At 33.6% G+C, this 107,433-nt stretch overlaps 6 protein-coding genes across 12 annotated transcripts in view; 4 read left to right on the top strand and 2 right to left on the bottom strand.

Moving 5' to 3' along the window:
- LOC109537998 (protein dispatched) overlaps positions 1–2,055 on the bottom strand; it is a 13,405-nt gene extending 11,350 nt beyond the window's left edge. The window contains exons 1-2 of the mRNA XM_019905029.2: positions 1,809–2,055; positions 303–485 (exon numbers count right to left, since the gene is read on the bottom strand). Coding sequence (XP_019760588.1) covers positions 303–449 — 147 coding nt within the window. The 5' untranslated portion in view covers positions 450–485; positions 1,809–2,055. The remainder of the gene's footprint in view (positions 1–302; positions 486–1,808) is intronic.
- Positions 2,056–4,931: 2,876 nt separating this feature from the next.
- LOC109537993 (putative inactive caspase B) lies at positions 4,932–10,868 on the top strand. 4 transcript variants are annotated; one of them, XM_019905015.2, is made up of 9 exons: positions 4,932–5,006; positions 5,585–5,649; positions 7,809–7,889; positions 7,947–8,059; positions 8,240–8,497; positions 8,652–8,794; positions 9,231–9,490; positions 9,554–9,651; positions 10,437–10,868. In XM_019905015.2, the coding sequence occupies exons 2-9, from the start codon at positions 5,606–5,608 to the stop codon at positions 10,643–10,645; spliced, it is 1,206 nt and encodes a 401-aa protein (XP_019760574.1). In that variant the 5' UTR covers positions 4,932–5,006; positions 5,585–5,605; the 3' UTR covers positions 10,646–10,868. The 4 variants fall into 4 exon arrangements, with proteins under 4 accessions (XP_019760574.1, XP_019760573.1, XP_019760576.1 ...); XM_019905014.2 differs by lacking the exon at positions 4,932–5,006 and adding an exon at positions 5,124–5,372; XM_019905017.2 differs by lacking the exons at positions 4,932–5,006; positions 7,947–8,059 and adding an exon at positions 7,182–7,381 and having other exon boundaries at positions 5,401–5,649.
- A 2,173-nt stretch (positions 10,869–13,041) lies between these two features.
- Positions 13,042–15,285, top strand: LOC109538007 (UDP-xylose and UDP-N-acetylglucosamine transporter). Its single transcript, XM_019905038.2, has 5 exons — positions 13,042–13,432; positions 13,529–13,745; positions 13,797–13,931; positions 13,986–14,192; positions 14,646–15,285. The coding sequence occupies exons 1-5, from the start codon at positions 13,350–13,352 to the stop codon at positions 15,045–15,047; spliced, it is 1,044 nt and encodes a 347-aa protein (XP_019760597.1). The 5' UTR covers positions 13,042–13,349; the 3' UTR covers positions 15,048–15,285.
- A 4,880-nt stretch (positions 15,286–20,165) lies between these two features.
- LOC109537946 (dihydropyrimidinase) lies at positions 20,166–42,536 on the top strand. 2 transcript variants are annotated; one of them, XM_019904938.2, is made up of 9 exons: positions 20,166–20,381; positions 26,767–27,046; positions 27,352–27,516; positions 27,578–27,828; positions 33,357–33,568; positions 35,998–36,334; positions 38,111–38,323; positions 38,381–38,507; positions 38,571–42,536. In XM_019904938.2, exons 1-9 carry the CDS (start codon positions 20,343–20,345, stop codon positions 38,645–38,647), a joined length of 1,701 nt encoding a protein of 566 aa, XP_019760497.1. In that variant the 5' UTR covers positions 20,166–20,342; the 3' UTR covers positions 38,648–42,536. The 2 variants fall into 2 exon arrangements, with proteins under 2 accessions (XP_019760497.1, XP_019760495.1); XM_019904936.2 differs by lacking the exon at positions 33,357–33,568 and adding an exon at positions 27,979–28,211 and having other exon boundaries at positions 20,170–20,381.
- Positions 42,537–46,229: 3,693 nt separating this feature from the next.
- LOC109538021 lies at positions 46,230–74,717 on the top strand. Of its 3 annotated transcripts, XM_019905056.2 has the most exons (6): positions 46,230–46,408; positions 56,380–56,514; positions 63,529–63,689; positions 68,266–68,452; positions 68,510–68,988; positions 73,703–74,717. In XM_019905056.2, exons 1-6 carry the CDS (start codon positions 46,369–46,371, stop codon positions 73,955–73,957), a joined length of 1,257 nt encoding a protein of 418 aa, XP_019760615.1. In that variant the 5' UTR covers positions 46,230–46,368; the 3' UTR covers positions 73,958–74,717. The 3 variants fall into 3 exon arrangements, with proteins under 3 accessions (XP_019760615.1, XP_019760614.1, XP_019760616.1); XM_019905055.2 differs by having other exon boundaries at positions 68,266–68,988; XM_019905057.2 differs by lacking the exon at positions 56,380–56,514 and having other exon boundaries at positions 68,266–68,988.
- Positions 74,718–79,273: 4,556 nt separating this feature from the next.
- LOC109537877 (SKI family transcriptional corepressor 1 homolog-B) lies at positions 79,274–96,559 on the bottom strand. Its single transcript, XM_019904799.2, has 5 exons — positions 96,476–96,559; positions 96,204–96,345; positions 93,063–93,916; positions 79,525–79,693; positions 79,274–79,407 (listed from the first exon to the last, which is right to left on the bottom strand). Exons 1-5 carry the CDS (start codon positions 96,557–96,559, stop codon positions 79,274–79,276), a joined length of 1,383 nt encoding a protein of 460 aa, XP_019760358.2.
- Positions 96,560–107,433: the final 10,874 nt, after the last annotated feature.

The raw sequence follows: 107,433 nt of genomic DNA, 5'->3' as shown, positions 1-107,433 counted from the left end.
TGGGACACATGCTTTAGTGTGGGAACGTATGAAGATAGTTAGAACGCAGGTATACCTACATCAACAATTTAGCAACTGTTTTTAAAGTCCTCTGTTGATAATCGATAAAATGTATAAAGCGCTATTTAATAAGATGCAACATATCAGTGATGCGTAATTTTCATGTTTCCAAATAATTGGGTTATTTAACAATCCAAAACTCATAATATCCTGCACAGGAATATTTTTTCCAAATCTGACCCATACCAAATCACTCAAGGAATCAACTATATACTAGTATATCTAGTTAAAAATGTTCTTACCGCTTGAGGATCTTGAAAGTCGAAACTGTTCATATTCTCTAAAGTAAAGGGTGCAATTAAACAGGCACATGATATTGCAGCAATAACCAGTAAAAGGATGTATGGATGTTTTACTAGAAAATGTATATACCATTTGTAACAATTCATTCTAGAGTTCTATATTGTGCTTTGATTTCCTTGTCACTGAAAACAAAGTTAATTGTTGTTATGTTTTCTGCAGCTACATCAAATTATCGTTAATTATTATAATAACGTCCTGATTTATTTGTCCCACTGTACACGTCCCATTTCGCTTGTTTGGAGCAAGAAGAAGTAAAGAAATAAACCTCTTTTTAATAGCCCATTTAATGCGAATAGGAAAAACTTTAACTTTATTTAATCTGCTATTCAAGTGCAGTTGCAGATCAAATATTTATCAACTATATTTCTTGTTTGGCAGCTAATTGAGTAAATGAATAAAGCACAAGGTTTATTAGCGATTTTGCCTCGTGGCGAAACATTTAGGTGCAAACAGTTTTAGGAAGACTTTTTTAAGAGTTTTAGGAAGAGATTTTAAAATTACTTTACAAACATTACGCTTTGCTATTGCAGATTCAGATCTACTCGCTGATTTTCTCATATCCAAGACTATTGATTTTGTTGGTTCAAATTGTGAGGCGAACGAGCGGGATTCGAAACTAAATTAATTTGTCTCAGGCAAAACGAAAAAATATTTTTTTGTTTTAAAATATTTAGTGGCGTTACAGGTAGGAGGGGCAAGAAAAGGAGCCTCCCGAGTTAACGCGCCACTTGAATCAAAAACTATTTCAATAGCTACGTAGTGTATTACCTATTATTGGATGGTTAAAAAAGTATGATAAAAAAAACATTGTTTTCGAAACTTAACACCTTCTTTCTCTGTTAGGAAACATCTTCGAACAAAGTTTTTTAATGAAAGTCTACTGTAGCTCAGGTTCAGTAAGATATACGATCGGGAATGGCGAAAAGGGCCAAATTTTTCTGGCGTTGTGCTATTTATTATATTGATTTGTTAATTAATAATTTTAGCAAAGCATTCCACTTGTTGCTGATTTAATTACATTTGCAAAATCTTTTTTTTCAAATTTCTGGAAAACTACTAAATACTCGCCCGAACTGTCCCTTTAAACTTTTGGGGGTTTAACTCACCCCGGCTGGGGAGTTGATGTGAAACGAGCGACATTCGTTCATAAACTCGTCCTTCTCGCATATAAAGTTTACATCTCAAGTATTTTTCAAATATGAATTTCTAAATAGTCGAAAAGGTCCCTGTCTCGTTTTCGAAGGGCCACCCTGTATACATACATATATGAGAACGTAAACAAAACAGTAAAGCACACAGTCTCAACAAGCGTTTGAACAAGATATTTTGAAAGAGGACAATATTTTTAGGAGTATACAAAGATACTGGATTGATTTAGAGGGGAAGAGCAACACCACAAAGAATAGGTAAAGGCAAACAATAACTAATCAGATGAAATCTCTCACCTTGATGAATGAATAGAAGATTGACAACACAGTTTATTTTACACTGTTTATTAAATATTAAATACGTATTAATTAATGTTCAGTAGCACCAAAATTAAGTATTAAGTTTTGATACCCCCTAGCTACCTATTAAATTCCTAGGGCTAGGGTTTGAAAAACTGAGAATCGATTTTAAGAGTAGCATATATTCTTGCTTTAACGTTCGCGATAGTTAGAAGAGCGAAAACGCTGTGTACATAAGTCTCGACTAGATTCATAGGCGTGAAGCGTCCAAACAGCATCCCACAGATATTATAGATTGAAAACGGCAAGATAAACCTGTAGAATGCGATTTGTTTTATTCCCAGCGGCTGCTCTCCAAACTAGAATCGAAGCTTGCAGAAGAAAACTTCTTTACCGATTGTGATCACAACAAAATGACGCGGGACATTTGAATTCAGGTTTCAACTTTGCGATTTTGGCTTAAGTTTCCAAAAGATTTCAAGAATCTCATAATTCCCTTTAATTGTGATGTCTATGCTAGTGCTTCAATGAACATCACAATTAAAGGGCAATCAAATGCTTGAAATATTATCGAAATTTAAGCAGAGATCGCCGAGATCATCAAGTGAATTAAAATTAATTGGGAAAATAAAGCATACGCATTTCTCTTTACAATAGTTATTTATTAAAGTAAAAAACCTAGAGAGGCAATTAGTAGCAGTATTGAGGTTACATGAGTCAGACCGTTAGTGTTTCAAAAAAAGGAAAAATGTACGTACCCACAGATTTGAAATATCTATAATTCACATTAAATAGTAAATATGTTTAACCAATATACAGAAGTGTCAAATATATCCAAATTATTACCAGCTATTTATGTTCAGTTGTTACCTGATGGTTGTTTTTGTCTTCGTTTTTTTGAAGTGATAACTTTTTATGAGAGGGTAAACCGATTTTTCTCGGTCACGGCGGCTCCCACTCCGGCCTCTTCCACTCCGGGACGCACATATGCACTTTTTTATGTTTTTTTCGACATTTTTCTCTTAGTGCGGGTGCATCTATAGATCTGATAAACTTTTCAAATACACATTGCGTTATTAAACTGACAGTGATTTTGATTTATCAATTATTAACTGTGATATTATTGGGTTCGGTGCAGTTTATTTTATAACGCTGATAACAATGAATCAACAAATTATCAAGGGAGAAGCTGCAGATACTGCAAATACTAGGTAAAGGGTGCTGATGTACTAAATGCCTGTTCGAGTTTCGCCTTCTTTTAAATTTCCAATTAAAGTACACACACAATTATACACACTAAAGCAGTTTAAGTGCAAAAAAATGCGGATCGTCCATCAATTTGCAGAAAAAATAAATTAAATTAAATCGTATCGATACAATCCCGGTACCAATTCCCTATGTCTTACTCTCCGTCTGTAGTCCAGATGCTTCCCAGATGATGTCCATTTGCATTGTATTGCACGATTCAAAGTTCCGAACTGGTAAAATATTACTACCTATTTGTTTAGTGATTTTCATTGGAGACAATTGTTAAACCAGATGTTGAGCGGATATTTTCTGAAGAAGGCAGGGTCAATTTATGAAAAACGCTCAAGATTAAGTGCAAATAAAGTGTCACAACTATTATTAATAACTTTTAATGCAATAATATGTTCTATTATTTGTTATTTTACTTTGTAACAACAAATTATCACTATTTAGATATCTATTTTGTAATCTTCCATATTTAACATAAAATGATAAACGTTATTACTGTTTTGTAATAATATATAATAAATATGTTTTGAATTTAAATGAAAAAATATTTGAGTTTACCTCGGTTATTTCAGAAAACATGGGTTCCGTCTTATTTTCTATCCTGCAACGCATTCTTGATGTTAAGACGATACGAATCTCCCTTCAGCTTATAGTTGCAAGATATGTGAAACGAATTCATTAGGGCTTATTTTCAATTCTCTATATTATTTCTATGATTAGTTGTGTTTACCACGCATCAAAATGGATTTTTTCCTTCATATACTCTTTGATTCCTTTATGATTAAATCTTCTCAATTTAGTTAAATTGTTTTAGCCTTGGATTAGTTCAGTTATAATTTTTTTTTAACATACGCGCAATGGCTTACATTATGTATACATATAGTGTGTCAAGTGGATCCTGTCTCTATAGCTCTTCCTGGTTTTACCGTCTATTTTAAACAGATAGAACGTCTTCCAATCACCAACATTAATTGATTTTTTAGTTCTATTCAGATGCAAGTTGTAGCAGACGTTCATGAACAACATACACAAGAGCAGTCACAAAAACATGCTATAATGCGAAAAGTATTAAGTAATGCTGAACGCTAAAAACGGCTTCGTGCTAAAAGAGGAGCATTAAGTAATAGATTAACTCAAAGTAGCTTTCATCAACCACGAACTAGTGCTGAACGTCAAAGATTATACAAAGCAAATAAGAAATTACGACAAAAAATACAGAAACCCAAGAAGAAGAGTTTACACAAACCCGAAAAGAGCAATATGTACAACATCTCGTTAAAGAATGTTAAATGATGCAAATAAAAAAGATATTTTACATTCAAAAAGAAATTAAATTAAATTTTACCTATTCCTGATCCATTTATAAATTATTAGACTAACAAGAATATTAAAAATATAAAATAAAATTATTATTGCCATCATGCGTTAAACAAGTTCAATATTTTATGGTTTCTATTAATTTATGAAGTTATCACTTCTGTCGAGCGTCCCGTGACGCACACCATTTTTTTTTGTTATCACAATTACGAACACAACACTTAATCGGGTGCCTGGCTACCAACCTCCCTTACATTCCATAAGCTCAGATAAACTTCACAGTTATCGCAATATAGCAGATACAATTATATTCTAGAGCTTAAACAGTAAAAAGTTGTCGTACTCAAACACGTTAAGGCTAATGATTGATACCTGAATGATGATGATCTGATATCTGAGATCTGCAAAACAAATGCCGAGAAAAGATCAGCCCTCTGGCCATAAACACTACGCCTCTGGTGGCTGATTCCGTCAAACTGCTCTGGTGAGAATGCAATACTTTCCAATGTACACTCTGTCATCCGTGCAGCAGTAAGCATCTGTCACTGTGCCGACGATGTCAAAGTTGGAAAATTTACCACCGAAATCTTGAAATAGGGGCGGCTGACATTTAACCCAAAGGTAATTCATTGGCCATTGAAGCAAATTATGGCGCGCATCTATCGGATCAACGTCGAACTCACCGATACGTGAACAACTATTTAAATTCTATTTGATGGGCCTCATTTTTCTTTTCCTAGGTTTATGGAGCTGTAACTGCTTAAAATCAATCAATACAATTATATGCGGACCAATGATAATGAAAGCCTTGCGGTAAATCAAATCGCGTCAAAAAATTGTTTCGAATAAGGATAACCTCGATGTTGTGAAATACAACACAACTCAATTAGTGCGTGAAATGAAAACAAAAGTAATAATGGTAAACAAAGAATCTTTATGAATTAACATTTTGTAAAATTAATTTTTTAAGCTAACACAGGAAACTATGTAAGTAATTCGTTGTGAATTGTTGGTGCAAGAGACAATTTGCTCTTAGTGGGTACCTCTGTAATCGCATTGATAACCGATAAGATATCAAACACATTTCATCTACTAAGCGAGTCTTTGTTGTGTGTGATCGAGCACTTGATTTTATATGTGTATACTACTACATTTATGCAAAACTTCTGTAAAACTGTAAAAAGTTCTTGCAATTTCAGAAGTGAGCAAAAGTATTGAAAATGTTTGGCCGAAAGAAAGACAAGGAGAATAAAAAAAACACAGGGTGAGTCATATTTCATTATTTTTATTTTGCGGTAATCGGCTGCCATATTTGTCAACTTTGATCTGAACCCATCCCTAAAAAATGCATCTCAAATTAAATCAATTATTATTTTATACAATATACCAAAAGGGTAATCCTTTACGGTACAGTCTCCTGTGGTACGCGCAGCCAAAAATTGCATACTGGTCAGCCATGTTGCCGAACTGCCACCAAAGTAGAAAATTTCAATGAAAACAAAAAAGTAATTCATTCAAGGTTGAAAACTTAGAAGAATTACGTCCATACAGAAAATAGTAGACGAAACTGATAAGCTCATACATATGATTGTGCGCGTAATTTAGTGTGCATGCATGCAAAGAAAATAAAATAAAGTATTTTCAGCTTTGGTTTCTCTATGGATGTCTATGAATGCGTGTGAGTTCTTAATCGGGTTAATTGGAATTATGATGAGAATCGTAAAAGTAGTGAAAATATATCATCTGGGTATTACTAATTACTATCTATTTTATTATTTTATTAAGTATATTAAATGATTTGTGTACATGAAAAGGAAGCAAGTGGTAATGTTAAGAAAGTGCTAATATAGTACTGGCAACTACGCGAAAAATTTTGACTGACACGCCGACGCAAAGAGCTGAACCATCACGGGGACCGTTGTTTCGGCAAAGCAGCAATCCTAGTACCAGATTGTATTGTAAAGGATTACCTAAAACGGTGGATTTTATCAGCAGATATACTGTGAATCATATTCCCGGTATTCTGAGAATTTAGATACTGAGTTCAGAGCTCAAACTTGAGATATTTAAGACAAAGAAGTTTTATTACTACAGCAAGTGTGCAATAGCAAAAACTACTTTAATTTATGGATGTGTGTTATTTAATATTCGAAAAATCCAAGCGCAGCCTGGAACGAATTCGATAGTTTCCACACTGTGGTTTATGGCGAGTTTACACATGCATGGATTCGCCAAGAGCCAGTGCCAATATTACGCTGCTTAACAAACTAGCAATAAGGCTGGTACGAAAACGAATTCGAAATACTAAAGATAAGAAAAAATAATGACGCTCATGTCTGTCTGTCCCTTGCATCCGTTTATACGATGATACAATGGTACGATGGTACGAAAGTGTTTCTATTGGTTGGAGATCTGTCAGTTCGTACGACGACAGACCAATTGACAGATATCCAACCAATCGAAACATTTTCGTATCATCGTACAAACGGATGCATGGGACATGGGCTTTATTGTCACTTTTCCTTGAATTGTACGCCACTTTCCGAATATAAAAGCACGCAAATTTGCATATAAATATATAAGAAGCATTTTAACTTCTTCACAAATGTGAAAATGAATGTAATTTCACAGCTGTTTAACAGTTTACATATTAATCCTAACTGCGTTGATTACGTAGCAATATTTTTCATTAGTACACATGTTTTCAGTAGGACATGGCAAACTCCAATTTCTAAAAAAACAAAAAGCGCGTTTGGCAGTTCGGCGGTTTTATTTTTTTTTTTTTTTTATTTTTAGTGTCGTGATTCTTTGAAGACCATTTAAATACATATGAAACAAGCAGAATCCATATATCAAGGAAAACTAAAAAAATAATAATTAAATAGTAATAAAAAATTATTCAATGCAGTGAAGTTTATCCTCAATTAAATTACAGATCCCGAATAACAAGTATGAATACTTAGACAACGTTGTTGCACCTAGATTACTGACAATCTGTATGTGCAAGATTCAAATAGTATATGACATAATATTTTATGAAAAAACTAATTAATTCGATCTCAAATAATTATATTAAAAGAACCTACATAAAGTATGTCCAACAATGAAAACTTTCGGCATAATCACAGCCGTTACGAGTTTATAACAGCAAGTGCAGATTTCGCGATGTTCTAATCTCAGGCACCCCCAAGCTGGTTTTGGGCCTATTTTCCCTCGTCAGATGAGTTAAACTTAAATATAGTAATACCGAAACCTGTTCTTTATTTCGTATATTCAATCTATTTCAGATCGTATAAAATATACTTATATACTGTACAAATACTGTTACTTTATTTTTGTAAAGAAGTTTATATCTAAATAAGTTGCATTTGATAAAATTAATAAATGATCTTTGGGGTTTTTCAAATTTTGCAAATTGTTTAGTGATTCGCCCGCGAATGGTGCAACATCTACAACGACGACGACGACTATTCAGCATCATACAAATGGATATTCTATATCAAGGTAAGGCTTAACAGCATTTGGTATGTAAATATATCCGCAATGTTCCATAATTTCCAGACAAGTTTCGTCGCAATCCCATTTCCACAGCGCAAGAGTTTCTCTGGCTATAAGCAATACTAGTTCTCGACCTCCTGGTAGATCCATATTTGACTTTCCCTCTACTGGCAATGGTATGCTGTTTTATCTATAATGGCATTATTTCTCACAAGCGTTTATTTAATTGCAATATTTGTCTCAAAAGTAACTGATAGATATAGTTTCCTATCATCTCTATGAAAATGTGAAATTATTAACTAGATATACTTTTAAAAGTGTATCGAATTAATTCGATTCTTGTTAAATTGATATAGATCACCATACAGATGCTCTTCCTTTTGCAACACAAACCACACCGAGCGTATTAACTTCGTATGGTGCAAACAGACCTACGGTATACAGAAGTCCCCTGAATACCTACCAAAGTCGCCCCTTTCGGTCGACAGAGCCCATGTTGCGGAATGTCCCAGTTAGTCAGGAACCCATACGCACGACAAATTCAATTCAAGCTGCATCTGTTGCCTCAAACCATAGTATATTACCGACCTATGTGCATACTACTGTAAACTTAGGTGAGATTATTATCCTTATTGTTTGAAAATACACATAATAATTTGATGTTAATTGCAAAAATTGCGGGGAGCAGTTTAACATTCATTTATCAGAATTGAGTCAGTTTATACTCGATTTTTCAGAAGTGTGTCTTTCTATCATAACATCTTTTAGGAAAAGCGCTGTTAATCAACAACATACTATTTAAGGATCGCAACAAGGAAAGACAAGGTGCCAAGAAAGACTCTCAGGATCTGGATAAAGTATTGAAGAAATTAGGGTTTGAAGTGGAACACAAAGATAACTTATCAGGAAAGGTAAGTTACTATTATGATGAAAGGCGATAATAATGTGGAAAAACTCACTTACAAGTGATTGGCTAGGCAAGAATGTTAAAGCTCGTTTACACGGTGACATCTAATACCATGACAGTAGTTGGTTGGAGATCTGTCAAATCGTCCGTCGTTGTACGAATTGACAGGTCTCCAACCAATAGAAACACTTTCGCACCATCGTCTCATCGTACAAACGGATGCATGGGACACGGGCCTAAGCCGGTTATTCCCCTCAGCCGTCGATATTCTGTTATTGCTGCATGTGTTTTGAGCAGCAAAAATAGGAATAGTAGGTATAGTCAGCACTGCGTAATTATCACTTTCGCAGTTGTCCAAGCTCAATATGTTATTGCCCTATAATTGCAATAAATTGTTTATTGTTTTCATTATTAAAAACTCCCGAATTATTACTTTTTAGGACATGTTGAAACGTGTAAAACAATTTAGTCAATCCAACTTCAATCGCCATTCTATATCACTGGTGGTGATTATGAGTCACGGCAATAATTTGATGCAGAGTGGTAATGAAGTAAAGGCTGTCCCAGGAGGATTTACTCAAATATCTGGCGTGGATAATACGCAAGTTGCAACGGATACTATTGTCAACCAGTTTACTTTGGAAAACTGCCACTCTAGTTTAAAAGGAAAACCAAAAATATTTATTTTCCAGTGCTGCAGGTAACAACAATTACAGTTCCTCAGTAAGTATTTTGATAAGAAACAGCACAAATTTTGTTTTAGAGGCGACAAAAGTTTACTTGTCTGTCATGATGCCGCTCCTATCAAAGCTCAAACTAAACTATATGCGGACGTTCTGATTGCCTTTTCGACCTTGCCAGGTATGTACATGTATTATTTCTTCCATCATTAGTGCCCTCACTAATCCTAATATTTCAACATTTGAAGATGTTAAGTTAATACTGAATGTAGCTTATTTAATTATTAGGTCTATTCGGTTAATGTAGGGTAAGTATACTCGATTTCACATAAAATATATATTAGATAATATTTTTGCATTATTACGGACTGCTGTTAATATCATGAAACCTCAATGTATCTGCAAAATCTATGCTTTAAATATTACTCGAGCAACCAAGAAAATGTGCCATATTAAGTTAGTGAGTTTGATATTTTATCACAGAAGTTAGAAGTCCGCCAAAACATCCAAAACAACCAATGAACCTCAGTGAAACGTGTGTAGAACGCAACGAAAATATTCCGTAACCATTCCTTGAATTCTGATTTATTTTCCTGACTGCGTGTACTTGTTATGATATTCTTATCTTTCCTGGGTCTCAGTCAGAGTGTAAAAGTAAAAATTTTTGAAAATCGTTTATTTCATTACGTTTCGGCAAGACAACAGCGCCAACATCAGATTTAAAATTTACAAACTCATAATTGGTAAAAATCAACGTTTTTTTAGGTCTTTGCCTTCTTGAAACCTTAAATTCGTCTATAAACAAATTTACGGTTTCAAGAAGTCGATTAAGAATCGAGTCAACGATTGCCTAAATTAACCATATGTTTTGTGTTGAAACACACAGAAACAGCATTTCACAGATCAGAGACACACCGATAATTTAAATATTGGATCAGAAGTTTACCTAGATTTACTAAATTTTAGGATATACATCGAGCCGAAATCCAGAAACCGGCACTTGGTACATCCAAAGCCTTTGCGACGTAATTGAAAGACATCAGCGAGAATTTCACATCGAAGAAATGCTGAAACTGGTGGACGATCAACTGAATAACAAGCATCCACTTTACGCCCAAACTTCTACCTATGAGTCTAGAGGATTCAAACGGTGTTTTTTGTATAAGAATAGTTAAAACTAGTAGATAATTGATAAATTTACTTTTTTTATAATGCAAGTTTGAGAATTTTAAAAAGTTATGTTTTTATAAGATATTTTACATCGCTGAAAGCATTTAGAGACATATTATTACTACTATTGATCACGTAATTTTTTCTTACTGTATTTCCAATTTTAATATAAACAATATGGCTGGATTATTTATCTCGATATCACAATATATTCCTTTTCTTTAAATACGTTTCGGTTTAATATATATGAAAATGTAATGTACATACATATGAATGTGAATACGAATGAATACATGTAAAATACATATGAAAAAATAATAAATGTTTAAAAAAATTAAGACGTTTTAATAAAGCGAAGTAGCAACTGGTCGGTTGGATGAGTTGGATCAAATTTGTATAGTCCTGTGGTATGTTCGAGTTTATTCCGGGGAGGCAATAATTTGGTGTTTATAGCGAATATGGAGCTGGTGAAATACAGACTCATTCACAATTTGCCTCAATCGTTCCCAAAGGCTTAATTGAGAGTATGGAAGAAATGTAGTTTATTTATCGAATGTCAAACTTTTTAATTGGAAAGAAATTGTCTTTATATATTTGATCAACAATCGAGTCACAGAATTGATCTTTGCGAAAGTGAAATCAGTGCGTCTCTATAAAACCGATTACGAAACATTTGCCAAAGTTCCGTCTTTTAAACGTCCGCCGCAGAGTTAATTAGCAGTCTACTCGCACACAAAATACCGTTTATAAAACGGAAAAATCCATCAATGAACACATTAAAATATGAGTAATAATGCCCGGTTGTTATCCCTACTACAGATATTGGCTCAATGAGTAAAAGTCCTGCAGCTGGAATTGAATAATCTCGATCCATTTTAATTTAAAAACTTTTATGTCGATTTGCTCCTAAACGAAGAGGTTTTTTGAGTCATGTGAATAGCACATTTGTTGTCTAGTCTTTTCTAATCTTTAAAATCGCACATTACTTTTTGCGATATTTTGCGTGCCAAAAAAGATATGCAAAAAATTTAATTTAGATTTCAGGTAAAGTGTGTTTATCAGAAAGTTATGGATCACTAAGCTTAAAGTCTGTACTGGTTTTCAATTTGATTCGATTTATTGGAAATATCCAGAATAGGTAAAAAAAGAAGTTTGGTGAGCTGCAACTCGCAAAATATTCAGATTTCGTAAGTGCACGCGCATTTAGCGGTAGCCCCATAGAACAAGGCTTATATATTGGCGGTAGCCCCAATATTTTAATGTTCGAGAATCCTGACAGCCCTGGCCCCGGTAGATGGCGCGCAGTTTTCTAAAATTAATATTTTCTACTAAACTTCTACTAAAATTAATATTTAGTAGTGAGGGGCACTATCGAATAATTACTAAATTAATGATTGCAACTATCGAATAAAATAATTCAAATGAATTCATTTAATAGTGCTCGCCATCTAGTGCCGTGTCGAAAAGTTCTAAATTAGAAACTTATAGTCTTCAAAAAATTTAGATACAATCATATTTTTAATAATAATATCGCAAAGTTTGATTTTTAAATATAGGTATTTTCCTTTTATCAAAGCTAAACATTAACTATTAATTTAATTTTTATTTCATGGATCTATTTTTCTTTTCTTTTGTTAACTATTCATATTTATTTTTGCATTTCCTACTTTTCTTTAAATAGTATAGTAAAAACTCAATACAATTTTGTACTCAGTACAAATGAGTCTGATTTAAGCCTGTTGCTAATAGTAGGTACTTATTCAAAATGGAAATATACATATAGCACTTTTTTAATCAATTAATTTTTGATAAAAAACACAGTATCAATTAAATGAATATTGAATATATTTGTTTAAAAAGGGACAAATTAATTTATTTAAAATTTGAATTTGTTCATTGTAATCGATTTAAAGCTATTTGATTGTCCGAAATTAGAAAACAATGCTATCGAATAATTCAAATAACATTTCAAATTACAGCTATTGAATAACTCGTTGGCTTTTATTCGATAGTTTCTATCACAGAATGAAACATCGCTATCGAATAATTTGAGTAAATTACATCTATCGAATGGTTTGATAGTTTTTATTCGATAGTTCCCATCACTAATATTTAGCACTGTGAAATTTTTTTGCAAAACAAATTGAAGGACTAGCAGAAAGTTTTCCTTAAAGGAAAAATTTGGAGCCCGTTTTTATGCTCAAATGACTCGTTTTTATTCTCAAATGACTCAGCCATATTTAATTATTTTCATTATATTATTAATAGTATATTTCAAATGTACATAACGGCAAACTGAAACTAACGACTGGATTTAAAGATAAACGTTCGTTAGGGAAGAAAAAGCGGAAAATAAGCCAATTTGTCACTTTGAGCAATGTTGCCAGGTAAAACTTCAACTTTAGGGTTAACGGGGTTAACCCTAATCCAAAGTTGTCCTTAACGGTATTAATTAGTATCTTGTTCTATGATCAGTATCTATGTCCTTAACTTATGAGTTTTAAGGATGACGGGTGCAAATAAAAGGCGGGTAGTCAAGGATAATTAAATATGGTTATCAGCAGCTAAAGATGACAAACTGATTTCACACAGTGATAGTTAAGTGAGCATTCCGAATACACAATTTTTCTGCCTTTGGTAGTCAAGTATCACTTGGAATAGCAGTGTTATCCCAATTTCTCCTGAAACAAACATCAGACAAATCCCGACATGAATGCGAAGGCTTCGATTGCAGTGTTCACTGTATTGTTAGGATGCATGCTGAATAATGTGTTTCTCGAGTACATAGTTAAGTAAGTACTTAGTAAATAAGTGCATAATTCAGATTTGAAAACATGTACATCAATTTGCTGTTTGGATACATTTTCGTGATATTTCTGTTGTTTCAGATTGGATCCAGGCGCGGGTCATTTAATCACATTTCTTCAGTTTGCTTTTATTGCTATACATGGCTTCATATTTACGTCCAAATTTGGACAACTTGTTCCCAAAGTGCCCTTTAAGGAGTACATGACGTTGGTGGCATTTTTTTTCGTCACGAGTGTTGTTAATAATTGGGCATTTGCATTCAATATACCCGTACCACTCCATTTCATTTTTAGGGCAGTAAGTACAGTTGTTAGTGATTTAACCAAGACACTTATTATATATTTTTAGGGTTCTCTGATTGCCAACCTGATAATGTCTGTTTTAATATTAAAAAAATCGTATACCTGGGACAAATATCTATCTGTTCTAATGATAACTGCTGGCATAATAATTTGTACATTTTACTCATCCAAAGACGTTGAGGTACATCAATCAATTAATATTTTAAACAATCCTCAACAATAAGGATATTTTCAGATCTGCCATGACTGTGATATTAAGGGAAATATAGCAGCTAATATTGGTTTCGAAAATGAAGCAGTTGATGCGAGTAAATTTTTTTGGTGGGTGGTAGGTATTTTACTATTAACAAGTTCATTACTACTGTCGGCTCGAATGGGGATCTACCAGGAAACGCTCTATAAGAAGTATGGAAAGCACCCTGAAGAAGCCTTATATTATACGGTAAACAAACTTCTTCTTTTACTAGGGAATTCTTTAGTTTGAACCCTTTGGATCTCGATAAGAAGAGGTAGCCTTTTTCGATGCTCGAAAGTTGATGATCGGTATTACTTGTTTCCAAATTTTGATCGACATATTGTGTGTCAGAAAAGTTGGATGGAACACCAACAGTTTTGAATTATTATATAAAATTAAATTACTTTTTGTTATAGAAAATATGAAACAGAATTGTATAGTTTGTTAGTTATTCGGCTTAAAAACATCACTTATAGCGACCCGGTTTAAGCCTAAAGAAAACATCCAGTTCTGAGGCACTTTGGAATAATAATATGTCTTCCTAAACAACATAATTAATTTTTATAATGAAATCCAAAAAGATCCAAACTGAAAAACTGAATAATCCCCCTTATGTATTCATATTTACTCTACTTATTAAAACTAACGTTCTATTTCTAGCATTTATATTCACTTCCTGGATTTCTGCTATATTCCGGCAGCATATGGAACCATTCGATAGTAGCATCCAACAGTGATCCGTACCAGATACCATTTACTAGCATCGTAATATCAGTAATTTGGTTATATTTAATTTTAAATGTGCTGACTCAATATCTTTGCATTAGCTCTGTTTATGTATTGACTGCTGAATGTACCTCCTTAACTGTCACTTTAGTAATTACCCTACGGAAGTTTTTGTCATTGGTTTTCAGTATCGTTTATTTTCAAAATCCATTCACTACAGCGCATTGGATTGGAACAGCTTTAGTATTTGGGGGTACTCTTATATTTACTGAGGTTCCGAAAAGAATATTAGAAAGCAGAAAACAAGTTAAAGAAAGTATTAAGAAAGCTAATTGATAGATTATTTTTGTTGGTTTAGTAAATATGTTCAGTCAAAGGTCTTGTTTTATGCATAGACGTTATATGTTATTTGTTCAAAAGGGCATTTTTAGTTAATACCTCATAGTTCTTTAGTGATTAGTTAGTTAGATTAATAATAATTATAGCAGATTAATATATTCCTGGTGTATACGACCGACTCAGTTTCAGGTTTTATTATAGCAAATTAAAATGAATTCTGAAGTTTTGAGTAGCATTTACTTGCATTTTTCTTCATGTGTTCTCGTATGCTCTAACAGGATTTGAAATGGGTTATCGGAATTAACATTGGTCGTGCTTAACTAAGTCAAAAACATCTCACCGTTTAGTATCTGATTCACGGTGTTTTCTGTTTACCAGAATGCATTGCGATAGATCCATAAAATGTTCTGTTTTGTTGCCGGTCCGTCAGATCTTAAAGTTTCCTAGTAAAAAAATTCGCAATCCTCCAATTAATATCGGTTTTTTCCAAATAATTTCTAAACGTCATAAAGGTTTTCACAAATTTTGGAATCAGCAACTGACGTGTTTTGGCGTAACCGTGATCTTTTTTATTGCGTGTAAATATTAAAAATAATGCTTGGTTAGTTAATAAATGTTTGTATTTTTGTTACCCACTGTATAAATAATAAAAAAAAATCTTCATTAGCTGATTTTCCTTTGAAGCTATTTTACCACTTGTAAAATTTTCGTCAAGCATACAGTTTCTGTACAAAAAATTATTTGCAATACCTTGCAGGTCATAAAATTTAAAAATTTGTTTCTGCTTGACTTAATGTAAACAAATTGTTTCGTACATTTGACCAATCGATAGTTTTTACTGTTTTTGGTGTTGAGCGAAGTTGAACAGAAGTTTATCGTAAACTTAGTATTTTTTGTTTCTCAAAAATGGAACGCCGGGGAAGTTGACATGCTTCTTGTATATGGATTATGTGAAGGAAATGAACGCAAGAGTCAGAGTTTATGGTATCCAAACCGCAGAATTCCCAACTATCAAGAGTTCGCAAATATTTTAAACCCGAAACTTTTAAATAAAACATCTATAGACGGATCGGAAGAGGCAACGATGCATCCATAAATTGGACACCAAGATCACCCGATTTAACGTCGCTACAAGATGTTTTTCTATGGGTCTTTCTTATTCAAATCTGTTTGCTTTGGCCGTCGCTATAGAAGCCAAGTTACTGGAAATAATTTTCAATGTGGCAGTATTTTAAAAACAATTTCATTTTTTGAAAATAATTAATTTATGTGTTCGGTTAAACATTTTGAAAAATGGGCTCTGGACAGATTTTTTTGTTTGCTTATTCTGTTTATTTATGGTTAACTAACAGTTTTGCATTTTTTTTCGAGTTTACATTACTTATAAGCAAGTTCTAAGAAATCTCAATTTGATTTTCTACTTATGTGGGTAATAAATTAAAAATCAAAATGTGTTTGTAATTTCTATTCTGCGTTTACTCCAAGTAGGTGCATTGCTTCAACGTGCACTGTAAAAAATTTGCTTGTCTTAAAAACTCCGCCACCATCAACGAATCTCCGAGTCGTTAGTTATCTGATGCTTTAACATCCTTCATCAGCCATTTTGGGCAATAATCCACAAAACAATAAAAATAAACTAATAAAACAACAACATAAAACACGTGATACAACACGAGCTAACTGTACAAAAGTTCATACGATTTAAATAAACACACGAGTTTGATAATGGTAGAGTTTGGTAATCAGTGACGCGAGCTTTGTCGATACCACCGAAAGTCAAGGCTGCCCGACTGCTCTGACGTCATGAGTAGACGGAGCCGATACGATATCACAGAAATAGGCCGGAGCATAGAGAAAGTAAAATAATAAAGTAAATAAAATAAAAAAATAAATAAGTAATTTTACTTTCTCTATGGGCCGGAGCTAAATGGTCCACGTGACGACGGGTTTTGACTCAATCTTGGTTCTCAATAGCAGAGACAAGTACTTGTCATGCGGAAAACATTAAAATTTGGGATGCTTCTGCGGATGGGCGGAGCTAACGCATGCGGCACACTACTGATTGGTCGGAAGGTTTTCCGCATTCCGCATCCCGGACGCGTTCCGGACTCTTGAGAACCCGGCTTTCCGCATTCCGCATTCCGGACACATTCTGGAATTATGAGAACCCAGCTTTACACTGGTATCGGCTACGTGCAGGCCGACGTGCCGCATGACGTCATACCAATCACATACCATTTTCGCATGACGACAATATGATCAGATTTGACAAGCCCATTAAATCGCAAAATCATTTTTTTCTATGTTTTTTTTGTTTGGAATAATTAATAATCTGATTATTTGCAAGGTATCGTAAATAATTATTTGTACAGAAACTGTAGGTCTGACGAAAAAGTTTTAAATGAAAACAGCTGGGAGCAAAAAAGAAATTCAATTATTTGTGAAAGGGGTAACAAAAAACGATACTAATTTGAGAACTTTGGCGCCCTGTAGCGACAAAACTGAAGCATGTATATGGGCAAGTTTTAGGGATGGTCGGTATTTAACGTAACCGCTAAAATAACAGTGTTCCAAACGTGTAACCGGAAACCGTAGTTACAGCTGGCCGATTTAACCGGTTTTTTTGGAACTGCGCACTGCGCACCAGCTGCAGCTGTTTGCCGACTTAAACCGTTCTTTTTGGAACCGTCTCATAAAACAGAAACAGTTGTGCGCACTTCGCACCAGCTACAGCCGTTTGCCGACTTAAAGATTTTTTTTGGAACCGTCTCATAAACCTGTAAAAGTGGTTCGCGTCAGCACAGAACCGATGCGTCATCGTCGAGCGCTCTCGCTCTATCCAGTTGCAGCAGTTTCATTTGTCAACGGAAACTATGTTGTATGTAGTTGCGCGTTGCTTTGATGATTGTGTATCACTTTTCGTTTATAAGAATTACTGTTCAGTTCTCCAGGAACCAGCGAAAATTTGTTTAGTTGCTGCGATGATATAATTCAGCATTTTTAGTCTATAAGTATTTAGTTTTCTGACATTCTGTAATAAATCTTAAAAAAAGGGATTTCTCCCAAGAAACTTAGCTCGGGAGTTATTTGCCCATTACCAGCAAACTAAGCAGGATGTACACTTGCATATGAGCTATGAGCAAACTAAGCGTCTAAGACATCCATCACAGTTGAAATGTAAAATAACAACCGTTTTTAGCAGAATGTGCTCCTGAATTTAAGCAAGCTGGCCATTTTTAAATATAAATTCAGTCAGAGATGAAATGGAAGTAATTTGAATTGTAATAAACGTTGTAGGGTCGACATATTTTTTTTTGTGGTACCAAAATTAACTCGAGTAATACTTCGTCCAGGTTTGCCAAACACGCATTTATGTTTGTTGTTATTGTGGATTATTTAATTTATTATTATTAATATTAATGTGAAACTTATTGTGAAACGAAATGCGAGAGATTATTTTCTAAAGCGGGTGCTATCTAAAACGCGCGAAGAACTAGAATCAGTAAAAAGCATCCGCAAACAATTTTATTCTTAAATGTTAATTTATTTTTAAACGTTTTTGCATATAAACCGTATACAGTGGAGTCCGGATATAACGAACTTGAAAAATGAACTAAAACTGGTTCGTTATATCCGGAGTTCGCTATAAGCGAATAATAACACAAAAACACGTGGTGTATTTTATTTCGTTACTTTTACATATAGTAGTAGAAGTTGGCAGGTATAACAAAAAAGAACACAAAAAGATAAACAAAACACAATTTGAAATCTACTTCATAAAGTCTGCAATTTTTGTTTGTACATTTCTGCTGCAAAAATAGATGTTATTTATGTAGTTTTCAAGATCACAAAATGATTCCCAGATATGATTAGGAACTTGATAGTAGAAAATTCCGACTTTCGACACTTTTTTGTCATTTCACAAATGGTTGGAACAGCATTAGTGTCAGTTTCACTTAAATCGTCATCTTCCTCATTATCGGTTAAAGCTGTGGATGAGGTTACGGCGTCTATAATTTGCTCATCGGTCAACATTTCTGTTGTAACACTGCTATTATCAATGCTCACATATTCGAAGAAATTGAAATCACTCAATTTGGTTTTAACTTGTTCTTCGACAAAATTGTGCACATCTTCATCTGAGTTTGTTGAGCTGTTGTTGAGCGTGGTAGTTCGTTATAAACGGAAAGTGAATATACAACTAACCCAAAAAGTGATCGTTATATCCGGAAGTTCGTTATAAACGGGATCGTTATAACCAGTAAAAAATACGTTGGGTTTTATGGATGACGTTTCAATTAAAGGAGAAAAGTTTGTTTTAACCGAAAGTTCACTGTAACCGGGTTCATTATAAGCGCGGATTTTACTGTATTTTATTTAATCACTGGTTTATTATCAGTTTTTTGTTCTTTAAGTAGTTACTTCTAAGGAGTAATTTTAAGTAGTTACTCTAAAGGAAACCATTATATATCATCACTATTTCTACTATAATCATCATTCTGCATTTTTAATGAAAAATTTAAAAAGTAACATGTTCCTTTTGGAACCGCACTTTAAAACCTATTACCAAGGTGAAACTGTAACGTTGTAACCCGTTCCAGAAAAATAACCGTTTAGCACACCTCTAATAAGTTTGCTTAAATCGCCCTGTTTCAGTCCTGGCCTGTCATTTCAGGGACCCCATGCATAGCAAAAAAATCCTGAACAATTCGATGACCAAAATATCGAAGTAGAAAGTACATTTTTTGAAGGAATTAGTAAAGTTAGAGATTTTTCATTTACTATAAAATCCCTGTAGAGTCGTAGATAAAGTATATAGTAGATATGTTATTTACACAAAATTGTCATACTCATAGAAAATGGCAGTCATTATATGCTAAAACGGAAGATAATAATTACTCTTCATTTATAAGAAATTGGCCTATAGTAAACCTGTTTTTATTGCATTTATTTCTATATTTTATTTATAATTCCGGACCATTATATTCGGACTGTACTGTATTATTTAATCGAGGGATTCCGTCTTTAATTCGAGGGGAACCCTAGTTCCGTTTCGCGCAGACGTGCCATCAAACCAGTGGCGCACTAGGAAATGGTTTGCTGAAAGGTCGTTGATTCACGGCGTAGTAAGGCTATAGAAATAGAATATAGATTATTAGATTCAGAGTTAGGCACAGAGCGCGTCGAGTAGTGTGGACTGTAGCGTCGATTGCTGTCGTCTGAAAGTCTGAGAGTGTATTCTATCGAAGAAATAGTAGTAGTGATTATCGAAAGAAATCCGACAGGACCAATATGAGTACTCCTGTAAAGAAGGTGCCTATCCATCTACAGGTAAGCAATACTGATAGCTTTTTTGTTGGGCAGTTACAGGTGTGTTGCATAAGAAATCATAAACACTTTTGGTTTTGCCGAATTAATTGAGCAGTTTAGAGGGTTTTAACTGTCCTTCGTACATTCGGAAAGGACCTTTGTTAGAAAAAATTACTGAAGTTATATAACGCATGTTTTCTAACCAGGGCGTAATATTTGTCAGCTTTTATTGACCGAGTGCAGCCGTCTTACCGGTTGTTATTTTATTGTCACTTGTTTATTTATAAACGTTACAGTTCCTCATATTTTCATGTGGGAAGTGCACATGGTGGGAAAATATATTTTGTCGTTATTGCAAGTAAAATTTTTCCTTAATTAGTATCCTGCACTAATTTTTATAATTTGAAATGTGTCTGTTCTAGCAAATCTTAATCTAGTTTTTAACAGAGGTCTCAGTTCGTATAGTTGAAGACTATAGAAATGCAAATGAGAAAAAAAATTGATCGATCATGTTTTTGATAGTAAGGATAGGTGCTCAAAAATATAGCTCTCGCCGTTTATTTTCAAGAAAAATTCTTAGATTTACTTCTATTTTTCACTGACTGTTTTTCGATTTTTTAATCGCGTTTACATTTTTTTGCAATTTGTAAATAGGGGATACTCTTAGAAATTAAGAATTTTACTTAGATAATCTAGTTATACACGATTCAGTAATATAAAGTGTTAAGTTCTAAATTAAATTTCAATTCAATTTGCGCAAATAGTGAGTCTTTGATGGTGGTAAATTTGTTTCAACTGTATTATGCATATTTATGCACTTGCGTCTAAGATATCGGCCAGGGGGCGCCAGGCACTCTTTTTCTTGCTTCCTTATTTTTCTTAAACCGCCACGGAAAAACTAATTTTCATCAGCCACTTAGTAGTTCTAATTGTTAAAGACAAGTCAAGTACTCGGAACATGAGTTTCCTATATACCACCCAATATGATATTTACATGAAAAAGGCGTGGCACGTATATAGGTTGAAGTAGGGATGGGACATCGATCCTATAACATCGATGGTAACCATCGATGTTGACATCGAAACGTAATATCGATGTTAGGGAAACATCGATGTCCTGATAGTTCGCCGTTACATACAACTTTCAAATTGATTAACTTAAACTTAAATAATTTTATTTTACTACTACTATGACATTATTTGAAAACAATACATTGCTAAGCAATCGACTAAATTTATTCAACTTATAGTTTCCACGTTTTTCGGTCAACTGACTGCAAAAAGAGGCTTTTCTCGGATGCAGCTGGAAATAGGCCGCTATGCCGCGGTATCGTTTGTATGGGCTCTATCAAAGAGTTCGCAGGAAATGTTTCTATCTAGTATCAACATCAAATGTCCGATATTTTCATTTCAGGACATCGATGTTTTATCGATGTCCCAAATTTCCAACATCGATGGTAAAAATATCGACCATCGAACGAATTACATCGATGTTTTTCTCCCATCCCTAGGTTGAAGTCGCCGATTTCTTCACATCATATCGATGTGATTATCACCGCAATATCTCACCGTAAATTGACGCAATAAACGTTGTGCGAAACAGCCAAAAGGTTAATTGTTCGTATTTGTCTAAAAATCAGTTAATCAAACCTGTACATACGGTTAGAGCAATAAATTATGTGATCGCAATTTAAACGTTTTGAATAACATTTATTGTACGTTATCCAACAATTAACTAACATAAGTAAATAGAAAAACATACATAAAAAAATTACACAAGAAATTAAATATGGTTAAAAGGAAAACCGTAACAGTTAAAGAGCGAGTACACAGTAGTTTAGTAGTAAGCAGTTTTTTAAGTTAAGCTTTTTTAGACTAAAATTTGGCGTTATTAAAGTGTTAACAGAGAATGAAAATGAGCAAATTTATTAGATTATGCATAAAATGCAGCATAAACAGCTGCAGATTTCGTCGCTTTTTTGTGCTTGAAGAATTAGGTCTTATATATGATAGGACGTACAGAAGACCTGAAAATCACAGAACACCTCTGGAAATAAGGCCAGTTCTTTGATAGAAGCTTTTTTACGGTCTGGTTAAAGTGCGTTAATTGAGGATTTTTTAAAGCAAATCGATAAAACGCAATAATTAAAGTATTTAATTTTTCGTATGGAAAACAGGGCGTCGGACGAACAAATGCCCAGACATAATTTTCTGCTAAATGACATCGAAAACCGAGCGTTTTTTATGTTCTGAAAAACTGTTAGGTGCCATTTTTTTATTTCAAATATATGCTTTCGGACCCATATGAACGCCAATGGTAAAATTATTGTTTACACAAACGAAAACGTGTCACAGTTATCGGTCGATACATATTATATTTCCACTCGCTTGGGATTTATTAAGAAATAAATTTCAACCTTTTTAATAAATCTTTTTCAACATCAATCGTATAGTAAACAATTGTTCTACTCTGCATGTCGATTGCATATATCTACATAATTTTTTAACTCCTGTTTTAAGCTAATGGAGATTCATATGGTGACATGCATGAGCGTTTCGTTGCTTAATTGATTTGAATTTAAAATGACAGGAATACATTATGTTATGGTCAGTAGTAATTACTGGCCTCCTAAGATTTTCAGGTAACAGATCCATTGTTAAAGAGACGCCCCGTTTATCGTGAAACTTTGATTGAACATTTAATGATTTAGGCTCCGGCTATTATAAAATACAGGGTATTTGAATTATTATTAAAGCGTTATTTAACGTTTGGGTTAGAAATAGAAATTTAATGATGAAATTTAAAATCTATTAAGAAGGTCTAATTATTGTTATACAAAGGGGCTTTCGGCCAATGTGCAAATCATCTTGGTATTCATTAAATACTATTTCCCACGGTGTAACGAAAACCTTAAAATTCCAGTTTAACATGAATCATTATAAACTGAATTCGATGATATATTTTGGTTTATAATTTATAGCGATGTAACATAATCTTGTTTAGTTTTCAACAGAATGTGAGCATTCAATAAACCCTTATCTTTTTTTAGTTAAGTTTGCTGGCTTATAAATAATTAACTCAGTTGAACAGATACGGAAAGTACGTTGTTTATGTTGCTTTTGCCTATTCAGATAACATTGGCTTCTGGATTTGGGATGTTTTCGCATTTAAATTATAGATGTCTGATTTTTTCACCAACATCTTTTAAATAACAAATTATTTTTGATATTTTGAACGCCTTTTAAATAACAGTTTATTTTTTATCTTGTTACAAAATTTGTTTATTAAAGGAAATTGGATCTATAGAAAACCAGGTCAGCTATTTCAACCGCTTAGGTTTCCCAGATTTATTTTTATCGGAGCCTAGTAAGTAACACAACGACTGGATATGGTTTAGGGTTTTATATGCAATTAATTACATATAAGTGTACTGTACTAAATGTTTGTGCATTTGACTACCGTCGTCATTCACGGTTACAACTTTTATTAGCATGTGAACGAACATAGAGATAAGTGTATACATTTACATTAACACAATTAGTTTGCCATTTTAATTTGTTTTATGCGATATTTAAACATTAAAAAGTTTGCAAAGGACGTCTACAATTATTGCGCTACTAGGTACCTATTTAGACTAATTGGTCGGGCGATATTAACGAACCACTTACATAAGCAATACTTGTTTATGAAATGTTGGCAATTTTCTCAAAAAAGGCTTGATTTCAAGAAGTTTTCGAATTTGGTGTTTTTTTCTCAGTGGCAGTGGACTCCATAGATTAACTAAGTACTCAAACGGTCGACTCAAACAGGACGCTGCTTTTTTCAAAATTTCTAAAGAACCATTTGAGCCACATAATTCGTTTTGGTATCGTTGGATAGAGAATTGAAAATTCCATTTTGCCATAACATCTTCAGTCAGAAGAAAAAAAGAAGTTTTGACCCAGGAAGCAAATTTTCAATATCAGATTTCCGTCCCTTTTTTGCTCTCGGAAGCAACATGTGCAAAAACGCTGATTTTTACATAATTTCGGAGAGAACTAAATGTCCTTTTAAGAAAGTGAACCATCAGTAAAGAAATGTTAGCAGTTTTCTCAAAAAAGTCTTGATTTAAAGAAGTTTTAGATTTTTTAGATAGAGAAGAAAGGTAATAATCACTCAAGCAAAACAATGAAATAATCTAAAACTACTATTTGATTTCCGTATGATCTTATTAAAAATCTGAAGTTTTTCAAAATACTGAAATAGAAGTAATTTTGTAATTTAGATTTATTGACGCGTACCATTCCCTTCTCTCATTAACTCCAGAATACACTCCCAACTGAAATATGTTGTTGTGTAATATTAGTTTACATAGTGTAACAAAAATTCCTCAAACTTAGTTTAAGCTATATATTAATGTTTTGATCGAGCTTCTGGCACATTAATCGCCACATACATTATACAAATATGAGGGCCAACAGAATTGAAGACCACACCGCTTTAACGACGATACCCACATTTATTTAATTGCTGGAAAAATAAATTTAAAAGCTCAAAGCTAAAATTAGAAATAATAAAATTTAAATTTTAAATCAAAGAAATTGTCATCGAATAAATCGGTATATACCGGTAAACGCAAAAAACGGATTCTGGGACCGCCATATTTTTCCATTTCCTTTATAATTTATTACTTCATCAAAAGGACATTTAAAAAACCGCAAAAGGATGTTTGTCATCAAGAAAACAGCAAAAATGATAAAGTCCAAAATAAGTGAGTTCTATTATTATTATGTTGGTGACTAATAAAGTAGTATTACTGCAACAGCGTGAACACGAAATAAGCGCTAATAATAAGTGACTTTTTTGTCTTTGTATACTTGTATACTGTTTTACTTTTCATATGGTTCTTCTTTTGCTTTATCCGTTATTCCTTGGTCCGTTTTTGTGTTTCGTTGTGTGTAACCAGATATTAGTAGACTATCACTCTCTGGCAAAACTAAAACAGTATAAAGTTTGCCTTAACCGGACTGGAATCCGTTTTCGTATGGACTAGTCGAAGATGGACCTTACATAAACAGTCGAGTCCTTTTACAATCCGACTAGTCCGTTTGTTGAAGGATAAGTTTGTTACACATATGGATTGATATATTGAGTCCGGCCATTTTACACACGGCCTGTAACATGCATAGTAGGTATTCATTAAAAATCTGTTTCTTGAGGCGCTACTGGGGCCCGGATCACAATTACGAGGCACATACTTCCGTACAACATAAGTATTTCCTATAACGGCACTTAGCAGTCACTAATATTTATAAGTGTGTTCGCATGAACACAACTGTAGAAAACGTTTCATTAGCATACCAGGTTACTTTTTGAGATTTTTTCGGGTTTTGTGCATATTAAGTTTTTAAGGTCCAATTTAGTGAAAATCTATATTGAAGCCGAACTATTCAATGTTAATTCATTAAAGCATAAATTGATGTTAATATGTATTTTCCTTATGCGTTGATGACGATATACGAATGCTTGTTGAATATTAACATTTCTTCATTGTTTGTAAAATTTTAAGTTTAAATTTACATTTGTTTCGATTTTGAACCGCATTAATCTCTGCTTTACCGAACACCGGTACAAATTGAGCTCGAATTAATTAACTGAATACGAGAAGCTGCTCGAGAAGAGTGCACAATATCGTGATTACACGGACACAAACTTGTTTGAGGTTAAACACAGAAATGTATGTTTGTACACATCAATTGGGGGTTATAGTGACAATAAAGGAACAATTCATCGTTGACAGTATTGATATTTCGAAAAAGTGGAATTTCGACATTTAACGAATCCTGTTGAATGTACCGTTTACACCCTAATCTATTTTATTGTCACATTCTGTGTTTTTCCATGGTTACTTGAGCTGTTCATATTTAAGAAGCAACCAAACATTGATGCGGGTCTTCTGATCTACTTTTTTGCAAAAATCTCTGTTTTTAATAAGAATTATTTTTATTACTATTTTTCCTGTACTCCTAAAACACTCCTAGATGAATACGTCAATTTTGAATCACCCTGTATATCATACCACAATATAATGTTTTCAATTAAATTTTTTTATTATTTCAGATTTTCATATTTAAATGTTTTATAATGATGTCAATCACTGTACTTAAGCACTCATTATGTAATATGTAATCACAATTATTTTTGCGGCAAAATGTCTGGTACTTCTCAAACTTAACGTTTATACTAAAACTATTGAAGCCTTGAATACAAATGAATTTTAACAACCGGTGAAATATATTAAAGGTCTTAATTAACGTAGATTTGGTATTCCAGACCAGACCTGGTGTTTATAGTAGTAGTCGCACATAAATAATAATTATATAATGGATAAGATTATAATAATCTAATATATTCCTTCTTTTTCAGAGTTCTCAGAATCGACTAGTGATTCGACATGGCAAAATAGTAAATGAAGACGGCATTACGGAGGATGATATTTATATTGAAGATGGTTTTATTAAACAAATCGGAAGGAATCTCATTATTCCCGGAGGCACAAGAACTATCGATGCCAGGGGAAAGTATATTTTACCCGGAGGTATTGATCCACACACCCATTTTGAGTTCGAATTTATGGGATCCAAGTCAGTTGACGATTTTTATCAGGGAACGAAAGCTGCTCTTGCTGGCGGTACCACTATGATTAGTAAGTGTAGAATTAATTTATGCTGTTCAAAATAGTCAGCTAGTAAAAGCTGCTCTTAATGCGATTTGGAACTAGTTCGCCCAACGCGAACAAAATTGTATATTGCCTATTAAAAATTTTTTTTAGAAAAACTACACTTTTTAAAACTCTTTTTTATAAGATATAGAAGTTGGTTTTGTTGTTCAATGGCATTTTTTCGAAAGCACGGCAATTTGCCGTTTTATCTTCAATTTCAGGATTATATTTGTATATTGCTCATAATGGTGATAATGAACAATATCTATAATAAATAACAAATATTTTAGTTGACTTTGCCTTTCCAAAACCAGGAGAATCAATCTTAGACTGTTTTTACAACTATCGTCAAACAGCTGACGATAAAGTTTGTTGTGACTATTCTCTCCATATGTGTCTACCTCATTGGTCTGAACAAGTTAAAAGAGAAATGGAGATACTTTGTAAAGATCACGGTAATAATACAGATTGTTTGATTTGTGTTTTTTTATAAAGAAAAATTCCAATATTTTTTAGGTATCAATTCTTTTAAAATGTTTATGGCTTACAATTTTATGTTGAATGATGCAGAACTATATAGCGCATTCGAACAGTGCCAGAAATTAGGTGCCGTAGCACAAGTCCATGCTGAAAATGGTTCAATTATTGCCAAAAATGTAGAAAGGCTCTTAGCCAAAGGGATTGTAGGCCCAGAAGGGCATGAACTTTCTAGACCAGAAGAGGTAGAATCAGAGGCAGTGAATAGGGCGTGTGTTATTGCTAAGCAGGTATTTATATTTAAAACCTATAAAGTTATTATATTGTATTATAAGCATGCTTCTATTTTTGAACGACACAAAGTGATGCTAGATTATTGCATGACTTTGTCATACAGTTTTGAGTTAACAATTTTTTTTTATCGATTTTGCTTTTTATAGGTAGATTGTCCTTTGTATGTAGTGCATGTAATGAGTAAGCAAGCAGCTGAGGTGATCTCTTTGGCTCGTAAAAATAATATCCAAGTGTATGGTGAAGCATTGGTAGCCGGACTTTCTAAGGACGGTAGCCACTGCACACATAACAGTTTTCAGTATTCTGCTGGTCACATTCTTAGTCCCCCTCTTAGGTCTGATCCCAGCACACCTCTTGCGTTACTGAATTTCCTAGCACAGTAAGTGATCTTGATATCTTTTTTCTGTTCTGTTATTAAAATTTGCCCTTTTATTTCAACAAGTGGCATAGGAAAGTGCTGATAGTTTGCAATATCAATATTTATTAGTTATCAAATCAACATATTTTAAATTTATATTATTTTCGAAGGGCAAATTTTTTAAATAGACCAAAAACGTTTATGCATGTTGTATATGTGACAGTTGCTAACTTGTTTTATTGTTTTGCACTTTTATTCATTTAATTAATCATCACCGTTCTGTCTGTGACCCTAAATTAGCTTGCGTTGCAAAAATGAAATGGTCACAATTGCTTTATACTTCCAGTTAAAAAGTTTTAAAAAGTTAAAAGTTTGTATCATTTTTGGGCTTTCTTTCTAATCATGCTTTTGAGGTAATGCAAAAATGCTGCTGTATGTTCTTTTTTTTTTAATCTTTTATCTCAAGACTTTCCAGAATTTTGAATGATATATTTTGTTAGTCATTTTTCGAAGGACAAATGCTGGTAATAATAACTTGTTCATGGTCCACAAACCTACCCGTTTATGAAATATGCCCCTTTCAATACACTGCTCTGGAAATTTAACCCATAGGCTAAATATTCCATAACTTTTGAGACTATGAATATTTTTTTCGTCGTTGATCGGATGTGAATAATTTTTTTTATCGAACCATAGCTGTATTAGTGGACAAAATTTAAGTTACAAGATAAGCAAAAAACGAAATAAGCATGTTGTACAGGGTGTTTAAATAGGGTCATGTTTCCTTGCTCATAGTTTAAATCGATCTGCTGGTATTATCGGGTAGCTCAGACAAAAAGTGTATGATCTGATATTGCCTCGTGTCTTCTGAGTAATTTGTATCTATAATCGTCTGTTTATCTTGATTCATTCAACAGATATACATTTTTTATGATATTTTTTGCCTGAAATGTTTTCAAGCTTTTTGTTTAAATTGCGAATAATCCTGTGCAAATAAAATATCCTTACTAGTTGATGGCTTTGTTTATTTTCTTTCTAATATTTTTGGAATGGTTCAAGATAAGCAGACGATTAACGATCCAAATTACTTAAGAGAGGCTGCGGATAGGTCGAAACACTCTAAAAAAATATATTTTTGCATCAAAGATGAACATTCGTACATTATTATATACTATTAACAGATAGGAAGGAATAAAAATACATAAGTAAACAACAGATAAACATTAAAAAATAAAACATTACACGAGCAAGAATTTATTAAAAGTTTTTTGTGTCCCCTGTACGAATTTATTAATTACGACTTGTCAACATTAAGGCGCGTACAGACATGCCAAACAGAACACAGTCGCGTAAACTGGCTGCGCAACGAAAATAAAGAAAATACGATGTACGAACAGAAAGCTTAGCGTATCATCATCACGAAGCATTAATCCTTCCCATCAGTTCCAACAAACCTTTAACAGACCAAAACACAACAAAAAAGTGTGCTTTCACTGATAAAAAACAACAACTCCGGCAGTGATGCCAGATCACTAAAATTGAAATCCCCAGATGCTCACTTAAAAAATCCCTAGTTTTTCCTAGATCTTCAAAAAAAAAATTATAACTAAAAACGTTTAATAAAAAGTGATAAGGAAAACAAAAAAACGTTATTGGAAACAGTACATATTACAATAGTAACAGTTTATATTACGAAATATTTTTATTCTTCTTATTTATTATTTTAAATTCAAGCCTTAATTTAAATAGGTACTTGACAAAGTTTATATGTAGATGGAGCAGTTGCAATCACACTCACTGCAGGTGTATTGATTTTTTCATCCCAGTAAAGATTATTTCCGGGAAATTAAAGACGTTTAGTGCGACTGAAATCGCATTAACAAATTGTGGCTCTTTTCTACTGGTTAGCCTTATGTAATCCGATATTTTAATATTTTCTTCCTAGAATTATTTTTTTTTGCAAATGAACGTAATTTAAAAAATCCCTATATAATTATAACAAATCCCTTTTTCCTTTTACGTGAGAAAAAATCCTAGAACTAGCCAAAATGTCCAAACATACGCCCGTACATTTCTTTAATGCGCCAGCAAACGACGGACAACTGATGAGACGCTGCGATGTTGCGCATTGCCGTCCAGACTTGATGTGCGACGCTGTTACTGTGTTCTGTTGCACGTCTGTACGCGCCTTTAGGGTATCGATGGTTTATAACTCAAAATTGAGATTTAAAAACATATATTTTCTACATTAAGGAATACAGTAACAACACTGACTTACATCTAAAGGCGCAACCTAATTATTATTTAAAAAATGCGTCCTCAGGTGGGAACGAATGAAATGCGCTTGTTTTACAATTCAAGCACTTTCTGTGCGAATGTAATTTTATTCTAAGTCAAGCATTTTCTGAGGATGTAACTCGATAAACTTTTTTCTGTCAGAGCTAGCCAATATTGCCCGCAGAAATATTTCTTGACCAAGAAAACATGCACTATTTAAATACCCTAGACATTATGTTTATGTAATGTATTTAACATTTCAGCAGGGGTCTCTTTGGGAATTTTGTGCTAACCATCGCGTTCTGGATGGGATCGGTATCCCTAAACTAAAATTTTAAAGACTCACAAAAAATACCGATGCTACTCGAATGAAGTTTTCCGACGATCGAACAATGAACCGGTTTCATAACAGGAAAATGGCGAAAAAAACTGCCCCGATATAACACTGTAAAATAAGAACAGGAAGGCAATAAAATTAAAGAGAAGCACCATTACCCAAATTAAACCCTTTTACCTACTTAATTTACGGCAATTCTGTGGTTTATGCAAGACGAATCTCATTAAGAGATTCGCAAAAAAACAATTTTCCTATTTATGAATGAATGACTCTGTTCTCACATTGATATATGCTTGGTTCATATATTTACTTAATATCACTTACCCTGCGTTGGACAAGGCTTGCAATTACGTGTGAGTTACATTTAAAAAATGTTTATCTAATCGCACAGTCAATTATTTCTTATTACGAAAATAAACATTAACGCACTAATCATTAATAAATCGCAGTGATCATGAATTATCACATTAATATTAATGTAATAATTCATTAATCATCCATCTTGTCTCGTTAGTTTAGTTTTAATTTAATTCAATTTCACAGACTGGAAATATAAAGGATTGAATTTAGCCATGCATGTTTTTATTCTTATCACTTTCTGGTTTAGTGATGTACGTTGGTTAAGTCGCAAGTGTACATTGATCATTAGAACATTTGTCTTCAACATTTTTTGATGCAGCAAAACTGGACTGATATATTTGATGAGCCGCTAGATTAGCGAATTATCCGCATTCTTGAGCTGAAGTTAACATTATGACTTAAATGAAACCAATAAAAGTAATTTTATAATTAATATGAAAGTTCACTGTAACTGAATATTAGGTTTTTACAGTATAACTAGAACAAAGATAACGTTGATAATTGTTAGTCTACCCACATACACACGATAATGTGCCGTTGTTTTAACACGGTTCATATCATTTTAAATGCATATTTCCTGAGCCTCTTCTACTGTATTGATTCCGTTTTGAACAGTTAACGTTTAGAGTTCTGCTAGATTTTAAAATTTCATCTTCATTTTAGAATTAATTATTTAAAAACTAAAAAATGTAACAATGCAATTTTTATAATGTTGAAGATGTAGGTGAAGTAAAATTTTTAAATTGCATAAACTAACAACCTCTAATAATTTATCTTTCACTCATCAAAGTTTCAATCTGTTTAAAACGATCCTATTAAGCAATATCACATTCATTAACAAACGCCTTATCAAATGATTTAACAATTACAATGATTATAAAATTCATTTTACCGTATCGTATTCTATTGTGGAGTGATATTTGATACTATTAAATGAGATAACTTTATCAATTATTCTGTATTCTGTAATTTCGTATTTTGTCATTAACATCGTTTGACTGAGATGTATCGAAGATGTTTTGATCAATATTACTTCATAAGATTGGAAACTTGTCTAAGGAGCTTAGGTAAGCCGCCGGCTGGGCTTAAAAATTGCGTTACAATATATAAATTCAAAGAAAAACGTAAACGACAACCACAAAATCGCATTTTTAGTATTATCTGATTGAGGTGTTTGTTTTGTCGTTATCATTTTATTGCGTTTTTTTAATTACTATTTAATCCGGTTGTAACATCTTAAAGTCAGAAAGCAGACGGTTCCCTTCTGACCCACTGCATATGTCTGAAATATGTATAACCGAAAGCTTAGCTTAAAAAACGCACTCTGTTTTTGCGGAAACACCTTTACTGAAAGCTCTTCCATAGTTATAACTCCTTAAGGCGCGTCCAGACGTGTAATCGAACCTCATAACGCAACATCGTTTCGTACCAAATCCATATTCGGTTTGCTTGGGCACGAGATGGGATACGTACGCACTGCAAATAGGCCAAGCTGTATGGCATTTTTGCTTGAGACAAAGACTATTAGCAAACCAATTGTGCGATGATATAAAAGATAATGAGCAGATGATGATTGGTTATTAACGATTTATTGCAAAAACAACGCAATTTTAATTATATCAGGAATATCAGTAATAATTGGAAATTTTCACCTCATCGTTCATGATAAATATAATTTTTCTTATTGGCAAAATCGGTTTTATTTATTTTTCATATAATCTTTATTGCTTGTCTATACTACTTTCTCGGTGCTGCTGTAGAATAGAGCCATTCTGGTCTTTTCGTGAACGCGTTTGGCGATATTCTATGTTGCTTCGTTTGTAATACATTTTGCAAAATATGTATTCTATGTTCCATCAAAATTCCGTTTCAAACAATACCTTAATTATCCGTCGTGTGGCTGTTCTTTGTTAATACAGGACTTAAGGCTTTATCTCGTTGCAATAATGAATTTTTCGAAAATACCATTTTTAGAATCAAGACGTTTAATGTAGGTACAATTAAAGTATGAGCTAATGACATTGCTATTGACGATGCAAAATAACAATTAATGAATAGTACAAAACGTCCAAACTATCACAAGCTAATCAAGTTTTTCGGTGTTACGTTACATGTTTTGAATAAAAATGTTGAAGACAAATTTCTCATTTTGTACGTGAACATTGTGAAACAGTCAACATTTGGCTATGCAGGTAAATGTACCAATCTATGTGGTTCGAGTATCATCCGAATCGGCTGCCAATGCGATTGCTGAAAGGCGATCAATGGGTCAAACATTATTTGGCGAGGTTGAAGCTTCCTCACTTGCTGTTGTGGGAAATCCCCATGATTTTAATTTGGTTACATCACCTCCCATAAGATCTAATCCCAATACATGCGGTCAGCTTTTGCAGTTGTTGTCTTCGTAAGTGACTTACTAACCTTTTACTCTATGTTCTCACTAAGTACATGTTTAGGCGTTAAATATGATAGAATATTCTATACAGTAAGTGTTACTGCTGTGTACCATTAGCAATATACAGAGAAGTACTTGTGATTTGAGTTTTCAAAATATGTGATGGGGGTTTCGATTTGACCTATTTACATAAAATAATAAGTGTAGCCGGTTACTTCCGGATTTGCCGGAAGTGTGCTTTTTATCTTATTATAAATGCCGATGCCTAGTTTTGTTTTTATTTACTTTAAGTTTTTCATTTTGAACCCGATACATTAGTTCGGTATAGTTACTGAAATTGGAATTATTAATTAAATAGTCATTATCTACAATTGACAACGTTTCAGCTATTTACCTAAGCTTCCTCACAACCCTACAGTTTAAAATGGGGACAGCACTAAAACATCAAACGGTTAAAACAGAAAAACGATAATTAGGACTTGTTACTTGGAGACGCAAAGATGTTTGGTTTTTCGACATATTTGAATATTTTTCCATTTTGAATATTTTATATTTTCCAAAATATTTAAATTGATATCCGTCCGTTTATTGGCACTGTTTTTCTTAGCTTTTATAGCGGTCATTTCGCCAATTATTTATTCTTGCCAATTTATCTCAATTTTTATATTAATTGTATTGTTAAAATTACAATAGTAACCAATGCTCTGATTTCTACTAAAAATGTTGATTTAGATTTAACGACACTAACATAGTTCATGATAATTGCCGCAAAAATCACGTATATATTTTAAAGAAGTTAGTAAAGTTTGGTTTATCTGAGCATCTTGGGATGAATACTTCAAACAGTCTATTAATTATACAGTTACAGTCGCCGCAGTTAATTTATAATAAGATTCAAATAATCATCTCATTAACGGTATGGAAGAGTAATACCCCGCAAGGAGAAAATATCACACTTAGCAGGGAGAGTTGTGTATCTGGAGGATTTGCTTTAGCTGTTGATACAGTAACTCAATTGTTATTAAAATGTTTCTGTTTTGAACGTTTTCTTGTTTTGGTTTGAAAAGTTTTTCGGGCTCATTGGCTGTAGACCAGTGAATTTATTTCTTGACTTCTTTCGTGTTTCTATCTGTTGATTGGGGCTGCTGCTGTATTTATTTTATCCTGTGCTTGTGGGATTCAGTCTATATTGATACAATTAAACGCACAAGAGGAGGGGAAGGTAAGGATGCAAATGTACACTGGGAAAGATAAAAAATTGTGTTGTGAGAAATCACGCATTTATAAAAGGCTACTAAGGCGTCACGTGATAGGAAATTGATATTTTTACACAAATAGATAACCTCAACAGAATGCAACAAGCTAGTAAAGAGAGGACCTTAAGCTAGCGGGGCATTGCGCTCCGCATCTGTGGCGCCTAAACCCAGCGCACTTTTCTGGTACCCCACTCTCCCCCCACTCCGTTCCTCAGGTACAATATATTATAAATACAGCAGCAGCAGCAATTGAGAAACCAGTTCGCTGAAGCTTTCAGGCATAGTTAAAAAATTGGTCTCGTATTTAAAATAAGAAAGTTGAATGATACCTACCAGCACAATTGGCCGCAGTTGACATTTTATGAATAAACCTTATTTAAAAGCGAAATTTTCTGACTCAAACTACGATTAGTTCTTTATATATCGTTAATTGCCGGGGCGGATTAACGGAGATACAAGCAGATGCTCCAAAGTTGAAAGGGCCCCGCGAACTCGAATAAAAAATATATTACTGCGTATGTGCGCAATAATTTAATTTTGCATATGCATGATGCATGAATCAAAATTGAATTCCTTACAGGATTTTGTTTACGATTCCAATAGCAAACTGCGAATCTAAAAGATGATGCTCGGTATTAAGGAGGATCAATACATAAAAAATTTGTATAGATCAACATGTTAGATGAAAGGTTGTCTGCATTGACGAGTTAAACCTTGAAGGTGATTTGCTGTGATAGAATGATTTTGATGATTTGAAATAATTTTAATTGTATAATAATTTGTGGTTTTTAATATTGTAAGTACCGAACTAAAAATATTTGCTAGATTCAAAATACATATATTTAAAAAATGTATCACATTTTCCTGCTCTTACGTGTGGGCCCCATATTCATGTTAGTCCCGGTCCTCGTTAAGCTTTAATCCGCCCCTGGTTAATTGAACATCATCTTTATACACCCTGTGTAGTTCTATATGACTAATATCTATTGTATAGTTCTTCGTTACTCGGAACATTTTTACTTTATTAAAAAATCGAGTCCTATACGCTTGAAGACTGTATCTCATCTCATGTATTCCTGCCTATCATTCAGGGTTTGCTTCCGGGTCCTACTTATGGGCATGTGTTCCATAATATGCTTTAGTGGATGGACAATTTACTAATGATTGTATCTATCTATGTAGGGATGTGCTTCAAGTAGTTGGTAGTGACAACTGCACTTTCAATTCAAAGCAAAAAGAGCTGGGAAAAGATAACTTTAGCAAAATTCCAAACGGTGTAAACGGAGTCGAAGACAGGATGTCCGTCGTTTGGGAGAAGGGAGTACATGCAGGAGTTATTGACCCTACACGGTTTGTGGCGATAACAAGTACCAACGCAGCAAAGATATTCAACTTGTACCCCAGAAAAGGGTATATAGGAATAGGTTCGGATGCGGATATTGTCATTTGGAATCCTACCGCAACAAGAATCATTTCTGCAAAAACACACCACCAGGCCGTGGATTTCAATATTTTTGAGGTTAGTAGATACATTTGCTAATTGGTTATTAGGCAGCGGTACCACAGCGACCACCCCAATCAAGTATCATCCACTACCACCAATCAACTATCATCACTACCACTGACTAAAATCACGTAGTCGTCTGCAATGAGCCGTCTCACAACAATCATCCACCGGCTTCACCTGTTCACAAGTTTCTAACCACACTTTTAATGTACTATATATGAAAGGGCGTAAACCAAGCCGATGTAATTTCTAATTCGCATGCGCGCGTTTTCCGCCTTCCACCAAACCACCAAATTTAGAACGCGTTAGAAATTTCGAATTGATGGTTAGCAGTGGATGACATTCAATGGCAATTGCATATATGGAAGGGTCCAGGCTAAAAAGGGGGAAAGTCAAAAATCACTAATTTTCAGGAAATCGATTTTTTATTTTAAAACCGTGTAACATATTAATTTATTAATTAGCACTGAATCTCTTAATGGATTTAATTTGTTTTTGATGTTTGGGATTAGACTGCAGAAATTCTTAATGACATTTCAGTTACAATTTTTTTAAAGGGAAAAAAGTGAAGGCAAAAGTGCGGATCGTAACGAACAAGAAGGGGGAATGTCATAGATTTATATTGATAAGTACCCCTTTTTGGCTTCGGTTCAATCAAAACAGCAGTTTTCCAAATGCGATACCAAGTTGAGCAATGGTGAATGTTCTTTGACGACTTTTAGTTCACGTATGGGCTGTACTTTCATTGGAATTATGTTTCTAAAGAAGTGTAGAAAAATGCGTAGTCCAGCATTTAAAAAAAATCAAGAGCCACAAGCAGCAAGAATAACGCGCTTTTATGACGTTCCCCCTTCTTAGCATGTGGCGCGCGGACTATCCTCCTTTTTAGCCAGTCAAGCATAATTAAAATTCTCGATATCTGGTTGTTTTTTTTCGCCTGTGTGATGTTACGTATGATGTTACTTGATGATAGTTCTATGTGTTTAAAATCGAACGGACTGAACGGCTCAAAATGAAGAAAATGGACGTTCCCCCTTCTGAGCCTGTACCCTTCATATATTGGAAATATGATTGATGTCACCGGTGGTTCTGTGGGACCACCTCCTTAACGATACACGACGACATATTCCAAACGTTTCTGGAATTCCACCATAAACTTTTAAACTCAAGTCTAGGCAACTATAAATTTAAGTCCCAACATATATGTCTCATAACACAAATAAAATATCGCTCAAAAAAGTGTGAGAGATATATGTATATAATACAAAGCCTACGAGATATCATACAAAAACGCGAAAAAGTTGATAAGAATCTGGGTCACAAAAGCTGTCACTTCCAGGATATAAAAATTTTTTAAATTGAACATCTTGCACTGCTTGAACTATTACAATGTCGAATATATTAAACTTCTTCCTTGGGGAAACACTAAATTGTTTAAATCTACTAAATGGGCACACGGAAAATTACGAGCAAATAAATCCTGAATTAGTTTTAATAGATTCCAAGGCAAGTTAAGCTTGCCGAAGAAAGTGAAAGTGCCCATAACTGAGCAGCTGATTCAGGGAGTCAAACTTTTTTTTGATGTCGATGATGATTCGGAAATGCTCTCTTTGTTCACACAATTGTTCAGAAATTAGGATATAATTCGAGCATTAATTACATGCTGATACCTTGAAACCAAGTTTAGGTCCGGACCGCCATCACCAAGAACATATTGTACTTTGACCAAAATATATTCAAGCAATTTGTTAAACCATGGTGGATACTGAGGGCATGCTTTTACTTTAGGGTTTGGAATGTCATGGCGTTCCAGAATACGTGATAGTAAATGGAAGAGTAGTTGTTGATGAAGGTCAGTTGAAAGCAGTTCAAGGATTTGGACGATTTATCGAAACGGCCGTCTTCCCACCATTTGTTTATGATCCTGCTAAAGTAGAAGATCTAAAACCGCAAAGAAATGGAAATGTAGATGAGATTCAAGATATCCGAGAAATAGAAAAGGTTGTTGGCAGGTTGTTATCAAATTTAAAATCGTAATTGACCGTTGAGTTTTTGCAGATTATTTCGGAAGACAAGATATGCTTGACGCCTACGTTACCTGAATCTAATATTGGTACACCTACGTGTAAAGCTCCTAGACCTGAGGGGCAGAGGAATATACAAGATTCCACTTTCTCCATTAGTGGTAAGTTTATCGTTTGCCATGATAAGTGGATTAATTACTAATTTTTTCTGCTTATATTTGCAGAAGATCTTGACACTGAACATAAGTCCTGCATTAGAGTCAGAAATCCACCGGGTGGAAAATCGTCTGGATTCTGGTAAACTGAAAATATTTTCCAATGAAGTTGCTAGCGTTTCTATCCGAAGCCTTGTAATCTCAAACAGACCCATCGTCTTCATTATACATCTTTAAGTGCGTGTCAATATTGAGTTCTGAAGTTGTGCATTGTCATTTTTATGCAAACACTGCCAAAAAACGAGCTATAATATTTAATCCCATTATAAATATGTAGCCTTAAATCATAAAATGTATTTAATGAGGATAACATTGACGGCCACATCTATTAAGCGGATAGCAGCATTGATCTTGGGCCAGCAAAGTTTTATGTAGTAGATGATGCTAAAAATAAATTTACGCCTTATAACTATAATTTCTGATGGTGAAAGTGTATTGTGATTCCGCGTCACAAATGTTTTGTAAAAGTACAGGCTTTTGGGTTGTTTTGTTCTCAAGTACTTTCAAACCCGGTTTGCAGCATTTCCAACTAATAGTTCAACTTCCAAAGGACATGGCCAAAAACCTATTATAATATTAGCTAGTATATATTTAGTAAATTAAATAAAAACATTTCCCAAAGTTCACCCCTCTAACTATAATGAATTTTTATTTAATGTTTTAACAAAATTTATTTATAGTACCAGCTACGTCTGTTTACTTTTAGTCATATTATTAAGCAGTCAAACTCCCACTGATGATACTTGCACCAATACCTGACTCCATAGAAATTCATGGTCCTATAAAATGTAAGTAATGTGAATTCGATTTTCACGCAAGAGAACATTTGACAACCTTCTGAGCAACATCTGGAAAATTAAAATCCATAGAAAAATACACACAAATAAGCTTACTCACATAAAGACGTTGAAATTGTAGAATTTCATATTTCGTGTTTTGGTGTAAGCTTGGTAAATTTGATAGTAATGGAATATAATATGGATAATGGATAATATATATCTATACGCTATATATAAAATAGGAACAGTGGTAGCGTGGTCAGTAACTATGTGATTTGTTAAACTATGATTCAAGTCTAATGGTTAAAAATTACGTATTGCATATATGGAACGATTCTGAATTGCAACTGGAATGAAGGTGAAAATGGGAACAAACTTTCGTGTAAACAATAATTTTTTCGAGATATTTTGCCCTGTTTCTAAACTTGACCCATTAAAGGATATGGCGTTCTTATAAAAAAAAATGGTCGTAAAGTTCAAGTCTTGAAGTTCAACACTTGGACTATATTTTATATTTTTTTTTTCTGGTTAGTCTGTTGACTACTATTGGCAGATTTTTGGGATGATATGTTCGAAATAAAAGATACTCCGCTGGAGAAAGAAATATCGTACTGATACAGACGCTAATACACTAATACAATAAATCACAATAAGCATACGCATTGTTAAATGGAAGCACAATGAATTTAAATGTGACTATTATTAATGGTTTTACATATGTACAGAGCGTGTTCAGTTACTTCAACTTTATATGAGAGCTATTAATTATATTGTTTTTTGTGAGTATTAATACATATTTAATTTGTCAGTTTAGTCACACAAAAAATATAATTGTTGAAATTGAAAAATCCAAATCTAAATTTAACCATTCTTCTTAATTATCAATGCTGTTAATACGGGCCCGCAACTTTAAAGGAGGTTTTGAGGAGGAAACGTCTAGTAACTAGAGCGGTAGAGTAGTCTACGTTAGAAGCAGCAAGAAAAAGGACTGAACTTGTTTTAAGTGATAGGCTTCAGGCTTCACTAAAAATAGTAGATATTCATTTTTACGATCTATAAGACATACGGTGACGATCGTTTTTATATTTAATAAATCATGCGATAACCAGAAATATTTATTATTCATCTGATATCTGCGAACTGAAAAACATTTTCGGTAATTTTTGGTGCTTGCTAATTATCGTAGATTAAATTACTGAACTCTTTAATTATTATAATTTTCATTTCATTTATTTATTCGGTCTTTGCTCAGATGTGCTTAAACATTGTATCTGAACCAAATAATAATAACTGATACTAAATTTGATAGATCGTTTAATGAATAAAACGTTTGCCTATTTACATAGCTCCATGCTACAAGAATGTGCACAAGGCGTTGCAGAATCCAAGTAACCAAATTGCTTCCACTCTCGGTATTCAAGAATTCAAATAGTTTTTACATACTATTTAATTCGATGATAGAAATCTCCCTTCAAATTTAGCTCTTGAATTCCTTTACACGTCGTAGAACGAGTGCACGTACATATACCTATTAGTTTATATAGTTTGGAAATTCAATAGTCTGTGAATATGTATTTAATTAAAACTGAAGCATGTTTAGTTAAGAAAAAAAATAAAAATAGAATTTCATCTTTGAAAAACTATCTATAGTTACAGTTAACAAAATTTTGAATTTATCATTATTACTATGAGTGCACGTACGTTTATTCTTTTGTTATTGAAGCGCAATGGAGAAATCAAGTTTACGTAACGCTAACATTGAACACATATTTTTCTACACGAATATTGAAGAACATCTTTCTACCTCACGCTGGCACATTAACCAAATGGGAAGGTGTTTATCATTCTATATAGTGACTATGGTCACACGTGAATCTACGGATGACATTCTAAATTTTAACTTGCGAGTTTTTTTTGAAGTTTTCTTGATTGCGAGAGAGAATGCTAAATTGATAATGTACTTGTATCCCAAAAGCAAAGTTTCGCGTCAAATCCACTATACTACAGAAAATGTCATCAAGATCAACTCACTAGAGTGCTAAATGTACCAAGTGGATCACCCTGTATCGTTACTCTTACCAAAGTATCGCTTACGTTGTATTATTATAAGAACAATTACAAAGAAATAATCAGGTTTAAACATGCAAAGGCTTTTACTATTATTGCAGCTTATTGATTGCTTGTTTAAGAATTATTAAGTACCTGTTTGTATTATGTAATTTATTATATTCTAGTTATACATTTTGTTAATGATACATAGGATCTCCCAAAATTAGACGCAAATTTGCTTGAATAATCATACGTCTCGTATGCATCAAATTTACAAAATCTGTGAGCTGTGCATATTGTACGTGTAAAAAATGCTTTTTTACGAAGCCGGAGTTACCCAAGCCCTTGTTAGTCGTCGTTTTTTATATTTAAGTAAATCCAGCAAAAGTGTATTTCGTTACAAATCAAGGCAGTTTAATTGCGGGAAATTCTTCGTATTTTGTTACACATTATCATTATTTACACTCATTTCTATCATTCAATTGTTAGATATTTCTGTTGCAGGTTTATAAAAAAAGTTTTTGATGCACTTATTCTCTAATCTCACAGTGTGTGTAGAATTTCTAAATTTTTCTGCAAGTAGCAAAATCGATTCATTATTGTGCATCTCATCTTAATTTCAACATTCAGATACATTTGACTAAGTGAAAATTTATACTAAATAAATTTTGTTTATATCCATTATTTGGTTAAAAACAGTGGCGTATCAGCGCTATAGCTGCCAAGGCATTTTGTGTGATATGACTAGTAAATTTTACACATGCTATGAATGAGAATCCGTTGGAAGACTAATCCAATCCAAGTAACAGATCATGTGTTTTAGCATACATTTTCACGGTATTATTAGTTTAACCACTTTATGGCAGTACAATAAGTAATTTTTCTAATTTAGAAAGTCAAATCAAATAATAGCGGTAGGAAATATATGTTATGCGAATAGTTTCAGTTTAAAATAATATATTTGTCTATAGAATTTGTACCATTTAAGTTTATATATAAAGGACTTTTAATTCATATGCGTCGATGTTGTGTACCGCATAGCAGGTACGTGTATCAAACGTTATAAACAACGCGGCATATGTTAAGGCAACAGTTATATTTTGTGTTTGCTACCATTTATTAAAAAAATATAAAATTATTTTCAAAACTTTGTGTTGTTATTTATATACAAATACTTCTACTTCTTTAGAGATGGCGCCGTTTTGAGGAAAATGATCTAACAATTTTGGAGCAGGCAACATAATCCTGGATTTATCTCGATCTTGCTATAATTATACAGTGAGCAGCAATTCTATTGAATTAAATTATCTGAAAATCAGGTTTTTATTTTGCTAAAAATTGCTCAGACGCGTCCATTTTTGTTTTTGATTGCCAATTTGCTGAACCAATTTTACGAACGTAAGTTATGATATCAAAGCCAACTTTTTTTAAATAGAAAATAGTTTTTGCAATTTTATTCAGTTTTCTACAATATTCTGAACATTTTTTATGTCGCAATACTAATCTTACGGTTGTCGGGAAATTGGCGTCTGAACGTCGTTAGCAAAATTGCCACAATTGCAAACATTATTGAGACCGTTTCTGTCAATATTCTTCATACCTTGCTTAATGTTGGCTTTCAAGTCTTCGATGTTTTCCGGCCGATTTACATAATTCCTGTACTTTAAATAACCTCATAAAAAGTAATCCAAGGGTGTGAGATCTGGTGAGCTCGGAGGCCACTCTATGGGTCCGCGTCTTCCAATCCAACGTCCAGGATAACAATCATCTAATAGGAAATCTCGTCATCCAATAGGAATTGTTTTGACTTTAGTATCTGCAGTTTTGGCGGTCTACAGTGGCATTTAAACGGAATGTTTTCTCGTCTAAGAAAAGGATTTACCGAGGAAAGCGTGGATGCCGGCAGCATAATGGTAAAATGGTTTCACAAAATTGAAGAAGAAGCGATAAATTAGTGTTGGTCTTGATATCATGACTTTTTTTGGGTTAAAAATGAGCAATTAAAAAATTCACCTGATTTTTAAATCTTGATATGTAGTAATTTTGCCGTTCATTGTATAAGGAAATTCGTGACAGGCCAAGACCAAAACTTTGGGTGTTCGGTAAAATTTCTTAAAGCTTCGTAAAGCTTCTGATAACGGACGTAAATGACATCCTTGATCACGCTATCTACTAGTCGCGTTGCGCTTCCGCTCACGTTCTATGTGCTAAGCCGCCACTAGACGAAGGACTTCTCCTTTGCTTCCTTCCTCCAAACAGGGAGAAAAGAAGATCCTACGCCTAACCAACTACTACTTATTTGTTATTTGTTCGGTTTAAGTGCGAGCTCTGCCGATTCAGTATGTTTCCATATCTCTGGGGTTGTTTTTTCCGTCTGTGTGTCTCAATGTCAAGTTGTAGCTTTTTTATTTAGGGTTGTGTAGGTATGTGTCTGCTTGCTTATCAGACATCAACATACCGACGTCTGGGTCCCAGTTCTCGAATTTAAGGCACGGCTCAGGACGGGAGCGATCACATCAGGGATGTGATAGCTGGCCTATAGGGGATGGGATCACTTGATGGGGAACTGGATTGCTTCTAGAATACACTTATTCGCTAGGCAAGAAAATCCCCCTCACTTCTCACATGAGAACGCCGTTCCCCGCTTTCGAGAATTTGGACCCTGTATATGCATATAGATGTTCAATGTGCCACCTTGTCACCTTTCTTGTCGAATATGGGAACAATAGTCTGAATGTCTCCTGAACTTTGCGACGCAGTAGATTTTCGGGCGATGTCGAATGTAGAGCAAATGTGCGATAGATATTACGTGGTTCAGGTGAGCTAGCTCATGGAATACCCTTCGTATTCGAGTCTCTGCCCAGAATTTCGAGCTCCATTTGAGAGAAGACTGAAAACACCTTAGCTGTTACTATGGCTCTATATTGAGGAGATAATTTCATTAGCCTTTGCTTTATTATCTATAATGAATTTGACCAACGATGCTGGACGCATCCTGAAATGTAGACTTCGGACTTTTTCTACTGTGAAGATGGGAGAGCAGTTTCGAGAACGTTTGTTAGATCTGACTACATCTATTCTTCACAACTGCATTAAACATAATCATGTTCATGCAAGTGAGAATACAGTCATTAGCCATTTCATAAATATTCCAAAACAGGGCAGGAACAGTCAATATACAGCGTTTGGTGTAAGAGACAACTTGCTATGTGTTGGAGCGTGTGAAAAAACCTAGTGTTAGCTGGAACCGATAAATTCGTCTTCTTGGATGTTTTAGTACCCACCAGTAGCGATCGTTTATAGCTACGTAAGGTATATAAGGATGCCTCCAACCATTTTCCAATCACCACCCAAGTTAAAAGGAAATAATCATGAATACCCTCACGGACAAAGTTAGATACCTAGATATGTGATCCACAAGATCGGAAAACCGAAATAAAATACCTAGGGAAACTTTTCGTCTGCCTTTACTGTAAATTGCAGAGATGAACCAAAGGCAATGGTCCAGTGGAAGCGTCTACGTTGGATCCGCAAACAGATTAGTTAAAACCAGGACTGAGAAACCAAGCAAGGAACACAGAAGATAAAGTACCAAACGCCCAATCTCCCAAGACAACAACAGGCTATCGATTAATAAGAGAAGCCATTGAAATCTGTAGGCACAATAAGAACTTCGGCACAATAAGAGTTCAGCAAGATGTAGCTATGGAAAGAAGAGAGGTTCAAAATAAAAGGAAGAAGTTTCAAGCAATGAACCCGAAAGCTTAATTATTATCTTGTAATAAAGCAGGAATACTCTTCACCACCATCATACCACCACAAAATAACGGCGGGACTTCCTCAGAAGAACTGTGTGCTAGGTAGACCCTCAGGGGGCCATGATCGGGACGCAAAAGCGACACCGGTCGGATGGCAGCACACCCAACAAGCCAGCACCTGGGCGCCTGTGTGTGAAAACTTCCGTACAGGAAGGAACCACACACAAGTTGTGCAAGGTTGCGGTTTCCGGGATTAAAATGGCCATAGCGGCGGTCGGATATCCCGAGAAGAACTTTTCTCCTCAGCAGGGAGAACTCATAAAGAGGCACCTGCTTGGGAAAATCGACGAGCTGCAGCCAGGGATGACTACCAGACCAGGTTATGTGTCGTACCTCCCCCAAGATTCTTCTGGAATTCATTGAATACACAGGGATAATGAAGGAGTAAAATACGAGGGCACAATAGGGCAGAAATCACCGCCGTGCAAGGCCAAACACTACCTCGGCGGTGAGGAAAGGATTTTAGTGGGTAAGCAGCTCAGCTGGAGTCCCACACAACCCCGAGTGACAGACCACCAGCTCTGGGAGTGCATAAAAGAGCATTTCCCAAACCTCACTCCTCCTTTACTTGAACCTGGAGGAATATTTTCCGCACTGCTGGGTAAATTGATTTTAACTATTTGTCGCCCAATGTGGCTACAACAAGATGCGATACTACATGTGCTTTCCATATGCGGTTTCCGTTACCGTAGGGTAGATTAAGCAATCTGCATCTAGTTCCTTTATAAACTTCTTATAACCCAACGATGCAATTATTGGGAACAGCTCGGTCTATTTCGTTATAATACAATCTTGGGTTTGTTAAGTTGACCTACGGTGGAGTTATTGTCATAAGCATAATATCACTGTTAAACAGAACGCCGATTTTATTTGAAAAATGTGACGGTTATTATGCAGAATACATTAAGAGAATTGGGGCAACTTGCGTCTCTTCCATTCACAATGCCGAGTACTTCAACTTATCATTGATACCGTTACGCGCAAAGTCAAGAAGGACTTGGTACTAGGTCACCTTTCTTCTTTCCTTAGTCTTTGCAGTTGCAACCGGTGGTTAACATCAAACCGATTAGCGTAAGTTGCGCGCTGCGATCAATTTTCGCTTTGGAAATTGGTTAAAAGTGATACTTTTTGACTGGGTTTTTACAGTTTTACGTGAAAAATATGAAGTGTGTTAAGCTGGTTTTGTTCGTTACTATTTTCGGTAAGCATATGCGACTTTGTGATTTATAAAGAAAACTATTAAACGAGAAATACGAAACATTACAAGTTATCTAACGCTTATGTGTGTTTACATTGGAATCAATATTGACCTGATAGCAATTATTCATTCTGACTTGATCATATTCTGGATTTATAATGTTGGAATGGATAAAATATTCATTTAATTAAATATTAAGCATATAAAAAACATTGCCTAATTTAAAATATACTCAACATCGGAAGCTTTATGAAATAAGTGTTATCCGCAATTATTTGAAATGCCTACTCATTTCACCAATATACTTTCTTTTTATTTCAATGCGTGTAGCAGAACGGAATGCGGCATTTACATATTAACATTCTGAAGAAGTAACTACACATGCATTTTAGACCAAAAATAATATTTGTTTGTGGCTATTCTGATAATTATAAGTATTTTGTCAAATTTAAAAGCGCATAATAATGTGTACTAACCTTAATTTTGAATTCCTTATTACGCATAAGGCACAACACGTATCAATAAATATGACAAATTAAATAGGAAGTGCTCGTAGGCAATAGTTAGATTTAAGTATGTGTGTAGCTTCCTATAATGGAAAATGTGCGATGCAAAACGTCTATGCAAACAATTTTATTTTCGTATTATTATGTTACCTACATATATGCGTACATGTCGGGGGTGCCAATGAAAACCAAACTGTTCAAGTTTTACAAGTTCGCGTAAACACGTCATTTTTGGTCGAGAAGAACACCTTCCAAATTTATTCCACTAAAGCAAGTTGTTATCTAGAAATGTTGCTTAGAAATTTAAAACAGGATTATAGGTGCCATTATTTGATGACCTCATGCTAAGAAATAATTGACAATATGTAATGTTAAAGCTCTGGTTGGAAACTCAAAATAAGACTCAATGAGTTGTATAGAAAGCAAAAAATATGCAGAGTACTATTTTTTTTAATTTCCGATAGGCGGTTAGTTAGGAGTTTATTTCACGTTAAGTGAAATCCAACTCATAAATGTCCCATGCCTTAAGCAAAATAAAAACATTGATATATTAATTATCCTAAGTAGCAATCTATTAGTTATTCGGCATAGGTAGTGAAAGTTTCATAATCTATTACGAATATCATTCAAATTACAATTTTAACTGAGCAATTTCAGGATGAATTTCGTCAAAGAATTATCGAAAAAAATGTTGAAATTATCATGTACTTAAGTCAAATTACATAATAACCACTTTGATGCTTTCGCCGCCCATTGACTAATTTTTAATTACTTGTTTATCAATTTATAATTATAGTGATCCAATGTTAATAATTTTTTAAGGTTTTTACTAGTAATGGTTTTTATAAGTAAGGTAAATGTGGTATCAATGCGGGTTGAAGGAGTGATCTAGATATATACAGGCGGTGCCATTGATAGCCTTAACTTATAAAAATATTGAGGTAAAATTAGAAAAATGAACGGTTATGTCTAGAGGAATGAACAAAGATGCGTTCTTTTAATGAACGCTATAATTCTAAAAAATCTGTTAGAACTTTTTCTGGCACACTTGAAGTCGCCGATTCTATGAGTACCCGCATGGCCGGCGTAATCCAGGCTGTAGGTTAATTATATCAGCCACTTTCTGTATGAAAATCTTCTACAGCAGTACCTCTAGTAGTATCCACGATCTTTATTATTCCTCCAAAATAAAATGCATGTGCTCAATGCTTTAATGGTAAGCTGCTGTTGTTTGTTCCATTCCAGTTTGTTCCAACTGTTTTCTTAAAGTCATTGTAGAAGTTAATATACAGAATTTTATTGAGACTTTAACAAATAAGTTTTCGTTGCTAACTAATAAGGAGTTAAAGTGAGCAAAACACTCATGTATCATATATAGTTGACCTGGAGAATAATCTGGATATATAAATGGCTACGTCAAAATTGGGGGTGTATTTATTTGCTTATTGTTGATAAAATATGCTTGCAACCATTCGTGCACCATCATTATTTTCAAAGTAATTTGTAAAATTGATATTTCCTAAACAATTGAATAATAAATTGTTTGTACATTTGTTATCTGAACGAAAGTTGTTTTTCAGCAAAAATTCCAAGACAAACTAAAAAAAAAGAGCTGCCGACAACCAGCATTAAATACCCCTCTAAATGAGTTGTTGATCGACCTATAGTTCCTCTTAAAACTGTAAAGTTCAATCCATCGCTCCGAAGGGTGTTTTCCGCTGACGCTGCATTTAAGGCTAAAATATTTAGTATCAAAAAATAAATCGACAAATTACGGCTTGTATAGTATTTTAGAACATGGGTGAACCATTTAGTAAAATCCAACTGCAAATTTTCCAATGGTACAGCATGTACATTATGTACAGCATGTACATTGTACAGCTTGTACATACAAGATGCCTGAAAATTTGCGTCCTTCCTCTTGATGTATTGTCTGGAGGTATTTAGGGAGTATACAAATAAAATAAAAATATTCACCGCAAATGGAGATATTTGTATGGAAATAAATAATGAATTATGCGACACTGTTTTAACTCGCCTTAGCAAACAACACATTTGTAATTAACATTACGTAGATATAAGCAAAGTTGAAAGACTCTTTTTCACTGAGAGAACTAATAAAGTTGGCCACTCTCATTTTCGTTTTTTCGTCCCAAATAAATGATATAAACACTTGCGCTTCAGTGTTTAGAATTATCATGGTTTTACTCACGCTGATCTATAACTTCGTCTCAGTAACTCCATAGCCTCTGGTTTCCTTGCCTGCAGGAATTGATGTTTTTGTGCGACAGCTATTGTTTAAGTGGAATTTTTGTGCAAAAATGTTCAAATATTAAGGTAAAAGTAATACGATTGTATGGCGCCCTGTCTTCCTTCGTGAGTGAGAAACATCTCCATAAAACTTTTAAATGTTGCACGGGTCCGCATGGGTCTCAATTGTTTAAATCGTTGTTCATGAATACTGCGATATGATAGCATTAGTTCACTTGTAGCAACTTTAACTTTCCAACAGAAATCGATTTTCATTTTGAAGAGCCCTAGTTAAAAACTAATTACAAATTTAAAGTGGTTGTAATGTTTGTTTAGAAATATTTGGCTAGTTGCATGGCTGTCGCTGTGCTTTTACATAAAAAAGTTATAGAAACTCAATTTTTCCAAATTGAAAAATTCAGAACATTAAATCAAAACCATAATGAGAGAAAAGTTCAGCATTTTTACTATGAGAACTTTATACATGCACTTATTAAACTAATGGAAACATTCTTGTTCTGCGGATGAAGTATTCCAGCAAATAGTATTTGGCTACATCATTAAGGATTTTTGATCTCAGCTTAGAGCACGCATTAATATTTATATTATTGTTTTTACAGTCCCTGAATACGGCTGTTATTTGCAGAAACACAACATGTTTAAATCATCATGGCACCTATAAAGTCCTGTTACGAGTACCAAGCAACGTTCGCTTTAAATTTAGTTTCCAAAACCTTTTTACACAAAATACCATGGTTTTTAGAGCGGAAAGTAAACGCAACCAGAAAATAATGATTAAGGGGTTATTCCTTTTAAAATAAAATAACTTTGTTTTCGTGATTGTTCTGACTGGCTTCTGACGCTCGTTCCCATCATATTTATGTATAGCATATTAGAAAACAAATTAATTTGGATTGGAGATATTTATGAATCACAAAAATGTAACTTTTATTATGGTTACGTCGACGTCAGGTCACGGTGGCGTTTTTAGTAGCAATATGTAAAAACTGCATGCTATATAGTTAATATTAAGAGCACTTTGATCATATGTGTTTTAAGTAATTGCAGGATGTAGAAATATTTATGTTAAACCTGATGTTTGAGTTTTTCTCCATGAATTTCCAACTCGTAAAAATCATGCTGAGGTCATGGTAGTGGCTTTATTGAAAAGGCAATTGTATGCCATTAGAGCCATGGGTGTATGTATTTGGGCTGGCTCAAATGAAGCGCAATCTGAAAGTCCAATTTTCGACCACTTCCAAAATTCCACCAGAACATAAAGCACACCAAACTTTGAGTTTTTTCTAGATCTACCGGCGTTTCAATAATGGCGTCTGGATTTTTGTCGTTCCAAACTCGGCAGTTTTGGTTATTTACGCATCCAATGAGCCAAAAACGATTAGGTCGCCCTTAATATGAACGAATATAGCGTATGGTAATTTTGGCAAGCTGAACAGCGATTTTCGAAATAAATTGTCGAATTACGAAAGCCATTATTGAGACGCCGTTATATAAAAAAAACTCACGGTTTGATGTGCTTTTTTATGACCTGGTGGAGTCAAATTGCTCGACAATTAGGTTTCCTCCGTGGATTGGTCTTCATTCAAGTCATATTTAAGCTATAATGGCATACATTTGCCTTTTCAATAAAGGCAGTACCATCACCTTAACATAATTTTTATGAAGTTTATTTCAGTTTAAAGTTCTATACCTCTAAAAAAGACCTTTTAAATCGATTATTTGTTAACATTGGCGCTTTTCTAAAACGTATTTCCAAGACTGTACATTTTGTAAATATGAACTGCTACATTGGAAAGGTACTTTAAGACGTACTTGTCGCTGCTGAACATTCAATTTAAACTAACACAAATGAAGCACATGACTGGCCTCAAGCGTTTTATTCCAATATGAACAGAATACGGCTTTGTCAACAGTTCGCTTCTGAATATATTGTGGGCACAGGAAACAGTTGAAGTTTAGAGTTCCTATTCTCATAAAAAATTGTTTGAAACCCTTAATCTATTTGTTGAGGAAGAAACCGTATCTCAAATGTCGTCTTGCGAATAAACTTGACACAAAAACACTAAACCTGTGTCTGTCTGTAGTTCGATCTCCAGCCCAGCTCATTAAAGAATTTGTAAGGAATGAATGCGGTAAATGAATGGTGAATGATTGGTGGAATAAAATCGAATGTCTAGCAGCAACCAAGCAAGCTTATCTCGCATACATCATATGTACCTTTACGTATATTACATCTTGATAATCGCGTAGATAAATTGGTTGAGTAGCACAGCAAGACGACAGGTGATATATTTGCCGAGAATAGTCACAAAAAGAAACGTAATAAAAACAAATCTGGAGATTTTGCTGGTTATTCAATGGTACTGCGTCTACTAATCCACCACAACCAGCACATTTTGTGCTTAATGCGAAGGAGCGGCGTTTTCTATCATTACATTATTTGATTTGGAGGCACTTAGTGTTTACCAATATTCAAGCATTGACAGGTTCGATTGCATTTTTCCATAGAGCCATATTTTAGCGTACCGTCTGCTATTCGTACATTAGCTTTTTCTTTAATTGTGCAACTTTTGTGATAAGTTTTTTGGATCAATGGCTTCGAAAGCCTAGCTCTATTTATATTGTTCAACCACTTCCGTAAATGTTTCTAATTAACAAATTTAAATGGAATGTCTTGTCTACTGTTAATTTAGTTCTGGGAAGGTTTTTTAGTGTTGTAGAAAATTTTAAATAATTGTGTCTGAATTGCTTAGAAAGACAATGAACTGTTTTGTACCTCTGCTTGATTCTCAAAAGCGTCTGCCACTTGAACCTTCTCAATTTGCTATTTGCCTGGGTTTAAAAATTCCTACATTTTTCAATGCGTATATTTCATATTGATTTGGTTCATAAGAATCTATTGTATAACCTTTACTTAACTACTTAAGACAAAAATCACCATTGTTTAACTACTGACTGGAACAATTCAGTCGAAGTAAGACCTGCCCACTATGTTAAGTTCTCTAGCTATAAAGCGTGGCTATTTTGTATCGTATCTTAACTTTTGCTTTTTTAATCGTGGTAAGCATCTCTTGATCTAGATTTAGTCATCCATTTAATTGCTGTATCATTCATAATGTGATTCATGTACGCTAATCGTACTTTGTGTTATTACTTGTTCTTGCCCATGTCCAAAAAGAACATTTTTTTCGCAAACCGTAGGGATCGAAAATGTAGATTTTCATATGTAAAATCTATATACCGAGTGTCAATTTGAAAACTTTCTACCCTTAATATCTTTCTTGCAGTTAAAAATATGAAAAATCGGAAAGACCCGTTTATTTTATTTGTAAGAAGGGGGACACTTTAATTTAATATTTTTAACCTCCTTGTTTCAACTCCTTAGGAGAGGTAGATATCACCCTGAGATTATTCTAAAACCTCTGGACAAAAAGAGAACTGTAATGTAAAGAGAACTTGAACTCCCTTTAAAACGATGTACCACTTGATCCCCATTCCTATTTAAGATTTTCAGGGTGACGTTTACCCCTCCTAAGGGGTTCAAACAAAGAGGCTAAAACATTAATTTAAAGTGTCCCCCTTACAAATAAAATTGACGGGTCATTTTTTCCTTCTCCGATTTTTCCAATTTTTAACTGCAAGAAAGATATTAAGGGTGGGAAGTTTTCAAATTGACACCCGGTATATAAATAAAACGATTATTAAAATAATAAAAATATCAAGATATGCAATTACTTGATAGGGTTCAAGTTCAATTTAGATTAATTAGTTAGATATATTTTCAGGTCGGCGAACCTTGGCATTGAATATTGATTTAACAATTGAGTTTGCAGTTTGATGAAATTTCTATAGACCTCGTCATATTGAGTTAATAGTTTATTAATACCTCGCACAAAAAAGTAGCGCTCGTTCAGCATTCACGAACCTTGTTTTCTTTGACCATGACAACGAAATCCTCATTTGCTTCTTTATCCACCATTAGCTGCTCAATATCTGCCTCAATAAAATCCTCGAGATATTCGCCTTTAATTGTTTGTGTAATTTTCTTTTCTGGCAATCTTTATGCTTCAATGGTAATCTAAAATTGACGTTTTTCCTACATCTAGGTATATTTGTTCTACTGGCAGTGACCGCTAATAGTTTAATCTCAGTACATGAAAAGCCAACCTTTACCGTAACCAGAATCTAATATTGTACATCTAACATCTGTTTGAAGCATTCGTATTTGGGTGAGATTTGTCGATTTCAAGCTGTTCACAAATATCCTTGAAGATTCGTTTGATGTTGGGTGCCTTGAAAGTCAAAATTAGCCCTTGCTCTACTGGATGGAATAACGATATCGCATTCCTGACTAAACACACGACTTGCACATTTTCTGATCCTTTAAAAGAGCAGTTTTAAAAGTGATGAAGTAATTCATTAAGGATCAGGTAGTCATAACCGCAGTAAATGGGAAAGTTGAAGCACAATGCTTTCTTTGGTATCAAAAGAGCCAAGAAAGGTTTCTGATGTAAGTAGATAGGTACATCATCAAGGACTTGTTTCGATCTTGCTAGCTCTTATCAGTTGAGTTTAGCCTGAAAATAACACTCCCAAAACTATTTCTCCCATGCATTTAATAAAGCAGTTACTGCGAATACAGTATGAGTTTTGGGCGTGTTATTTTCAGGCCGATCTACCTGATTAACGCTAACAGGCTCACGTTATAAGACGTCGCTCTTCTTGTGGAGCAATATACTCGTAGTTGTCACTTTATGGTTGTGGATTATTTTAGAAAAGGATTTTCCTTATATCGTCGATAAGCAAACCAAAAATTTCGACTGAAAGTTTTGAGGTTTGAAAGACGTTTAATTGAAGTTGAGTTTCCTGATATTCCCAACATTGGTGGTGAAAACATATCTAGCAACATATACTGGAGAGTGCGATTTTCTTTTAAAAACCTTGCATATAACAAAATAATTCTCTGTTAGGTGACCGTGTGACCGTTATGTGCACCGCAAGCATAAAAATAAAAGCTAACTGCAATCTACAATGATGACTTGCGGACACTGGTAACGATTACCTTTTATCATATTAGCACTTCAAAACAGTTCTGTGAATTAGCTCCTGTAGTTACTGCAGTCATTCAATAGTCTACAGTTACTGTTCAAGTTTATCGGCATTATTTTTGTTTTGACTAATATCAAAATACTCAGTCAACTGTCGTATAATAATACTACAGCTAAAAGTAAGATTTCAGTATTTTTAAAAATCTCTATTTTTATCCCAACGATTCAAACTTTTTTTCAACAAAAATTTGAATAGTTAGGGCAAGAGCCTATAAAATTCACTTTTCAGAATTCATGAATGACCGATTCTAACACGAAACTGCCAATATCTTTCCTTATTGTACGGTAGTCAACAGAAACCTGTTTTAAACAGCGGGAACATTGTAGTAAGAAAGTAAACTTCTCTTTCTTACACTGAAACCGGATAATTTAGAGAAAACTAATTTTGACCTAAAGACTTGGCCAAACACATTTTTGGTTGGATCACGATATCGCGGTCAGTTCTCATCAACTGAATCGGAGCTGAAACTCATTATTGTAGTTGATGATTTTCTTTAAACATTTCCCTTCGTCGCAAGACTTTAATATACGGGCTAATATTGCGTGCTGCTTCAGATACAGGAAGGCTATTCGAAAAATAATTCTTGATAATTCAGTGTTATGAAAGTTGTGTGAATGTGCAGAAAATCCGAATTGTGAAAAGCAGGAAAAAATCAATAAGCTATTAGACAAGTAGCGATGTTGAGAGTACAATTTTAATTTGGGCATCGTATTCTTTCTGCAACCGCTTAAGACCTAAGCATGCCAACTTCTGTATCATATTACTAGATTGGTTAGCATTATAACCACGTATTCTACTGTTAAGGGAATATCAATTAGTTAATATAACTACATTCGATTATTTTAAGGGAAACATAGGGTGCTCAAGCATGGATTTTGTTTGTTAATTTTGTTCATCTCAAGGGTACTAAGACCTTATTTGCTGATAAAATTGGAGCATTTCTCCAATGTATCTATATAAATTTACTCTAGCACGATTACACGATACTATATAAAGATTCCATAAGAAGATACTATATATGAATTGGAAAAACAACACTATATGATGAAGAAAGCAGCAATAAAAAAAAGTAACAATGGTAATTAATAAATCTAGAGACATAATTATCTACATCTGTAGATACAAAATGCGAAATACTTTTGAGAGCTGCAAACGGTGAAATGACAGTAATATAAAACATCAACACTATAGAACTAGTACTATATTTTATGCGTATAATACGTTGTTTCAATCCTAATCCAAAACTCCTGAAAACTGCACATAGTTGACATAAATCTATCGTGTTTATGTGAATAGGCATCAGCATTTATGCCAATTGAATATGTATATATATTTAAAGGAAGTTTCTCATATTAGCTGCGGCACTAGTAAACTATACATATCATTAATGCTTAAAGTGGGTTAGTGGGTATGTATTACGAGCACATTGCCTTTGCTCTCTTATACCGATTGTCTTAAAAACATTTTGTTTATATAGCTATGAGTTACCAGTCTGGTCGATCAAATATAACTACTTGTATGCATGACAATTGTTTTAACCATGATCAAATATTTTGTAGTATTTTGATGAGTTTATACCGGTATTAACAAAGTTTGTACAAATTAACAAATTGAACAATGACAGGCTTTCGGCATCAGCAGAGTCGTCATAAGCTTTTGAAACAGGCAAGTGCAGATTTCGAAATGCGCCAACCTCAGGCACCCCCAGGACTGATTTCGAGCCTATTATCTCTCATCAGCCGGGTTCAGCCTGAAATTAGCCTTTTCGAAACCTGCACTTTATAATGCCAATGAATTCATATCGGCGTGGAAACTGTTGCCCAGCTGATGAGAGTTAATGGCTCGAAACCGGTCCTAAGGGTGCCTGAAGTTGGTGCATTTCGAAATCTGTACTTGCCTATTTCAAATTAACAAATAAATAATTAAAACAAACTTCCAAAGTAAAATTTTTGTTCGATGCGAATAAAAAGTGATTTATATTTTATTTCTACAGCTACCAGTAATATTTCTGTCGTTTACACATATAAACATATATAATATAATTGTATAGATGTATAATGTAGTAAAAATAATAACATTTAATTTCAGGCGGCATATTCCGGCATGGCCGTTCGACCTGTGTTTTGGAATCAGATTTTGGCATCATACTGAACTGTGCTTTTAAGAAAAGTGGACTTTTTCGAGTTAGAAATCTAGGTGGTGTGAAGGCAAGCATTGGGCTCGGTAAATCTTTCTTCTTTTATTAATATTTTCATTTATTTAACACTCATGATTAACCAATATTGTAAAAATGTACTTAATATTAACTGTATTTTCTATACTTATTTTGTAGGTGATTTGTAAGTATTGTAGTAATGTAGGTTATGATTTAATGTTGTAATCTAGATTGACTAGACCCTATTTACTTCCCAAAATGAGACTACATTTGATTTATTGCCACTCTTAAACTTGCCCTGAAAAAAATATAATTTTCAAACTCAAAAGAGAAAAAAACATTTGCTGATTTAAAATATTTAAGACTTAATATTTAAGAGGTCAGTCTCTATACATTTTCTACAGTTCGAGAATAAAATGTTTTAAAATAACTATGAGGCTACTATTAAGAACTTCGAAATTGATAAAAGTAAAATACATAAAAATTTTCTGTTTTAAAAAGTTTAAACATTAAAACTTAAACTGGGAGCTTTGCACAAGGCAAAGAAATGAAGGAGAACAGTACGACTCCTGCTTTCCCAACTTTACCCAGAATTGCAAGAAGCAATAAATTTGTTCGTATTTTGATACCAATTTTCTTGAAAACCGTATACAGAAGCAAAATAGAGAAGTAAGGACTTTTTCCGATTTACTTACCGTTTATTTGCGTTTTTCATGGCAAATTAGCGAGTCAAGGTGTTTGATTGTTTCAATTGCATCTTTTACAATTCAGATGTTTTAAGTTCCTATATTATCGATATACATATTAGATTTTTCTCAAGTAACAAACCGCCTGTGTAGTGTAACTAATAACGCAGTAATAAAGTGAATAATTTCATTGTTCCCGGCTGACGGCCTAAGATATACGATGTTCCTTGAATTATATAAAAGAAACTTGCCGGTTAAATCAATTGATTACGATATACTGTTGGCAATACGCGAGACGAGGTGCTTCAAAGACGAAAGTTAATAATAGTTCAGACTTGAACCATTTATCATATACAGGGAATTGCAAAAATTGGGCCAATCCATTAGCTGCAGATTTCTTGTGCAAAAATAAATACGAGTTTCACAATATCAGTTTTCTATTTCGGTCTATCGTGTGCGATATACAGGGTATCAAGGTTTAAATTAAATATTGGTTGTTAAGTTCGTGTTTGGGAACTGAATTATTTAACTAAAATTTATATAAGTGGTTTTAATTCAAAAACTTTTTTTTTTATTTAGACAGCCAACATTTTGATTTGATATTTTTGATCGCTTCCCTAAACAATAATCCATTTTTCAGTGTTTTTAAAAATATGCCCATATTTTCTTGCTAAGTAACTGTCTTAATATTACGTGTTTTCTGACACCAACAGTCATAACATTGAAAGTTTCACATTTCTTGAACACAGGGCGAGATAACGCGTTTATTAGAACTTTTTCTATCAAGCTCCTCGCAGATCATCTTTCACGAAACAGGCATTTTCCAATGTTTTTAACTTCTAAAACGACGGATTCTCAACATTTAAAAGCTTCTATATCAGAAACCGATAAACACATGTAAATGACGATTAAAGCCATTTCAATAGATCGTTTTCGGAACTGTTTCTCCATAGTTCGATCAGACATTTCTAACCTTATGGGCAAAACAGTGTGAATTTCCAATATAACCGCCGAACGTTTAAAAGCTTATTCACATTCTGTACATTCTGTACGAAAGGATTCCTCAACTGCTTTTTCTTAATTCAGATTAATCCCAAATTTAAGAGCGAGCGGAGAAGATGTAAAATTTTGTGGATATCTCGGTTTTAAAAAATATCATGAAACTGGCTAAAAATCTCTGATTAATCGTCCGGAATATTTCCATGGGACATTTAGGCACTGCCTTTATCTGCTAGGAATTTTCATAAAATTACTTACATTAAAAAAGCCTAGATGAGAAAGATTCAAACGATAGCGACGTCTCAAAGTTTCAGAACTTGTATCGGGAAAACGGTAAAAATATTGAAGTGATCATTCGAACGTTTTCGATGGCACACTTTGGAAACTGTCTCTCCATATTTATTTTCATATGGAAAATCTCACATTCAAAAAGTTAATCAAAATTACATCAGATTTTTAAGTGCTCTTCACGTTTAACACTTATCTAAAAAACCATTAAACATATATGCACCTTCAGTAAAACCTATTCGATAGAGCGCTTTGCAAACTTCCTGTTTCTACTTATACGTACTAAAATAGATCAACAATTCACCTGGAATCCGAAATCAAGGGCGCTACGATTTTCGAAAACCTGCTATATAAAATCGGCCAATAGCGAAATGGAAAGCCACTCCATAAAATTCTCAAATTTGCATATGCGAGCAGCATAAATGCTATCAAAGAAAAGCTACAACCCTGGTTGCCATCTACTTTTACAAAATAAAATGCCGTCCATAAAATCGATCCAGACCGCTGAAACTCCCTTAAATCCGATTTTCCCTCGAAAAACTAAATGTAATTTAGTCTGGAGCCGGAAGTCTGGACCACATACAGCCTGAAGGGCACTGGACAGCAAAAAAAAATGGAATAGTCGAGCAGATCCTGGCCGTTAAAATCGCTAGCATGAATCGTATGCAAAAACAATTTGTTTAAAGTGTCAAATTTAAAAAAACAGCGCCAACAGGGCCATTTGCAGCCTCTTAAGGCGCTATCCGCTAGACCATCACAAACTAATAAATAAAATTCACCTACCTTTAAGCACTTCAGTCTGGATTCTGGGGTATGAGTAAATTTCGAAACAGACAATATGAAATTTACCGCAAGCAAAAAGACACTAATAATTGATATTTCTGCTCCGAAGAAAATTAAAGATGTTTTCGCAGCAGGACACGCTTATTTTACACATGAAAGCAGTCTATTGTGGAAAACTTTTAAAGGTGAAGAACTGAAGAAAAAAGTGAAAAATTATAAAGTCGAGCGTTATGTATTCTGGAGAATTACTAACTTTAAAAACAGCAAATATTGAAATTTACAATAGAAAAACATTAATAAAATAAATAATTAAAGTAGTATTCGCGGCAGAATATTCCTATTTTACGTCACATAAACCTGAGTCTCTAAATCGTACGGAGCAAAAAAGTTAAATTTTGTAAATCTGAGCAATCTCCATAAAGAATACAAGAACCCTTTAGTTTCGAATGTAATTGATAACAGAGAAATACCAATAATTGATAACAAAATCTTGCACAATAAATTTGTAGTTCACAGAAGAACGACAGTTATTTTGCATTTAAACTGTAAAACTACCTACTATAAAAACAGTCTCCCATAGAAAACTGTGAGTTAATGTTCTAAATCGGACTTTAAAGAAGTTTTATAAAAACAAAATAAAAAATTTCAAAAACCCAATTCAGAATCCAGAAGCTCCCTCGTCGTTCCTTGGCAAAGAAATATGAAGTGCAACAATATAATAAAATACAAGTCAATAATATGGGACTAAAAGTTCTACAACTATATGGCAACCAGGGGCAAAGTAATGCCAAACTTACCGAAAGCTGCATCGTCCACCTGGAAAGAAAAAAAGAAAATGTGGTTAGTAGAGGAGAAAATCTATCCAAAGCCATGTTATTGAAAATCGGGAAAACAACACATGAGAAATGTAAAGAACCCATAAAGCGTCAGTTGCGTTTCGAAAAACTAAACTCAGTTCAAACTACAGGATTGATAGATTAGAAATCATTCTTACCAGCTTTCTGCAAGCTGGCGCCTCAATCCTCCATTTTCTATCCATTAATTCCCAGAAAACACACACTACACTTGACCACACAATGAAAATGCATTTCGAATTATAAACTTTCCTTAAGGGTCACTTAGGAACTCGATTCACAGGATAAAGGACGATCTCGTCCATTGCCTGTAATCAACTGAATAATCAGACACTTTTTCCAAAAAAACTCATGCGTTTTCGACATTTTACCGCAGTCCGTAGGAACCGAACTCCAGAACCAACATGATGGTATAATAATAGGCTCGATCGCCCTTTTGATGAGTAATTCGTTTACTACGCAGTTCGGTTTCATTGTGTACTATTTTGTAAAAAATGCCTTTGCACAGGACAATATTCACAAAGACAAGTTTCAGGTCCATGATAGCCGTAAAAACCCGGTTTCCCAGTTAAACATAAACAAATCCGGCGCATTAGACTTTTTTATTCTAAATTAAATGCTAGCTATCGCGCTGCATATTTTATTTAATTTTTATGGAATTTTGAGCAATTTGGGCCTGATATCCTGTGTAAAGGCTAAATGACAGACTCACATTCAATTTATCAATACTTCTTTGCTCGCATCATTGTGAGCTACGGAATATCTAACTTGATTTAGTCACGTGCTCACCCCTGAGTCTTTCGCTGGATTTTCATAAAACTTTGGACTTTTACAGCTTGACATATATTTAAAACAATGCCTTAATGGCAGATTATCATTCGATTCAGGTCATAAGTTGGGAATGTTTCTCTCATCAAATTTTGAGAAAGGGAAAGAAAAATAGAAATAAAAGAATTATTTATCAAGGCGTCTTTGGTGGCTTCATCAAGAGGGACGGAATACATGACTTCTCTTTATCTATATCCAGGATCTTTAAATCCTGGATATGTTCATTATGGTTCTTTGAAATGGCAAATCCAGATTCAAGCCGTATGCTGATTTGTAAATGATTTCGTTGACTCGCCACATTAAAGCGACGGAAAACTTAACTGGATTTTGTTTGGCACTCGCTCACAATTAGTTCTCTTGCTGGTTTGTATACAGGGTGCTCCTCAACTAATGTGAAAAAATCCTATAAATATCGCTTTTTTATCGATGCTTGGTATGGTCCACTATCTTTCATTCTACGTGCATGATTTTGCTCCCGCGGGTCCTTTTTAAAAGCTAATTTTTGGTGCTTTTAAAGAATAGCATGCACTCTTTCAAATTGACATCTATGAGCTTTGAGTCACTATTTTTTTATCAGTGTGCTACTTTTGATCAGTGTGTCATACATATACTCTTGTGTTAATATATGTATATATATTTTTTTGTTCAATAGCACATTATTTAATAGACCAAATACTCTGCTTCTCTCCTTCTTTGAAGACTGTTCCTTCCTTCACATCGCCCAATGACCCATTTTGTGATATAGTTGCGGTCACTTTACTTGTATGCCTTGCAGTTTTAATTATTTTATTATTTGCTAGTGTTTCCAAGGCTTGCTAATCAAATTCAATGTATACATATTCTGTTTAAGAATTGTTCAAATTTAATCACAATTTTTTGTATTCTTCGATTAACTGTCTTGCTTTCTCCGAATTTCTTTCGAATATATTTTCATTTATTTCGAAGATACAAATGGATAAAGTGCTTGTGTTAGAATATTTGTAAAGAATAACAGAAGCCACATTTTTAAACGAATTATGAAATAGCTGACGTGCATGCAGGTCAATACATTTTCACTTCTTTGGACAGAAATGTTTATCGCGAAAGCTGTTAAATATTTTGCAGTCAGAAGTTTCTGTTTTTTTACTTTTTAAGTTTCACATTGGGCATTTATTCAATACCATATTTCACATTTGAGGGAAGTATCGGAAATACTAGGAATAACACACTTTCACCTTGACAGGAAAATTTTAATAAATTATTTGAATAAAATGATCAGCATGACGTAGAATTTTTAACTTATTTGTGGTTGTCTGCAATCTCTTCCGCTATAGCTCTGACCAATTTCATCAGAATCATTTTGCGTCACCAGGTCTTAAGTTATATACTTGAAATGAAAATGTCAATAGCAGACTGTTGGCAAATCTTTTCACTATATGAGATTTTCCAATTCATATAAAACACAAATAATTTATACGGTTAATAATTACGGCTGTATCAGCAGAGGTTCCTCAACCTACTTAAATCAATCCCGTTGAAATTAATTCCGCCAAAATCATTGGAGAGATCGTTAATAGCATACCTAATCAATTCAAGACATCTTTCACCATCTACGCTTCATTATAACTGTTCCTTATTAAAAGTATTTCACTAATCGTTTATTTAGGTATTTTATGATATTCGCTATATATATAATATGTTGATGTCATTTTCCAATAGTTTAAAATTATGTTTTCTAATAATTACTCTTTTAATTTTTAGCACCTCTGTAATGTATGTGAAAGAGTATATAATGTATGTACACTCTCAAATTGAATCAGTTGCTATTTATTAATACTTGTCTTTTCTGTTAAAATTTTTCTGTTAAAATTTTTCTGTTAAAATTTTCCTGATTAGTCTTTGATTTGAAAGTACCAGAGACTAATAGCTTTTACGCTATTTGGGAATAACTTAAAATTGTCAGTAAGTAAAAATAATGTTTTCACTATACCAAGTACGTATTACGAAAGTCTAATAGGACTATACTATACTAAAGAATAAATATAATGTTTGAGCAATTCACTGGGATCCATTGGAATGCGTCGCTAAAATGATTTTTTTAAATAATAAATAAGATCAATTAAAACGTTTTTTATTATTTAAAATAACGTTCTGCTTTTCTGAGATACAGAAACTTTCTGCATTTTTCGCTGCAACATTCCCCAAGAACGGAAATAAGTTATTCATTTTTTTTTATATATTGAAGGCGGGTATTTTACATGGTGTAGAGAGGGTATTTTCGTTTTTTATATTGTTTTCCGCTTACTTTCTGTTAAATTTCTCAACATTTTGCCACAACCACAGGTAACTAATTACAGCTGAATTCAAGTTAAAAGTGTATCTTCAAGAACTAATATCTTGGAGAAATACACTCGAAATTATCTCCTTTATCTTCTCCAAGTAAGCCTCACTAACGCTCTATACATCATATTTTTTATACCTTTATGTCATTCATTCCACCATTTTTTTAATATGCGCGTCTGCCTATCTATTGGACTTTAAATTAACATTATGGCTCACGTTCATGTTATCACAGTTTCCATACATCAATATTTTCTACTCCTCACGAACGTACATTTCATATTAACACTGATCCCATAGCTCAAATTAAAATTGCAAATTTCAGGTTTTAGTGTCGGCGATGAACTGGGATTTAAAGAATCTATATCAAATACGGAAATAAATAGAAGGAGGTCTGCACAAGTTTCAAAAATGCAGGCCCAGTTGATTCAGGCCACGCAGAAACAACCGGAAGACGAAAAAACCAAGGTTGGAGGCGAAGAAAAGGTAGTTGTATAATTAATTTAAGTATAATTTTGGCTTAGCACAGCTAAACCACAAACCTTAAAATCAATTTTCAATTAACTAGTCGGCTGAATCACTAGCTTACAACAGCAAGCAGGTACATTTGACACACATAAATTGCCTCGATATTTGGTATGAACTTCTCACTTAGGAGGTTACTGATACATTTACCTCTAGCCAGTGCCCGCCTATGAGTTAGCATAGGTTTATTTCTAACAGGAAACATGCTGCATCTGATATTTCAAATAATAGGATTAAAACTTAATAAACGGAGCAAAAGTAGGTGTAACCTTGAACGTATTTCAAAGAATGGCTAATTATTTCTAACCCCAACTTTCTGCAACCTTCTTTCAAACCCAATTTAATGTGGTTTTGTGAAATTCCTCTATTAAAGCTATTAAAAGTTGCTTATACTTTTTGACCACCATATCGGAAGAAAAAACCATCAAATCAATTCTCATTCGGGAAAAAAAATTGGATCAACAAAATCAAGATTTATTTTCAAGTTTATATTTTTTTCCTGTCAATTTTTTTATATTGGGCATGTCAGCAAGGCTTAATTTTATGTGTGGTTTAGATTTATTGCGATCGAAAGGAGGTATGTTTCATTCACTTTTATTGAAAACTTCAATTTTTAATAACTTAATTCAGCCCTGAGTTGCGCCAATAATGTGACCACTTCAGTGTGCATTAGCTCTTCTTTCGTTTTATTTAATTATTACTACATTCTGTTGCTCCTCTTCGTTTAATCATTGACATGAGCAGCTTATGAGTCTGAACGCTGTTTACTTTCATGTATACTATTCGAAAATTATTTTGCTCATTTGATCCGAATTCACTTGGAATTATGGTGTTTTTGATTTTTTCGTCTTTGTCAGAGGATTCGTCGCTTCCACATTGCTCGTTCTTATCTACCACTTCCACTTCCCTTTCTTTCGACTATATCGTCATCACGAGGTCTCCGCTTTTTCTCAGAATATGACTCCCCTTACCTTTTATTAGACAATTAATTTTTTTCTTGTTTAAATCTTGACTCTCTTGCCAAACTGCGAATCCGTGTATTCGAAATAGTTATTTTTAAAATTAATAACTACAAAAAAAAACAGTTAATTACTAAAAATTGTTTTTTACCAATTTTTTGAATACACAACTAGCATAAACGTACAATAAACCGACTGAAATTAACTTCACCTTGTCTGCTAACAGGAATCTCCTAAAAATTATCTGTCAGAACACCTTATCCAAAAAATGTCCATTGCAAGTTGATCGCAGAATTCTTAATTTCTTTAGCTGAGTGAAAGACTCAAAGCTTATTATTATGTCTTCATTTTCTGGATGTAAGTTTGGAGAGGATTTTAGAAGGACGGCTGAGTAGGAAGTATGATGGGGTGCCACAATCATTTAATATTCGTTGTAAAATTCTTATTTTTTGTTAAGATTACAATAGCAACTGCAGGCATAGACCGGATATTCGTTATTTCGTGATGTGAAAATATAGACAGCACTTTGATACTACTAAGCGTGACAAAAATAGATGATCTCGAAAAGTGTAAGAAAATTGCAACTTGGAAAAACACTTTTACTCGAAAACAAAGTTTTGAGTTAAAATTCTGTTGCTATTCACTATGAAAATTTGACATAAAAACCTAGGTCAGTTTCTAGAACAGTATGTAAAAAAAATTATGAATACCTTAATGCAATTCCGTTCTCTAATGATTTCTTTGTTGTTTCTTCTCACTTGTAGTTCGTTGATTTTTTAAAATTAAATGCCGACATTCTACATCTCATCTTTGATGCATTAATTAATTTTGATGTGACATCTGGAAGTGTCTTAGCGAAATAGTACAAAACATATTAACATCATTAGTGGGTGTTTCACCTTTCACTCTAACGATAATTTTTATTTATATCTCCGTTGTGAATTGCACACTCCAAGGTTATTTTAATCCGCAAAGAGTTACGTCTATATGTGTCAAAAGTGTACCTTACTGGTACTTAAATATGCAAATGAATATGTGTGTAAATTCTTGAAAATTTAAAAAACTGTGCTATTCGCAACTGTAATTATCTATTGGCACATTTGACAAAATTCGTACAGTGTCAAAACATTTAAACTCAATTTTATCTAGTTATAATTATTCAATTAGCACTAATTGTTTTTCATCAACACAATTGACAAGTTTTGAAACTGCCGTTATCGATTTGTTGCCACATCATTTTCGAATAATAATTACTGAATTTTTTATATAGAGCGAAAAATTCGTTTTGCTATTCAGACACGAGCATATAGAAACCTTTCATGAAAACAATGATTATACCTGTAGCTCCTTTTCGAAAAGCATTTGCTCATATTTTATCCAGTTTGTCCATAATATTATAAAAGTTATTCCTCTAAAGCTTTCTCTCTTCTTCATCATACGGTTTCCTATATCTATGTTTAACTTTATTGCAGCCTTTCAAGCGCCCTTGTAATTTCTACGTGATGACTCTCGAAAGTAGATATTGTTCAATACTTGAGAAGACGTTAGTTTATAGAACTACTTATTGTTTATACTAGTGCAGTATAATTAAAATTTATTAACTAATTACAACTCACTTCTAGGGAAACATGTTATCATTTTGAAAACCCGAACATTCCTTAACGTGATTTCCTTCAGTTTAAATGCCCGTAATATCCTAAACGAGGTTACAACTTTCAAAACGATCTTTATCGTACTAAATACGTTTTCTATTGAAGTTGAAATTCACCGCCCAAAATAGTTAATAGAACACTTCTTTGTGTTCGTATAACTGTTAAACTAGATACTAATTACATGGACCAGGAATTTATATATTTAAAAAAAGACACATCTTTTCTTATAATAATGGAAATAAAGTTTCATTATTTTCTAAAAAAAATTTAGCAAATTAAAAAGTGTAAAAAATAAAACGAAAATTGGATTGAATAAATTTTAATGGATATAGAAAGGAGTAGAGCGACATTTTGGTATACTTATGTATACCAAAAGTGTACACACTTTTCTATTCGTTTTGGAATATTTTCGGATTGTGTTCGCTTTTTTTAGAAGTTCCAAGCCTGTTGGAAATGCATTCATAATTCTCTTTATATAATGTAATCCTTTACTGGTCAATTTGGCCCATATTTTAATGAAATATTTATATTGAAATTGAAATGTTTCTTAAGTTTTCATTTCTACGAAGATCTTCCTGGATACTTTTCGGAGGCTGAGCTTTTGTATTTCCTCCATGTCAGACTCAGCTTCACAAAGCGTTTCATCTAGTCTGGTGCAATTTCCTGCATATTATTTCATTATTGAGTTTCGTGCATCTAACGAATCATTCGATTCTTAGAAATATGTAAACTTGACATTCAGAGTCGTAAGGCAAGGTTATTGTAGCGGTGCAAACTTGAAAGGGAAACATTAATATAATTTTCCACTTAACAAATTCATATTTACTTTATTGGCCAACATCTGGGACAATTAATTCGCACCATTGGTGACTACATTTATTGTATTATTTTTTTCGTAAAACATTATGCCTGTTTTAATAGCACTTGATTTTATCATCTAATCATGTATTTCGACGAAAATTTTTTTCAATAATAATTTCAAAAGTTTATCATCAGAATTCATTGTTCGTTAATGAATTTAGTAACGTATTCATCATTTTTCGATCTGATTATGATACACAAGCTGAATATCTTGACGATGAACGAAACATTTGATGTTGATTGTTGAACTGATGAGTTGGCTGATGAACTAGCTTGCTTTATTACAATTGGACTAAATTTTATTTAAAGCACCTTTTCATTAATATTGCCTATTTGATGTAATCTGCTTTCATCTAAAAAATTGCAACAGATGTTAAAGATGCTTTTAAAATGTTATCTTATATTATCGAACTGTACATGAATTATTCTATTCAAATTCAATGTTCAACTTACAATCTTCATTCATTCTCATATCTGCAAACTCACTTCATTCATCTTAGAAGCAAACTCTAGTTTTTTAAAGAAATTTTGTTTTTAACTTAAAACATTCCCCAAAAATGAGTTTAATTTTAATTCTATTGCACTTTGTGAATGCGAATATATCTTTTGAGAACACATACTAAAATATGATTAAAAAACACTATTGCAATAAATAGATGTACAGTAGTATTTTGTACTCGGACATTTAGCAGTAACTCATATTAATATATATAAAATTCTTGTGTCACAGTTTTAGTTACCATACTCCTCCGAAACGGCTTGACCAATTTTGATAAAATTTTGTATGTATATTCAGTAGGTCTGAGAATAGGTTGTTATCTATTTTTTATACCCCTAAGTGATGGGTGCTGCCATAAACCCCTATCTTTTAATAGCTATATTAGTAATTCAATAAATTTAAAATAAAATAAAAAAAATCTCAAGTGGGCAAACCGCCCACTCCAGATGAAAAAAAAACCCTAGGAATAATTTATATGACAATACAACGTTTGCCGGGTCTGCTAGTATTAATATATATTATTAGGTAAATATTTGAAAATCGTTAACCGTTAATTAATTTTATAGGTTGTTTCCAGTCGGGCAGTTTCATCACCAGTAGAATCACTTCACGCAGTTTCCACGGTTGGAGAGGAAGTTCGACGCCTAAGTCAGTCTTCGCCTAATACGAATATACCTCCTTTTAAACCAATTCCGCCAGCCGCTGAACGGCCAGCCATATTTAAACCGTCAGCTCCTCAACCAGCTTTAATGGGTATTGCTTTTCCGGCTTTTAATACTATGCCTTCCTCTATCTTTCAATTTTCCGCAGGTGCACCCAAGTTTCCAGTAGATCCTTCAATATCAAAGGTTATGGCTGTGGTAGCTATTCCAAAAAAGAAAGGGTCTCAAACGACTAGTGATAAAATAACAAAAGGATTTAGTGATCGGTTACTATCAGTGGCTTATAATAACGATGTAGATAAACCAGTTTCGCAATATTCTTCTAACTCTCTACAAGCTCTTCTTCCTGCTAACAATTTAACTGAGGAAGCGCTTGAACTTGCTTTACTTCAACGGAAGCAATTGAAGAGCGAATCTGCAACTTCCACCAGGAGACCAGTTACTCTGAAACACTCTAGTAGCATTGGAAAAGTTATGAATGCACCGAAAGAGTATTATCCAGTGGGATACGATAAAAATTTCGACGATAATTTTGCGGCCCGAGTAGAACTGCCTGAGACATCATTTTACTGCGAGCAACAGAAACACTTTCCAGGTCTATATGCTGATGAAGATCTGGGATGTATGGTAAGTGTCTTTATTCACCTTTATAAATTTATGCAAAATTACTTAGTATTATTATTATTATTATTCATTGTATTATTATCGCTCATTGAATCGACGAGATTTAAATAAACAAGGCGGGTGAGCGCACACTTTCAGCCCGGTTCTTGACCCACTTTAGTTAACAAAATATAAAAGACCAAAAGGCAGGAAAATAATAATAACAATGTTGTATAAAAGTCAACCAGACAACCAAAAAATTAATGAGAGTTATTCGAGAAATTATCTTGAAAACAATATTATTGTCTGATTCCATGCATAAGTGCTTATTTTGAATGCAATTCCTGCTGAATGGAACAGCAAAGGTGAATCCTGAAGTCTTTCTTCTGTAGTTTGGTGTTTTGTGGATAAACTGTATTTTAAGTAAAGTTGTAAAGAGAAAATATGAAGATACAATAAGATAAGTTGGCAAAATAAAGTCAACTCGTGTTAGAGAAAGGATTTAATTCACTTGTACAGGACTGATCAAAATATCAGTGTTGACTTATACATCACTGGCCCTTTTTAATGTTCCCGATCGTTAAGGAAATATTTTGTTTCGGCCGAAATACGTTAATTCATGAACCTAATGAACAATATTGAAAGGGATGTTAAGAGATGATTTTGAAGAAGCTATAGAAGTTCCAGGAATGGCACATTGGAAATCAGTTTTCGATGCCGCCAATAAATTATTTCTAAATCTTCTTCTATTGAACACAAACATCTGTTTTATGGTCATAACATCTGTATCACTGCTTAAATTCGGGTGTTTACTTTGCAATGTTCTATAAATACTAGAAGTCAGGTTTACTCCACGTAACAATCCATGTTAATTTGAATATATACTTAAGCAAGTAATTTATTGATGAACATTATTAACATATGTCGAAAATATACCGATTTAACCTTCCACTTATCCCGGTCAATATGATTCAAAACTGAACTTGAAACTTGAAATTATGCAGGAAACGGAATGAAAATCACCAGAGGTTCAATTAATGCGAGTCATATATCAATAAAATGCTATAGAAAATCTGCAAGTCCTTGCGAGTTAGAATTTATAAATGATTCTGCTTAGATGCACATCAACATGATAAATTTGAATAGTAGAATGACTTTAACATTAATTATTAACCAGAGTCACGTTTTCTTCGCATTATCAAGGTTACTCAGTTCATTATTACGTTGGTAATTATGTATAGGTTTTGTTATTTCCTATAAAATGTATTGTTAATTGCAACGTAATGGTGATTACATGTTATTATGATATTTTAATACATATTTAGTTTATATACAGAGTGCATCACAAGGTAGAGGAATTATAGATCGTACAGATATTAGATATCTAGCTTGCTTGTTATTACAGCAGCGGGTAAAATACATATCCATAAATACAAAAATGGCATTTGGCTGATCTCCTTTTCAACAGGTTATCTATAGTGGACATTAAAAACCCCAGAAGAAATAATCAAAATTTGGTTAACGGTAATTCGGCAGATCATAATAATAACTTTCGCTAAGGTGACGATTCCTTTCTAGTCCATTTAGTCCACTGAAAATTAAAATTTCCACAGATTTGGAACTATTGACGTATTCTTTTTTCAATTACTCCGATCTACTTGAGTCGCCTAGTTAATGTAATTATGAGAACAACCATGTTCTTTGCGTGGTAATAGTACAGATTTTTCGAAATCTACTCGCAAGTCATCAGCAGGGCTCAGGTTGCAAGTGGCACATCCAAAAGTATGTTCTTTAAAGGGTTATTGATAAACACCACGCAGAGGAACTAGAGCTTGATAGTAACGCAGCCATTGACCTGTAGTTTCACCACGCATTTATGGCTGAGTAATCAACCAACAAACTATTTTCAACAAAGTTCAAGTACGGATACAAACTAATCAATTCTTGCTATCACTGCATGGTTTCGCCAATATTGCGGACGCCTATCGAGACTTCTTGTCCAAATGTATATTTTTACAACCCCAGTATCAACTAATTTAAAAGAGAGTTAAAGATCTAAAGCTAATTATTATTGTGGTTCCTATGACTTTGTGCTCGACGCCTGCCTACTCATTAATTATGTCCTTTTATGAGCTCTGTTTTTAGTCCTTTATGTATTCAACAGTGGTGAAAGTCCAAATTAATAAAATTTTACATCATCGGCTTTCTCCCATCAGATTTATGCGAACGCATGGGTTTTTTCCGAATGTGTAGGCTTCAGTAAAATTGACTTCTTACGCAATTTTTTTTATTGCTTATAATCCGTTAATTAAGTGAACTGCCTTAAAATAATGCGTAATCGCAAAGATGACACTTTGTTTTGAAAATTTCGTTTCTTTAAGAAATTATTTTATTTCGGCAAAACCAAACTATCGATGAAACAATATCGAGACATATGCGACGCGAAGACGAACTTTACTCGAAAGTGTTTTAACGGAAAACCTTCTAAGGACTTTAGTCTTTTGAAAAGAAATAATGTTTTCCCTACCTTGAAATTTATTGAGTACAATAGAACAGTCGGTAACCTCAATAATGATTGCGATTTTCTAACGGTTTGCTGGCTAGTTTTTCATGAGAAACACTGTTTAAACATTGTTAATGGTAATTATTTTATAGTGATGGAACTATCTTAGCTTCAGGTTGGAAAAAGAGAATATTAACAGTTATAATGCTAGACACTGCACTAAATAAATTTTATTTAGAAACAACTGCTTCTTAACCAAACTAAATATTGGTATGAGCAAATTTTCACAATACTCAAAATTGTTTGGAAGCTTTACTTCCGCAACTAAATGTGTTCAATATTTTTTATTAACTTAAGCGTACAATAATTTGCGCAGCATTCACTGGTCTGCGCAAAAGGCTGCGTAAAACTATTAATAATATACAATAATTTGAATTTGAGTATTTAGGTGACCATCATATGCCAATTTTAGCAATTTTTTAGTTTATATAAGTTTAAATATTTTTCTAGTCTAATTAAAATTATGCCATAGGTGTTATCAATTTGACACTAGCCCTGAAGTGGAATAAAAGATTTTAAGGTAGTAGTTTACATTTGAAAATTTATAATAGTAGTATATTAACCGTGAAACCTAATATATAAATAAAAGGTCGGCTAAAAGAATTTTAAACATTATTAAAAATGAAATTCTAGCGATATGAGAAGGCTGCTAAATATTTAATTTCCTACTAATAAATTACTGGAAAGTTAACGCACGAAATTGAATAAGCGGCTAAATTATTTTAGTGACTTGACGCCACATATTTGTACATTATTACTACATACTAATTTCAAAACTGCAAACATATTAAGTTGAATGAATTATCTATTTGGGATTTACACAACTGTTAAATGGTTTCTAATATTCAAGGATTTTCGAGGTTTCGTACTACTTGTAAATATGTTAATACATATGTTCAAAGAACCGTTAAACTTTTACCGCCAAAAGTAAATAAATAAATGCTTACTCACCTATAGTAGGTGTAACACTGAATTTGGATGTTCTTATTTGGAACATGTTAAGCCATTGACATCTCAGCTTATATTTACTTGTGAAATAAATTAACATCCATTTAAGGTTTACATTTTTTATTCACTCTAAATTAATCAGATAATACAAATTATTTTCTTTTTATTTATTTAATGTAACATTATTTCCTGACTAATTATTTCGATGTTTAGACACCAAACAAACACTTTTGATGTGATGATGGTTTGGAAACCGAAACCCATAATGAGGAAATCATAATTTTAATTGACTATAGAGGGTGATTCAAAATTGTGACAACCGAATTCATTATTTTGGGGAAGTGAAAGTTGCCGAAGAGTCAACGATTAATACTGCTTTGATTTTGATCGATACACGCCTCAACTGCCATAGAAACTTATTAAATGTTTTGCTGGATGGTTTCTTTGATATCGAAGTTTTGAAGCAACCTATCAAACAGTTTAAAGGAAAGCTACTTTTTGAGCGTTTTATGATTTTTTTCACGAGAAACTGTCCTTCAGACTCCAGCTGCAATACGGGATTCAAATACTCTTGTAAATAAGTAAATATAAACTGATGTTGAGAAATGAGATTGTGATGCAAATTAGAGCATTGCTGTGGCAAAACTCCTGTTATAAGACTACCGTCCATTATTATACAGGTGGTATGCATATTATAGCTTTGGAAACTCAATTGATGAATACTCTTCAAGTGATTATGTTATACGCATGATACTTGTTCATTTACGCATAAATCAAGAGGAATTTATGTATTGTTAGTTGTAATTTTTTTCATTTTCTAAGAAGGACGCAAAAGTATGCGAATGTATTATTTTGCATTCCCGATTGATGTTCCCTAATGAATCGGAAACGAAGTTCGGAGAGCAGTTTCGTGCACCAAAGACACTTTGCGTAAAAGTTAATCACAACATTTTTTTCATTAGGTATATTCTCAGTTAGTAGCTACTTTTGGATCAGGAGATCCTATAGCTCATACTCTAACAAATGTATAGATTCCGCTCGCTGGCAGTGTTAAAAATTGGTTTTAATATCTGCGATGATAACTAAAAAAATAATTACTGTCATAAAAACAGCTAGTTTTAAAGGACCACGTAAAACATGGTCGTTCTAAACGCCCTACCACAAACCAAATTGGTTGTAGAGTTAACGAATGAGTGAACGTATTTTTGAACTGATTTTTTCTTTTAGGTTTTCCATGTTTGTGCGCTCACAGATGATGGTCTTATAATGAAGAGCTTTCTGTGTCCAGAATCAACACTGTATGACCAGGCAATTCTTAAGTGCAATTGGTGGTTTTACGTGGACTGCAAGAACTCGAAGAAGCTTTATGACTCTAATATACCAATATCCAAAAGTTATCAACTAATGAAGGCTCTGACATTTTTTTCTGCATATAAAAAAGAGTCTGCTTCGACAGTATCTCCAAAAAATAGCCAAAATTGATAAATATGTATAATTAAGCGTGTGAGATATATTTTTAAATTTCCTACCTTGAAAGATTTAAAAACTTCAAATATTACATTTTTATTGAATTTTATGCCAGGCGCATCAAACCTAGATAGGCTAATTACTACTTTTAACTTTGAATAGGCAATTTAAACATTTAAAAGTTGCATTAGGTATCTTTAAACTGCTCAAAGCTTTTAAGGCCAGATAGATAATTCATTAGAAATCCAAATGCATATTTCGGATCCAGATGCATTTTTCTTTAGTTATTTTTTAGTTGATGTTGATTTTCCATTCTAGTCATAGTGGTATTGTGGGTCGATAATCGTTATTTAAAAATATATTTATTTTATTTTAGGGTAATTTGGTATATGGTATGATAACAGGTAGAATAAAATAATTATCGTACAATATCTAATGGTCATATTAAACATAACGTAATAAGCGTTCATCAGATGATGGAAAAATTATATGTTCCATTTAATATAGACTATAACTAGCGTTTAGACTTAACATTTCTGTGCCATCTTCAAAATTTAAGTTGCTGAAAATAGAAACATGTGACTTTATTTTATAATTTTTTAATTTATCTGAAAATTTCAGTTTCTTGAAGAGGTTGAAAATTGTTGTCTGATAAATCTAGGTATGCATTGTTTAGTAGTAGATTAAAAACAAGTTCATATAGCATTACTAGATGCATTTACTATGTACATATATATACCATCGCCACCTCCAAAATATATATTTTTTATTTTAATTTAGGATTAGTTTCACTGTCCATATTACCCAAATTACAACTCAGAAGTTCAATGCATATGCTGCTTGTGTTTCAACCCAACCTAACGACAATTTTTCAAATTGAGCGAATAGACTGTATTAATTTTTAATGTTCAGCGACCGATCTGCGACTAGATCTAGATTCCCGCACTGCATCTTACCTCAAAAATCGTTATTTCTAGTTCAAAGTGGAGCAATTCTAGAGCACCAGAAAGCAGGAGCAGTGGAAATATATGATCGATAGAAATATGCTGAAGACGCAATAGAATAAATTTATTTTGATACTAAAGGGGCTAATCGAAATATAGTAATAAATTCGAAATTGATTGAAATGAAATAGTAGAAAAGTTTGAAAGTCAAAAAGTAGATATTGAGGAAAAAGAAAAAATGAAATTGAATGTCAACGGAAGAATACAAGGGCAGGAAATAAAAGGAAAGGTAAGTACCGAAGGCAACATAGTTCCGGCTTCGCTCCAAGGCAACATTTTAAATTTAGGTTCCGGTACGGTTTTGGATTAGAAAATATTTTCCAATTCGGTTTAGTTCCGGCTCCGGTTTTATTTTTGGTTAATTCCAGTTTCAAAATCTATATAATACAACAAACAAGAGCAAATATAGTGGCAAGTCTAGCTAGGAAGCTCACTATCTTTATCTTTTTCCTTGTTTGTTGTATTCTACAAGACAGAAGATGTGCAAACGATCCACTGCTTCATACTGTTCTTCGACTGGTTGCACGGTAGATACAATTATCATAAGTAAGTAGTAAGTAAGTATATAAGGATTGAAACTAAGGTAATACTAAATGGAACAACGTTAAAATATGGACTCTCATACAGAAATTAATTTAATCGTGGGTGAGGAGGAGTTGGGGGAATTTTGAGAAAAGTATGTTTAACTGAGATTTCTTCTGACTTTCATTCCCTTTTCACTGAGGTCCACTATTTTGTTAATTCCTATTATTTCAGTGTTATTTCCGCCTTAAAGACTATTCCTTCTGGTTTGTGCCTTTACACTCTTCACAATCTTTTTAGAAGTTAGTTTTGTTGGAAATTCCAATTTCAAATTATTTGTTGTTGGTGTTCGAAAAGCTAAAATAATTCCACTTAAAAAATACTTATAAGTAGTGTGTAAACGGACGGTGTTTGTTCCTTACGATGGAAAAGTCGGTTGGACCTCACAAATAATATTCTTCTTCTAAAATTGTTTTGTTCATATTTGACATCGTAGACTGTTAAAATTTACCGGTATGCTTATTAATACTTGATCAAGCATGTATAACTCGGAATTGAGCTTTTTCTTGTTTTTTGTCCTACTTTTAAAATAATTTCAATAATTCAATTTAATTAATTCCTTTTAAAGCTTTCTGATCTGAATCTGTGTGCCTTAAAAAGGATTTAATTTCATCGCTTAATGTAGAACCAGATGATTTCGTTTCCATATCGTGTTGGTCAGGGCTAGATTCGGAATTGGAAGAATTGCACTTTTTAAGAACATCGGTCTAGTCCATAACGATTTTAATTGTGATTTTGCTTTTTTACTTGACTTTCGTCTAAACTAGCGTATGCCGAATGACGGTCTAAAAATATCCTAACAAGAATCACTTCATTATTTAACAGTATAACTTCTCTTTCCTCCATTTTCTTGAAAATAATTCTTGCAAAAGAAAAATCAGTTTTCTTTAATGACAACTTGCATTCTTTTCAGTAGCAATAAAAACTGTTACAACCAACAACTACTAATAACTGGTACAGCGAACACACTAGAATATACATAAAATTCAAGAAAAGAATTCGTAGCAGTGATTAAAGGAAACCTGCATCTACTCACAAGTTTCCGCTCAGGACACTGTTGAGAGGACACCTTAAACGGATAGGCCTAGGAAGTCATGGAGACTGGAGATTCTGTGGCTATGAGGAGGCAACTCCAGAGGACGTGCTTTGCGGATGTGATACAGTCGCAAACATAAGAACTAACCTGTTTGGCAGTTGCAGAGCTGGTTGCCTTCAATAACACCTTGTAGCTGCAGGAGGAGCTGTGGGAGATGAGATGAGCCTTAGCCCAGCTCCTAGAAACAGGGGAGCACAAAAGTTCCCACAGCCGCAGTTTATTGTCACCCCTATATTTACAATCTAAAGCAGACTAAGAAAAACTCAAACTTGATAAGCACATTTAATAGTATTTTATGTATATTTTTGGCGCTACTATAGGCAAAATATCAAAAGAAAACTATTCCTTTATTAACAAAACACATTATTTAATCGAACAGCATTCTTTCAAACCGTCAACGCTCAACGTCCTAAAATTACATTTAATTGAAGCGTTGCAGGGCAAAAACTGAGTACGTATTTTAGGGCATAATTCAATTCAAATTTACAGTCTAAAACAATATTTTACAAAATTACATGTCACTTTATAAAGGCTGTAAATATGAATGTATTGAATGAATGAATCTACACTATAGAGTGCATATTTAAATAAAATGTAGAAGATATTGCTATATATACTAAAGGCCTATATTATTTTACAATGTTATTATATATAATAACCCAATGCTACCTGAAGTTGCATCTAAATTTGAAATGCTTTTGATATTCACAATAGGATAGTTATCTGAATCTAATTACAGTCTCCTTCTTCAAACGCCTGTAGGCCTTTATATGCCAAGAGCTATGGCTACTTTTAAACTCTAGTCTATGTTGTGAAGGTGTGATTGCAAAGAATTGACCGCTGTTTATTCACTAATACTAGAGCTTAGTATACTAATCTCTTCTATGAATTGGGTCTGGGATGCTGAGTGTAGTATGACACGAGACTTATTTTAAAATTTATCTTAGGAGGATACGAACGCAGAAAGATTTATCACACCGATTCATACGTTTGAGAAAATTTTGTATACTTCCAGAGTGGGTACCCATTTCAGACTGAGTACTCTGAAGAATTGGAGCACTCTGTATTTGTATTTTATATTGACTTATTTGAAATAATATACTGAGTATACAGCGAAGGAAATGTTATGGACATTTCTAGTGACCTGCTAGAAGTTACTTACTAGGTACAACTGATGATATTTATTTGTATATAAAGCACCACACGCCGCGCTCACAAATATTATAATAACTTTAGTATTGAAATAAGTATCATGTCATCTGAATGTAGCATATATTTGATATGTCCCACTTTTAGCACTTACAGGCCCTGGATTGCCTTAATTGATTATCTACTGAGGCTATATACGTATTCATATAATGCTTTAACATTTGAGTAATTCTACGTATAACAGTATAAATAATCAACATCTACCATTCATACATCAATTTCATTGAGAAAATTATATATCGACATCCTAATTAGCAAATCTCTACTTTTCTAATTAAAATTTAAGATCGTAGTTTTTCTACATCCGTTATAACAGCATTGCACTCTGATAGTTTGTAAATTTAGTACAGCTTTGAAAGCAAATATGATTTTTGAAAGAACGCGATTGAGGAAAAACATCCATTTTGAGACCGATATTTGCTAAGCTGGTATAAATCCGTCCAAGTCCGTTCTAATGATGGTAAAATTCAATTAAAACTAAGAAGTTTTAAAGGGGAGAACTAAAAAAAAATGCAAATTCAGGAAAAATTCGGGATATTGAGATATTTTTGGAAAACTTTTCGCTTTCTGAGAGCCAAGCATTTTCTAAAAATGGCAAAAACTTCAAATTCGTGTTTGCTTTAGTTTGCAAGATGTGCATTTTTTGCCTGAATGTTTAACGATTTTTGTGAACATTTCATCATATTTGAAGCTAATCCTTCTCTAAAGATGCCAAAACTTTAACAATCGAATAACACAAATCTCATAAACTCGGAATAAATACTATGAGCTCATATCTTTGGAGTTTCTTTACCTTAAGAAAATAAAATACAAAAAGTCACACAACTATTGATTCAAGTGCGAATTATCCATTTGCTTGCAACGTGTCGTGCCTTTATGTCACAACTGTAAATAATGCCTTTCTGTTCATATTTAAAATGTTCTAAAATAAAGATTTTTCTCGACTGTAACAATTATTATGCAAAAACGTATGGAGTCCCTGAGAGCCTTTTCCAGCAGTAGCTCTCTGCTTAATAGTAAAATGCATTTATATGTTAAAAAGTCCAAAGGATCTTTAAAATACAAAATGTGTAAAATGTGAGTAGAAAAGTTCAAGTCAAAATCCATTTAATTAATAGCGATATTTCTCCAAAAGAAAAAAATGTTTTATTGCGAAAAATTATAAAAAATGTAGTTAATATAATTAAACCATGAGAAACAAAACAACAAATGTTATGAAATTCATTTTAGAAACTAAATATGTAGATGTATGAAATAATATTATTTTGGGTCAACATCGCAGAAGTTATATTTTCAAATATGAATAGTAGATTTAAATTTTCTGGATATATAGATATATTTCTGGTAGAAACCAGAAAATAGGTAAAATTTGAAGTAATTTTTTTGATAATTAGGATGTCGGCATTGTGGTACAAATGAGCGAATTGCTACTTTGAAAAACTAAGTCACTTTATTGCCAGCTTCAGAAGGAGTATACATTATTCCGCTTTGTGTAGAACATGAGCTGCAGTCCAAAGCTGGTTTCAACCCTAAAGCTAAACTAACTGGAGCTCGAAGCAGAGCATCTGATTCATCTGCAATAAAATAATTCAAATTAAAATTCATATACGAATTTTAATTGAACATGAATCATCGGAGCGCAGAACAGCATAAACGTTTGATTCTTAATAACAAAACAATGCAATACGTACCGGATCCAATTAGAAATCGCTTGTGGAGATCTTGGCGATACATAAAACTTGCTCGCTCTGGAGCGTCTAAAGGCAACCTAGAAAGATTCCAAATTTTGTGGCTAAAGGGCTGGAGGTCCTCTCTTTGACTTACTAAAGGTAATTGGCTTCTACTAGGAGATTCGGCAACCTGTAAAGTTCGACAAATTACCTTTTAGCGATAACTTGTAATAAGTACCTGTTTATCAAATTAAATTTTTTGGTAATAGTAAATGATCTAAAACATGTTTCCTAGTGACAACTCAAACAGTACCTAATGTTAATTTGCAAGATGCTTAATCTATCCTTAGGGAAACACGAAATGCGACGATAATAAAATGGAAATGTTAGCATATGACCTTTAGGGACCCCACGAAAATTAAACTACTCGCCAGTGAAGCTCAAAATTAATTGAAAAGATAAACCTGATCCTTAATTGAGCATGTAAAATTTTACCTAGTATTATGTCTAAAGTACAAACAATCTACAGATTTTTTTAATATATTTATATAGAGATACAGTTAAGGACAAAATGTAAAAACAACCCCTAGAACTGGATGATTACAGAACTTGTTTATTTTAGCAGACAATCCAGCTCTGTCTCGTCTAAAGGCGTTGTCATTAAATCATAGGCTCATCGTTGTCTATAAATCCAATCTGCCATTAAATTGTAAATCGATGTTTCATACTCCACTTTGATTTTCGTGACAGATAATAAATAATTCAAAATATTGGGAACGAAACTTTATGCGGTAAGATGTAAAGTGTAGCATTCAACGCCGACAATTGTTTCACCAGGAGATTACGTACTGATAACTTTATCGCTGAAAAGCTGTTATGTCTGAACAATACCAATTCATTGAATCACGAACTTTTAACTATCGGTGTCCTATTTGAGTTATTTATTATTTATAATGGCGTGACCCGCAAGATTGGCAATTCTAAGCAATTCTATAGCATGTCATAAACGTATTAGGTATTCTAAAAGGGTGGTTTAAAAAATATAATTATTGGATTTGATTCAGCCACAGACTACGCAACATTCTTGATGTATGTTTCAAAGCATCCATATTTCACACTATGTGCAGCTATTGTCAGGGAACCAACCGACTTGAGATTTCCATTAAAAAATCGACAACTTATTCAAAGGCAAAATTAACCATTATTTGACAATTATTGATTTAGCTATTATTTTCCACTAGTTTATTATCCTGCTAGTATTTTAGCGAGTTGCCAAAAGTCGTTTTTTCTTCAATACTATTAAGCAAAATTTAAGAATTACTAAGGACTGCCAAATTATAATTAAAGACAAATGGTGTAAGCACCGGCAAATGCTTCATTCGCTACCCAGAGGTAGGTATCAAAATACACGCCTATTACTCCATATAAAGCAAATTAAGTATTGTAATAAGGCCGATTTATATTCATGTCAGACTTAGATATCACATTTTCGAAAACTCAATTTAAATACCACAAAATGCGAAGGGATGAAATACTTTTTTAAATCCAATTAAAACTTTTCTTTAAATAATCTGTTTTTGATACGTTTTGGCTGCTTAAATGGACCACTGGCACCAATATATACTAAAGTTTGAATCAAGTATTCTTTACAACTATAAAATAAACTTTTATTTCGGATCAAGAAAGAAAGATTGTGTTAGGCAATATTAGCGGGAAAAAAAGACGGCGGCAATGAATTGGATCCCCAGGGAAGACAATGATGCGAGTCAGTGCTTATTTCGAGGGGTGCCGGAAAATATCAATTTTATTCAACAGAGATTTGTTTTACGTGATAACGAAAGTAAGTATACTAGATCATTACGGAGATTGATAATTAGTAGGACTATGCTGTAATAGTTTAGACTATTGAGTTATATAGTTCAATTTTAGTAAATCGTGAGTGGAAACATCTGAGGAGAAATTATTCTACATAGAAAACGAAATGTTGTAGCTCCGGAAATCGATGTAAATAAGTCAGCACCAGATTCCGGCAAGAATAAATAAAAGTCCAGCAAATATATGTGTAATATATAATATAAATATGTGTGTAGATATATAAGCCTACCAAATTTAAGTTGATCAGCAATTCTAAGGAATCACCATAATGATTTTGAAAAAAAAGTTTAGTTCTTTGACGGGGGTTCTAGGTAAAACACAAAATAAAACAATTTTATTGGGGTCGCAATCGCAAACGATATTCAATAAGGATCTATCAGTAGGCCTACTTTTCATTGGAACTTACGAACTTAAAACGCGCACAGCGATCAGAATCACAAAAAATCAGAACAGGTGGACAGACACAAAAAAATGAATGGGGTGGAATAAATAAAATCATTTAATAGTTTCTTATTTTCTCCAATAATATTTCAATGGAGAAATTACTTTTTATTATTCAATTAATCAACTTCCTGCGTTAGTTGCAGACCTTCCATTAGCCATTGGAGTAAGCATGCATATTCCAATGGATGTAAAGCCAGTCCATTTCGATAGCAAGATATGAAGATGTTGAAATGTTTTTTATCGACGCTGCTGAGTTGGAAGGATAGATAGATTATCAAACCGGAGCTCCATGATCACCAAATTTGGCTCCCATATTTTTTCATGGTGGTACGTTGAAACAATAATAGTTGACTACCAACAAAGCTAGGAAACTTTAAAAAATAAAGAGGTTTATTTTATAGCAATTCCAAAAAGTTGGTTGTATTTGGAATATTTTGGATTGGTCCTATGCTTATTGATATTATCGTAAATCATATGTAACAAGACATTGTGCCGTGTTTTATCGACGTCTGTGATAAGATTAAGTTCACACAGAAAATTTGTTCAAGGCGACATTTACGTGTTCCTACTCTAATCTGAAGACAATGAGACGCTTATAGCGGGCTCTTGCCCATAAAGAGTGACTATTGGCGTAGTGGCAGGTGGGTTCTTGTTTACAAATGAAACAATAATTGAATAAAAGAACAATGATCGAAGACATTGAACGAAACCAGGCCATCAACAAAGATTTAATTTTCTTGGAGGAGTTATTCCCTATGAAGGAGGAACTGCAATGTTTTGGGGAGGAATTATACGCAATCGACGAACTCGACAAGAAGAATATTTGTTATTTGTATATTGATACGGCTTTCAGCCAATTATCCTTCTATTACGCAATGAATTAAGAGCTAATTTCATCATCATAGACAAGAATGTTCGACCGCATCCGAGTAGAACAAGAACCGGGCCGGCAAACTCTCCAGACCTAAATCCTATCGAAAATCTCTTTCTTGAGCAGTTCACCGCCGCATCAATTCACCTGAAAATCAAAATGACTTAATAGTAGCAGTATTAGACGAATGGAACAATATTCCGCAAGAAATCAACGATTTCAAGTTCCAGAGTTCATACTGATTATTGATTATTAGTTCGTAATTTATTTGAAACTTAAATAACCTAATACATTAATTAAATTAAGAGTTGATAAATTTGATAATAAATATAATTACAATGTAAGTAAAATAATAACTAATATTAATAATAAATAGTAAATAAAGCTTAATAAATTATTGACATTTTGTGAGCATTTTTTGTTTGATTTTGGCCCAACATAACTACAGAGGGTTTCATTTCCCTTATCAAATTTTATGCTGCCGGTTAGAACGCTTTTTTGGTTTGCTAATAAAAAGTTATGGTTGCAACGTATGTTTTTGGTTTGCTACACTTACATGCATTTTTCTGTGTTTGAAATTTATTTCAATTTTTATTTTCAACATAATTCAGAAACTGGAAAAAATCATAAGAAACCACTAATAATTTAAGCTAGATCACCCGGTAAACATAACTAATTCAATTGCGAAAAGCTGCGAACACAATCTGAGATAAAATTAAAGGATATAATCCTGGAATTGCCATGAATTTCTTATGACTATTCCGCTTAGCGCATACAGAAGTTATGTAAATATAAAAGCGTAGTAGAATTCTTACAAGTAAATTAAAATCGCCGCCATAAGGAAGACAATTCAACAAAGAATTAACTTGACAATAGATTAATTACTGCTTCTATAGCCGGATGAATATTTAAAATATTTAAAACGAATATACACAATGCCAGTATTGAATTTACCTACTGCATACAGACCGTCTGTTTAAAGACTGACTCCCCATGGGACCAAGCCAAAAATGCTTAAAACGGATTCACCCTGCTTTCGGTAATTCTCAATGAATAAGTAGACATGCTTTACGTGGATTATAGGGTGACCTACCGAAAAGTATTTACAAATGTTGGCTACCGTGTTTTTAAATGAAATTAAAAATATATATTTTTTTTTTGAATGAACCTAGACGATCTTGTATGATGAGATAAACATGGATAGAGAAACGTTTTATTTTTGATATATTTTATGGTTTTAACAATGGTTTCCTCAAATCACAAGTACCAGTTTTACTTTTTAGCCAATTTGATAGACTTTACGTTGATGCTTCTCCTTTTCAAATGGGTTATTTTCATGGGCAGTGGATAATCAACCTCCCCGGAAGCCAGCTTGTCTGCTTGTTTTGATTCGTAATCCTGCTTCTCATGTCAAAATGCCAATACCAGTAAAACCCATCCAGGTCGGAAAAGTACTCCTAACGAATAGAGGGCCTAAAGTGCTACTAGTCGCACTTTAGCTACTACTAATCGAAACTAACGAGGTGGCTCTAAAAGTAAATGAAGAAAAGTCTAAATATATATGCGTTAATTAAAACAACTCGAGAGAAAACATCTATAACTTCGAAATATTAGAGCGCTTCAAGTATCTGGGCTCAACCAGGGATAAAAGGAAGAATACATATTGATGGATGATAGCTAAGAAACTTATTAAAACCCTGGGATCTTAATTAAGCAACTAAAATTACAACCTACAGAACAGCATATGTAGCAAAACAGTTGCAACAACGAAAAATGAATTAAAAACCCTGAGATTGTGCAAAAAATGGACTTACAGCGACAAACGATAGACTCCTCAAACTAGTTTGGGAGGAAGTACCAACCTGAAAAAGATCACCAGGCAAACCACTTTCAAAATTGAAGCAATTAATGTAGTCAGCGTAGACCCACCCAAGGTTGTAAAGGTTAGAAGGAACAAGAAAAAAACCATCTTTGGTTGCTGGAAGATTTCGCTTTTTTCGCATCCATAGCTGAGCTCAACCAGGGAAAATTGCTATCAATTTGCCCTGATCATTGAATTGGTAAAGCCGTTACAATTGAATGCCCTGCAAAGTATTCAGACCTGACTCCACTAACTTTTTTATGGGACCATATCAAGTCAAAAGTGTACTCCAGCCACCCCAGAAATTTTGGAAGTTTTGCGAGAACGTATTGTTTATGAATGGCATTATTAATGTTCATATAGAAATAAGCGATTGTCTCATCAGCTACTGCTTCAAAGTAGCAAATTTTTATATCAACATAAAACACTTTATATATCACAGTATCTAAAATAAAGCTTTCAACTCCACCCTAAATTTGACGTGTCTGAGCAATTTTGCTTAACTGTTTTATCAAGCGAGGAAACAGATCTGTTTGGTTTTACTTGGAACACCCCGTACATTTGGTACATTTGTTGTAGGCATTTTGAATATGATGACCATTAATTTCTTTTCTTTCTAAATTTGTATTTATATCCCACTATTCTTCAAATATTTTGTGACAATACTTCCCTCTAAGTTGCAATGGACTATTTCTTTTAATAGTAAGTAGGTATTCGAATTTGTACTTTAAATGTCAGAACACTGTGATTTCCTTTGGACCGTTTATTCTAATAAAGGGGACAAAAAAGCCATGTCGTTTTGCTTCTGGCTGTTTACGTAAAACGCTTAATTTAATGTGATATTTCAGAACAATAGAACTGACACTGTTTAAATTACTTTGCTAAATCGCTTTAAGTAAATGTTATGCGCCCCATCCGTTGTAGGAAATCACTCGCCGACTTTTACTACGTAATTTTAAATTAAAATTTACATAATCAGAAGACGATGTCTTATTAAACTAAATTTACCAACGCTGCATTTCGATTTAGGATTATTTTCTTACCTCGCTTGCTAAATAAGACGGAATTTTTCTTGTTTCAAAAAGTTTGTTCTTGTTAAAGTAGAATGTTGATATTGTATCTAAACGTCAACTAAAAAGGATAATTATTATTTATTTATAAGTAACTAAGAGTAAAATTTCTTAAATTGTTAGAGTTACGAATACATCAAAATTCTGAAAATGTCATTTAAAGGCAATCAAATGCGTTTCTGGGCATTAAAAAATCCGCATGTACTACGCAAACGAGAACTTTGAGAAACCCGGATTCTTCATATTTTTCACACTATGAAAATAGAGTGTCGAGAAATTTGTAGAACTCTACTTTTGGCTGAAGCTAAATGACCTTTTGAGAAAATAACCCATCGATAAAGAAATGTTGGCAGTTTTCTCAAAAAGTCTTGACTTCAAGAAGTTTTAGATTTGTGTGATTGTTTTTGAGTGGCAAAATCGACTCAAATCCAACACTGCTGTTTTCGAAATTTCTCAAGCCCCTCATTTGAGTCACATAATTCATTTTGGCATTGTTGGATCGTGAAATAAAAATTAGAATCAGTTATCAGAACATGCGTGAGAAAATTTGAGTAGTTTTGACCCAGAAAGGGAAATTTGAAAATCAGACCCTTAGGTGCAAGATTATGCCAAAATTTCATGTTTTTGCTCATTTCTCGGAAGAAAAATGAGCAAGAACGTTCATTTTTACGTCATGATGCTCATGGAGCAACAATGGTTCATAAGATGTGGAAGTTATGGTCTGGTTTGCCTGCTCATTAATACATTTGATATAAATGAGTAGCATCCACACAAAATATCAGAAAAACAGTAGCCAAAAATGTAGTTGGCGTTCTACTCGTTTAGCAAATGTCGATAAAATTAAACCACGTTAAAATTTAAAATAAAAAATCATAATAATCTAAGATAGTAATTAAAAGGGAAAATAATAAAATATTGAACATGACAACCCAGCCAATGAAGAGAATATTTGAAAACAACATAATAGTAAGAAACAATTTACTGGTTGGGCTCGTAAATGCGGCAATTAATTGTGTTGTTAGTGTTAATAAGCGATAATAATCATATTATTACACTCTTATACTTAGACGAAATAGTAGGTTTTATTTGCAGGAAAATCGGCTTGCATTATTATATTCCTTTTGTACATTTATAAACAGTGGCCAGAGACGTAAGTCATACTTGTGAGTCATATTTGATCCATATTGAATGATCCTAAATGCTTAAAAATTTTGCATATCTGTTGAATTTCAGACATATAAGATGAACTCTATGGAGTTCAGAAAATCAAAGAAACTTTTATGCTTACTAAAATATTGAATCCTCCTATCGCTAGGGCAGGCGAGTGCGTCCTCGGATTAATTCTAATGTTTGTAAATATATTGATCCGTCCTACTTCGTAAGTATTTTTCTCTATTCCAATGTTGCTCGCAGGCAAATCGGGGTGCATGAATGACTAGCTTCGTCTATCTCCAAAGCCCTTGATTATGAGAAATCTTTTCAAAATTAGCATCACAGTTACTGACAAACAATTTAGCGCAAGATCGCTTGATTTTATTTTATTTTTCAATTCAAGAACCAATTGTGCAAAAGTTCAACAACAACACCGACAGCATAATTGCAGATATTTTCTCTAACATTGCCCAAAATGATCTTCAAACTGCTAATAAAATCGAGCAGAGAAAGACTCAGTTGCAGAATTTCCATATTATGAAATCTGATGTCATTATTTTTAAGGGGAACGAGCCAAGACGAACGTTTAAGTTCTTTCAAAATGACCCTGTTATCTTGTAAGTGTACGTGTCTTGTTTTGTGATATAAAAAAGCAATCATGTACAAAATCAGCGCCCGGTATCGACTATTTGTATGTTTCCATTGGGACACATTCGTCCGCAGTTGAGTGTCTGCCAAGCTCAAATCCCTTATGGATAAGAACTCATTTAACTTGGAATGTGTATTTATTTTATTATCGCTCTTGTTAATGAGGCGTATTAATAGAATTCTTCGTTTCCGTCGTTTTCCTTCTTTTGTTTCAGTCTTTTTGTGAATGCGATGCCAGAACCACTGAAAGGGCCCTGAGCTATTTAAATTTACCAAATATATAACTCGTTCAAATTTTAATACTTTTCAGTCATAAACAGTACCTGGTTCACTTGTTGAGCAAATTAAACATTTCTATATTTATACTATATATAATAATCTTGCTACGAATGATGATTTTTCATCGCAACGAAAATGTTACCAGCAACTTATTTYTCTTTAATAATAAATATCACTTWAGYGCCSCGTTTATYATGTAAATGATAAATTTRACAAAGTAAGAAAAATCGCYAATTTGAAATCATCTTGTTCCTGTAGARTTATTCCAAAAAAAGCAAACACCAGTTTTCCTTGTGTTTTCTCATACTCTACATCCAATGTGGTACTCACGGCATTTGCAACAGKAAGCGKATTGCTGCTGGGAAGTACAAAATTATGCGCACCATATTSAAAAATRTTTTGAAATCTATTGAATGCACAGGGATAATGACAGAGTAGAAGAGATGAGGACACCCTAAGGCAGAAATCACCATAGTAAATGRCTTTATACCACGTCGGCAGCAAGGAAAGGATTTTCGTAGGAGAATGGCTGAAGCCCTACRCAACCRCYAGAATTGCAAGTCTGGGCTGTACATGATCTAMAMAMATWTMCMYAATCTCATTGATAAAATAGAGGAAAATTTTTCAACAACCTTACAGTATACCATGTGTATGGGCAAAACTACTGCAATGGTCTCGGGACGCTTTAATCTATCAGATGTTCTACTTTGAGTTATTTTCAAACCGCGAGTTTGATCTAGTTAAATAGACGAACCGTATAATTTCCGGAACAAAAGTTAGTGGTGTTTAAGCAAAAGAACTTTTCAAATTAAAACAGTACTAATTATTTCCACACGGCTCTAATTTAATTTGAAATGAAAACAGGCCCAAAGATCAGACCACCTACTGGTACTGCTCGCTCTATTTTACTTCGTAGAAGAAAGGAAAGAAAGAACAGAAGTAAAAAAAAACTTTTAGGGAAATTGATAAGTACGAGACATTTTTTAACGTTCTTTAATGCATTTCATTCAACATACTTTCCTCATATACTCAAATGATTTTGGTTATTTGGCGGATGACGCCGGTAATTTATCTCTCGTAGTTATCTCTACATAATTCAAAAACTAAACATTTCAAACCTAACGTGGGTCATGAATAATAACGTACTGTTTTTGTCCAATTTTTACCAATATAACTCAAAACAACCTGAAACAAGCATTAAAAATACATTATTGAAAAATGTATCAAGAGTAATTACTTAAGATAAGCAAAAGTCAACTGTTGCATTAAGCTATTCAACTAACTTTAATATAAGTTAATCTAATATAAGTTTGCAAAATATTAGCCAAGTAATCTGCAAAATTATCTAATGATTTATTTCACAAAATTCCTACTTCCTTATTTACTCTACCGTATAATTAAAAAAGAACACTCAAATGAAATAAGCACCTTGCTGAAAAATATCCTCTAACCAAATGTTAGATAAGAATACAAGTACAAATCCCAACTGGGCTTTGTGTTTTTATAAAGGACGGCACTAATACGTGACGAGGTTTTTTCCCCATGGGAGGGGTATGAATTGACGCAATTATATCAGTTCCCCTCGTGCCGAAAATAATCGTCTAAAGATGAGTGAATTTTATTGCTCATGCCAGACCTTCATTAAAAAAAGTATTAGGAATGGATTACAGGTACATACAATAAAGCAATACGGATTTAAGTTGTTTTGATAAACATCTTGGCATGTGTGTTTGTTTTCCTTTGTTAATTATTTTAGTCATTATACTTTATACTATTCTTATTGTTAAATTACTGTGTCGTGTTTTTGTTTTACTGATTTTTCTGGTTAAACAAGCGAGCAAAAGAAAATCTAAAAATACCCATCTAACTACTTGCTGACGTGAATGTAATAATACTAATCCATAAAACAAAAATATTATTTTTTTGTCAGAATGTAGTACAACTTGTACGAAAGAATTTACTAACCAACCGAATGAATAATAAAATGAAGAACCTGATTAGCGTTAGTGAAAAATTTAGGTGACCTACTCGAAACCATCCAGGAAGGATTGTGATCTTGTAATTGGATATGCAAATATAACTTTCTTGCTCGTAAAGTTTTTGACTCATGTTTTTTTCAATGCTTCAAATCACTCCAATCCCCTAGTGGTAGTCGACCCGTCTCTATTTTTTTCGGATATTAATTTACTTATTTATAAGACTCTATTTCCAGTAGTACAAATATGGCTAGTGCAGATACGGCTAAATGAAAAGCGTCAATATTTATAAAAACAGTTACACAAAATAGTATTAAAATAATCGGTTTACGTATGCGACTTTAAGTTTCGTTAAGATCCTTTAACTTTTAATTTGAAATTTTTGAAATTTTGTATTTTTTACATTATATGGTAATTTTTGGAACAATCTGACACAAAAGTGGACACTTTTCTGTAATAGATGACCTGCTGCTGGTAAATTTTTATCAGCAGTTGTTGAATTCTTGCCATTCTCTAAGAATAAGTGTTTGTGCTTGTGTAGCAAGATCAGGCGTTCCAGTATGTATTTATTAAACGTAGTTTGTAAATTATTCTAATTGCAGTTGTTGTTAGTTGCAGTTTTTCGTCATATCGTCATGAAGTGTGTGTTAAATTAATTTATTCACTTTTACGCACGTATTGATGAAAAATAAATTATAATTTTAACAAATCATCGTTTAGTGCCATGGTATAGTGGACGCAATATTTCACATGATGTTCATTCATTCATTCATCAACATTGACTACACATGAATTACATTTTATTAATTTCTTGTCCATTATCGGTTAATTATCTCTATTTTGAACACGGTTTTTTGAAGAACTGCTTATCCGTTTCTGACGCTGGGGTTATTTTAATTAAATTTGATAAATTTGCAAATTCACTTTCTATTCACAGCATAACAAGAGATGTGAAATGTGAATCTCGTTTGGTTGTTCGATTAAGGCAGATAATCTTTTATTAAACTAGAATTATAATCCATCCAAATCGAAAACAAACCAAACTAGGGATGGAGAAAAACATCGATGTTTCGCAAACATCGATGTTATTTGTTCGATTTTCGATATTTTTCCCATCGATGTTAGAAACTTGGGACACCGATAAAACATCGATGTTAGATCCTGAAATAAATACATCGGACATTTGATGTTGATACTAGATAGAAACATTTTCTGCGAACTCTTTGATAGTGCCGATACAAACGATACCGCGGCATAGCGGTCCATTTCCAGTTGCAATCGAAAAAAAACCTCTTTTTACAGTCAGTTGGGCGAAAAATGAAAAAACAAATAAATTTGAAATTTGTATGCAACTGCAACTATTAGATCATCGCTGTTATCAAACATCGATATTACCTTTCGATGTCAACATCGATGGCTACCATCAATGTTATGGGATCGATGTCCCATCCCTAAACCAGACCAACTCAAACAAATGTACAATGGTGAAAGGGAACTTTGAGAAAATTTTTGTTTGTAAAAACAAAAATACGTTTCGCAGTTTGAGGTCATTTAATTTCACTAATTGAATTTCGAAATGTGCTTACCTTAATTAATCTACATCGGAAAGTAAATGAGCCATAAAATATTGAGAGAGCAAACAAGAACCAACTGTAAAAAACGAAAGAGGAAATATAAATATACACCGTCGAAAACTAAATATTTGTTCAGTGTACGTGCCACCCTTTCCACGTCGATTAATGTGTTGGTCTTTTTAATCAAATGTAACTCAATACTTAAGTAATAAATGTTGTGTTCATCAGAGCTTTCAAGAAGATTAAAAGTAAATATATCCACCTAGGCAAGGCGCAATAACTAAAATAACGTAATATTTAACTGATGTGAAGAATAAATTTACACCAGTGGCACACCTTGAAATTTTATAAGTACATAATACAGGGTGGGCCAACGAAAACAAAACCGTTCAAATTTGGGGTTCTTAATATTTTTACGAAAATCTCTTGATTAGTTAATTTATTTWATCGAGTTAATCTGGAAGACTGATTTTCAACTAACCTTGGCATACATTATTAATTTAGAAAATGTATGCCAAKGCTTAAAGTAGCAACAACGCTACACATGAAAACTGATGATGGTGGAAAAATAMACCGAAACGTATTTTAATTGATAAATAGAGACAATAAATGACTGAAACCCAGGAATTAATTTTGATTATCCTTTATCCCATTGAATAGACTTTTTGAATTACCATTGAATAGGTATTTTCACCCTTAAAATATAGGTGGAGGGTAGGGTTAAATTACATCATATTTGAAAGCTTYATCAGTTATTGTGTATACTTTCCTGACTGTGCTTCAATTCCAAATCAAATTCATTCCTGGGTTTCAATCATTTATTGTCTCTGTTTATCAATCAAAATACGTTTCGGTGTATTTTTTCACCATCCTCAGATTTTATGTTAAATGTTAAATGTCTTATTGTTAGAAAATTATTCGTTTATTTTACAACAACGCTTAATCATTAGATTTTAATACGATTTAATTAAATGTTAGAACTATGAAATTTATAGCCATGAACTAAATCATGTATCCTCTGCCGAGACTTGAACTCTGGTCCAATTACATTGAATCGCGTTGAAAAGGTAAAAAAGGTAGAATGCCCGTCTTAAATTAAAAAAAAATAACTAATACGTAAACAGAAAAGCACTCTACGGTGAATGCTTACGGTAAAATTCGTAATCTGTTTATGTTATAAAAAAGTGTTTGTTAAATCGGACTTTCTTCTAATTCTTGGGTAGGATGTGTTTTTAATTCTGAGTCTTGTAATGTTTCAAGTAATTGGATTATTTACTTGTATGCCGAAATAGATTTCATTAGAGTAACCAGACCGACAAAATTTTATATTTTTCATATTTTAGGCAAATTTTCAAATTGCGTTATAATAAATAATTTTTTCCAGATTGTAATTGCTTCGGTCTGAAGCAAAATTGAATGTTTTTACTATTAGATATAAAACGTTTCTATACATATATATATAAATAATCTTTATTTCCTACAGAAAAAGGCTATCGACCCAACGGTCTTTCTGCCAACGTTTCTATTAGGCTTTCTTTCACTTGTTTCATTCAGTTAAATAGACCCAGATCTACACCAACGATAGAAATAAATTTGGTTATATTATTCTTACGCTAATGACACTGACCCCTATGGTGTTAAGCGCTTGCATTATCTGCTAATTTGTGTATATTTTTCTATGAGCTGCGTGTGTGGCACTGAACTACCTCCTTTGGTAATTAAAATGCTACAAAATCCTGATTTCACCAACTTCAATTAACTAAATTAAATTAAAAGGTTGTGCACACACACAAAGTTTAAAAAACTTACCTTCTCCTCTTTCAGTTCCCAGTTGAGAGTTGATTCAGCATTATCATCCGTTGTTTCTATATCCACTTCGTGATCGCTTTCTTCTGAGTTGTGGGATCGTGTATTTTCCAGTATAGGCTGAACCGGCTTAAATGCCGATTGATATGTTTTATCGAGAGGGAAGAACGAGTTTTCTGGTGGAAAAATCAGAGAATTTTGCTTCAACCAAGAAAATGAAGAATAGGAAGAAAAATTGAGTGGTTTATGGCATATTAAGTCCATGGCCACTCGAGATATGGGTAGTCGAAAGTCTTGACAATGGGCTATTCTGGGTGAAGGAACAACTGGTTGATTTTGAGATTCTGCTTTATTTTGTTTAGTTGTATGAGATACTACTGAGGATGATAGAAGTCGCTTTCTAGTTCCACCATTGAACATAGCTTTAACGTCTTCCCAAGCATGAATAATTTCCTCGGGCGGATTACCACTTAGTTTCATGTGCCTTCTCCACGAATTAAAGTTTGCCGCGTCTGGTTGAACGTATTTGTCGTTTGTTGTTAAACGATGAGAATGAAAGATGAACTTGTTCGGAGAGAAAAACAAACCGCAAGCGGTGCATTTAATACATTTAGCCCGAGAAGAATTGTATCTAGAAGGAAGAAATGATCCTCTACATCCCCAAGCACACTCATGATGGACCGTAAAAGCAAAATCATCTGGAAGCCTTGGAGGAGCATTGTCACCGAGGAAACTTTTACAGAGGCGTTCTGACTCTCTTCGAGTTATCATGCCACATCTTCTCGAAGATACAGGCATAGCACCAGCTCGTCTGAGAATTTCGAGTTGTACGGGTGTACATTGCACACAAGTTATTCCTGCAACAATGAAAATGGTATTAATTTAAGTTCCTTGCATTAGAAACGAAAAAATAGCAAGAAATACGTCTGTAACTGGAACATTCAAAATCTGTGTCAGTTATGTAATTTACGTGAATTTCTGAATATTCGAAATCAATTTTCGAATAAAACGCATTTGTGTTTTGCTATAACCCTAAAAGAGTTTAGTTTTTTTGGTTCTTTCAGCGAAAAATTATTCGAATTGTTGCACACAACTGAAGTCGTTATTTAATTTAGGGATTTAGGGAATATCCCATTTGTTGAGCGCATATTACGCGTTACGAATACAACTTTAATGTGAATTAACTAATGAGACCGACAAAGTCTTATTTAAAAACATTTTTTTATTTTCACAATTTCAAATTTAGTTTTTTACATTGCCAAATTTACTAGTTGGCATATTTTCAACCAAATATGTGGTTTCCCATATATAACAAAATATGACTGAACATTTTGTATTCATATACCTGAATGACCAACATCTAGAAAGAGCATTAAGTTTCTCGGGGTTAAGATTGAGCAAACTTTGCGCTGGGGCCAACATTGCAATTTCTGAATACGAACTTAAATTCATATTGTTGCCTGATTCGAAATATAAAACCTTGTTTACCGACAAACAACTGTTCTCCATTTATGATGCCCAATAATTTTCTGCGAAGTCTGGCCCTTGTATTAGGTCTGAGTAACACTGTGTTGAGTTGCGCTCTTGAGTTGTTGCCGCTCTCTGAGTTAATGAGATTTAACTGATTTATTAAAGGGAATTAAAGTTTAAGAAATCTTAAAAAAGGTCATCAAGACTTCTTATGAGTAACGTGTGACCACTTCGTCCAAACAACTAAAAAAAGTTATCAACATTTTTTTATAAGTAACGTTTTTCGAGCACCGGAACTGAGTTATTGCGTCAAAAGCTCATACATTGTAAATACTACAGATTGTCAGAAAGCCATCCTCTGAGCTTCCGCATGTTTGATCGACTCTTGGATAGTGCTTAAGTAACTGGATTCAATAGACAAAAGGACGATCTATTTTACCCCCTACCACAGACAATTACTTTAGACTAGGTTTTATTGTCAATATTTCTTAACAATATTGCTGCAGCGAGCCGGAACCACCGCAAGTCAAGGCCTAACTGCCCTGACGTCACGAGTACGCCGACTTGACTAACTTTCACATGAAAAAGGTCCTCGTGTACGTCAGAGCTGTCGAGCCTTGACTTGCGGTAGTACCGGGCGAGCGCGTAAAAGCAAGCGGTGGCGGCAACGCCGCCAGCCAGATCATTAGTGACAATTCGAGACAAGAATAGGGAACATTCAATATTTGAATTAGACTATTCCAGAGTTTTCCAACGGCCATACAGAGAGAGAGATTCTAAGGGGTTCTAAAGGTTTCTTTGGAGAACAGAAGAAAAATGTTTGAAAATAAGCCGTTGAAAATCGAATTTTAACTTTGTTATTAAGTATTATTTTGAAATGGTCCCATGTTCGATTGGTACCTTATTGGAATACTTAACCGTTCGAAAAGACAAATTCCGATTTCTACCTCAAATTTCGAAAACTTTTGATATTTAGCAGGTCTTCTTCTACAATTTTTTGATAAAAAGTCAAAGCCGCAATGATATTTTTGTCATTATCAGGTACTTACAAGTAGATAGCTTTTGTCAAAAATAACACATGTCCACAAAATGATTGTGTAATCCAACTTTGCCCGTTCAAATCATGCATAGAGCACAAATACGTTTATGCTTCTTTTTAAACAAGAAAAATGAAGCACTGAATGATATTTAACAAAACGAGAAAATGGTAAAATTTCATGAGTCCTTTTATAAGTAAATAATCTCAAAGATTCTTCTTCGGATAAAGGGATGTTTAAATGGATAACTCCTGTCGTCCGATTTCCGATATTACACGGAGAACCAGCAGAAAATTTCCTAGAAATTTTTTAAATTAAAATAATTTTCATGTTTTACAACTTTTAGTTAAACTACGTTAATAAAGAAAACACGTAAATTTTATATTAGGGTTTTTACACACGCCATGTGAAGTTAGCTGACCCATCTGTTCCTGGATTGCACGTTTTACAGATAAGCCAGGTATAATCATGTATGTTTTACTGAACCAGTTTAATAAAATTCTAGGCAAAGTTTTCTCAGGAATACCCAACGAAACAAAAATATAATACACAGTCCTGTCGCAAATATTGAAGGGTTAATCATTTTTGTGTTCAAGAGAAAGTTTCTTGCAAGCATTCGTTTTTGTTATGTACTTACCTAATGCCACTCTTCTATTATGAATTTCATTGTAACTGAAATGTTTCAGCAGCGTGTTAGATATTTGCGCCAAACACAATCGTTCTTGGTTTTCAATGATCAAAGATACAATGGGAACACCGTAAAGTACAACAGTTGAGACCTGAAACTTTGAAAATCGAAATTAGAATTGTTTACAACAAACCATATATATTAATTCAAAGATAAATTTTACGCGCATTATTTGATAATTTGTTATTTTTTGTTCCCTTAAGTGTTTTAAGCGTATGTACCTGGTTCGGCCGAGGACTAATTTCTTTCTTTAAAGGTGTAACACTCGCAGAAAGCTCTGGCGTATTAGTTTCTACAGAATCCATTCTGGAAGTGGATGCTTATATTATATATATGTATATATATGTATGATATCCTTTAATTGTCTGGTACGGACGTAACACAAGAGTGGAAACAATTCCCCCGATCACCACACTAAACCAAAAAGTTCATCTTACACTATATGCACACACTTTTTAGCCACCTTATACACCAACACCAAAACACCTTATCCAAAGTCAAGGAACGAATGAAAACATCTCGCGGGGTGCCAGATTGCTTTTTGGAAGCTCCGCCTTGAACGCTCAAAATGGGGATGTGTTTACATTTCAACCCTCTACTTTATCCAATGGAGAAAGCAGCTCGAGTAGCGACGTCGCCAACCCTTAACTGTTGACCAATAATATTTTGCTATCTCATGTCTACCTCTATTAATATTTAACAGCCTTTTTTTATCTTTCAGCTTTTGATGTAATTTCCAGTTGCATCAACTTGTTTTTCCTTACTCTTAAATATAAGCTTACAGTGAAATCAATAATCACATTTTAGAAAATAAAATGGCCCTAGAGAAATTTTCTCCATATAAGAGCATAAGTTACGTGTTTTGCTGATACGGTCCATTTGAATTTGGCATTTAAATTGAGATATTGAGATAATTGAGAATATTTTGTAAGAAAATAATGTTGTCTATTGCATGAACGGCAAAATTTTAAAATGTTGTTGGGAACCCGAGAGGCTTTGGTTCGAAAACACGATTTTTAGACAAAGAAACACTTTAAATAATGATTAATTTATTAACTACAAACTCATTAATTATTACTACAATGATATTTAAATAAGGGACACAGAGAGAAACTGCTACTGGTTCAAGATTGAAATATAAATTATTGGGATCGAGTTCAAGTGTAATTTAGATATTAGAAACTTGAATGGTTGAACGTTTAGAGTAGTGTCGACATTTTATGTACAGTGTGTAACAATATATTCAAAAATAATAAAAATTATGAAAATTATGTTAAATGTAAAACCAAGAGTTATGAAAGTATTAACAAAAATTATTACACATATGTTTGTTCTCTAGTTGGATTAGTTGAAAAACGATTAATATATGTTAGTACCACTAGTTAAAGTAAAAGTTTTTCGCGTTTATTTATTTTCTAAGAGTTCACATTATTCGCAGGATTTACATTTTTTAAGTTTTCTAGTTGTGGATCTCGTAGCTCTTTGGAGTAGATTTTTTACAATTCAATGGAATCGTAGTCATGGATTTCGAGTGGTGCAGTATAACTCAAAATCATCTCGTTGGGACAGCTATTGGCAGTCTGGCGTATATGGTTACTAACCAGTAGATCCGGAAAAGCGTACTTGACGTTTATTTTAAGGTGTTCGTTGTAGATGATCGTTGCAGATGAGATTGTCGTAGGTTTGTAGACTACTATTGCTTAAGTTGTTGTGGCTGCTGACGGACACCAGGGCTTCGCAGTATCTTCTGGATATTACATTGCTGATCCAAGTGAATATGAGCCATCGACATCGTTTACAGTAGCACCAACATGTACTGAAATTTTGACTGTCTTTTACTACTTTGGTATCATAGATATCAGGTATGCTGGTTCAAATTTAGTTCACATGTCAGTCTTTCCTTTACAACATGCGAGATTGTTTTCTAGCAAATGTAACTTTTTGGCGGGTTCTCTATGCGATTAGCTTGAGTCTTGACTTCGCTGTAGAATTTTCTGGTGTTGCTCAGTAAGAGGTAAGGATAAGAAGGATTAATATAGGAATAGATTGAGTTATTTGAAACTCGTACAGGTGAGGGAATGAGACTGTACATTTGGAATGCTTCTTTTACCAGTGGAACGTGATTGGCAAGAAATAAGAAAAATTATTTACGTAGATTACCGAGAGTGTGCATATGTCAAGATATTTATAGGCGCATTTTAAATTGTCTGATTCGAAAGAAAATTCGAGATTTGAAGTTATTTTAATTTTGGGAAGACGGGAAGAAATAACTGTAGGATAAATAATATTTCGCTGAAAAAGGATTGCAGATATAATCATATCGAACCCTTCCATCAGTTTGTTTTCTAGTTGTGTTAATGTCAGTGACTGTATGAGCAAAAGCTTAGGGAATTTATTCACTTAATTTTTGTCGAAAATTTATTATAATCTTTAATGCAGAGTTGTTTCTTAGGAAGCGATTGCGTACCTTCAGTTTGCTTAACAACGTTTTGTATTGCTTCAGTATAATACTGTGCGTATAAGGTATATTTTAAGTATAAAACATCCGCGTCTGGGGTACTAAAAAGCCATCTAATAGCGTATGAAACACCGTTAAAAGGCCGCTTTTGGATCTAGAGAGAATGCCAGTTGCATGACCTGACAAGTGACCTGATAAAGTAAAATTTATCGTTTATGATTTTAAGATTGAAATTAGTTCTAAAATAAAAATGTTTCTCGACGGATAAACTCTAATTGTTTGCTGGTGTCATTGTTTTTCTTTAGATTGTTGCAATGCTAATTGATAAAAGTTAGAAGTGAATTTTAATTTCTTCTTGTATATGCTAATGTTTGTGAATGATAAGAGAGTAATTTGTTCGTGAGTTATTCGAGTAACTTAGAATAGGGATTAACGTATCATCTGAATAAAATGGTTTTAGTATGTTATGATGATAGACTGCAGTTTTTTATTGCTTAAGAGAAACTTAACTGTTTGGACGATTAACTCGTCATATTTTAAAAGGTCATTTACACAGGGGAGACATTTTTTCGTTAGACCAACTTCGGTTTGTTTTGTACGTGTGCTAAATCTCGTTAATTGAATAAATGTTGATGAACATTTCCTGGTATAGACATGTCCTAGTATGCTTTTGAAGTTTATTTTGATTTGGTTATCTTTATTCAATTTAAAAAAATGTGTGTATTTTGTGTTTCCTTTGACAATAATGATCATCATAAGTATATTTGAATTCTGATTTTGAGGTGAGTGAACTTGGTATTGACGCTTTATCTCCAAAGAGTAATTCGAAGGGATTATAATTGGTACAAAGTGTGATCTTTGTGAAGGACTATTGGTTTGTGGATGGCAGGGACTTGAAATATATGTTTGATTCTGAACAATTTATTTACTTCTTTTATGAGTAGAAGATCTCGATCGGATTTATAGAATTTTAGAAGATTTTTATTTTCCTTTTGGCCATTGGCCATTGTAATAATAATATGTATGCATTTTTATGATAATTATTTAAAATACCTTACACTTTATAAGATAACGTGATTTTGATTGAATTTAACGATGGTTCGGGACACTAGATATTTTATCTTAATATTACATCGAGTTGATTTATGCCCAATACCAAGACCCGACGTCGTTCTGGGAAGTTTGAAAATCTACCAGGAAAACGTTCGAAATTGGTCCACTAGTTTTAGGTTTCGGCTTATTTCAATTGCGATTTATTCTTTTATAGCAATCGGCTATAAGATGTCCTGACTTTTTGCAGTAATTACAAAATGTTGAAGATATCTGCTGACTATTAAATGTTTTTAGTTCCCGTTTGTTGTAGTGAATCTGATTATTTGGATTCTTGAAACATTGTTCATTAGTGTGGGACTTATTTTTGCAGAAGTTACAGAATTTTGGATTAGATATAAAGTTTTAGCTGAATTTTTGTACTAGTAAAGCACGTTCTTTCTCTCTAGCGGATGCTAGCGCATCGCCAAGGGTTGTAGGCTCTATACTACGGAGAAACCTTGATATTTCCGGATTTGAATGGCGGATAAATCTTTGTAATGCTAAACCTATGATGGTTTGCGATCTACCTGGCACTTCTGAAGGGTTATAAAAGGAAATTGTATCTAAAAGACGACTTTGCAATTTGTGAATTTTTGTGTAGAAACTGAGAACATCTTCGTTATGATTTTGTTCAATTGTGATTAATTCTTCCATTAATTGGCTGTAATTATTTTTATCAAAGTATATTTGCATGAGATTTGCTTTGAGAGTTGACCAGTTAAGAATATTCTTATCGCGCAATTGGGCTTTTGCACTACCAGTAATTTTTGCGATTACGAAAGCTAATAATGGTTCAATTTGATGTTGTTGAGCAAACCGAAATGCACTTTCACAGTTAGCTATGAATTCAGGAAATTCGTTTTGATTGCCGTCGAAAGGTTTTATAATAAGTGAACTCAAGAAAGTTATAGGAAGGGATTCGCTTGTTGCTTGTTCGATTGCACTCATGTTAAATTTTCACAAACTTTGAAGGAATAATTTAGGAATTTGAATTTTGGAGCCTATTAATTTTAAATGTAAATATCTTGAAATAGCAAAAGTGTAGTTTAATCGTGCTTTGAAAACGATAAAAACAAAATAGTAACAAAAGATTTAAGGAAAGTGAAAGGACTTACTGTCTCCTTCTTGCTTACTGGATGTATTGTTCTTCTCGTAGGTCTTGTTGATCTTGGAGGTGAGACTCGGCTATGTGCAGGTGACTTCACAAAGGATTAAATCCAGTTACGACTGCCCCAACTTATGTTTGGAACCCGAGCGATTTTGGTTCGAGAACACGATTTTTAGACAAAGGAACACTTTAAATATTTATTAAATATTTGAACTCTTATTAACTATTACGATGATGATATTTAAATAAGGAAAGGAAGAAAGACCGTCAAGTATTAACTTTCAGCAACGAGTTTAAGCAAGGAATAAGCTTAACAAAGTGGCTGTTTCAGATTGAAAGAGACCGTATTTATACTAACTTTTTATGACGTTTCGTTTCTGGAGATGGTCCTATTTGGAGCAAAAGGGCGAGAAGTTATCTTTCGCCGAAAACGGTGTTGAGCTATATCATTAAGATGCGAGCTTTATCAATTTCTATGGCGTTCAGGCGTGACAAAAATACGATAACTTAATTGATTTACCAGAAGTGTGCAGCTTTAAAGTTAAAAGCGTTTTCGACTGAAATTTGAATTATGGGGCTCGGGGTTCGAGTTAAGTGTAATTTAGATATTAGAAATTTCGATGCGTGTGTGACCGCTTATCGTATTCTCGACATTTCATGTACAGTGTGATATATAACAATGTCAAGATCGTAGTATCATTTTTTGCTCCTGTAATTGACCCGATTGTCTAATTTTAACGGTGGCATGCTTTGCTTCAATTTAGTTTATTAGGGAAGGTACATTCCGCTTCTGGGTTCTCTGTTTTTCACCGGGAAAATGGCAAATTTATATTGATTCGGGAAATTTTGTTTTTTAAATGTTTTGATTAAATTTCTGGCATAGATACAAGATGTAAAAGTTCTCAAGTTAATAAAGTTTTTCCAAATAATTTCTGCAAACGCCGGGATTGACTTTTATCGATTGACGTGTTTTAAAGCAAGCGCGATATTTTTATGCGTGTAAATATTGGAAATAATGCTTCGTTCGTTAATAAAAGCTTGTATTTTTATTACTCTTCGCATAACTATATATATTTTTTAATCCTGCTAGGAGCAGAATTTCTTTAGAAACTTTTTAGCCTCTTGTAAAATTTTCATCAGACATTCAGTGCCTTGTGTCAGACATACAATACATGCATGTTGCAATTTGCCGACATTTAAAGATATAACTTTCTACCCTGTACGTGTAAAATCGCATTCAGATCAAAACCTAAATGAGCCTTAATTTCTGCATGAATTCCTGATTCAATCGATATTTCGGCCCGTTCTTGGAATAAATGAATCACCGAACTTTACGTTTTAATAACCCGCGAAACTGAAAATGTAACCAATCATTGACACTGATACAATTTGCACAATATTTTGGGATTTGTTCTGATTTCGTAGGCAGCGACTTGTAATCTTTGTCACAAATCTTCAGGCCAGCCAATAGGACCATTGTAAACTCTCTCTTCCTCCTATCTTCCTTTTGGGGGCCAATTTGGGAATGTAGTCCGCACTTCTGGGTGACCAAGCAATAAAGGTCCCTCGTCAAACGATTTGGAAAAGTTGCATCAAAGTAGGCACGCGCAACTTCCGAAGGAAATGTGGTGAATCTCCATCTAACATAAAACACATTTTTATCATTAAATGAAGCGGAAGATCTTAATGTAAAACAGCCAAATTTAGTTGGAGAAATTGTTAACACAATTGACTATTTAATTTGGGGGCAGTTCAAATGGTCCATCAAAAAAATGGCCAATAACACCGCATCAAACATCTCAGCATGGGGATTCTGGGAGTCCTACAGATGGTGATTTCACCAGATAAAATCTCCACATCGCCTCATCAATAAACAAAATTTACGTTAAAAAAGTACTATCGTTGGTTTGTTGTTTTCGTAGAAAATGGGCAAAACAAGTGGATATAGTTTTTCTTTTTTCAGAACTTTCCAAACCGTAGGCTGTATAGGCGATACGCCTGTTGCAGTATTTATAAGGCGAGTACCTACTTATGTCTGGATTTTCAGTAGCTCTCAATATAGCTTCCTCTTCCTGCTCAACAGGCATTCTTTTTGGGGCCCTGTTGTTATATCTCGGACCGAAATATCCTGATTCTCCTAAGTGATTTTACAGATTTCTAAGCAACCTCTAATGTGCCAAAATATATACTTTGTTTGATTGGTAAACTCGTTGTGGCACAACATTTACGATAATTAGTGCTAGAGTCATTTGGCAACGCAAGTCTTTATCTAAGTACTTGTTTCTTTCGTTCTCAAATTTTATTTTACATAATTTGATGTCTAATGGAAAACTGAAACGCTTATTTTCTGCATTCTCAGCAATCCGTTTGTCTACAATTTGAAGGTTTTGCGTTATGGATAAATTCTTTCCAATTCAAAGATCTTGCAAAATCCCAAATCGTTTACTGCAATCGTAAAATAAGTTCCACTGAATGTGGATCACAAGACGCCTCCATTCTCGTGGCATTTACGATTCGAACTAATCATTCCGATTCTGACTCTGAAAGATCTATTTTGTGGAAAGATAGTATGGGCAGTAGAAATCGCTACACCATCCCCAGACGTACACTATTGAGAGGACGTCTCCATATCGAATGTTTTCCTTTTATTAAAAATCTGTCAAGTATCATGTTCCAGAACATGTTTTCACTAACCAAAACATTAGATTTTTTGTTTCCAGGTTCCAAATTCTTCAGCATTTTCTATCTTGAAGAAAATGAAAAAGAAATATCACTAAGCTAATTATTCAAGAACATTGATTTTCGGCTATATAACGCTTGGATAAAAAAACCCTATTGTTAATCAAATTCATTACATTCAGAGAATTAATAGGAACATGGTGATAAATCGTCTCCAACTTTATTTTACGTGAAATATTCTTAGACCCCAATTTTAATCAATATGATGATCATTTAAAATTAATAAGCAACTTTCTTATCAACATGTTCTTCCGTTTTTTACTCACATATTGAGTGGATTAACTACACAACTCCGGATTTAGTTAACGTAGTATATTATGTAACCCAAAGCGAAGTGCTTAAGATCGTATAGGCGTTACATACATTTTGGAGTTCCTTCTATTACATGTTAAAATCCGGGATAATCTTCCACTCGTTCCGGGTAGCTCAATAATAGTAATAATTGAATCTCGGAGGGTATTATAACACATGAATACACACCGGCTTACGTAATGGTATTTACAGAGATTGAAAATATGTGCAACTACCGTATAGATGCGGTTTGTATTATCGGATGATTTGTTCAATCTATATGCAGGAAATATTACCCAATTCATTAAATGCGAGTATTATCAAACATGCATAGATATTCTGGATATTCATTTAGATATGGAATATGCATTACTAACTAGTTGGGGCTAGTGATGAATAGTTAATTTTATTTGATTCAAATAATTGCCTTAATGACGCTGGCATGCACAGCTATGGAAAAGTTGATTCATTAAAGAGTAAGACAACACCAAAATCGAGATTGGTTCGACAACACCAAAATCGAGTCGAAGTTATATATTTAAAGTTCCGGATTGTCATCCAATTGCCCAACTACTATGATTTTTTGCTTCTTGAAAACAGTTGCGCTCTTTAGCGAACAAGTTTGGACAACAAGCTCAACATAATTTCCATCCATTTCTTGTGACAACCTTACGCTTTAAATTATTGTTGTTTTGAATACATGAAATGGGAAATAATGAAAAAAGAGTGCAATTTGCAATTTGATTTTCAGTTACACGAATAATAACGGTCCTAATACTCAACTAGTAGTCAGTTTAGCAAATTTAAATTATCTCATAAAACTGACTAGGTACTTATTCTTGAGAATAAATCCATTACTGACTTATAAAAACCGACAAATTGTAATCAGCTTTCACTCCATAATCAGTAAAATCGTCATAATTATTATTCGTTTTACATTGGATTTCAAATCTGAAAAAACTGAAAATGATAAGAAGAATTTGCTCTGGAAATTCGCTTATTGGCTCGGGTCATGCTGCTTAATGAAATATATCGCTCTACATTTTAATTACCACTCCTTGATGTATAGATCTGACGACTGTGGACAACACCCGACGGAAAATAAATAAATCCCCCATTGAATACTCTTAAAAAACGTAAGATCAAATTAAAAAGGATTTTTACGCACGTAATATAGGCAGTTCATTATTCTTTATTTAAAAATTGTAAACAGAATCAAAATGAAAAAGAGAATTACCGCAGCTTTTAAAAAGGCGATTATAACCAATTAAAAAGAACTTCGTTCTATTGATGATTTCAATGCCGGGATATATTATGATTCGCTAAAAATGGAATTGATTCACTTTATTTAACTGGAATAAATGTATTAATATGCGCAACCTGACATAATTTTCACTTACAGGTAGATGGCTTTTGTCAAGAATAACAAGCATTTGTCAAATAATAACAATCTATATTTCATCATTGATAACCGCATATACCGCATATACAACATAAAGTGAAATAGCTTCACAACATTCAATTTAGAACTATAAGATTAACATTTTGCGCAATCCAACAATTACTCTACAACTAAATACAATCGACTAAATCACAGTCTTTTAAACAATAGAGTTCTAGATTTATTAACACGTTTTTGATTTCCCGTGCAAACAGTTTCTCAGGTTTTATTAATTTAAATCTAACTGGTAGTGAATTGAACAATTTTATTCACATGTAGTGCGGGCAAGTTTCCGTTACTGCTAGCCGATGTTGTGGGTAGTTTACATTTAGTGTCCTCTTGTTATTTTTTACTACAAAATTGAATAAGGGTTTGTTTGGAATACAAAATATTAAGCCTTCATTTAAGTAAAGCGCATAGGCTGTAAGAATACCCATTTTTGAAAAAAATTGTGACATGGTTTGAAGCATCTTTCACAAAATGTAGGTACATCAATATTGAATATGCGGATATGGTATTAGTTATGAGGGAATGCCACAGTCATAGCCGAAGGTGTCATGACTTACACCAGCATAGGGCTAGTGATACTGGGCGATTGCCTCCAGGAATTGAGGAAGATAGTGGACGACCAAGAGGTGTGAGGGTTTCAGACTTAGAGGATCAGATATCGGAGTATCGAACGCAGGTACAAATTGAGCAGGAGTTAATTAAGCGAATACGAGCAGCATGTATTGTTGGCATCCGTTGAATAAATTGGTTACCCTTACCTATTTCGTTTTCACCTGAGCTTTTGATATTTAACAGTCAACAGGTATATACGAAATGGTAATGAGAAAAATTACCGTAAAAACACTGTTTTAATCTAGTTTTTTCCAGACTTTTCAGCTTTTGATTTTTTAACTCTCAGACAACAACCCGAGAAAAAAGACGCCAATTTAGAATCACCTTGTAGAAGGGGATTAAAATACTAAGTGGTTTAAAATGCATTTCAATTTGACTGTTCATGACCTGAGCGGGAAATGCGAAACTTTAAGCTTTGGTTGTGCAACCGTGCTGTTTAAAAGAGGGAATGTAGACCATTTCAGTCCTTCGGAATGCTGCCTGTTTGCCGCCATTCTAACGCTCTAGAAAACAACAACAAAACCCTTATAGGAGACTTTTGCATATATGCACTTATGCATTTTTGAAAGTATGGTGGGACAAGGAAACAAAGCCAAATAATCGGATGCCCCAACGTGTGCAGAGAGAAATCGAGTCGATTTGTTTCTGCTGGGATTAGTTTTGCAACACATATTCGAGAGAACAAAACTGACAACCCCCAGAATAAAATCTTAAGACTAGCAGCAGGTGTCCCCTACTATATGAGGAACACCGTCATCCCGAGACGTGACCTCGAATCCTAAATTCTGCAGAAACAGATCAGGGATTTGAAGCCAGATTCTGTGACATCCTCTGTGGACACAGCCCACAGTGTCAAAAAACGACATTGAAAAATGAAGAGAACAAGGCCCGGAGCCACGAGTGAAGCAGCAGATGAAGAAATCGAAAACAAACACCGATGACAAGAGTCGACAACACAGAAAGGATTGTGGTTTAGAATCAAATATTTTAGAGTAGATTTAACCGTTGATTGAAAGAGTATATACTCTTTCAATTAACGGTTTAACGTAAACTTCGATTAAAAAAGGCTGTAACAAGCAATCGAAGTTAAGTGAGGTCCTGCCGAAGATTAAAAATCAGGAAGGATGCAAAGCTGCTATCTAGAATTTTACCTGGGCAGAAAAGTCTTCCCGTGACAACACTTTGTGGAAACTGTCGAGAAGCCTCCGAATAGGCTACGAGCAAGTTCCCGCACTTGAAAAAAAGGGGCGGAGTTACATTACCACCAGTGACATGTGCGAGCTCCTTTCCGACTTTTTGGCAAAAAGTGCAACCAGCCCTCAGGATGACGAAATTCCCACTAACACACCCAAACTAATGCTCAACAACACCGAAATCCCACTTTCTAAATCTCTCAAATATCTTGGCGTTATCATCGATTCTAGACTAA

The sequence above is a fragment of the Dendroctonus ponderosae genome, unplaced genomic scaffold (genome assembly GCF_020466585.1).
Source record: "Dendroctonus ponderosae isolate FM_Combo_2020 unplaced genomic scaffold, Dpon_F_20191213v2 Dpon_F_20191213_1, whole genome shotgun sequence".
NCBI classification, from domain to species: Eukaryota; Metazoa; Arthropoda; class Insecta; order Coleoptera; family Curculionidae; genus Dendroctonus; species Dendroctonus ponderosae.
Note: the sequence above shows the minus strand (reverse complement) of the source record. Positions and strands in the feature narration are given on the sequence as shown.

Bases quoted from the DNA above. Each gene is read 5' to 3' on its own strand.
- LOC109537993 (XM_019905015.2), top strand. From the start codon at position 5,606: ATGTTTGGCCGAAAGAAAGACAAGGAGAATAAAAAAAACACAGG. The intron at 5,650-7,808 runs GTGAGTCATATT...CAAATTGTTTAG, and splicing joins GAGAATAAAAAAAACACAGG to TGATTCGCCCGCGAATGGTG. The intron at 9,652-10,436 runs GTATGTACATGT...ACTAAATTTTAG, and splicing joins TGCCTTTTCGACCTTGCCAG to GATATACATCGAGCCGAAAT.
- LOC109537877 (XM_019904799.2), bottom strand. From the start codon at position 96,559: ATGGATTCTGTAGAAACTAATACGCCAGAGCTTTCTGCGAGTGTTACA. The intron at 93,917-96,203 runs GTAAGTACATAA...TCATTGTTGCAG, and splicing joins TAATAGAAGAGTGGCATTAG to GAATAACTTGTGTGCAATGT. The intron at 79,408-79,524 runs GTACGTATTGCA...ATTTTATTGCAG, and splicing joins GCGATTTCTAATTGGATCCG to ATGAATCAGATGCTCTGCTT.
- LOC109538021 (XM_019905055.2), top strand. From the start codon at position 46,369: ATGAAGTGTGTTAAGCTGGTTTTGTTCGTTACTATTTTCG. The intron at 46,409-56,379 runs GTAAGCATATGC...ATTTAATTTCAG, and splicing joins TTTGTTCGTTACTATTTTCG to GCGGCATATTCCGGCATGGC. The intron at 63,690-68,265 runs GTAGTTGTATAA...TTAATTTTATAG, and splicing joins AGGTTGGAGGCGAAGAAAAG to GTTGTTTCCAGTCGGGCAGT.
- LOC109538007 (XM_019905038.2), top strand. From the start codon at position 13,350: ATGAATGCGAAGGCTTCGATTGCAGTGTTCACTGTATTGTTAGGATGC. The intron at 13,746-13,796 runs GTAAGTACAGTT...ATATATTTTTAG, and splicing joins TCCATTTCATTTTTAGGGCA to GGTTCTCTGATTGCCAACCT. The intron at 14,193-14,645 runs GTAAACAAACTT...TTCTATTTCTAG, and splicing joins AAGAAGCCTTATATTATACG to CATTTATATTCACTTCCTGG.
- LOC109537946 (XM_019904936.2), top strand. From the start codon at position 20,343: ATGAGTACTCCTGTAAAGAAGGTGCCTATCCATCTACAG. The intron at 27,517-27,577 runs GTAATAATACAG...AATATTTTTTAG, and splicing joins GATACTTTGTAAAGATCACG to GTATCAATTCTTTTAAAATG. The intron at 38,324-38,380 runs GTTGTTGGCAGG...GAGTTTTTGCAG, and splicing joins ATATCCGAGAAATAGAAAAG to ATTATTTCGGAAGACAAGAT.